Raw genomic sequence first — 144,179 nt, 5'->3', positions numbered from 1 at the left:
TCATAATGTACTGGCTGATCAGTATTTATGGCGTAAATGATGTTTGTGTGGTTGATTATGTAGACCGTGTAGTCTTATTCGCCTTACACGATTTGGAGAACCATTCAAAGGCGCATTATATGTTAATGTGAACCACTTTATTTCTTACTTTTAGACACATCATTTCATGAAAGATTTTACAGGAATTTACATTTTCAAAACTTTTAAAATTTTAGGCGTACACTAGCATCGTAATTCATTCAGTTAGGTCACTGTAAGATCATAATCGGCGGAGGAGGTGTGTTACAATTTCAAGCTTGTTGTTGCCACCACCTACCTCTTAGGTTTTGTACGGTTTCTGGTCACGTGATAAAAGCGTGCTGCGGCAAGTACAGGCGTCGGGGCTCGACAGATCTCTGCGACATACATGTAACAAGTAAAACTAAACAAAACAGTTTGTAGCTTATATTGCACAGAAACGTTATTGAGCCGCGCACGGCTCGCGTTTATCCCATCTTCTATTACTGACTGCTGCCTCGTTTTCCTATTCCATTTACTGGCGTCACTAACTTCCTGCCTTACTTTCCCGTGAGCGGCAGCAGCAGCGCGTATCGATAAGTGCACTGTCGTACCATCTCTAGAGCGACCGATGGTATTTCCGGGTCGCCGTGTGTCTGGCTGCCAGTTCGAAACGGACCAGCAGTTGTAGTGGGACGAATTTAAGCGTCACCCATCCACCAAAGTCAGCCCAGTTTGCAGGTGACTATAAGTTTAATTTAGTTTTGTTTATGTGTTTTCTTATTATTTGTAATAGATGTGAATTATCTAAAAGTTTTGTATTTTTTTATGTGTTTCATGTACGGAGAGGGCGGCGCAACGAACGGGGACAGCATCTTCGTTGCCGCGACCAGAGAGGAAATTGCTGGCCGCTATACGTCGCGGGTCGACAGCCAAGGAGCAACAGAAGATCCTGGAACCGAGTTGTTGCGTCGTGCTTCTAAAAATTAAAAATGAAGTTTTATACTCTTTTTGTACAACAATGACGTCATATAGAGCTTAATCTTATTGAAATGTCAGTCACTAACTCTCAACGCTCAAGTTCACATCTGTATGTGTAGGAAGCTAATAAAATAGTGTATGCTACTAAAGTTGAAACACGTGTCTTGAAGATTTATTTATGAAGAATTATGTCAACGGATTAATAACATATTTGACAAGATTCGTGATTCTTACGGCGTTCGCCGAAACTTTGAATCTAAAAAGTTTCTTTAATGTGTAATTCTGATATCGATTAGATCAAGATAACGTGTGTCAATATAATTTCTGAGGAGAAACAAACGAAATTTAAATTCGAAAAAGTTAAAAAAAAACCAATTGGCCCAAGTGATGTAATTCTTTGCACACGACTCAACTGATGTTTTACAGTTTCGTTCAAGAACCATTCTATGACAATTTAAAAGAATATGAATCATTTTTGAAGTGAGTTGTAACTGACGTAGGCGACGAAGTCTGCACATGGTCATACATATATCAAACGAAAAACTAATACGTCGTTACACTACACCGTGGCGACCTTAGAAACGGGACTGGTGTGCAACTAAGGCACACAGGTACGAAACAAAGCATCCAGAGTCCTTCGGAAGTCAACGCGAGTTTTCGTGGAGCCTTCACCAGCCAGCGGCGACTTCGCGGGTGTGGGCATCTGACGGAGCGCAGCCAAGCAGTACGGTCACGCAGTTGTTCCACGAGAAGGCGCGTCTGTTGGGCAGCAGCTGAACGCTGCAAAACCCGACAACCTTTTTTCTCACTAAACTAATAGGCCCAGTACGTCAGCTGCGGGGTGTTCCTCCGGCTGGTATTAGAGGTGTTGCTGAGGGCTTCGCCTGTCTACGGCGGTGCCGGACGTGGTGGCAGCCGGTGACGTTCCGGTGTTCGACTCAGCGTCCTGGCCGGTTGCGGAAGCGGGGTCGCAGCATCTCAGCGGCTGCATCGACAGCTGTTTCTTCTGCAGCCCCATAGCAGCACACTGATCATCGAGAACTACAAATTACAATATTAGTGTCCGGTGAGTTTGTTTCAAGTTGGAAGTGGAGTGTTGTACATAGGGAGTGTGCTTTTACAGGATTGTTGATTACAAGTCTGCGTGTGTAAATAGTTAATTTCATACAATAATGTCGGGAAGTGAAATGTCAGACGAAGAACAATCTATGTCCGATAGGAGCATGAGATCCCTTTTTAGGGCGATCGCTAAATTAAAACAATCTAACGGGGATTTCCTAGCTGAATTAAAACAGTCTAACGAGGAATCTACTGCTAGATTGAAAGAGGAACTAAAACAGGAGTTAAAACAGTCTAACGAGGAATCTACTGCTAGACTTAAAGGGGAGCTAACAAAATCTACAGACAGGTTACAGGAATATCTTAATGAAACCAGTCGAGAATTAAGCGATAAAATAGAGTCTTCTAAAGTTGAAATGCAGGAAAAATTAGTTGGACTTAGTAATAAGATTGCTGATAATTGTAAAAGGTTAGAAGAACATATCCAGGAATCGCGCGAGGAAAAAGCTCGCATGCGAAACGATATCACTGACTTAACCGAGAGACTAGATAGTGTCAATATCTTAGTTGTAAATGAAACACAGAAAAATAACGATATGTTACGAGATGAATTTTCTATGCAAACAGAAACTGTTCGCAGAGAATTATTGAAATCTATTAAAGAGGTCTCTACCAAACCTGTAGAGATTTCTTCAATAGATAATGTAGAATTAGAGACATTAACTCATCAAGTAGAAAAGCACCATACCGAAATCGAAAACATGAAATTTTTAATTACTGAAATATGCAGTAACCTTCAGACTGCCAAAGATAATAACATTGATGAAGGTACAGAGCGTTCACATCGTGAGCACAGTGAAGAATCGATATTAGCTAATCGCGTATCCAATACAGAAATGCGGATACAGGAAATTACTAAACGGTTATCGGAATTAGATAATAACGAGAACATTTCAGGTAGCAGAGGTAATAACATAATCAGAGACAACAGTCGCATCGAATTTGCTAGCTCGGACGACAACAATATGAATAAAGCAATCACGGCAAGCCAATCCGATGCAACTCCGTCTCTGCAATCTAAACAAAATCCGACTATTTCTCTCGCAGAATGTCTGGATGACATAACGACAAATTCAAATGTAGCAAGTCGATTTCCTGTATTCAAACCAGGAGGCGAACTTCACCCTATAATCTTTATAAAAGCTTTTGAAACATCATTATCTCCTAAATGGAGTAATGAAAAACGCATTCAATTTGTAATAGGACATTTAGAAGCAGAAGCTGCGGAATGGGCAGTACTGCATAGAACTGAATTCAGGGATTGGGATGATTTTGTTAAGCAGTTTAAACAAAATTATTGGTCAAGAGGAAAACAACAACACTTAACTTTAGAGTTGTTAGACCCTCCTCCATATTCTAAACGGTGGGGAGGTTATAGGAATTATTTTAAATGGCATTTAAACCGTGCTAAATTAATTGAAGAACCAATTATTGAAAGTCATTTAATACGAGTCCTAATTAGTAGGTTACCGTATTACGTAAAGGAAAGAATGATAGAAAGAGAATGGTCACAGCCGTGCGAATTGTTAGGATATTTAGAGCAGTTAGATATACTTAATAGAGAAAGGGAAGACGAGAAGTTTAGATTTGGTAGAAATGACAATCCTCGAAATAATAATAATAATTCAGAACCACGAAAAGCTAATAACAACAATCATAGCCGGTTCTGTTATATAAAACGTCAATCTAAAGATAAAGAGAGCCAACAAAATCGTGGTAATAACTCTAAAGTGCGGAAATTACACAATAACGATCATGAGATAAATCATCCTCAAGTAATTAATGAAGGTCAAGTGGTAGGTGACGTCATCATAGAACGTTCGGAAAACTAGTAAAGTCCTTTAGTACGGGTCAACTAAAGGGAACTATTGGTCAAGATTATACAAGACCCAATTGCAATTTATCATTAAGCTGCCAAAAGGACGGTGACTGGCAACAAGATTTACTTCAGGAAGACAATCAGATAAAGGAGAATGTAACTTACAAACCCGTTATTAAAGGTTATATTAAAGATACCGGAGTAAATATTATAATTGATTCGGGTAGCGAAGTAAGTATTTTATCCAAAGAATTATTTCAGCTTAAAAGAAAATATTGGAATTTCCCGACTTTACCTGTAACTGGGGTGAAAATTATAGGAGTTACTGGTAAAAGAAGTCAAAAAATTACCGAGGAAGTTTATGTAACTTTTGAAATTGCTAAACAATTAATTGCTCACTCTGTACTCGTCGTAGCCAACTTAAATGTGGCCATAATTTTAGGTATAGATTGGCTGTGTAAATATAAAGCTATATTAGATTTTAAAGACTCTTCCTTAACCATCCATAAGGAGGCATGTACTTTTAAAGTGAGGTTCTCTAATAGTCAAGTACCTGAAAATTGCTACGAATCCTTACAGATTAAGTACGCACCGACCATGAATCTATTAACAGATTTTAGTGATCTTGAGTATGCAGTACACCAATGTCAGGCTAGTAATAGTATCGAAACCGAAGTGAAAGAAAAATGTTATTCTACGAATTGTCTATCCGAACAAGAAAAGGAAGAGTTGGAATCTTTGATGTTAGAATTTAGAGCCGTCTTCTCAGATGAACCGGGGAGAATTAAAGATTACGTTTGTAAACTTAAGATTAAAGATAAAAAACCATTCTTTAAGAAACCTTATCCCATTCCAGTACAATTCAAAGAACCGGCTAGTAGAGAAATAAGTAAGATGCTAGAACAAAACATTATCGAACGATCATGTAGCGCTTTTAACAGTCCGTTGTGGGTAGTTAAGAAAGCCACTGGTGGGGTACGACTAGTTCTGGATGCCCGGGAATTAAATAAAATTACAGAGATGGAAAGAGACAGACCTATTCCTATGGAGGACGTACTTCTTAAGATTGCTGGTTCTCGTTATATGAGTACAATGGATTTAACCGCCGGCTACCATCAAGTAACATTACACCCGAATTCACGGCAATATACGGCTTTTCTTTTTGAAGGCAGATCATATCAGTTCCAAGTTTTACCTTTTGGACTTAATATATCAGTGTCAACTTTCATTAGGGCATTAGATTCTGCTTTGGGTCAGCAATTGTTACAAAAGATTATTTTATATGTAGATGATATTTTGGTAGCTACTAAAACGTGGGAAGAACACGTAACGATATTACGGGAATTGTTTAACCGTTTAATTGACAGAGGAGTTACTTTAAAATTATCTAAGTCTTACTTCGGAAAGGAGGAAGTAAGATTTTTGGGGCATATAGTGGACCGTAAAGGTATTAGGCCAGACCCAGCACGTATTGAAGCTATTGCTCGATGCCCGAGTCCTAGAAATCGGAAACAATTGAAATCATTCTTAGGAATGGTAGGATTCCTGAGAAGATTTCTTCCAGGGCAGGATATTGTTAATCCTAAATTACTAGATTTATTGAAAGAGAAGTCAGTATGGCTCTGGGGACAAGAGGAAGAGGAAGTTTTTAATAAGATAAAAGGAGCGTTAACCAAAGCCAAAATGTTATACCACCCAGATTTCAATCAGGACTTTTGTGTGTGTACGGATGCCTCTGATTATGGTGTGTCTTGTGTAATATTCCAAGGTGATCTGACCAATGAAGAGGGATTATATCGGCCTATTGGATTCGCTAGTCGAACTTTAAATAAACATGAAAGAAATTATTTTGTATCCGAGAAGGAAGCTCTCGCAGTGGTATGGGGTTTTCAACGATTTAGAGGATTATTAATGGGAAGAAAAACAATTGTATATACTGATCATCAGGCTTTAATCTTTTTGAACAATTGCCGGTTACTTCACCGTAGGCTATTACGTTGGGTATTATGCTTGCAAGAATTTCAGTACGAAATTAGGTATATAAAAGGATCTCAGAATGTAGTTTCAGATGCTTTGTCGAGGCTTCCCGTAGGAATGGAGAATATTAATATTGCAGAAGAACCAGGAACAAATTACCATGTTTATTTCCTTTTAACTAAGGAGAACGAACGTAAGGTTAAACGGATAGTAACTGCTGTTAGATGCAATCAAAGAAATGACGATCAATATAGGGACCTTATACAAAACCTTAATAATGGGGACGAAACAGTTAACACCCGGGGTGTGTGGTTATATTTTAACGACTTGTTGTATTGGAAAGCACAGAGGGAACACCAGAGATGGAAAATCTGCATTCCGAAAACTGTTGTGGACGAGTTAATTACTTATATTCATGAAGGTTACGGGCATTTTGGAATTCATAAATGTATTAAACATCTAATGAAGTATTATTATTTCAAAAATATGTCCCGTATTGTGAGAAGTATTATTAGGGCTTGTGAAACCTGTCAAAAGGTTAAAGTTAATAACAAATCCAAGCGTTATAAATTATATGCTGTAATTCCTCGAGGTTTGTGGGATCTACTGTCATTAGATTTTTTCGGCCCTCTGCCTCGGAGTTCAGGAGGATTAACATATGTGTTTGTTGTAATGGAATGTTGGTCCAAACATGTGAAGCTATATACTTTGAAACGAGCGAATACAGCAAGCGTTATACGCTGCCTCACCCGAAATTACTTTGTTAACTGGGGCATTCCTAAACGACTTATGTCTGACAACGGTAGTGCCTTTATTAGTCAAAGATTTCAAGATATGATAAGACAATATGGAATCAAACATATCTTAATTTCGAAATATCACCCTCAAAGTAATTTAGTAGAAAGAGTCATGAAAGAATTAGGACGATTATGTAGAACTTATTGTGCACATAAACATACTCGGTGGGCCAAACTAATGCCTGAATTCGAAAAGATATTAAATGAATTGCCTCACCTAACGACGGGATTATCACCTATAGAAATTTTAGGCAAACGAATTATAGGTGAGCCTTTACTAGCTGCTTTACCTTGGCCACCAGTAAATGAGATCCAACAATGCATTCCAGACGAAAAAGTTTGCGAACAGATTGTAAAAAATGCCGAACGGAGAATTAAAAGCTATAATCAACAGGCTATAGAACCCTCATTTCAGGTAGGAGATCTTGTGTTAGTACGATCTCATCCTAAAAGTTCTAAGATCGGTAAGGAATGTAGAAAATTCTTCTTTATCTTTGAAGGTCCGTATGTTGTACATAAGATTGTACATCCCAAAGCATTACTTCTTATGGAACCTTCATCAGGTGTAATTAAAGGATTGTATAGTGTTGATCAGATGAAACCCTTCATTCCTAAATAAGTTAATATTTAGTAGATGTTACACACGGAAGAGCGTTCATAGTTTATTCATGTGAAGTTTTTCGTGATAGTTACGTATTATTTTAAAGAATGGAACAGAAAGCTTAAACAAGTGTTCTACAATAATCTACTGGTACTTCAAAAAGAGAAAGATAACCAAAAGGGGGATTTATATGGAGGAAATTTTGCTCTTAGATCTAAAGGAATTTTGCGTATTTTAAATTTACTCGGATAGTAGGAACCAAAGGGGATGGTTAATAGTTTTAGGGACCATGGGCGTCCAGAGCTATATGGCTCATGAGAACATAGCAGAGTGCCTTTAATAGAGGTTTGTAATAGTGTTAATATAGAACACACCAAACGGGGCTCTCTCGCTTGTTTCTCCTAAATAAATGGCCATTACCCAACAAGGTGTCCGAAGGTAAAGAAAGCCGTGCCGAGATTCTAAAGAAAGTTTTGCTTGATTTCTTCTTGACCTCAGGCATAAATAAGGCATTAGGGATGAGAATGACGTAAAGTAAATAGTACTATTAGTTATTGTGAGAAACTTATTAGTAATATACATTCTTGGAAAGAATAACTCTAGTAAATAAATGAAACTGAAACTAATCTATCACAATTTGAACGCTCTGTCCTAATGTACAACGTTAAAGAACGTACTAAATTAGAATTTATTAGCAACTATTAACTGAAGAGGAGCAATCTCCCTATATTCGGTTACGAATTACCATAATAGCACAATTAAGAGTAAATGACAAATAGTCACAACAATATCGTATTAAAAGGATCAAATCTATCTAATAGCAAGGACTCTAGGTTACGTAAAATGTGAGGAAAATGTATTAACAGTTAAATATTGTATATTGAAAAGTTTTAATTTCGGTTAAAACCTGACAAACTGAGCTTGTGGGTGGGGTATGTAGTGGGACGAATTTAAGCGTCACCCATCCACCAAAGTCAGCCCAGTTTGCAGGTGACTATAAGTTTAATTTAGTTTTGTTTATGTGTTTTCTTATTATTTGTAATAGATGTGAATTATCTAAAAGTTTTGTATTTTTTTATGTGTTTCATGTACGGAGAGGGCGGCGCAACGATCGGGGACAGCATCTTCGTTGCCGCGACCAGAGAGGAAATTGCTGGCCGCTATACGTCGCGGGTCGACAGCCAAGGAGCAACAGAAGATCCTGGAACCGAGTTGTTGCGTCGTGCTTCTAAAAATTAAAAATGAAGTTTTATACTCTTTTTGTACAACAATGACGTCATATAGAGCTTAATCTTATTGAAATGTCAGTCACTAACTCTCAACGCTCAAGTTCACATCTGTATGTGTAGGAAGCTAATAAAATAGTGTATGCTACTAAAGTTGAAACACGTGTCTTGAAGATTTATTTATGAAGAATTATGTCAACGGATTAATAACATATTTGACAAGATTCGTGATTCTTACGGCGTTCGCCGAAACTTTGAATCTAAAAAGTTTCTTTAATGTGTGATTCTGATATCGATTAGATCAAGATAACGTGTGTCAATATAATTTCTGAGGAGAAACAAACGAAATTTAAATTCGAAAAAGTTAAAAAAAAACCAATTGGCCCAAGTGATGTAACTCTTTGCACACGACTCAACTGATGTTTTACAGTTTCGTTCAAGAACCATTCTATGACAATTTAAAAGAATATGAATCATTTTTGAAGTGGGTTGTAACTGACATAGGTGACGAAGTCTGCACATGGTCATACATATATCAAACGAAAAACTAATACGTCGTTACACTACACAGTGCAGTCGGGACGCAGCAGCAGTGAAGTCGGGGAGGGAGCGCCGGTGTGGCGCCGACAGCCAGTGCTCGCCGACAGCTGGCGACACTCATGAACTGTCCGAAGGAAGGAGATTGGAGCGGGACGACCGTTGGTTGGTTGTTCGGTTGGTCGTCTCATCGGCCGACGTATATCAGGTCCTTTCACCGTTTCCGGGCCCGGGAGTTCGTCGGTTGGCGTGGAGTAGCAAGGAAATCTCCGTGGCGCGTAGTTTGGCCGAGGCCGCTGGCGGCGTTCACGCGCGGTCGCAGCTACGAGGTCACTGGCTCACCGATCCTGGACACGAAAGTTGAGTTTTGACTTAATCTACCAGCAAGCCACGACTGTTCACATTGTGTCGTTTGGACTTCGTTGTCGGCTGTTGGGACATTCCCGCGAGCAACAACGTATGTTTTCAAGTTGGCAAATTTTAGCCACCCTCCGGTGTAGTTTAACTGTACTTGGTTATTTTGAATTGAAGTGCACCAGCGGAATCTTCTGCCTTGTGACCGCCGGCCGGGGTGGCCCAGCGGTTCTAGGCGCTACAGTCTACCGCTACGGTCGCAGGTTGCAATCCTGCCTCGGGCATGGATGTGTGTGATGTCCTTAGGTTAGTTAGGTTTAAGTAGTTCTAAGTTATAGGGGACTGATGATCTCAGAAGTTAGGTCCCATAGTGCTCAGAACCATTTTTTTGCCTTTTGACCGTTAACAATCCGGTTACCTGCCCTGGCCGTTGACGTAAATTCAGGCAGTGTATTTTCCTCATCGTGTTGTCGCTGTCCAGCACGGTGTGTAGTTTGAAAGCTCAATGTATAATTGGTTGTGGGCGCCAATACCTTCTACGTTGTTCCATTGAACTCCCTGTTTTGTGCTGGTCGGGTGGAGCGGGAGTTATTTCGTCGGTGGGTGCGTTGACTGTCTGTCGGTTGGATTGTCGTCGGATTGAGAATGGTTGGGCTGACTGGATGTCTCACCTAAGCGAGCGTTAGTGTTCGAATTCCAGGCCGACCCTCGGAAACTTCTGCCTTTTCTTGTTTGTTCTTGTTGTTTGTATTTGTATGGCTTCTGGCCGATTTTTAAATTAACGTTGTTTTGCCCTTAAGGTGTAATATTGTTTGGGCTTTCAGCTTAATTTAAAGAACTGTTTTAAAGTAAGGCCTTTGGCCTTTTAAAAATTTGTTTAGCTTTGAGTCTTAAGTGATGGGCCTTCAGCCGATTTTTAAAAAATTAAAGTTGTTTTGCTCTTAAGGTATGAGATAGTTTGGGCCTTCAGCCTAATTAAAGAGCTGATTTAAGATAAGGCCTTCTGCCTTTTAAATTTCTGATTTTGATTTAAGTTTTAGTTTATTGGCTTTCAGCCGATTTTAAATTAAGTGGTCTTGCCCTTGAGGCATGAGATTGTATGGCGTATTCCGCACAACTGCAGCCGAAAGGAAGTGGCTTTCGAATGGGAACCACAAACCCTTGATGACAAGACGACAAGTCAACCGAATCCTCCATGGAAAAACGCATCTGGTGCATCACACAAGCATTAACGACAGTACGTGTGTCATATGATAGGAACCTCTTACCGACGCACCTACTTTGTACACCTAGTCAGTGAATGAGACATGCCTCCTTACCCGACTTAGGTATTCGTATGAATGATGATGAAAACGTACTAGTTTACCACATAAGCTGCAAGAAATGAACGCAACAGTTCCACTATCACACAATTTCTCTGTGCTCTGTCGAAACGTATGTTTTTAACTGTTTTGAAGTTACATTCAGTTTTCGTAATTTTGAATTCCTTTGTTGAAATATAGTTCACATCCGTTTATTTGTTGTTTTCATTTCTGTGAGACGTCTTTGTGGTATTTAACCTGCTCTCACTATTCATCACATGTACTTGCGACGGTAACGTATTGAAAGGTCTCTGTTGGATTCCTTTCATGTTAATTTCTTAAATCTGTTGTCATTTACGGCATACATTCCTCTTCTAAATTTACTGTGGTGTTTCTGACTATCTGGGAGGAGACTGAGCAGTGAAACGTGTTACTTTTACACATAAACAAGAACGATCTGTCACACTACTACATTTTAAAACACAGTTTATATGTAATTCATGTCACACAGTCTCATACGGATCCTACATCCGCTTTCTTTTATATACTGTACATGATAAGATACTGTCATCCCCCTTCCCTTCTGTGTGAGAGGATGAATGAGCAAATGTATTTCTAGTTGCATGCTGAATGGTAGCAGACAAGCCTGTCTGCTAGAGAACAGTAGGACCAACGTCGGAACAGGTAGCTACGCTTTCTAAAAGCAGAGAGGTTTCTATTCTTAGTATGGTCCTGTCCTTCCCTTGTCATGTTGGTACAGGAAGCTGCCTCTCTGATCACTTCCGTTTGTATTTGTGAGGCACTCCTCAGGTAGGAGCCCAGGGCAGTCTGTCCGCGGCGAGCGTCTGAAGTGGTAAGATCTCCGGCTAAGCGCGTGTCTGCTAAGTCCGCAGGACAATGGATTTCTTAAGTTCAGCCTAATTGTAAATTTAATCACCTTTAATTCAGGTTTAGCTCTAAAATATCTAATATTATCTTAAATTGCAACGCAGTGTAATTCGCGTGTGAAGTTCAGAATATGTTCCAGTAGTTGCTTTGTCACTACTTTGTGAGTAAAGTGGAACCACGTGTTGATCAGTAACTCTAACTAAGATCATCAGTCTTAAATGCGAATGCTCGTGTGATTATAACGTCTCGTCTTGACAATATTTTTCAATATAGCAACTTTTCTTTATGTTCAACCCACGTGGGGTGTACTTTGTGAGACCAGTACCACGTCCTTATACAACTGTTTGACCCATCAGGTTAATAGTAAGACGATATTAACCAATTCGAGGTTTTTCTTTAGTAAATTGCGTTTCGATGTAATTTATTTTAATTATCAAAATTATTGTGGAGTTACACTCTTTGTGTAAACCAAGTTGACCACGTGAAGCATGTGGTGAAAGCAACAAAGTAGCCCTCAGCTATTCTTTTCGGGAAGATTTCACAGAGAGTTAGTATGAATTTAGTATATCAGTGTGTGGTAATTTGATGATGGACAGTATTGCACTACGAACGTAACTTCTTTGGGTGAAAATTGAATCAGTTGGTTGTGGTAAATTTCCTCTTGCATATGTTTCAACGTTCTTTGTGTGTTATTTTATGAATGCAGTGTTGTATGCAGTCTCCCAATCTTGGCTCCATATTTGATGTGTTCTGTAAGATTACAAACTCACATTTTCACAATCCTAAATAAGGCACCAGTTTAGTTATGAATCAATTTTAATATGCTGAAATTTCAATGATCAATGTTAAAATAAAATTCCAAATATAAAATGATATATATATATATATAAAACCGGTTGTCGTATGACTATTAAAAGATTATAATTAAAGTTACTCTGGTTGGGAATTTGGTAAGCTAGCCTGGATACACAGGTGAAACAGTTGCGCAGTAATGCAAGGTTAACTTCCCCAGACAGCTCACAGCTTTTAACCCGCGTTTATTGTCTATCAGCACCGTAATCAGAACAAATCAATGCAACAATGTTACAGTATTCTTGCCACATAACTTACACTAAAGCAACAAAGAACCTGGTATAGGCATGTGTATTCAAATACAGAGATAGGTTAACAGGTAGAATACCTCGGTGTGGTCGGCAACGCCTATATAAGACAACAAGCGTCTGGCGCAGGTGTTTCAACGGAACATAATTGATATGGGCTTTCGGAGCCGAAGGCCCACTCGTGTACTACACAAAGCTTTACGCCTCACCTGGGCCCGTCAGCACCGACATTGGACTGTTGATGACTGGAAATATGTTGCCTGGTCAGATAAGTCTCGTTTCAAATTGTGTCAAACGCACGGCCGTGTACGGGTGTGGTGACAATCTCATGAATCATGGATCCTGCGTGTCACCAGGAGACTGTTCAAGTTAGTGGAGGCTCTTTAACGGTGTGGAGGGTGTGCAGCTGGAATGGTATCGGACCCCTGAGATATGACACGTACGTAAGCATCGTGTCTGATCACCTACATCCATTCATGTCCGCTGTGCATTCCGACAGACTTGGGCAATTCCAGGAAGACAATGCGTCGCCGGCCGAAGTGGCCGTGCGGTTAAAGGCGCTGCAGTCTGGAACCGCAAGACCGCTACGGTCGCAGGTTCGAATCCTGCCTCGGGCATGGATGTTTGTGATGTCCTTAGGTTAGTTAGGTTTAACTAGTTCTAAGTTCTAGGGGCCTAATGACAGCAGTTGAGTCCCATAGTGCTCAGAGCCATTTGAACCATTTGACAATGCGTCACCTCACACGTCCAGAATTGCTACAGAAAGGCTCCAGGAACACTATTCTGAGATTAAACACTTCCGCTGGCCACCAGACTCCCCACAAATAAACATTATTGAACATATCTGGGATTCCACGCAACGTGCTACACAGAAGAGACCTCCATCCCCTTTAACTACACTCCTGGAAATTGAAATAAGAACACCGCGAATTCATTGTCCCAGGAAGGGGAAACTTTATTGACACATTCCTGGGGTCAGATACATCACATGATCACACTGACAGAACCACAGGCACATAGACACAGGCAACAGAGCATGCACAATGTCGGCACTAGTACAGTGTATATCCACCTTTCGCAGCAATGCAGGCTGCTATTCTCCCATGGAGACGATCGTAGAGATGCTGGATGTAGTCCTGTGGAACGGCTTGCCATGCCATTTCCACCTGGGGCCTCAGTTGGACCAGCGTTCGTGCTGGACGTGCAGACCGCGTGAGACGACGCTTCATCCAGTCCCAAACATGCTCAATGGGGGACAGATCCGGAGATCTTGCTGGCCAGGGTAGTTGACTTACACCTTCTAGAGCACGTTGGGTGGCACGGGATACATGCGGACGTGCATTGTCCTGTTGGAACAGCAAGTTCCCTTGCCGGTCTAGGAATGGTAGAACGATGGGTTCGATGACGGTTTGGATGTACCGTGCACTATTCAGTGTCCCCTCGCCGATCACCAGTGGTGTACGGCCAGTGTAGGAGATCGCTCCCCACACCATGATGCCGGGTGTTGGCCCTGTGTGCCTCGGTCGTATGCAGTCCTGATTGTGGCGCTCACCTGCACGGCGCCAAACACGCATACGACCATCATTGGCACCAAGGCAGAAGCGACTCTCATCGCTGAAGACGACACGTCTCCATTCGTCCCTCCATTCACGCCTGTCGCGACACCACTGGAGGCGGGCTGCACGATGTTGGGGCGTGAGCGGAAGACGGCCTAACGGTGTGCGGGACCGTAGCGCAGCTTCATGGAGACGGTTGCGAATGGTCCTCGCCGATACCCCAGGAGCAACAGTGTCCCTAATTTGCTGGGAAGTGGCGGTGCGGTCCCCTACGGCACTGCGTAGGATCCTACGGTCTTGGCGTGCATCCGTGCGTCGCTGCGGTCCGGTCCCAGGTCGACGGGCACGTGCACCTTCCGCCGACCACTGGCGACAACATCGATGTACTGTGGAGACCTCACGCCCCACGTGTTGAGCAATTCGGCGGTACGTCCACCCGTCCTCCCGCATGCCCACTATACGCCCTCGCTCAAAGTCCGTCAACTGCACATACGGTTCACGTCCACGCTGTCGCGGCATGCTACCAGTGTTAAAGACTGCGATGGAGCTCCGTATGCCACGGCAAATTGGCTGACACTAACGGCGGCGGTGCACAAATGCTGCGCAGCTAGCGCCATTCGACGGCCAACACCGCGGTTCCTGGTGTGTCCGCTGTGCCGTGCGTGTGATCATTGCTTGTACAGCCCTCTCGCAGTGTCCGGAGCAAGTATGGTGGGTCTGACACACCGGTGTCAATGTGTTCTTTTTTCCATTTCCAGGAGTCTATTATGGACTGCCCTGCAGAACTCACGGTGTCAGTTCACTCCAGCACTACTTCAGACATTAATGGAGTCTATGCCACGTCTTGTTGCGGCTTCTGCTTGCTCGCGGGTGCCCTACATGGTACTAGGCAGGTGTACCAGTTTCTTTGGCTCCTTAGTGTAGGTTGCTACAAGCTACGAGGGTTTACCGTGAAATGCGTTTACAGTAATTAAAAACTGTCAATGCCTATCAAAGTTCGTAGAGCATAATATCTGTGTATAAAAGGAAATGTCCTGACCGACTGATTGAGTGACTCATCGTAGCCCAGCCCAAATCGTTGACAGAAACTTGAGACTCGGAGACCGTGTTGATCTTATACTGCAGGCGTCGTTTAAGAAGGCGTTTTTTAAATTCCACCTCTATGGGGGTGAAATACGGATGAAATGTCTTTGAAAATATGTCGCTATTAGGGCAACTTCCCCCCCCCCCCCATGCCCCATGAACCATGGACCTTGCTGTTGGTGGGGAGGCTTGCGTGCCTCAACGATACAGATAGCCGTACCGTAGGTGCAACCACAACGGAGGGGTATCTGTTGAGAGGCCAGACAAACGTGTGGTTCCTGAAGAGGGGCAGCAGCCTTTTCAGTAGTTGCAGGGGTAACAGTCTGGAAGACTGACTGACCTGGCCTTGTAACACTAACCAAAACGGCCTTACTGTGCTGGTGTCGTTATCAGGAGAAAGAAAACTGGCGTTCTACGGATCGGAGTGTGGAATGTCAGATCCCTTAATCGGGCAGGTAGGTTAGAAAATTTAAAAAGGGAAATGGATAGGTTAAAGTTAGATATACTGGGAATTAGTGAAGTTCGATGGCAGGAGGAACAAGACTTTTGATTAGGTGAGTACAGGGTTATAAATACAAAATCAAATAGGGGTAATGCAGGAGTAGGTTTACTAATGATTAAAAAAATGGGAGTGCGGGTAAGCTACTACAAACAGCATAGTGAACGCATTATTGTGGCCAAGATAGGCACGAAGCCCACGCCTACTACAGTAGTACAAGTTTATATGCCAACTAGCTCTGCAGATGATCAAGAAATTGATGAAATGTATGATGAGATACAAGAAATTATTCAGGTAGTGAAGGGAGACGAAACTTTAATAGTCATGGGTGACTGGAATTCGACAGTAGGAAAAGGAAGAGAAGGAAACATAGTAGGTGAATATGAATTGGGGCTAAAAAATGCAAGAGGAAGCCGCCTGGTAGAATTTTGCACAGAGCATAACTTAATCATAGCTAACACTTGGTTCAAGAATCATGAAAGAAGGTTGTATACATGGCAGAACCCTGGAGATACTAAAAGGTTTCAGATAAGACAGAGATTTAGGAACCAGATTTTAAACTGTAAGACATTTCCAGGGGCAGATGTGGACTCTGACCACAATCTATTGGTTATGAACTGTAGATTAAAACTGAGGAAACTGCAAAATGTGGCAATTTAAGGAGATGGGACCAGGATAAACTGAAAGAACCAGATGTCGTCAGAGTTTCAGGGAGAGCATAAGGGAACAATTGACTGGAATGGGGGTAAGAAATACAGTAGAAGAAGAATGGGTAGCTTTGAGGAATGAAACAGTGAAGGCAGCAGAGGATCAAGTAGGTAAAAAGACGAGGGCTAGTAGAAATCCTTGGGTAACAGAAGAGATACTGAATTTAATGGATGAAAGGAGAAAATACAAAAATGCAGTCAGTGATGCAGGCAAAAAGGAATACAAACGTCTGAAAAATGAGGTCGACAGGAAGTGCAAAATGGCTAAGCAGTGATGGCTAGAGGACAAATGTAAGGATGTAGAGGCTTATCTCACGAAGGGTAGGATAGATACTGCCTACAGGAAAATTAAAGAGACCTTTGGAGAAAAGAGAACCACTTGCATGAATATCAAGAGCTCAAATGGAAACCCAGTTCTAAGCAAAGAGAGGAAAGCAGAAAGGTGGAAGGAGTATATGGAAGAGGAGGAAGAAGAAGATGAAATGGGAGATATGATACTGTGTGAAGAGTTTGACAGGGCACTGAAAGACCTAAGTCGCAACAAGGCCCCAGGAGTAGACAACATTCCATTGGAACTACTGACAGCCTTGGGAGAGCCAGTCCTGACAAAACTCTACCATCTGGAGAGCAAGATGTACGAGACAGGCGAAATTCGCTCAGACTTCAAAAAGAATATAATAATTCCAATCCCAAAGAAAACAGGTGGTGACAGATGTGAAAATTACCGAACTACCAGTTTAATAAGTCACAGCTGCAAAAGACTAACGCGAATTCTTTACAGACGAATGGAAAAACTGGTAGAAGCTGACCTCGGGGAAGATCAGTTTGGATTCCGTAGAAATGTTGGAACACGTGAGGTTATACTGACCTTACGACTTATTTTAGAAGAAAGATTGAGGAAAGGCAAACCTACGTTTCTAGCATTTGTAGACTTAGAGAAAGCTTTTGACAATGTTGACTGGAATACTCTCTTTCAAATTCTAAAGGTGGCAGGGGTAAAATACAGGGAGCGAAAGGCTATTTACAATTTGTACAGAAACCAGATGGCAGTTATAAGAGTCGAGGGGCATGAAAGGGAAGCAGCGGTTGGGAAGGGAGTGTGACAGGGTTGTAGCCTTTCCCAGCTGTTATTCAATCTGTATATTGAGCAAGCAGTAAAGGAAACAAAAGAAAAGTTTGGAGTAGGTATTAAAATCCAGGGAGAAGAAATAAAAACTTTGAGGTTTGCAGATGACATTGTAATTCTGTCAGAGACAGCAAAGGACTTGGAAGAGCAGTTGAACGGAATGGACAGTGTCTTGAAAGGAGGATATAAGATGAATATCAACAAAAGCAAAACAAGAATAATGGAATGTAGTCGAATTAAGTCTGGTGATGCTGAGAGTATTAGATTAGGAAATGAGACGCTTAAAGTAGTAAAGGAGTTTTGCTGTTTGGGGAGCAAAATAACTGATGATGGTCGAAGTAGAGAGGATATAAAATGTAGACTGGCAATGGCAAGGAAAGCGTTTCTGAAGAAGAGATATTTGTTAACATCGAGTATAGATTTAAGTGTCAGGAAGTCATTTCTGAAAGTATTTGTATGGAGTGTAGCCATGTATGGAAGTGAAACATGGACAATAAATAGTTTGGACAAGAAGAGAATAGAAGCTTTCGAAATGTGGTGCCACTGAAGAATGTTGAAGATTAGGTGGGTAGATCACGTAACTAATGAGGAGGTATTGGATAGGATTGGGGAGAAGAGACGTTTGTGGCACAACTTGACTAGAAGAAGGGATCGGTTGGTAGGACATGTCCTGAGGCATCAAGGGATCACAAATTTAGCATTGGAGTGCAACATGGAGGGTAAAAATCGTAGAGGGAGACCAAGAGATGAATACACTAAGCAGATTCAGAAGGATGTAGGTTGCAGTAGGTACTGGGAGATGAAGAAGCTTGCACAGTATAGAGTAGCATGGAGAGCTGCATCAAACCAGTCTCAGGACTGAAGACCACAACAACAACACCGTACTGGTGGATCACAAGAGGAACTACCCATCGCACCTCCCTCAGATTTAGTGGTAGAGGGCCCTGTGGATATCCCGTCAAAAACTGAACATACATCAAGCATGAAAACGGTAAGAAGGTGAACTGAACTGTGAAAAAAGTAGCGAAATAGTAACAAGAATGGTTCCTGTTTACCAAGTCCAACATTGAGCGGAACAGACGAGAGACGGCGCCGTGGTGGACACGGTGTTGGACTACAAAGCGGGCGAGCCCCTTCCTTTGGAATTTTTTTTCGCTCTTCGCTGTATTCAAATTCGCGTCTATGTCGTGGTGTAACGTCCGTTTGCAACAGCGAAGTGTAAGGAAGGAACCTATAATGAAAGTTAATACTGCACAACTGCTCTATTAGGAGCCGAAAGGAAGTGGCTTTCGAATGGGAACCGCAAACGCTTGATGACAAGGCGACAAGTCATCCGAATCCTCCACCGGAAAACGCATCTGGTGCATCACACACGGATTAGCGACAGTACGTGTGTCATATGGTAGGAACATCTTACCGGCGCACCTACTTTGTACACCTGGTCAGTGAGTGAGACATGCCTCCGTGCCCGATTTAGGTATTCATATGAATGTGATCATTCCCAAGGAAATGATGAAAACATACTGTTTGCCACATTAAGCGGCAACAAATGAACACTACAGTTTCACGATCACACAATTTCTCTGTGCTCTGTCGAAGCATATGTTTTTAACGGTTTTGAAGTTGCATTCAGTTTTGGTAATTTTGATTTCCTTTGTTGAAACATAGTTCACGTCCGTTTATTTCTTGTTTCCATTTCTGTGACACGTCTTTATGGTGTTTCACCTGCTCTCACTATTCATTACATGTACTTGTGACGGTAATGTATTCTTGTCACATGACTTACACTGAAGCGACAAAGAACCTGGTATAGGCATGCGTATTCAAATACAGAAATAGGTTAACAGGTAGAATACGTTGCTGCTGTCGGCAACGCCTGCATAAGACAACAAGTGTCTGGCGTAGCTGTTAGTTCGGTTACTACTCCTACAATGGCAGGTTATCACGGCCCGCATCTCGTGGTCGTGCGGTAGCGTTCTCGCTTCCCACGCCAGGGTTCCCGGGTTCGATTCCCGGCGGGGTCAGGGATTTTCTCTGCCTCGTGATGGCTGGGTGTTGTGTGCTGTCCTTAGGTTAGTTAGGTTTAAGTAGTTCTAAGTTCTAGTGGACTGATGACCATAGATGTTAAGTCCCATAGTGCTCAGAGCCATTTGAACCAGGTTATCACGATTTAAGTGAGTTTGAACGTGGTATTATAGTCGGCGCACGAGCGATGGGACACAGGATATCCGAGGTAGCGCTGAAATCGGGATTCTCCCGTACGACCATTTCGCAAGTGTACCGTGAATATCAGGAATACGATAAAACATCAAATCTCCGACATCGCTACGGCCGGAGAAAGATCCTGCAAGAACATTCAACGGAACTCCAATTGCTTTCGGAGGCGAAGGCCCACTCGTGTAAAACACAAAGCTTTACGCCTCACCTGGGGCCGTCAACACCGACATTGGACTGTTGACGACTGGAAATATGTTGCCTGGTCGGACAAGTCTCGTTTCAAATTGTATCGAGCGGACGGGCGTGTACAGGTGTGGAGACAACCTCATGAATCATGGACCCTGCATGTCACCAGGAGACTATTCAAATTGGTGGAGGCTCTGTAATGCTGTGGGGCGTGTGCAGCTAGAATGATATCGGACCCCTGATGAGTCTAGATATGACACGTGCGTAAGCATCGTGTCTGACCACCTGCATCCATTCATGTCCACTGTGCATTCCGACAGACTTGAGCAATTCCAGGAGGACAATGCGTCACCTCACACGTCCAGAATTGATACAGCAAGGCTCCAGGAACACTCTTCTGAGATTAAACACTTCCGCTGACCACCAGACTCCCCAGAAATCAACATTATTGAACATATCTGGGATTCCTTGCAACGTGCTGTACAGAAGAGACCTCCACCCCCTTTAACTCTTGCGGATTTATGGACAGCCCTGAAGGATTCACGGTGTCAGTTCGCTCCAGCACTACTTCAGACATTAGTGGAGTCCATGCCACGTCGTGTTGCGGCTTCTGCTTGCTCTTGGGTGCCCTACATGATACTAGGCAGGTGTACCAGTTTCTTTGGCTCTTCACTGTAGGCTGCTACAAGCTACCAGGGTTCCCCGTGAAATGCGTTTACAATAATTAAAAATTACAAGTTCTGTCAATGCCTATCAAACTCCCTAGTGAATTGACATAATATCTGTATATAAAAGGAAATGTTCTGACCGACTGATTGAGTGACTCATCGTAGCCCAGCCCAAATCGTTGACAGAAACTTGAGATTCGGAGATGGTGTTGATCTTATACTGTAGGCGCCGTTTAAGAAGGCATTTTTCAAAATTCCACCTTTATGGGGGTGAAACACGGATGAAATGTTTTATTGAAAATATGTCGCTATTAAGGCTACTTTGAAGCTAAACCTACAAAGACTGGTATTTGGTTTCTCGTTCATAATAAAGAAACACCCGTTTCAGCATTTTTGGAAATTCAACTTCTGTGGGAGTGATATAGTGCATGAATATATATATATATATATATATATATATATATATATATATATATATATATATCGCAGTACAGCCTGTTAAGGGACATAATGTTAACTAGTACTTGATCCTCTTCTGCACTATTTTTACGTATATAACTAGGGTTTCTATCTGAGTAATGTCAATAGACTGGCCTATCATTAATGAATACCAGTTGGCTGACAATAGTTTCGATAAAATATCATCAGTAATTACGTAACACGTTGCATCTTCCACAACATGAACAATTTTCTATCAGTGTGTATGTTATGTTATGTTAACCAGGGACCTAGAAACGACGGAGAGGCTCCGTCCCCGCCGCAGCCGCAGTGGTCCGCAACCCCACGGCGACTACCGCAGTCCGCTTCATCCCTCCGCCGCCCCACACCGAACCCAGGGTTATTGTGTGCGGTTCGGCCTCCGGTGGACCCCCCCCCCCCCCCCCCACCCAGGGAACGTCTCACACCAGACGAGTGTAACCCCTGTGTTTGCGTGGTAGAGTAATGATGGTGTACGCGTACGTGGCGAACTTGTTTACGCAGCAATCGCCGACATAGTGTAGCTGAGGCGGAATAAGGGGAACCAGCCCGCATTTCTCGAGGCATGTGGAAAACCGCCTAAAAATCAGCTACAGAGTGGCCAGCTCACGGGACCTCGACACAAATCCGCCGGGCGGATTCGTGCCGGGATTCGTTAGACCGCATGGCCAACTGAGCAGGCTTCAGTGGGTATAGTATAACCAATGTAGAGTATGGCAACTGGAAAGACTATAGAACGAGAACAAACATTTCAATGACCGGACGAGCAGTTCATAAAGTTGTCAAAAAAAAAAAAAATGGCACGAGGGGGTTTAGCACCCGGCTCGCCCACTTCGCAATCCAATACCGTGCCCACTTACGGTTCAAATGGCTCTGAGCACTATGGGACTTAACTGCTGAGGTCATCAGTCCCCTAGAAGTTAGAACTACTTAAACGTAACTAACCTAAGGATATCACACACATGAATGCCCGAGGCAGGATTCGAACCTGCGGCGGTAGCGGTCACGCGGTTCCAGACTGAAGCGCCTAGAACCGCACGGCCACACCGGCCGGCGTGACCACTTAACCATGACACTCTACTTAATGCTGTACTTCTTCAACTTGGACCGTTCACTGTTTTGCTTTTTCTTCATAGTTCAGTATACGGGGGGGGGGGGGGGGGGGGGGGGGTGGATGCGATTTGGATATTAGAAACTTTATTTACTGCACCTACTGTACTGGCGGCTCCAAACAGTGAACAAAATACCACAACGGTACGTTATGGACAGTCAGCAAAAATAGACTCCAGGTAATTCGGTGTCCATGTTGGTTTATCCAGGTAGTTATTTAACTTGCAGCCATAATATCGAAGCTGCCAGTTATGAAAGAACCAGAGACAACAAGAAGAGCATAACTGCAGAAGTATTTCTTTTTGGAAGTGCTCCGGAAAGCAAGGCCAGCGGTTGGCGGGGGCAAGTGATATTTGTGCGACGCGCTGCTGCAGGGACCCGTCGGGGCTGCGTGTAATACGCGGGCCATTACGGAGCGAGGACGCTCTGCTCGAATGAGATTAAAGGTCAGCCTTCAGGAAGCGGTCGAAATTTACGAGTGCGGCCTCGAGACGGAGGAGCTGGTGACGGCGTGTGGGCGCCCGTCTGCAGTCGCGCTGCACCGCGTACCGCGGGCAGGCGGGGTGTCGTTTCACGCCATTAGCACCGCCGCCGCGCTGGCGCGTCGCCAGGCATCCAGACACTACGCCAAAGTGCGTCGGCAGGCTCGCTTCTCAGGCGTCGCGCGCTTCACCTGGACTCTCGACATAGATACTTCTAGATCTATGTTTTCTCTCCTACTCTGCCCAGGTAGTCATAATAATTTCGTGTGGCTCAAAGGCCGGGTGCTAGTACACTACTGGCCATTAAAATTGCTACACGAAGAAGAAATGCAGATGATAAACGGGTATTCATTGGACGAATATATTGTACTGGAACTGACATGTGATTACATTTTCACGCAATTTGGGTGTATACAGGGTGTTACAGAAAGGTACGGCCAAACTTTCAGGAAACATTCCTCACACACAAAGAAAGAATATATGTTATGTGGACATGTGTCCGGAAACGCTTACTCTCCATGTTAGAGCTCATTTTATTACTTCTCTTCAAATCACATTAATCATGGAATGGAAACACACAGCAACAGAACGTACCAGCGTGACTTCAAACACTTTGTTACAGAAAATGTTCAAAATGTCCTCCGTTAGCGAGGATACATGCATCCACCCTCCGTCGCATGGAATCCCTGATGCGCTGATGCGGCCCTGGAGAATGGCGTATTGTATCACAGCCGTCCACAATACGAGCACGAACAGTCTCTACATTTGGTACCGGGGTTGCGTAGACAAGAGCTTTCAAATGCCCCCGTAAATGAAAGTCAAGAGGGTTGAGGTCTTCCCCAGTCGCGAGTCATAGGCTGGAATGTTCCGTGCTCCCTAAGACGCCGATCAATTGCTTCGAATGTCTTCCTGTCGGGACACCTTCGTTCTGAAAATCTGTCTCGATACAAACGTACCGCGCCACGGCTATTGCCCCGTGCTAATCCATACATCAAATGGGCATCTGCCATCTCCGCATTTGTAAACATTGCTCTGCCTGCAAAACCACGTGCGGTTAAAGGCGCTTTAGTCTGGAACCGCGTGACCGCTACGGTCGCAGGTTCGAATCCTGCCTCGGGCATGGATGTGTGTGATGTCCTTAGGTTAGTTAGGTTTAATTAGTTCCAAGTTCTAGGCGACTGATGACCTCAGAAGTTAAGTCACATAGTGCTCAGAGCCATTTGCAAAACCACGTTCGTGATGAACACTAACATGTTGATGCTACGTACTGATGTGCTTGATGCTAGTACTGTAGAGCAATGAGTCACATGTCAACACAGGCACCGAAGTCAACATTACCTTCCTTCAATCGGGCCAACTGGCGGTGAACCGAGGAAGTACAGTACATACTGACGAAAATAAAATGAGCTCTAACAAGGAAATTAAGCGTTTCCGGACACATGTCCACATAACATCTTTTCTTTATTTGTGTGTGAGGAATGTTTCCTGAAAGTTTGGCCGTATCTTTTTGTAACACCCTGTAGATCCTGAGAAATCAGTACCCAGAACAACCACCTCTGGCCGTAATAACGGCCTTGGTACGCCTGGGCATTGAGTCCAACAGAGCTTGGATGGCGTGTACAGGTACAGCTGCCCATGCAGCTTCAACACGATACCACAGTTCATCAAGAGTAGTGCCTGGCGTATTGTGACGAGCCAGTTGCTCGCCCACCATTGACCAGACGTTTTCAATTGGTGAGAGATCTGGAGAATGTGCTGGCCAGAGCAGCAGTCGAACATTTTCTGTATCCAGAAAGGCCCGTATAGGACCTGCAACATGCGGTCCTGCATTATCCTGCTGAAATGTAGGGTTTCGCAGGGATCGAATGGAGGGTAGAGCCACGGGTCGTAACACATTCCACTGTTCAAAGTGCCGTCAGTGCGAACAAGAGGTGACCGTGACGTATAACCTGTGGCACTCCATACCATCACGCCGGGCGATACGCCAGTATGGAGATGACGAATACACGCTTCCAATGCGCGTTCACCGCAATGTCCCCAAACACGGATGCGTCCTTCATGATGCTGTAAACAGAACCTGGATTCATCCGAAAAAATGACGTTTTGCCATTCGTGCACCCAGGTTCGTCGTTGAGTACACCATCGCAGTCGTTCCTGTCTGTGATGCAGCGTAAAGGGTAATCGCAGCCATTGTCTCCGAGCTGTAGTCCATGCTGCTGCAAACGTCGTCGACCTGTTCGTGCAGATGGTTGTTGTCTTGCAAACGTCGCAATCTGTTGACTCAGGGATCGAGAGGTGGCTGCACGATCCGTTACAGCCATGCGGATAAGATGCCTGCCATCTCGACTGCTAGTGATACGAGACCGTTGGAATTCAGTACGGCGTTCCGTATTACCCTCCTGAACCCACCGATTCCATATTCTGCTAACATTCATTGGATCTCGACCAACGCGAGGAACAATGTCGCGATACGATAAACCGTATTCGCGATAGGCTACAATCCGACCTTTATCAAAGTCGGAAACGTGATGGTACGCCTTTCTCCTCCTTACACGAGGCATCACAACAACGTTTCACCAGGCAACGCCGGTCAACTGCTGTTTGTGTATGAGAAATCGGTTGGAAACTTTCCTCATGTCAGTACGTTGTAGGAGTCGCCACCGGCGCCAACCTTGTGAATGCTCTGAAAAACTAATCATTTGTATATCACAGCATCTTCTTCCTGTCGGTTAAATTTAGCGTGGGTAGCACGTCATTTTCGTGATGTAGCAATTTTAGTGGCCAATAGTGTATTTCAATTGGACGCCACTTCAGCAACTTGCGTCTCCCTAATCCAGTGGTTCCCAACCTGGGGGTAATTAATCCCTGTGGGGTAAAGTGTAATTTTCTGAGTGATGAAAACAATAGGACTGAATTTTGTTTCGGTCATGACACTAAATTACTTGTAAAATCGATATTATCATTACTACGTTGGACTGTAATACTGGTTACGTAAGTTGTCAGTAACTACATTTTTTTGAAATACTAGCATTAATGTGTGACACAATGTGGGTTATATTATAGCTTATGAAACGAAAAGATGAACAACATCTTCCCCACATAGCCTATCCACAGCAAACGTACTTTGTGCCTTGCATTTATGAGAGTAAAATTGAGACATCTAATGAAAATACCTTGTCCGAGTTGTAGCTAGTTCCTACAGTAGAACATACATTGCTTCTTTATTCCCTTGGTAAAAATAAACGAACCAACAGACAGCACAACACAACAATAACGCAGTGGCTACTAAACTGTTGCAGGACCTACACTGGTTAATAATAATAATAGTGGCAGTGGTGAGGGACGGAGCATGGATAAAGGTAAGTTAGGCGGTAATATCAACAACAGTGGGGAGGGGCGGGGGGAGGGATGGGGGAGCTTACTAGCTAATATCTGGTGGCATTCAGGGATAATGGTCTCAGAAAGGTTGCGAACCATTCATCGAATTCTAGGTACCAATATTCCTATCCTTTACTGTTAACTAACTTCGTGAAAAGGATTTGTTAACTATAAATGAGAAGCCTGGCCCAAGTGCATCTCAATGTTAACAATGTAAGACTGAAAAAGACAAAAAATGATGCACGACGAAGGAGCTATTCAAATGGCACGGAAATCCTTAGATGTGATGAACATGTATAGACAAAAAAATGATTACCATTTCAGAAAAATTAGGGGATTTGTTGAAGAGAAAGAACACAATTTCAGCAAGTCAATAAGGAGTTAGTACATCTGTGGTCAATATGAAAGCACTTATTCGGCTTGGATGTCCTCCTGCAGGATACCGTGTGTAGGGTGGCAGCCTACTCATGTCATATAGAGAATTCATATGCTTTCCATTGTATGCCAGCCTAGTCCACTCTAAGTAGCTATGACGTCACGAATGTTGCACAATACCTTAAAAGTAAAGTAAATGATCTGAAAAGTTAATAGCATGTCAGGAGTGATGCTAAAATAATAATGTATTAAGTTTCAGTTTAGCAAATTTAACAGTTTTCGAAATTTGAATATTTTATGTAAAAATCATCGGCGCAACAGGAAGGAGCTAGAAACTTCAAAATTTATATTTAGATTCCTTTTTCATTGTAATTTAATGAAAACAGCATGCTGGGTCTCACAAAGTAACATTTTGGTTGAAATTCATGATTTTCTGTTTTTGTGTCCTAAAAGTACGGAAGCAAGATAGATTTAGTAAGTGATTAGATAAATCTAGGATGTTTAGATTTAGGTAGAATAGAGATACGCTATAATAACAAAGATGTGAGAAGTTTCCAAAAGGTAGCTATAAAACTATAGCTGCAGCGTCTCTCCTAAGGACAATAATTCTCTCGCCAAAAGTATTTAACGTACCCACATCGTAATTTTATTACAAATACTTACCTATGTGCTGATTGCACAATTAAATTGAGTGCTTCATTGGGCTTTAGCGAATGAAGCAGTTAATTATTTAGTAACTTGAAGTGGTGTTCTGCTAGCCCCAGCGGCTAGTCAGGAAGGCATATGTTGTCGGCTGCGCCTTCGGCAGTCCGCACCGCGGCTATATAAATAAGAGCGCTGTGAGCTAGAGTCAGGCCCCAGTTCTATTCTAGATTCTTATCAGCACGCACTCCATGTCGGAAGCCGCGTCGCATCTGTGCAGCTGCAAGGAACAGCCTTGGATGCCGTATTACGTAACCCAGTATGCACGTAACAATGAGTTCACGTTGTGGTAAAGTATTAATTGCGGAACAACTTCAATGATTTATTCTCAGTTTGCGTATGTCGTATTTTCACCTATCGCCGCAGGACAGACCTTATACCATTACTAGCGTGGCATTTGATGAGTATTAACATCAAATTTTGGCGAGCATTCACTTTGAACATTTACATTGATAACGATTATTGAACAGTTTCGTTATTTTGTTATCATAGGATCCGCGCAATAGACCCTGTACAGCTTTGATAGATCAAAAATGGTTCAAATGGCTCTGAGGACTATGGGACTTAACTGCTGAGGTCATCAGTGCCCTAGAACTTAGAACTACTTAAACCTAACTAACCTAAGGACATCACACACATCCATGCCCGAGGCAGGATTCGAACCTGCGACCGTAGCGGTCGCGCTGTTCCAGACTGTAGCGCCTAGAACCGCTCGGACACTCCGGCCGCCTTTGATAGTACAATAGCGAATAGTAGCAATGCTTGGGTAAACATTTGTCTGGAACTTTGCGCTTTATCGTTTCCAGAATATAGTGAAAATTGTTATAGTAAATTGCATTTTCTATGAACCCCAGACATCATCCTAAATCCTCAGCGTAATGAACTTCAATGATCAATAACTTTATTTCTCCATCAGAGTCGGCACAGTGAACTTTAATTACAGGCACCACGTTTCTGCCAATCGCTTTCTGGTTGCCAACACTGTAGTTAGAGAGCCGGTGTTGAGAACAGCAACAATTGAAAAATTTTCCACCGCCGCCCCACATGTGCCAAATTCCGCCCAATTGACGCGTTAGACTGTGAAAATCCCAACCTGTTTGCAGGACCCTGACCGCAATGCTCAAGACGTTCTGAATTGGGGAGCGTTCCGGCGGCCTTGCTAGCCAAAGTAATGATTGGCACTCAACTGAGCGGACATCCGGCGATCTTGCTGGCCAAGGTAAGGTTTGGAAAGTACGAAGACAAGAAGTAGAAACTCTCACCGTGCGCAGACGGGCATTATCTTGCTGAAATATAAGCCCAGGATGGTTTGCCACGAAAGACAACAAAACAGGCAGTCGAATATCTCGACGTACCGCTGTGCTATAAGGGTGCTGCGGATCACAACTACATAGGACCTGCTATGAAAAAAGTGGCATTCCGGACATCACTCCTAAGGCCGATGACAGTCAGACTGGCACCCAACCGCAGTTTGGGACGTCTCCAGGCACTCCTTTACTGGTCGTCGGGGCTCATTTCGAAGCCCGACTCACCGCTGGAGATAATTCTAGCTCATTCAATGCGATTCCAGGTTTAATACGCGTCTGGAGATGCCCTGGACAACTGTGGGATTCCAAACTGACTGTCGCCCGCCGTACGGCCCGACAACTGGGAGTGCTGGTATGACGTGCCATTGCACTTCGCAGTATTTCATTTCGTTGTCAGCCGCAGCACCTTTCGGTGCGTCGACGATATTGGACGCCCCAGTTTGTTGCCCTTCTTGGAGGCATTTCATTCTGATCTTACATTTCACCAATATAATGCCCGTCCGCACAAGGCGAGAGTTTCTACTACTTGTCTTCGTACTTTCCAAACCTTACCTTGGCCAGCAAGATCGCCGGATCTCAACTCAGTTGAGAACTTTTCGAACATTGTGAGCAGGGCTCTCCAGCAGGCTCACGATTCTGACGATCTAACGAGCCAATTCGATAGAATTTGGCAAAGGAAGTTAAACCATAAACAAGCACCTCAACACGAACGAAAGAAACAGAGTGACAGCTGGCCACACTACATAATCCACCAAACCAGAACGCAGTGGACAGGGGAAGTGAGGTGTTAAGTTGAAACGTGTTCATAAAATGCCAATAATAGGACATCCTGGGCACGCAGACCATATAAGCACAACTCCAGGACAGTACATACGTACTAATACCATCACAAAACGTAACTGAAAACAAAAAACAGTTTAATCTCAGTAAACTCGCGCTAAAAAGGTGTTTCTCGCCTAACAACTAGAAAATAATAGAAACTATAATGTAATAACACATCTGTAAATATTGTACAACGCAATTATTGTACAGAAAAAAAGCGTATATTACAGCCCACTGAAGATAGTTCACAAAAAAAAGAAGCGAAACGAGTATGGCACATTACAAACGGCCACTCATTTATATAAATGCTCCGACTTTATAGCCATGGTGCAGCAAACGTGAGATATTAGCAATAGGAAAAACACAGTCTAGGGTGTAATGAAACCAGTAGCTTTTTTAATGCGTTTCACCTTTTTGAATAATCTTCTGAAGATGCCGCAAAAATGCGGGCTATGGTGCAATGACAGGAGAAGGTTTGTAGACGCCTTTCGCATTTTGGAGGCGTCTTCAGAAGATGCCTCAAAAAGGCGAAACACGTCAATAAAACTTCTACTGTCATTGTAACCGAATCTGTTTTTTCCTATTGAAAAGGCTATTCACTTAGCTGTGTTAGACGAACCATGTCTCCAAGAATAAATTTAGATGTTAGGAAATCTTTTCTGAAGGTGTATACAGTGAAGCCTTTTACGGTAGTAAACCGTGGATGACAAGCGGTTCAGAGAAGAAGAAAATAGTAGGTTTTGAAATATGGTGAGGAAGAAAGAAATGATGGCTCTACTTGGTTAAAAGAATCAGTTCATCGGAAATAACTTGAAGTATCAAAGAAACGTCAATTTGGTAACGATGGAAGTCTGGGGGACAAAAATTGCAGATTGACAGAAAAGCTTGACTACAGTAAGATGGTTCGAGTAAATGTAAATTGCAGCAGACAGACTAATTTCGATAGCAGCTCAAAACAACTGCCGTGTTTTAGGACTATAAGACGCTGCAGACTACAAGACAAACCTTAATTTTAAGCAATTTTTTAAAAATAACATTTTCATCACTTTTATTACTGGATTGCAATACCAGACTAAAAGAGAAATTCGTAGTTTATAAAACCGAACTGATCCTTAAAATCGCTGAAAATCGTCATCTGAACTTTCTTCTTCTTCGTCCTCTTCGTCGTCGTCGTTCCTCTCTTTATATATAAGTTGGTCTTCACTGCCATCGCCAGCGTTACTTGCGCTGCATTTCTTGAAAGATTTAACAGTAATATCTTCCCTCGCTCTAAACCACGACTGTTTTATCCACTGACACACTTCTTTGATTGTAGGTCGCTTTAAAGCTCACTTCGGCGTGAATTCATCTTGTGTTTCATCCATCATCCATTTGTTCCCTTCCTCTCTTATACACACTTTTAAAATGGTCTGTTTATGAAGACATCAAGAAGCTTCAACTGTGAAGTAAGTCTTCCTAGAATAACAGCAAGCACAGTATTTCCCTGTCTCGATTTTTATTTCACAGAATTTTTCGGATGACTACTAAGTTGATCTAGCACAAGAACAGAACTTTTCGCCAAAAAGCACCTTTCCTTCTCTCCCACACTCAGTCAATCCGCAATTTCATCCTACCCTCGTCCATCCAACCCCTGCCATGTGCGCGAATAACAACACCCGGTGTTTTTTTTTTTTTTTAAGAAGGTTTTGGCATTGTCTTGAGCTTGAAAATGATCATTGGAGTAAGTATTATACCTTCATCACAATGTGAAAGGAGAACGGTGTAGCGCATTTTTTTCATATCCCCTTGTTTTCGTAGTTACTGTTTCAGCACCTTTCGTGAAAGCAGTTCTGCTATCGGCAAACAAACGTCAGAGGAGTTTCGTCCATATTCGCTATTTGGCATAATTCCACACTAGATGTTTTCGATGTTGGATAATAAAGCGATGGAAACAATTTTTCTCTTCATACTCCTGTAGCATTTTCTGAGGTATTTTGGTTTTGGTTCGCATGTTAATTCCCTGACGGTTTATAAACCAGTAGCACCAACCAACTCCACCCTTAAAATCTGTTAAGTTTCTACCATAGCGCTAGCTTACAACGGTATACTTGAATCACTTTTGTATTAATTCTAGTGTCATTTTGGTGGTATTTTTGAATCAATTTCAATACATCATCTAGTTTTGATTATTCTGCATTCAGTCCACTATGTGATTTAGTCTTCCTCATTTTTTTTCAGTTCTTCTTTGCTGGAGCGACAATTGCGAACGGTTCTTTTCTCTTGGTGGCGGGCTGACATTTCGCTCAGCTTCTCTGTTTCCATGTTCTTCTGCTTATGCTGTTACTTTCAGTTTATAGCCCGCACCATATGAATACCTTTTATTTATTGTCCATTACGAAACTAGGTACTAACAAAAATATTATACTGTTACCGATAACACAAATCTCTTTCAACTTAATTTCACTGGCACCGTAGACTGCTAAGGCGCATCATAAGCTAGACAGTGTTCTGAGTTTGTGATTGCTGAGCGGGAGGAAGACTGTGTGAGCAATCTTGGCAATTCCCACAAGCTATGTTCGTAGCATCGGTGCACTGCTGCTGTCAGTCGAATCCCATGTTGCCAGACAGGTTTCCCGTGGCATCGAATATATGACCATTTTTCAGAATTGCGGGAATTTTAAATCAAACACTGGACATTATTATATTAATTTTGAATATAAGATGCATTTGAATTTTGGAGGCAATTTGTCGAAGAAAAAAGAGTCTTATAACCGGTAAAATACGATACTACATAATAACATTTTACAACTCACAATAATGGGCAAGGAAAGGAGATCGAAAATTTTGGCGTTGTATCAGTCTTTATGCCCGAACCTATTTATGCGAAGTGGGGATTTCATTATACAGCGTGTGGTTGTGCGCGGGTGCTTGTGCCCATATGCCAAAAGAAAAAGTTTCACACAAGTCTATAACGTTTTTCTGATAAGCTGTACTTAATCATTTGAGTTATCAGACCGCAGAGCTCGAGTAAGAGAATGCGTCTGAAGAAAACAGATCTCTCCCTCATTAAAATTCGACCTTAAGCGCTGGAGCACCACCACTTCCTTAATTCGTGCATAAATTTATAAGGCCTTCGAAGCGGGTTATTGAACCGTGCAAGGGCGACCGCAGGCGAAAACAAGTTCTGCAGAATCACGGAATAAGGTTACCTAGCGGACCCGATGCCCTCATTCGTCACCTTTAAAACAAACAATGGCCGCGACTGCGACGGAAATTTTTCCGGCGTGTTGCCACTGTTCCTACATCTTTCGCTCATGACCTCTACTCTATTCCGGTGGCTTCTTTGAAAAACAAATAAGAAAATACTTTAAAAATTGCCGTGTTAGTAAATTCAGACATACGTGTTTTGTTTTATTACGAAGCAAACTGGTTGCTGGCCACAAATCTTAAACGTGATATTTTTGTATTTACTGACTTTTCCGTCGGTGCTTGACAGAACATGATAATAATACAAAGGAAACCACTTCCCAATGTTCTACAAAACTATATTTATTTTGTCTCTAACCGGCTTTCGGCTTCTCAGGCTATCTTCAGATGACAACAAATGTCACAAACACAGATAAATATGATGTGCCACTTACACGGATATTATTTGTACAGAAAATACAAGATTGACAAGAAAAATATTATAATAATTACAGTAACTAAAAAGCGGGTAAACAAAGTTTTATGCGGAGATAAATATAAAAATTATGAGAAATAAAGTAAATTTACACTTTTAATCTGGTGTTAGTAAAGACAACTTCATTTAATAAGGGAGAAAGTGGAAACTTCGTCTGATCGTTTAATACTTCACTGGCATTCTGTGTCATGTGTTTGTTGAATTCCATTATTCTGGTAGGGTCATTTTCTGCTGTTTTTGACACAATGTAAAAGATCACATTCTACATCGTATAGATGGTTCTCTTCTAAAAGATGATCAGCAAAGGTTGAATCTTTCTTGATTAATCGCCAGCTTGGCTCATGTTCACGTAGCATAATTGCCATAGCTCCGCCTGACTGATCAATATACAATTTTTTACAGTGTTTGCAAGTGATTTTGTATATACCACTCTGTGACAAGGGTTGCAGTGTTTCTTTACTACTGAATAAAAAATTTCATATGTTATTGGTATTACAAAATGCAGGTCTGTAGTTGCAAGACTTCAACTTTTTTACAAGATTGTTTGAAATGTTGTCAAGATACGGAATTTTACACCATGTTTTGAAACTATCGAGTGATTGGCGTTGGTAAGTGTACAGAAGTGATGTAATTTCATTCATTTTCTTTTTTCGTAGATTATTATTATAAACATATCAACAGATCTTTTGTTACACACACCAGATCCAAACTGTAAATTATTTTTATTTCTCACCATTAGCTATATGTATCTCCACATAAAAACTTTGTTTACCCCCCTTTTTTTGTCAATGTAATATTTTTCTTGTGCATCCTATGTAAACACTTTGTCACTTCTGTGTTTTCTGTATAAATAATATCTGTGTAAGTCGCACATCATATTTATCTGTGTTTGCAACGTTCAGTTGTCACCTAAATATGGCCTGATAAGCCGAAAGATGGTTCCTGTCAAAATAAACACAAATTTTCAGAACCTTAGGAAGCGTTTTCCTGATTTTTTGTTTTTTGTTTGATTAACGCATTTAACGCGTGACGAAATTACATGACAACACACTGAAACGAGGAAAGGTCATTGGACAGAGAAACTTCGAACTTCATCTGCTTTCAATGATAGAAGGTTGTTTTATATGCAAAGATTTGATCTAAATATATTTATTTGTGTTAAAGTCCAAATGATATGTGCCGTAAATCAGGAAGAAATATCAGAATGACCATTTATAACATTATACACAATTTATAAGCTCATATTTGAATATTTTGTCAATTTGTACAAAATTTTATAATTACCTTTGACAAAGATGAAAGAATTCAATGTGGTTGACACTTTTAAAGTTTGGTAGAGCCCGGAAATCCATGAGTAAGACCATTTTGTCTTACAAACACCGCATTTACAGCTGTACGTCACCAAAAGTGATGGACATATTAAACACAACAGCCATGTAAAAGGTGGAGAATAAAAACCAGCTATTGGTCCATTAAAATGTAAATGTGGTGTGACTAGGGTCTCTCGTAGGGTAGACCGTTCGCTGGGTGCAATTCTTTGATTTGACGCCATTTCGCGTCGATGGGGATCAAATGACGATGATTAGAACAACACAACACCCAGTCCGTGAGCGAAGAAAATCTCCGACCCAACCGGGAATCGAACCCCGGGCCCTTAGGTTGACATTCTGTCGCGCTGACCACTTTTTTTCTTTTCCTTTTTTTTTAACTCATTTTGTTCGCTTTCGTTCGTTGCATTGGCTCGGGGCGGACGCCGTAAGACATCCGTTTCAGTTCGTTGTTGATCGGCGCACTCAGTTTTTTTTTTTTTTTTTATTACAGAGGGCAGCTAACCCTCTGATCGAACACACTGAGCTACCGTGCCGGCTTCCACTCGGCTACCAGGCCCGGACATTGATTCATTGGTCTTTATCAAAGGGCAGCGTATCAGTATTTCTATGGTTGTTCAGAATTATTACGTGACCTGGGTATTTAGAACAACAGTGTAATAACATTTCTAGCACAGTTTGGGCAACGTAAATCAATATTTTTTTAAAAAAAATAATAGAATACATAGTCTGATGATTTTACAAAAGTACCGTTCAGTGCTGATCCTAATATGTTAAACACGAATGTAGTATATCCGAGGGCTATTCAGAAAGTTAGGAACGATCGATCGCGAAATGGAAACCACAGTGAAAATCACAAATGTTTTATTTGCAACAGTTAGCGACAGTTTCTGGCTACTTCTCTACATAGTCACCGCCCCTACTTGCACATCTGTCGTAACGTTGTACCAACTTCCCGGTACCCTCGCTGGCCGCGCGGAATTAGTCGAGCGGTCTCAGGCGCTGCAGTCATAGACTGTGCGGCTGATACCGGCGGAGATTCGAGTCCTCCCTCTGGCATGGATGTGTGTGTTTGTCCTTAGGATAATTTAGGTTAAGTACTGTGTAAGCTTAGGGACTGATGATCTTAGCAGTCAAGTCCCATAGGATTTCACACATATTTTTTGTACCCTCGTTATAAAAATCAGACTCCTGTGCTCTCTGACAATTTTCTACGCTGGACTGCAGCTCGCTGCCTGTGTCAAAACATTGTCTTCATAGCCAGCGGTTCTTTCGAGAGAGACGAAAATCACAGGGAGCCAAGTCCGGGCCGTATGGTGGGCGATCAAATGGTTCCCATCGAAAATGTTGCAGGAGTGTCCTCATTGCCCCTGCAGTGTGCGGCCGAGAATTGTCTTGACAGTTATTGTGTGGGGTTGCATGAAATCTGTCGGCAGGCACCCACACTTGGCATGAGACACTTTTTCTAGGCATCTTTACGTACTCGCTGTGTTCTCATTACTGAGAAGAGGGGCATGACGCTGTCTACGGTCATACTAAAGACGTAGCCCACCATGTCCGTGCAAAGCATCGGATTTTCACTGGTGGCTTCCATTTCACGACTGATCGTTCCTTACTCTCGGAATAGCCCTCGTATTTTTATTCTAAGTCTCTCCATTTATATATAATTCACTATGTAACAAAGAATAATTATAAATTTATGACGAGACATCCACACAGTATTGTACAGAACAATCTGTCAAGATGTTCGTCTGGAGTGTGCTCCTATACGGTTACAAAAGCTCAACAATGTTGAGGAAAGACAAGTGTGGTTTTTGAGAAGTCTAATAAAGATAAGCTGGGTAGGAAAAAAAAACAATGACGATCTTTTGAAAGAAGTAAATGGATAAAGAAACACCATAGTAGCTATCGAAATTATTTGATTTCTGTGTGAGAATACATTCTAAAAAGAAACAAAGACTCACTGTTGGTCACAGTAATGTAACGAAACACATTCGAATGAAAACAACATAATAACATGGATAAGCAAGTTCGTTAAAACTGATTCTGTTGACTTGTTAGGTGATCACAAGTCAGTAACTAAAAAGCAGTATATTTATACTGTCCACGCACTTTACTCTACGTGCATTTCATTTTTAGATAAAACATTTCGATTCTCCGCTCTGAATGGTCGACGATTAGCAAATTTCATTTCCATGTTGTAAGATTACCATATGAATACCTTTTAGCAGTTAAACAAGTGTGGGTGAATGAATGCGAGACGCACATCATTTTTCATTAGAAAATTCAGTACTGCAAATGTTACGAAAACGAGGTAAACGCTGCAACCCAGGTGAAACTGAAGGTGCACTAAGTACTAGAATTTCGTATCAAAACTCCCGGGAGCAGTTGCAAAAAGTAGTTATGTAATGTTTTGCCCATAAACAATTCTCGACTAGTGTCGAAGTTTTATACAAAATTCTGAGGGTAGTGACAGCATACATATTTCTGCTAACGATTTTCGTAACAAATACTTGACAATGTAGGTCAAGTTGGCGGTTAGCACACAAAATTTCACCAGGTACCTCGAGCTGCGGCCGCCAGATGCGCGTGAAAGGTTTTTTTCCGCGAAACCTGCGACACTCCAGGAAAGCGACATTGACTGGTAATTAACAAACACCTGCGTGGCTAACGTACGTGATACTCACTTGTTTCACTGTGTAACACTATTTTTTATGTAGCATTAATTCTGAAAAGAAATCATAAATCCTGAACAAACTGTATTAGAAACCTGCAGTGTTACACACGAAACAGACTCCCGTATGGACGACCTGGTAATAAGCATCCATGTCGTAGGGAAAGAACTGAATGATTTGGAAGTAAATAAATCAGCAGGTCCGGATGGAATGCCAGTTCGATTTTACAAAGAGTACTCTACGTCATTGGCTCCTTACCTAGCTTGCATTTATGTTGAATCTCTCGCTCAGCACAAAGACCCAAGCGTCTGGAAAAAGACGCAGGTGACTCCAGTGTGTAAGAAGGCTAAGAGAGCGGATCCGCAAAATTACAATGAAATTCAGTTTAAGAGAAGCCTAAAGGATTTATTGGTGGCCAACTCCTTCTACTCCATTGATGAATTTCTCAGTAAAACCAATATATAACTTCTGCAGAGTTTCAGTGCAGTAATGTGTTCATTATATATATATATATATATATATATATATATATCTGTGTGTGTGTGTGTGTGTGTGTGTGTGTGTGTGTGTGTGTGTGTAAGTACAATCTAACTTCTGCATCATTTTAGTGCAGTAATGTGTTCATTCTAAATAAGTATTATAGTTGTTGTATTACATGTTTATTACCTTATAACTAAATAAAAAACTTTTTATTTTAAATTCAGTGCATTAGTATTTGTAAAATGGCTTTCACATAGTGTTCATTAAAAAATGACGATCATTCCACTTGGGACCTGTGGAATGGTACATTAGCTTATTTATTTTAGTTGTAAATATTTGTCATGTATTGTTGTTTTTATGACATGTTCTACGTCCTGGAGGACCTCCTCACTACGGATCAATTGGAATGAAAGTAAATCTAATCTCCACATCAATATGCCTAATTACTGTTTGCTGCAGAATCCTTGAACATATTCTCAATGTGAATACAATAAACTTCCTTGAGACTGAGAGGCCTATGTCCACGAATCAGCATGGTTTCAGAAAGCATCACTAACGTTAAATTCAGCTTTCCCTTTCCTCACAGGATATACTGAGAACTATGGATGAAGGGCAACAGGCGGATTCCGTATTTCTAGATTTCCGGAAAGTATTTGACACGGTGCCCAAGTGCAGGCTGTTAAAGAAGTTACGTCATACGGAATAAGTTCACAGATATGTGCGTGGCTCGAAGACTTCTTAAATAATAGAACCCAGTATGTTGTCCTCGACAGCGAGTGTCCATCAGAGACAAGGGTAGGGTCAGGAGTGCCCCAGTGAAGCGTGATAGGAACGCTGTTGTTCCCTATATACGTAAATGATTTGGCTGACATGGTGGACAGCAATCTGTGGTTGTTTGCTGATGATGCTGTGGTGTACGGTAAAGTGTCGAAGTTGAGTGAAATAGAAGACGACTTACACAAAATTTCCAGCTGGTGTGATGAATCGCAGCTAGCCCTAAATGAGTTAAATGTAAGTTAATGCGGGTGAGTAGGAAGATCAAACCTGTGAAGTTCGCGTACAGTATTGCTAGTGTCCTGCTTGACACAGTTACTTTAATATCTGGGCGTAATGGTGCAAAGCGATGTGGGACGGAACGAGCATGAGAGAACTGTGATGGGGAAGGTGAAGGGTGGACATCGGTTTATTGGGAGAATCGTAGGAGAGAGTGGTTCACTTGTAAAGGAGACTGTATATAGGAAGCTGGTGTTGTCTGTTCTTGTGTCCTGCTCCAGTGTTTAGGATCCGTACCAGGTCGGATCGAAGCAATTCAGAGGAGGCCTGCTAGATTTGTTACCGGTAGGTTCGATAACCATAAGTGTTACGGAGGTGCTACGGGAACTTAAATGGGCATCCATGGTCCGCCACGCACCGTACAGTGGCTTGCCGAATATCTACGTTGATGTAGATTTACATGTAGAACACATGTAATGTATAACGTTTTCTGTCCAATATTGCTGTCGGCTTGGCCAGTTTCTGCATGCAGGGAGAAGGATCTTGTTTGGCCTGACATTGATGAGCTCATCTTTCCCTACATCTCCCAAATGGATGGCGATAGGAGAGGACTAGGATGATATTGAGGGCGAGTAAATTCACCACAGCCGGCAGTGTTCTCCGACACTCGTTGCAGAAAAAAAGTTCTAAGAGTCTTTCCAGGAAGCAGCTCCTCACGGAAGGAGCAAGAAGCAGCCAATCAAAATGCCTACATTCCGCTCCGATTCGCATTGGCTGGAAGACCTGAATCTAAAATAATTTCGTGGGACACGGCGAAATCGAGGAAAAAGTTGACAGACCTCGCGGGGTTGAAGTGGCAAGTTGTGGGGGCTCTGGGACAGTTTTGGTTTTAAAGTGGTTATCATTTGGAAACTGTCAGTGATCAATGAGGTCACTTTTCCAGTTGATAAGTTCTACTTACATTACCTACACTGTAAAGACAGCTACTATGATGTTATGGCGCAGTGATATTGTACTCCTTATTTATGGATGAGTTCTGGAATTTTCGAAGCTGAGCGCGCTTTTTTCCGGAGGGGCACTATCTTCCATTTTATATTCATATATGTTAGTTCGCAGAGAGTTGTTGCTTGGGCTACGTACGGAACGGTCACATGGAGCTGTGTTGTGCATAAATGGTATAAAGAATATGCTAAAGAGTATAATTAAGAACTGAAAGTGTTATGTCTTATTCTGGTGTAAAACTGATTTATGACGGGGTCTATTCGCGGAAAGGTGTTCGGGGTTATTTATGAAATTTGTTCACGAAACAGCATTGTGGTTGTTGATTAGTAACTTCGTTACCGGAATGTATTGCTATCATAAGGCACGAAAAGGCTTCCGTGATCAGTGATTACCTGTTAAATGAATATCCAAAGGCAACGTAGCGCTGGTTACTTCGGCATGATTGTGAAATAAGTTCAACTGTTAAGTTTAAGTATTGTTAGGGAAGTTTGATACGAGCTAAAGGAATAAATAAAGCGAAGTAATAGAGTTAATCTGTACTGTTATTCTTTCAAAGTGACATTTTCAATTTCATAAGTAAGAAACTAACATTTGCGAAGTATAAAAGACAAGAGGTGTTACTAGACACACGATCAAGCTATTTAGAAACGACCCGTGCTCTGAGAGTAAAGCTCGAATGCGACAGCAGCAAAAAACACGTTAGCGAACTACAGTGACAAGGGAGTTTGTTTCTCAACACTCGTCGCCGTAACAGGCACAGTTATTTTACATTTTATCAGCGTAACAAAGAGACACATATCACTCTCTTTACAACGCAAGGGTCGAATTCTGTTTAGGCTCTTTCCTGTTTTTCTCTGGAAGTGTTGCCGAAAGTGGACATTAAGTTATTCGGTAAAAACAAGTCTTAGAGCAGCACGCGGAGCCATTAGGTAGCTAGAGGTGCTTTCGATAAAAGCAAAGGACTTGGCTAGCGTTGATTTACACAAAAGAATTTCGTTTGCTTCCACGCAAATTTATGTGTAGTGATTTTGTGTGACTTTTTTCCGCATTTAATTTCAATTTCCTGTTTTCTTGTTGTGGTTATTACCGGCGGGAATTGCTATTAACCATTTGGACGAGGGGTATGAATTGTTAGCATGGGACATATTCCATTCAGTGGTGGATTCTCGGAATAATTTTGATAGTATGAAGGTGGATTCTGCTCTTTCGGATATGTCCGAAGTCCGAAAGAACAGATACCATTTGTGATCTTGCAGCTATCTAAGAATGAGATTACAATGAAATCCAGACCTTTAGCTGCTGACAGGTTGATAAATATCAACAAGGACAGTTGAAAATGTGTCCCCCGACCGGGACTCGAACCCGGGAACTACTGCTAACATGGCAGACGCTCTATCCGTCTGAGCCACCGAGGACACAGAGGACAGTGCGACTGCAGGGACTTATCTCTCGCACGCTCCCCGTGAGACCCACATTCCCAACTTACTGTCCACACACTACATTTTCAGTGCCTCTGCCCACTACAGGGTGTTACAAAAAGGTACGGCCAAACTTTCAGGAAACATTCCTCACACACAAAGAAAGAAAATATGTTACGTGGACATGTGTCCGGAAACGCTTACTTTCCATGTTAGAGCTCATTTTACTACTTCTCTTCAAATAACATTAATCATATAATGGAGACACACAGCAACAGAACGTACCAGCGTGACTTCAAACACTTTGTTACAGGAAACGTTCAAATTGTCCTCCGTTAGCGAGGATACATGCATCCACCCTCCGTCGCATGGAATCCCTGATGCGCTGGTGCAGCCCTGGAGAATGGCGTATTGTATCACAGCCGTCCACAATAAGAGCACGAAGAGTCTCTACATTTGGTATCGGGGTTGCTTAGACAAGAGCTTTCAAATGCCCCCATAAACTAAAGTGAAGAGGGTTGAGGTCAGGAGAGCGTGGAGGCCATGGAACTGGTCCGCCTCTACCAATCCATCGGTCACCGAATCTGTTGTTGAGAAGCGTACGAACACTTCGACTGAAATGTGCAGGAACTCCATCGTGCATGAATCACATGTTGTGTCGTACTTGTACAGACACATGTTCTAGCAGCACAGGTAAAGTATCCCGTATGAAATCATGATAACGTGCTCCATTGAGCGTAGGTCGAAGAACATGGGGCCCAATCAAGACATCACCAACAATGCCTGCCCAAACGTTCACAGAAAATCTGTATTGATGACGTGATTGCACAATTGCGTGCGGATTCTCGTCAGCCCACACATGTTGATTGTGAAAATGTACAATCTGATCACGTTGGAATGAAGCCTCATCCGGAAAGAGAACATGTGCACTGAAATGAGGATTGACACATTGTTGGATGAACCATTCGCAGAAGAGTACCCGTGGAGGCCAATCAGCTGTTGACAGTGCCTGCACACGCTGTACATGGTATGGAAACTACTGGTTCTCCCGTAGCACTCTCCATACAGTGACGTGGTCAACGTTACCTTGTACACAACAACTTCTCTGACGCTGACATTAGGGTTATCGTCAACTGCAAGAAGAATTGCCTCGTCCATTGCAGGTGTCCTCGTCGTTCTAGGTCTTCCCCAGTCGCGAGTCATAGGCTGGAATGTTCCGTCCTCCCTAAGACCCCGATCAATTGCTTCGAACGTCTTCCGGTCGGGACACCTTCGTTCTGGAAATTTGTCTCGATACAAACGTACCGCGCCACGGCTATTGCCCCGTGCTAATCCATACATCAAATGGGCATCTGCCAACTCCGCATTTGTAAACATTGCACTGACTGCAAAACCACGTTCGTGATGAACACTAACCTGTTGATGCTACGTACTGATGTGCTTGATGCTAGTACTGTAGAGCAATGAGTCGCATGTCAACACAAGCACTGAAGTCAACTTACCTTCCTTCAGTTGGGCCAACTGGCGGTGAATCGAGGAAGTACAGTACATACTGACGAAACTAAAATGAGCTCTAACATGGAAATTAAGCGTTTCCGGACACATGTCCACATAACATATTTTCTTTTTTTATGTGTGAGGAATGTTTCCTGAAAGTTCGGCCGTACTTTTTGTGACACCCTGTATACCCATTACTCGCGGCAGATTCCCGCAAGAGTTTGGGCAATGTGAGTGCATCCGCACTGAAGAAGATCAATGGCCGGTAAGCCTAATCTATATGAAGATGGTATCTGTTCTTTCGGACGTTTCCCGTTAAATAAGGTGATCACTACGTCTCATAATTTTACTCGCACGTTGCACACAGTCAGAACCGCTGGGGGACAAAAATACGCCACGAGTAATGCATGCTTGAGCATAAATACTGATCATGAACAAGCCTGCAGGTTGCGCTGTTCTTTGACCAAGAACAGCACATGTGTTATGCCCTCAACACGGTGCAAGCGTCAGTCGTGATCAGAACACTGTTCATAGTTGTGAGCTTTGTGAATTTGTGCTTACATGGAGAAACTGCCAAAAAGGAGCTGGTGACATGTAAAAGTTTTACTGTTCTTAATGACATACGTGAGCCCATGGCAAAAATGAAATGGAATCTAGCACCACTTGTGATTGATAAACTATTATATCGATCATTGGACCAAGTTGATTGCGACGCCAAGCAAATAACTCTTTCACCCTAAATTCATTCCATTTTTTCTTATAAATGAGGTGAATTTACAACAGCAGCACAACACTGTTGACTGCTTGATGGTGCCACAGATGCCATACATTTGTTCTTAAATTTTAGGATTCCTTATAAGAAAGCCATATTTCGAATGTCTAAAATAGGTGAACTCATCTCTCCATACTTTGCTGTCTTGACTCGAGGATCTATAACAACTAAGAGCCGTAATAGGTGTCATGGGAGACCTAGTCATATGGCTAATTCCAAAATTATATCATGTACACTCCTGGAAATTGAAATAAGAACACCGTGAATTCATTGTCCCAGGAAGGGGAAACTTTATTGACACATTCCTGGGGTCAGATACATCACATGATCACACTGACAGAACCACAGGCACATAGACACAGGCAACAGAGCATGCACAATGTCGGCACTAGTACAGTGTATATCCACCTTTCGCAGCAATGCAGGCTGCTATTCTCCCATGGAGACGATCGTAGAGATGCTGGATGTAGTCCTGTGGAACGGCTTGCCATGCCATTTCCATCTGGCGCCTCAGTTGGACCAGCGTTCGTGCTGGACGTGCAGACCGCGTGAGACGACGCTTCATCCAGTCCCAAACATGCTCAATGGGGGACAGATCCGGAGATCTTGCTGGCCAGGGTAGTTGACTTACACCTTCTAGAGCACGTTGGGTGGCACGGGATACACGCGGACGTGCATTGTCCTGTTGGTACAGCAAGTTCCCTTGCCGGTCTAGGAATGGTAGAACGATGGGTTCGATGACGGTTTGGATGTACCGTGCACTATTCAGTGTCCCCTCGACGATCACCAGTGGTGTACGGCCAGTGTAGGAGATCGCTCCCCACACCATGATACCGGGTGTTGGCCCTGTGTGCCTCGGTCGTATGCAGTCCTGATTGTGGCGCTCACCTGCACGGCGCCAAACACGCATACGACCATCATTGGCACCACGGCAGAAGCGACTCTCATCGCTGAAGACGACACGTCTCCATTCGTCCCTCCATTCACGCCTGTCGCGACACCACTGGAGGCGGGCTGCACGATGTTGGGGTGTGAGCGGAAGACGGCCTAACGGTGTGCGGGACCGTAGCCCAGCTTCATGGAGACGGTTGCGAATGGTCCTCGCCGATATCCCAGGAGCAACAGTGTCCCTTATTTGCTGGGAAGTGGCAGTGCGGTCCCCTACGGCACTGCGTAGGATCCTACGGTCTTGGCGTGCATCCGTGCGTCGCTGCGGTCCGGTCCCAGGTCGACGGGTACGTGCACCTTCCGCCGACCACTGGCGACAACATCGATGTACTGTGGAGACCTCACGCCCCACGTGTTGAGCAATTCGGCGGTACGTCCACCCGGCCTCCCGCATGCCCACTATACGCCCTCGCTCAAAGTCCGTCAACTGCACATACGGTTCACGTCCACGCTGTCGCGGCATGCTACCAGTGTTAAAGACTGCGATGGAGCTCCGTATGCCACGGCAAACTGGCTGACACTGACGGCGGCGGTGCACAAATGCTGCGCAGCTAGCGCCATTCGACGGCCAACACCGCGGTTCCTGGTGTGTCCGCTGTGCCGTGCGTGTGATCATTGCTTGTACAGCCCTCTCGCAGTGTCCGGAGCAAGTATGGTGGGTCTGACACACCGGAGTCAATGTGTTCTTTTTTCCATTTCCAGGAGTGTATTAACAAAGAAAGCGGTCGTGCAATATCACGTATTAACAAAGAAAGGTGTCACGCAATATTAAAATTCAGTTAGATGATTTTGAAAGGTAACGTTATTTTCCAGATGCTGGAGGATCCCTAGGACACATGTAACTGTAACCTAAACGCATCAGCTGAATTGAAATGTGTGGCTAGGGCCTCCCGTCGGGTAGACCGTTCGCCTGGTGCAAGTCTTTTGAGTTGACGCCACTTCGGCGACTTGCGTGTCCATGAGGATGAGACGATGATGCTATGAGATGCTATGATTAGGACAACACAGCACCCAGTGGACAACACAACACCTAGCCCCTCAGCGGAGAAATTCTCCGACCCAGCCGGGAATCGAACTCGGGCCTCTTGGCATGACCACTCAGCCACAGGAGCGGACATCAGCTGAATTAATGTTACTAAAATATAAACCGTAGTATTAAATTATCTATAATTTCGAAAACATTACAGAGCGCAAAATATGAGACCTGTTTTAGAATCAGCACGAAAATTCCTTCAAGATGAGACAATGTATACATGAATTCGCAGTAGTTTTATATTTCGTAAAAATTACCTTTATTTCATTTTGCCGAGATGACCAACACTGTTGGGGTTGCTACAACTTTAATTTACACTTAAAAAATTAATACCCATATAAAAAACTCTTTGAAGCCAATACTAACATAAATTAAAACTGCGCTAACCTTCAGGTAGCTTAATTTTATTTTAAGTTTATGTTTATATTTTATTTTTGTAACTTCAAATCCCTTTAACTGATAAGGGAGAGGGATGGCTATGATTAGATTTTCGAGAGATGCCGAAAAGGCAGTTCACAGAAAACTGATATTGTAGTTTTAGTGGATCTATGATTTCCGTCGAAATGTATGTTGGCAACAGTATGAAAAAATGTCCGTTGACATTTGTGCCATTCTCTTGTGAGTTTTTTACATAATAATATAGTTTGCTATGAAGAAATGGTTTGAATAATCAATATTTTCATTACGCATAGCTAAATAAGTCCTTTAGCACAAGAGAACCCTGTCACGAGAAACCTGGAATTTTAGTAGAGCTACTGAAATACTTCTGACGAAACTGATGAAATGCCACAAGTCGGATCGGTGGCACGACTGGATAGGTTCTCAGAATTTATTTTTATCAACTAGAAGCATAGGAACCATCACACAGCTGGGATAGTATACAGAGAAGTTGCAGCATTAGAAAATTGCAGCGAAATGCAGGAAGATCTGCAGCGGATAGGCACTTGGTGCAGGGAGTGGCAACTGACCCTTAACATAGACAAATGTAATGTATTGTGAATACATAGAAAGAAGGATCCTTTATTGTATGATTATATGATAGCGGAACAAACACAGGTAGCAGTTACTTCTGTAAAATATCTGGGAGTATGCGTACGGAACGATTTGAAGTGGAATGATCATATAAAATTAATTGTTGGTAAGGCGGGTGCCAGGTTGAGATTCATTGGGACAGTCCTTAGAAAATGTAGTCCATCAACAAAGGAGGTGGCTTACAAAACACTCGTTCGACCTATACTTGAGTATTGCTCATCGGTGTGGGATCCGTACCAGGTCGGGTTGACGGAGGAGATGGAGAAGATCCGAAGAAGAGCGGCGCGTTTCGTCACAGGGTTATTTGGTAAGCGTGATAGCGTTACAGAGATGTTTAGCAAACTCAAGTGGCAGACTCTGCAAGAGAGGCGCTCTGCATCGCGGTGTAGCTTGCTGTCCAGGTTTCGAGAGGGTGCGTTTCTGGATGAGGTATCGAATATATTGCTTCCCTCTACTTATACCTCCAGAGGAGATGACGAATGAAAAATTAGAGGGATTCGAGCGTGCACGGAGGCTTTCCGCCTACGTTCTTCCCGCTAACCATACGTGACTGGAACAGGAAAGGGAGGTAATGACAGTGCCACGTAAAGTGCCCTCCACCACACACCGTTTGGTGGCTTGCGGAGTATAAATGTAGATGTAGAATTATAATAGTGTGAAGGTGGTAGTCTAAAGGGGGAATGCATCTACGTTTGCGTGTACATGGTTACTCTCCAGTTCACTCTTAAGTGTTTGGGGAGAGCACTTGTAGACAATTTATTATGTTTACAGCTGGAGCTTAGTACGAATGTCCACTCAAAAATTCGGACATTTTTCATGCTTTGTGATGAATAATGTGTCCTACTAAGGACCAATGGGAGATTGGGATCTGACTTCTAGTTACATAACCAACGTATTTGTGTGAACTGATGTCGATATTATGCAAGGGTAGTCAGTTGCTTGAGTTAGACATGGCAACGTCAGCGAACAATAGTCTCTTCCTTTTCTGTGCTGGGTACTCAAATGGTAACTCACTGGCATTATATCAGGATGATAGGCTCCATAGTGGCGTTTGGTTGGATTTTATTAATACATTCTCTTTCGTGCATTTGGTGTAGCAATCAGTACCATTGACACTTACCATAACCGTACGCAGCTTGTATTGTTAACTGTAAGAGTGTCGACGAGGGAGTAGAAATGGAAACACACATGAAAATTAGTGTATTTGTATCGCAGGGCATATAATGAGAGAGTGTATCAGGGATATGTATAAGCGTATAAGGCAATATCACTCCCTAAACCGTAATGTGCAGTTTAAATTAATCGTTCTGAATTACGTGCGTCCATCACTCTTATGCATTTCCTAAAAGAAAAAAAAAGGGATGTAGTTATCGTGAAAGAAGCTTCAGTCGTATCGTTCAGGTTTTTATTTTTATGGACCGTGTAGTAACCCTTTTTCTGTTTTCGCTTTTTCGTCTAATAGGTTTGATTTTATTTTTTACACATTGACTGTCATTGAAGGGTTTTACTTTTATTTAATATTGTGCCAGCTAAGTATCAGTCTGATTACTTTTAAAACACAATGTTAAACGTGGGTCACTACACGTATAGTCTTTCCAACTATGAGATAAAAAAATCTTTAGTAACTTTACTACCAGTGTTTACAGACGACGATACTTTAAACTTCCGTTCAATTGTTTTAGTTACGAATCGCTAGTTTGTTCTTGGCATAGATCACGTAACCTTAACGTTTAATAATCTAAGTTAAATTAATGTTCAAGACTTGTATTATGTTTCAAATTAACAACATCAGTTTATTGACAAGAATTATTACTAAGTAGGTTCACTCATACGATCTCATTCAAAGAAGTTATTTAATTAGACGTCTAAGTAGGATTCCGGCTAGCATCAGATATGTTAGATAATATCTTGTCACTTTCGGTAAATAAGTTATTTCTGTGTAATATCCTCAAACTGTCATTAACTACGATCACTAGTTGAGTGGAGTTAAAGTTTCCCACTATCACAATTCAAAGTCCGAATCTGGTTAAAATTCTCAATTCAGTAAAGCGTTTAAATATTCACACGAATTGACATTAAAGCCTAAGAGATTACTATTCACCTTCCCGTTTTTCTAATCCGATAAATGTCCAAATTAAAGTCTTGAATTGACAATTCTCAAAAACAATCTCGTCGTGATCTATTCTTGATCGCAGTTTAATAAAGTCCCAATTGTTGTTCTCAAAAGCTGTACGTTCTAAATAACTTCTGAACTAGAACAGACTAGAGTATCGTAATTACAAAGTAGGGCTATTTATACTTAAATAAACACTATCTTTGGTGTCCCAGACCTAAGTTCTATGACTATAATATTGATTTTCTTACATATTGGAATAATTAATAGATTAATATTTTCTACTGTTTTTCCCCCTTCCCATGTTCCTGAAATTTATAATTAAATTTTCCTTTTCTTTTCTTTTGCTTTCTATACTAGATATTTCCCTCTATTTGTTTTTTATTTATTTTTCATAATTACTACTTGTGGCGGGACTTGGGTCATTTTGTGAATTGATATTTTAAGGACATGGGAGCTAATTTGGGAGCTATTTTTGTTTTTTCACACCGAGAGGCGCTGTAGGTCTTACAACCTCAAAAATAAATATTCTGAGCACTAATTAACTAATGATGCCGCAAAAGTATTCATTTTCAGAGAGCAGTGTGTAACACCACAGCTTAGACACTACATACCTTTTGTTGATTCATTTTGCTTTCTGTTTTTTAAAACATTACATTGTTGAGCTTCTGTAAATGTTGTTTGATTGATTCGATAACACAAAATTGTATAATCCTTTCTTTGTTGAAACTTTGATGTCATAGTGTATCTGTCATTTAAATTCTTTGTCTCATTTGGAGGGAAGAAAACTTACTGTATATAGTTGTAATTCCTGTGTGAATATTTTTTTTGTAGAAATGTCAATATATGTTAATGTTCTGTTTTATTTAATATGTTTGATTGCTGTTATGTAAACTGCTGACCTTCACTTAGGGCTGTGAGTTATTTTGTATGTAAAAGGTGGTGTGGTTCCCCTCGGGAATGGAACTGCGTAGCGCGCGCAAAATGTGGTGGGCATGGATAGAAAGGTGGAACCAAGAGTCAGTCGGGGACGAGCTACCAAATTGTCAACTGCCCATGTAAAAGTTGTGTATTGTGCTCGTTCCGAGAGAGGCTTTTCCTGACGCTTTCCAATGCCTCGGGTGGATGGATAAAGAGCTGGAACTATTCTGGAATTGGTATCTATCATCGCCACCAAGAAATGACAGAGTCCAGCAATTTTACCTGCAAATTCATCTACCAACGTGCACTCGCCACGACATTGCCCAATCACTGTAATGGAACAGAAGAACGATAGTAATGTACAGTGAAGGATCAGCTAATTGGATGTTTTAGTGTGCTCAAATATAAGGCAATTTACAACTGAATTTATGTGTCTACCTTGATTTTTTTTTCTTATCACAACACCTCTCAGGTTCCTCCCCGTATGAACTACGATTACCGAGTGTCCTTGTTGTGGAAAAAATGAAAGCCTCAAAACCAAACAGTTAATTAAATAAGGTTGTTTGATCTTTGGTAAGAAGGGAGTATTCAGATTTACTATGGATTTAGTAAAATTGTGGGAGGTAGTAAATGTAGCTTTGTGAAAGCCTCCCAGCAATTGAAACAGTCCAATTTAAAGTTTTGTGGACTTTCAAAGTTACTTATTTAATCATTGACTTGAAAGTAAAAGACTGTAGTAATAAAGACAATTTGCTGTTACTTTTAAAAATTTAAAGTTCTTAAAACTGAGGCTTATAAAGTTTTGCTTAGTTAATGATCATAGTGCTACCTGTTGTAAATGCCAAAAGGTGAGTCCGTTTTCTTACAAATTTGTCAGTATTGTGTCTCCTGCAGTAAAAGTCGTGAACTGCATTTGTGGAAAGTTATATACTCAGGTTTGCTAAGTGCTTGTCCCTTGTGTATTGGAAGTACATTTTAATAATGGTGTAACGTGATCCACAGTATGTCTATTGAGCTTATGCTAGGTAAAAAGTAATAGGAAGACCACTATCTATGATAACAGTAGCTTCTTGTATTCAAAGGTCAGTGAGAAATAGTTTTCTAGTGACATATTTTATTTCCATGTCAGATAGTAAATTAATTGGTAAAAGAAATACTAACCTATGTCCATTTTGTGATTCTACAGTGAATATTGATACTAATATTATTGAGACCATTCAGTCTGACCAAGCCTTGAAGGCAAAAGTGTATGTCATTTTCTGTTACCGTTATGCAAATATTCATGTTCTCCTATAACTGTTAGCAATTTCTTTAACGTCAACATCTGCTAGTGACAGAGTTCATTGCACTCTCATGTGATAAAGTATGTCCATTAAAGTTACTCATATCTATTTTCTTGAACAAGAATTTTACTCATTCTTATGCCTAATTAGGCTGGCGACCGTTTTTATTATCATTTGGACCCGTGGATGGAAAAAATATTATTTGTTACTGTTTAAATATTTACGTAATTCTGACTTTCACTTTCGATATGCCACCTCCATGTGTTAAATCGCGGTCAACATAAAAAAAATCCTTTCAGAGGGTAACACTGTTCTGCTTATTTCTACTATAATTGCTTGAATAAAAATAATTTCACTATACGAACTGCCTCCAGCTTTGAGGTTATAGTATAACAGTAGCGGACAGTAGTGTTATAAGTGGTTTTTTGCATTTCGATAGCAGTTTACATTTCATCCCTATTTGCAGGCTGCATTACTTAATTTACTTGTTGAAATGGTAATGACTGCATATAACATTCTAATTTGAGAAAACAGTTTAACGTCCCGTCGATGACGATGTCATTAGGGACTGCAGTTGCTTTAATAACGATTATTTACCTTGCTGGTGGACCCGAAATGGAAATTTGATCATCAGACTATGAAAATTCGTTTTCACGCAGATATAGCAAAGTGATGGAAGTAGTCAGCAATTATTATAAGCAACAAAAATAGTTTAATCTACGTTGATTAAGATTACAATACATATGGTCTAAAATACACAGGAAACAAATCGCTTTATGCAGAGAAATTATGCATTACACTTCTGCAAGCGACATGATTTAAATTTCTTAGTTTGAGCTACTAGGTTTTTCATTTCTGTTTTTGAACACTTACTTAATAAGTTAACTGAAATTTCATGTTTTGGACTTCAATAGGTGCAATTCTTTTGATTTTACCGTTTTTCCTGGTGTATGACATAATGAACACCCTAGATTTTGCCTCTTGATTCACCAAGAAGAAATGACATGTATACTGTTTCATTTAAACAAAGTAAATTACATACATAAAATTTAGTGGTGGAGACATTCTTATTTATCTGTGTTGGCTTTTGGAATATACTGATTCGTGAACAAAGTACCTCGTTAGATAATGTTTCATAAAATACATAAGATTACATTAGCTTTTTCATAATCTGTTTAGAATAAATTCTTTACTGATTCTATCAGAGTAAATTATTTGCTAAACAGTGAGCTAATTGTGAAGGTGTTTGAGTTTGTGTTGTGAAGAAATATTTACTGTTTCTATTGAAAGGGATTAAATTTAACGTCTTTGACAATATAAGAAAAATAATTTTGGTCACCCTAAGTTCCTCCTTGACGATGTAACTTGAGCCACTGTTCTTAAGAATCAATATTGTTCTCTGTCATATGTTTTACTTTCATTGTTCTAGTGATACAAACACCATTGATAAAATTAATGTAATTAATAAAATTAATTTGGTTGCTTACGTTAACACCTGTTGTGTCTGAAGATTATCTTTACTGTTAAATATATTGTTGTCAAAAATGATCGAAAATTGCATCTTTCATGTTTTGACGTAAATAACACAGTCAATAGAACGTTCCATGTGATCACATTATATGAAGTTACTTAATTCAAAGATGTTTATAATGTTTCATGACATTGCACAGTTTTAAATAAAAGAAGCATTTCTTTTGCCGTACCTCATCCAAAATCTGTCAAGAAAGTGTGACGAGTTGTTAGTGTGAACCAGAATGGTATGTGAGGTTTCAAACAAGGGGTTCAGGTAGATCAAGGAACAAACTGCTCTTCACATTTTTTTTTAATTTCTGAGAACAGAACATTTTTCCTCTTCATTTGGCCTTAGTCTACTAACGTCCTTTAGCCAGCTAAAAACAAAGTAACTGACATAGAGCACAAATCATAAATTTGTGGCATAATATGAGAGCAAACAGGTACAAGTTTAACGAAGGGCTTTAGAAGCCTGCTGTTGATTGACATGTATGTCAGATATTTTAAAGCAGATTTTGGAAATCTGAAGGGAAATATAGAAGAACAGTATAACAAGACTAACAATTAACAATAGCGTAAATAAAGGTGCAGGTACACATATAGCAAAAAGTATTAAACTGCTGCGTAAAATTGTACATTGCAGTTTAACAGAGTTAATTTTTCACACACCACAGATTTCAGAATTAAACGAAAAAACAGGAACAATGAAAATACAAATGTTCATTGCCTAAATTGTAACAACTATACATTTAAAATACACATTAACAGGAAACATCGATTAACATAGTTAACAGTGCTGTGTTACTACTACAAAGATATCTTTCCAACCTGTGAGACCTAAAAAAAAATTCTCTTTAGTTTATATGGGATTCCTCAAAGAAAGCAGAATGGTAGCATTCGATGGAAAGTACTTTAGACTACGTGATTTTTTCAAAAATGATTGTCTGTGCCCCTCCCATTTTGAACGTGCAAAGAGACTGTGTTTGATATTGCCTTTTGTTATGTTAGTGCAATCAGAGAACGGAATTGGTTCCGGTGCGGTGAAGGTGCATCGGGAAACTGCAGTGGCCAAATCTCACACGTCAGACTGTGGATATTAGCCATCTAGGATGACAAACATTGGGAAACCAGGGCCCACGTGAAATAACAGGCTGAATACAGACCTAACATCTTCCTATGAAGAACTGAAACATGTTCCGGTCTTCCTACCATTGTTGAAAGGCATTCTGTATGACTAGGCGGACAATTCAGAAGGCAAAAGCGTGAGGTCGATGAAATTTTCGGATTTTGAGCGTTCTCGAGCACGAATATCGTGTTCTTCGTTTTAAGTGATTCCACAGTGACATGACGTATTTAACACAACGGGTTTTCAATAAGTGGTATCACGATGGACTTTGCAATAGCTTTGAGAGATGCGCATGCGTCTGAGTATGGTATGCGTCTTGTCGTACATGAAACAATAGCTTAGTAACAACTCATATTATCATTAATGCGTAGTTACTGGTGTCGAAAAGCGAATTCACCGTCAATTTGCTTCGTTTAATGGATTTGCTAAAATGACGAGAAAATGTCAAGATCACGGAATCGGCTGAGAACGAGATGCTTTTATCGTCTAGGGAAATTTGGAATTAACGAAAGGAGGCATCGATGGTTCTTTTTTAAGTAGAAAACAAGAATCAGACAACAGTCCTCCTCTGTTTATAAAGCTGGAAGTAATTCTTGGTCTACTTTTTGATACGTACTGATTACTCGCCACTAACCGTTACACATAATTCAGATTACCGTTTGTGGTAGCGAAAATATCGATAGGTAGTTGACAGTAAACGGATTGTTGCTTAGTTGAGAAAAAAAAAAAAAAGACAGTGCATAAAGCTACTGCCGAGAAGCGAAATCGAAGCACGTCTATATTATCATAAGATGCGTGAGTAATAAGACAAATGGAACATATTAAGTTTATAATACCGTAGGAGATTAAAAGTGTTCCTAAAGGTGTCGCATTCAAGATCTTACCCTAGATATAAGAGCTTCTGTATTCGGTATCAGAATACTCCATAATGTAGTCGACATTGCAATTCTTTTTCGTCGTGTGATATCATTTCAAAACCAATGAACTTTCCTAGCCCACGAATGGCCTCTCTGAATAATTTACAGTGGCAGTGCTTGAACATCGTGTAGGGTGTTGTTCGAATGTTCTGAGCTTGTACACTGACATCACAGGACATTCACTCCCTTGCGTTATTGGTATGTGACCATACGGACTAAATGAGAACAAACTACAGTATTAACTCAATGAATACCGGACAGTAAAACTGTTTTAACTCAACAACTTTTTCTTATTTTACAGAAAGAAGCCCAGTTTTCTGCTCTCTTCTAATAGGCTTCAAACAGGTGGAGAATATGTGACCGCTAATCTTCAGGTTTCTTGAATCACAACCACATCATTCTGTAGAAAAATCTTCCACACTTTTTAGAACCTTTTGCTGTGTTGTTACTTTCGTGTGTATACTACTGTGAATCTCTCTTGTGTTCCATAAAATCAGTTTGATGTGGGTCAGGAATCGATCCTTAACTAAGTCACCCTACCTCAGATGCTCTTACGGTAGCTGAGAACATAAATCAAGTTGAAACAGGTTTTGACTGTCAGTTTCTTTTGGAAATGAGAAACGTTGAGTCAGAAAAGTGTGGTATAGCACTTATTCCTTTAACAGCCCAGATAGCTCATAATCACTCTCATATCTTGCTGAAAGATTATCTTCTTCCCTCGCTGTAGCGCTCGACTAAATTTTTCCGAATGAATTCGAGTTCATAATACCTTTCTCTAGCAAATTGTGGAGTAACTGTCATTTAGTCTCCACCCCTGTTCATCCTTCTAGAGCTTCAGGAGAATACACAACTGCCATGCATCCTTTGCTTCATTCCCAGTGCCTCACATACAGAGCTACCTCTGTTACGGTACCTGTGATGGGACAGAATTTTCACGAGAATAAACACGCAGGTTATTTAGGGGCACGTGCTTAAAGAACGCTAAAATGCATGTAAACGATTAAAGCCAGGTGAAACAGGAGGTTCTTTGATTCGACTGAATAGAGAAAACCTAAGAAATAAATACCGTTTTTTCTGTGAAAGACGTATATACATGCTCAAAACTGTGTCCCATATAGACAAGGAGTCAAGTTAAGTTCTTATACGTTAACTAATATCTAACTTGATACGACGGCAGTACTTTAACTAATCAGTTGATGGGTTGAGTCCAAAAGAAGGCCACTTGGCACAGGAAATAATGCATTTTGCAAGGCAGTGACACTTTAGTCTCTGGTAATCCATCAAGTGGAACTGCAACCGGACACGTAGTACTTCAGTAATGATGACAGATCCAGTGGCTGTATTTGGATCCAACGTTGTCTATTCTTTTAAACCATACTAGCAGTTTCGACACCGCATTTTCAGGCCCCGGACGTAACTTGCCATCCACAACCGCTTTCATGTCTAATGAACAGTATCGTATGCAGCTGGCCAAAATTAACTGGATTCCGTATCTTTCGTGGTAATAACAAGCCCAACATGGTCCTTCATGTTCTTACTTTCGATTGGCAAGTTTGTGTTTTGGATTTCACCTGTTAATACGGTCGCAGGTTCGAATCCTGCCACGGGCATGGATGTGTGTGATGTCCTTAGTTAGGTTTAAGTAGTTCTAAGTTCTAGGGGACTGATGACCTCAGATGTTAAGTTCCTTTGTGATCAGAGCCATTTGAACCACCTGTTAAAAAACTTGGGTTTGTTATTGCCGCGGAAGGTACGAAATCCACCTAATTTAGGTCCGCTGCATACAGTTCTGTTCATTGCAAATGAAAATGGTTGTCGAAGACAGGTTACGTTCGGGGCCTGAAGATGACACCATGTGCTGTCGAAACTCGTAGCGTATTTCAAAAAGAATAAAGGACTCTAGATCCAAATGCGGCAGCTGGTTTTGTCATCATCATTTAAGTAAATGACACTTGAAGTGTCTCCACAAGCGGTGGTAAAGCTGGGACAAACACTTGTTGTTGGTCTTCGGACCAAGGAAAATACAAATTTGGACTAACTCTAGGTTTGTCTAAGGTCCAGGAATTTTGTGACCCAATAAGGCACAATGTTTCCTAAATTCTAAGAGAGCCATCGGATAAACGAAACTCCACAATCAAGCCCTGAAGACTACACGATTTCGACAAGCTGCCGTATAATGGCACGTGGATGGTGGCGGTGGGGTGGGGTGGGGTGGGGGGATGCGATCGGCACATCGCTGTCCCGGCCGTTGCAGATTTTACAGACGAGAGATATCGACGAACTGTGTACTAATTTATTTTGACAACTATTTTTCTTTTAGACTAAAAAAGAGAGCAAGATACTCAAAAAGAGGCCAAAAGTCTGCTAACAAGTAATTTAATAGGTGGACCTCAAAACACAATCTGGCCAATCAAAAGTAAGAATATGAACGGAAAATATTTTTCAGAATAACAGGATACACCAGAGACTTAGATGCACTCCTACAGTGTGAAATTTTGCTGCTGTGTCAATTTCCGCTTGAAGCTTGATCAAGACAATGATCATTACAGTAGGCAATAACGGTCAGTCAATGCTGTTAGATGTCTGGTTTAGTTTGGAGCAGCTGTGATCTTCGCTTATGGTCGTTAATGCTACTTCTCTCGCAGTACAGAAGCCATATGACGCTGTTGATAGATGCTAATTGGCCACAGCCTTGTAACAATATGTACTAAAAAAACCTCAGTATAAGTCTGCCCTCCACTATTCCTCTTGTCTCAAAGTAAACAACACCCAGAAAAGTATCTCTGAGATTATGAATCGAACGGACTCATAATTATCCTTAAATTATAGTAAGGTATTAAGTAGGTTTGTGACAACTACAATTAATTTAATCGTAGCCTAAACTGAAAGTTTGCCGCTCGGGATTAGCCGAGCGGTCTTAGGCGCTGCAGTCATAGACTGTGCGGCTGTTCCCGGCGGAGGTTCGAGTCCTCCCTCGGGCATAGATGTGTGTGTTTGTCCTTAGGATAATTTAGGTTAAGTAGTGTGTAAGCGTAGGGACTGATGACCTTAGCAGTTAAGTCCCATAAGATTTCACACACATTTGAACATTTTGATAGTTTATATGGAAATAATACCAGTTATGATCCCTACAATTAACATACAAAATTAAACTGATGGGTTCCAAATTGCGTGGTCAATTACATTATATCTTCTGTATGGTGAGACTACACATTCTCATCGACATCACAGTTCTTCCAGTGAGTGTGTCCACGTGGCACAGTCTTCGGTGAATCGTGCTTTCCAGAGCCACTATCAGCCGCAGCTGAGCAATTCATCACCCTCTAGACAAGGCAACGCATTAAAGGCACAAGGGCAGTCAGGAAATGGCGTTGTTTTGCATCTTGTACATCAAAATCTTTTGCTTACACTGACAGTCCAGTAATCAACGAACTGATCAATCTCTCGTCTACGAAATAGATTTAACTAGGATGACAGTGGTCTAAGAGTTCCGTATTTGACTAGAAATCATAAGGTGACGAGTCCCGGATGAACCCCAGTCACATAGTAAACTCTGAATAAGAATCATTAGCACTGGCGGGCGAAGACCTCAGATATAATGCGTTACCCACCTTCTGCTAACGGCCTTGTCAAAGACGGCGGAAGAGCGGTCAGTGTTTCCAGGCAACATCTTGTGCTTAGGGTTGGAAACTGCCCCTAAAAGGCGGAAGACACAGCAGCGGTCAGTGGCCTGTGGATGTTGAAGGTAATGGAAACCACTGTATTAAAGACACGTAAGTGCAGCCGCTGGGCATATGACCTCTAATGAAAAAAGAGTCTGGATGATTTATCCATTGGGAATAGATTACGGATTGGTTGCGCATTATACTCTCCGGTGGGAGAATGTCAACGGAAAAAGAGGACGAGGAAAAGTCTGAATAATCAACACTGGGTGTGAAATGGAAGAACTTGGTAGCTAGAAAATTTAAAAAGGGAAATTCCAGGGATTACTCTGTATAGAAGGAAGGCAATGAGTTCTGGTCAGACAAATGTAAGAAAATATCAATATTAAGAGGAAATGGTACAAGCCGATTAGGATCGGTTATAAATAGGAAGGTAGGGCAAAGAGCGAGTTACTTTTAACTGTTCAGTGACAGGGTTGCTCTTATCAGAAACCACAGCAAATCAATGCCAACAATAATCCTTCGGAAATGCGTGCTGACGTCGCAAGCAGGAAATATCAAATTTTGGAAATTCGTGGAAAGGTCTTATGGGACCAAACTGCTTAAGTCGTCGTACCTAACTTAAACTAACTTACGTTAAGGGCAACACACACATCCATGCCCGAGGGAGGACTCGAACCTCCGACAGGAGGAGCCGCGGGGAGCGTGACAAGGCGCCTAAGACAGCGCGGCTACTCCTCGCGGCAAGCCGAAAAAGGAATAGGGAAATTATGTGTGAAAATTTTGAACGGATAACTCAGTATGTAAAGGGACATGACTATCTAAAAATTATGGGTGACTGTAACGTGGTAGTAAGGGAAGGAATAGAAGGAAGAGCTATGTAATGTTCTAGGCTTGGTATTGGGAATGAATGAGGAGGAATACTCAATTACGCAATAAATTTCAGCAGCGAATACACTGTTTAAAAAAATTACAAGAGGAGGACGTACACGTTGAAAAAAGCCCAGAGACACGGGAAGTTCCAGCTATATGATGGTCTGAGTTTTCGAAATCAAAAATTGGATTACAAGGTGTACCCAGGAGCAGATATAGACTGAGAACAGAGTTTAGTAGTGATGTAGAGTAGGTTGAATTTAGATACTAAGCAGGAAGAATCAGTGTGGATACGGATATAATGAGGAATAATGAGATGTGTTTGAAATTCTCTAACGGTATAAGTACAGCGATAATGAATACTTTAACAGGGAGTTCAGTTAAAAAGGAATGAACACATGTAAAAAATAGGAATCCGACAAGTTGGACAGAACAGTATCGGTACAAGGTAGGTACCAGAGAAGAAACCTTGCGCAACGGGAGAATTACTTGAACTAGTTGACGAAGAAATGTAGTACAAAAATTTTCAGGAAGGGACACTAATAGAGCATTATAAGTCACTTAATCACATATGACTGAAATAAGCACAAAGTGCAAGGAACGCAAGAGGGAATGGCTGCAAGTTAAATGTGAAGAAATCGTAAAGGAAATGGCTGTCGGAGGCGCTGTTTAAACAACAACCTTCGGTGGAATTGCAAACAAGGTAGTCAAAATTAAGGGTGCACCGAATAGTCCATTGTTCAACGCAGAGGAAAGAGCAGTTGGGTGGAGGGGTACATCGGAATCTCTACCAGAGTGAGGCAAATAAAAAGTAAAAAAATTGACTTCTGCACTTTTGCAGGGCGTAAATAATAATAGACATTACTTATAATACAAAGTAAGCATTTAGAAGTGGTGCAGTTAATTAACTGCACACGAATTACTGTAACAGTTTCACATCACAAAGCAGCAGCCGTAGTACACATTCTTGATGAGTGAGAGGTTTACGAAATCCGTAAAAAAATTAATCACAGAAAACCTTAACGTATGATTTTCTTTAAGGACTCACTGTAAACAAAATTAGTCGGCCAGTTGCTAAGTTGCCACTGTTTTAACAACAACAAAATAAACTCTAGAAACATTTTTCTACTCTGACGCCAATATCTCCAAACGTTTTTTGTTGTATTCAACAGGTGTACACGACATTATCTTTGACATGAGGAAACCAAAGAAACAGAAACTCGTAAAATAGCTTATTGTCCGTCTGGAGCGAACAATTATTCACTTCGTTGTGTCGTCCAATTGTTGTTGTTGTTGTGGTCTTCAGTCCTGAGACTGGTTTGATGCAGCTCTCCATGCTACTCTATCCTGTGCAAGCTTCTTCATCTCCCAGTAACTACTGCAACCTACATCCTTCTGAATCTGCTTAGTGTATTCATCTCTTGGTCTCCCTCTACGATTTTTACCCTCCACGCTGCCCTCCAATACTAAATTGGTGATCCCTTGATGCCTGACACATAAATCTATACTCGATGTTAACAAATTTCTCTTCTTCAGAAACGCTTTCCTTGCCATTGGCAGTCTACATTTTATATCCTCTCTACTTCGACCATCATCAGTTATTTTGCTCCCCAAATATCAAAACTCCTTTACTACTTTAAGTGTCTCATTTCCTAACCTAATTCCCTCACCATCACCCGACTTAATTCGACTACATTCCATTGCTTTTGTTGATGTTCATCTTGTACCCTCCTTTCAAGACACTGTCCATTCCGTTCAACTGTTCTTCCAAGTCCTTTGCTGTCTCTGACAGAATTACAATGTCATCGGCAAACCTCAAAGTTTTTATTTCTTCTCCATGTATTTTAATACCTACTCCGAATTTATCTTTTGTTTCCTTCACTGCTTGCTCAATATACAGATTGAATAACATCGGGGAGAGGCTGCAACCCTATCTCACTCCCTTCCCAACCACTGCTTCCCTTTCGTGTCCCTCGACCCTTATAACTGCCATCTGGTTTCTGTACAAATTGTAAATAGCCTTTCGCTCCCTGTATTTTACCCCTGCCACCTTCAGAATTTGAAAGAGAGTATTCCAGTCAACATTGTCAAAAGCTTTCTCTAAGTCTACAGATGCTAGAAACGTCGGTTTGCTTTTCCTTAATCTAGCTTCTAAGATAAGTCGTAGGGTCAGTATTGTCGTCCAATTACACCAAGTAAAAGCGTTCGAAAATATTTCATTCATTAATTATTTAACTGGAATTTACTAATACCAGCAGGAGAAGCCCCTAAAGCACAAACGACTTGGTTAAGACTTCGGAGTAGTAGCAACCGATGACAAATCTGACCCAAGATGAGATGTGTTAATTACTGAAGATAAATGGAAAGAAAGACGTGTCAAACAAAAGGCGCCGTCCTGAAAGCGTTTCTCGTACGCGCTTATAGAACCTCCATAACGCTTCACGTAACCAAGCGCCGCGACGGGTTTCGGGCGCCTCGCAGTTTCTCCAGCTGCGCCGCCGGCTGGAGGCCGATTCCAGGCCAAGGCGCGTGGCTGTCGCCGCCGCCGCCGCCGCCGCCTGTGATGTCACCGGCCGCCGCGATGTCGCTCCAGCACGAACCCCGTGTGTTCCAGCAGACACGGAGGGAGACAAATAGGCGGACACTCGTCCCACGTGGTACGGCCCTCCACCAAGACCACCACCCAGGTCACTTGTTTGACCACGAAAACCTAGCCAAGCGCGTGCCTTTGGTCCATTCGGGATGATGTAACGCCCCTAGACCATTTCATCAGCTCGGTGACCTGAGACCGTACTGCGTAACCAGATATTCTTGTTTGCAACATGGAAAATAAACCGTAGCAACACTACACTCAGCGAAGACTTTATAGCCCACCAAGAGGAGAATTAAGCGTCCTCAATTATTTGTTGGATGTATTCCAATCTCTGTAGCCCCTACAATTTTTATCCTCTCTACAGCTTCCTCTAGTACCATGGAATTTCTTTCCCGAGGTCTTAACACATCTCCTATCATTCTGCCCCTTCTTCTTCTCTGTGTTTTTCATATGTTCCTTCCTTTGCTGATTCTGCTGGGAACCTGCTTAGTCCATCAAATTTCGTGCATCTTTCTGTAGCAGCACAGCTCAGATGTTTCGATTCTCTTCTTTTCCGGTTCTCCGACAGTCCATAATTCACTACCATAAAATTCTGTGCTCCAAACATGCACACTCGGAGATTTCTTCCTCATGTTAAGGCCGATTTTTGATACCACTTGTCTTTCTTTTGCCAGGAATGTCCTCTTTGCCTGTGCACGTTATGTCTTATTTCCGTTCGAAAGTAGCAGTATTCTTTTACATCGACTACTTTGTGCTCACCAGTTTTGATGTCAAGTTTATCGCTAATCTGATTTCTGACACTCCTCATTGTTGCATCTTTCTTCGGTTTATTCTGAATCTATATTCTGCTGGGGAGAGTGTTGTACATCGAGGAAAGTGTTTTTCGGTCGGTATGTCAGCACAGTGATTTTAGACTAACATGAAGGAATGCCCACTAGAGAACGCCTAAAGCAGTTTCCGCCATTTTTTTCTGTCGTTATACATGAGATTGTGTTTTGTGCAGCATTTGCAAATATTTCGCGTTCTATACATATAACCGCGGTGTAATAAATGTAAACTATTTCGAATATACAAGTAATTCTCCATTTATAAAATTTTATGGTGAGTCAAATGCTGCATATAACTTTAGAACTGTTTATTGAAGATGTGGACAATTAAGCCAAACTTCGTCGGTCGCGCACCATCTTGTACCATGAAACAAAACGTATTTTACCGTGGTAAATGTAATAAATTCAAAAGAATTGAGTTTCTTTAAGGTCTTAAGTATTTAACCCGTCTTGGAAATGTTAATCTGCTTTAGTTTCTAATAGCTTCTGTTTCAAGATGTTCACGGAGGAAAAAAGTTGCAAAACCAAGGAGGAGTTGTTTGACATAAACGACAGCTGGTAGGCGTATTTCTACGTGTGAAAGAGACGTCTGTTCACATTTCGCGTCAGTCGCGTAAAGTGTGGCCGAGCGGTTCTAGGCGCTTCAGTCTAGAACCGCGAGACCGCTACGGTCGCAGGTTCGAATGCTGTCTCGGGCATGGATGTGTGTAATGTCCTTAGGTTACTTAGATTTAAGTAGTTCTAAGTTCTCGGGGACTGATGACCCCAGATGTTAAGTCCCATAGTACTCAGAGCCATTTGAACCATTTTCAGTCGCGTAAGAGTGCCCTAGTATTGCCACTATGAGGATGCAAATCAGGATTGCCTTAGATGCAGCCTGTAACGGTCTTCATCGTTAGTTTCCTTTGAGGTTGGACGTGGTGAGTTGATGTTAGGCAAGAATGCCTTTAAGGTAACGAAGACGCCGTCACAGCACCCCACTGAGTTTGCACGACATCGTGTAAGAATGCTACGAAAAGCTAGATCTTCCTTCTGCGATACTGCAGAAAGAAAATGTTTCAAATGGCTCTGAGCACTATGGGACTTAACATCTTAGGTCATCAGTCCCCTAGAACTTAGAACTACTTAAACCTAACTAACCTAAGGACAGCACACAACACCCAGTCATCACGAGGCAGAGAAAATGCCTGACCCCGCCGGGAATCGAACCCGGGGCGTGGGAAGCGAGAACGCTACCGCACGACCACGAGCTGCGGACACTGCAGGAAGACTAGGCAGCAATATGACCACTGTAGGTGACTGCTGACGATGGTGATCGCAAGAAGACCGGGCTCCGGATGGCCACGTGGCACTAGCCAGAGGGAAGACACTCATGTTTTGCGTATGGCAGTGGGGCGTCGTACAGCATCTGCAGCAGTAATTTGAGCAGCAGTTGTCATCACAGTGACACATCGAACGGCTACAAACCGATTACTTCAAGGACAGCTCCGAGCCATAAGTCCCTTGTGGTGCATTCCACTGACACCCGTTGTAACACCTCGGTCCAGTTTACAGTGATAAAAGCTATAGAAAGAATAATTTAAAATTAAGAATAGAATTTTTAGAGGGGGGAAAATAGTGTAGAATCAGAGTTCGGTAATTGCAGATCAAAACTATAGTATATCAGTAAGAAGTTTAACGTCTAAGTACAGCAAAGCCACGGGAGCTCCGCCATGGAGAAGGCAGTGACGTTAACCTCTTGTGATGAAAATCCTATAAAAAGGCCTGATCGTCATTATTGCGGCCTTTTTTCCTTGATTGTTTCGTTAAAGGGCAGGGAACCCGTGTCAGTCAATGAGACAATAATTAGATTGGACTTTATCGTGTTAAGATTCACGATAAACTGTTAGAATATTACGGAGATTAAAAGTGATGTAGTGTACCATCTCTGACTCTTGGTAGCAACGGAGTATTAAGGGGATTTTAGGACTTTTGTGCTAGACTGGAACTTCACGGACATATAGACGACAGAAACTCAAATTATCTGCAGATACGAGTGAATTCAGAGGTACTGGTATTCAGATATTCACGTGTGGACTTTTGAAAGTGTCGTGTGCCGTTAGTTGCGAATCTGGACGTAGAGCGCGTGCATATCGGCATTTGCGGACTATTTAGATTCCTCCAGGCTAGGAACCTTTTAAATAGATCATCATCCATCACCATCTTAATCCTTGAATATAGAGTGAAAGTGAAATACAAGACTGTTGTACTTATTTCATTTACCTAGTACTAATCAGTGAGGGTTTTGCGGAACCAAAGCTATTCAGCAGTAACTCAGCACCATCTAGCGGAAAGCGTAGGCATTAACATTAACTGAAGTGAACGTTTACCTGTTTTATGGACTGCTTAATATGAACTTGTGTGACTCTTTGACGTCCCCACTCCCTCCGAAAGGTGGCGCAGGCTGTCATAATCATAAAAGGGGAGAGTTTCTGCCGGGCAAATTACCAAATAAAAGCGATATTTACAAGACTAGCAGTAATAGCAAAACACAAGGCCCTCACCTCATGGGAGAGTCGTCGCTGTCACGTCGGGAAGTAAAGTCGGAAAACCTACCGACGATTCGTATCTACGAGCAGATGTTGACGTGGAGTACCTAAAATGGGAACCACAAGAGTGTTGGGGATAACACGGATTCCTACACCTTTTTCCCCTCCGCCGGTGTGCCCCAAGGCTCCGTCCTCTCCCCCCTCCTGTATCTTTTGTACACGGCGGACATGCCGCCGCCGTCACCCCCCGTCCACCTTCTCCAGTTTGCCGATGACACCGCCTTCCTTGCCCTTGTCCCCACCCTGCAACGCTCCCAACGCCTTCTCCAATCCCATCTTGACCGATTCACCGCGTGGTGTAACCAGTGGTTGCTCAAGGTCAATCCTTCGAAAACCCAGGCGATCATTGTAGGCAAAACCACCCCTTCCTTCCGCCTCCTTGATTTCTATCTCACCGTCTATGGCCGTTCCATCGCCCTCACTCCCACCCTTAAGTACCTTGGCGTCACCCTCGACCGTCGCCTCTCCTGGACTCCCCATCTCCGTACAATCCAAGCCAAGGCACGTTCCCGACTCCGTCTCCTCAAGCTCCTTTCTGGCCGTACGTGGGGTCTGGACTCTTCCACATTCCTCCACACCTATAAATCCCTCATCTGCCCTATCCTTTGTTATGCCCATACAGCCTGGATCTCCGCCCCCCCTACCTTTTATAAATCCCTCCAAATCCTTGAACGCCATGCTCTCCGCCTCGCCTATCGCATCCGTCTCCCCTCCCCCACGCGGATCCTGTATGATCTCATCCCCTTCCCCCACCTCCTCCTTTTCCTTGAAAGGATACGGATCCTGTACACCTCCCGTAAACTTGATCCTCCTCACCCGCTCGTATCCCCGATCCTCTCCCATCCCCGCCCACTGCTGCGCCTGTATTCCCACGTCCCGCCCGGTCTCCATCTCTCCACCCTCCTTACTCTCTCCCAAGGTGGCTTCCGCCAGCTCCCCCTCCCTGATGATGTCCTCCTCCCCTCCATCTACCCCTCCTATCAACTTTGACCCTGCCCCACCACCCACTTCCGGTGTCCTTTCCTTTAGGCACCCTCCCTCCCTCCCTTCTCTTCCCTTCCCTCCCCTTCTCTTTCCTTTTCCCCCGTCCCCTCCCTCCACCACTCTTCCTCCCGGGCTTCCCCTCCCCCTTCCTCCCTCCCCCCCTTTCTCCCCTGCCCGTGGCATCTCTGCTCTCCCCTCTCCCTCTCCCACTCCCCTTCCTCCTCCTCCTCTCTTGGCAGGTCCCCGGACTCGCACACGCATAGCGAACATTCGCGCGCCGGAGATCATCGCCGTCAGTGTCTAGTGTGTGTGCTTCGTTTTGTGTTTCGTGCAGTTACAACTCAACTGTTCACATGTGCCGTCGCAGTTCTCCGTGTTTCGTGCGCCGTGTCAACAAGTGTTAGTGTTTCTATCGTCCAACGTGAACGGCTTCTTGTTTTTTGTTTTTTTGTAACTACTTTCTTTGCCCGCCATTTTTTGTATTTTCTGTGTCACCTATCTCATATTATAGTACCCCATAAGGCTGAAGAGCGGCGTATTATGCTGCTGCCAGCCCGCCTTGTATGAGGTGCTGAAAATTACAATAAAGGAAAAAAAAAAGTGTTGGGGATGCTTCACCGTCCACCGCCATTTGAGGATGCAAATCAGGTTTGCTTTAAATACAGGCTGTATCGGTCGTGAACGTTAGTTTTCTTTGAGGTTGGACGTGGTGAGTTGATGTTGGTCAAGAATGCCTTCGACAAAGAAGTCGTTATCAACACTTCAGTGAATTTGAACGAGGTCGTGTAATAGGGCTACGAGAAACTAGACTTTCCTTCTGCGATGGTGCAGAAAGACTTGGAGATAATGTAGCCACTGTACGTGATTGCTGGCAGTGCTTGTCGGAGGAATGGACCGTCGCAGGGAGACCGTGCCCCGGACGACCGCGTGGCACTACCGAGAGGGAAGACCACCATGTTCAGCGTATGGCTTTGATGCATTGCACTGCATCTGCAGCAGCAATTTGAACAGCAGTTGCCATCACAGTGACACAACGAAGTGTTACAAATCGAGTGCTTCAAGGACACCTCCGTGCCAGACGCTCTGTAGGGTGCATTCCATGACCACAAACCGACACCATTTGTGACTTCAGTGGCGTCAAGAGATAGCTCGTTCGAGGTCAGGGCGCAGGTCTGTTGTGTTTTCTGATGAAAACTGACTCTGCTTCTGTGCCAGTGATGGCTGTGTGTTGGTTAGGAGAAGACCAGGTGAATGTCTGCAACCACCTTGTCAGTGTGCATGACATACTGAACCTACAACTGGAGTTATAGTCTGCGATGCGATTTCGTATGACAGCAGGAACACTCTCGTGGCCATCCCATTCACCCTGACTGCAAATCTCTACGTGAATCTGATGATTCGATCTTTTATGCTGCCTTTCATGAACAGCATTCCAGGGAGTATTTTCCAGCAGGATAACGATAGCCCAGATACTGCTGTTGTAACCCAACATGATCTAGACAGTGTCAACATGGGGTCTTGTCCCGCTCGATCACCAGACCTATCTCCAATCGAGCAAAAATGGGACATCATCAGAGGACAACTCTAGCTTCATCCACAAAGAGCATTAACCGCCCCTCTATTGATCGACCAAGTGCAACAGGCACGGTGATCCATCCCACAAAGTTACATCCGGCACCTGTACAACACACTGAATGCACCTTTGTATGCTTGCATTCAATGTTCTGGCGGTTACAGCGATTATTATTTGCAATGGCTTATCTAGTGCTTATCTTGCAGAATTAATCACTTAATGAGTTACCTAGGCGAATGTATTCCAGAAATTTCATAATAACGTAGCAAATAAACTACTGAACAGTTGTTGCCAAGTTTTTATCGGTTGTAACGCTCTTAAATTTCAGTCGAAATGTTTTCCGCCACTCAGTGTTTTTACATTTGGAAAAACCTCAGTCTCTGTAATTTCAGAAAAAGTGAATACCGTCATTTAAAAACGAAATAAGAAAATATATGAAGTTTCTGCGACAGGGCGTGGCCAGAGAAGAAGGTGCAACAGTCTCCCTTACTCTGTTCATTCCATTCGACAACTCCTCTAGTCCTTCTTCACTTTCACTGAGCATAGCAATGTCATCTTTGAATCTTATACAGTTTTTCGCTCGTAACTATAATCCCGCTCTTGAAAAGTTCTTTTATTTGCGTCATTGCTTCTTCGATGTATGGATTGAACAGTAGGGGCGAAAGACTGCATCCCTGTGTTACACCCTTTTTCATCCTCGCGCTTCGTTCTGGTCTTTCATTTTTTAGTGTACCTTCTTGGTTTTTGTACGAATTGTGTATTACCTGACTTCCCGCACAGCTTCCTTAAAATATTGCACCATTCCACATTCTCCAATGCTTTTTCTAGATCGACAAATCCTACGAAAGTGTCTAGATTTTTTTCTTAAGTCTAGTTACCACTATCGATAGCAAAGTTAGATCTGCCTCCCTCGTGCGTTTGCCTTTGATTATCACTGAACAGAGTCTCGTTTTTTTCCCGCTTCTGCATATTATTCTTGTCAGCAACTTCGATACACGATATGTTAGGGAGGTAGTGCGGTAGTTCTCGCACTTGTCTGACTATAGGAATGGAGTAAGTGTGCTATAATCGACCCTCGAATTTAAGTCACCACCTGAAGAACTCGTGTCCTAACCTTCACTGGACGTACTGGTCACTCAGTTAAAAAATAAATAAATAAATAAATGTTCAATGGCTTTGAGCACTATGGGATTTAACTTCTGAGGTCATCAGTCCCCTAGAACTACTTAAACCTAACTAACCTAAGGACATCACACACATCCATGGCTGAGGCAGGATTCGAACCTGTGACCGTAGCGGTCGCGCGGCTCCAAATTGTAGCGCCTAGAACCGCTCGGCCACTCCCGATGGCGGTCAGTCAGTACCAGATGACGTTATGAGAATTCAAGATGAGGCTCAGCTTTGTTGCGAGTATTGACTAGGTCACCAAGTCGCCAGCGGCCATCTACACCTGGTAATCGGTACAGAGCCAGACGAAAGGTACAAAACCTAGCAGAAGAAAATGAACGTCAAAATACACAATCTAGTGGCTAGGGAAAAATTCAATAAAATTTCAGATAAAATCCCACAAAGAAGAATCAATAGTGAAGAAGAACTTTAATGACCCAGTAAAGAACTGATAAACACTGCAAAAAGCTGTAACTCAAAGCATGCCAGAAAGAGTAAAATTACAGCTCCACCACCTCTTAATAGGATACAAACTAGAAATCATCGAAATGCAGATAGAAACGAATTCTGGATGAAAATCTAAGGAGAGTGGAGCAGGAAAGCAAGACGATGGAGGTGTGTTTGTGGGGGTGGTCGGTGGGGGGGGGGGCGACAACCCCAGCTCCTCGAGCCCAGAGATCCATATTATGAAATTTAAGGTCACAGGACCAGTCTAACGGTCGACAGCGCAATAAAAGCCAAGCTGCAATTAAAACGTAGCTCTCCTGACGTATCTTGAAACGGGTACGAGCACAGTTAGAGGGTCCTTTATTCGATAACGAATTTTATAATGAAATACCACCAACAGTACAAATAGCAATAGAATAAAATACACTTGAGGAAACTGAAATCACAATCTCTATTTTTTTTTAAATTTTCTGAAGTGTATGCAGTACGTAAGTAGTGTGTCTGTACAAATGTTGTGAAACTGATTATGAAATTCAATTTATGTTGCATGCAGATTTGTAAATTCTATTCAAATATGTATGCACTGGAACGCATCAGGGTTTAAAACTGTAAAGTGAAACTGTTAGGGGCAGGTGGTATTCCAAAGTTACTTGAACAAAAAGACTGCGTCAGACCTGCTTTGACTTGTAACCGAATCAATACAGTTGAATCACAACAATGAATTATTCTTTAAGTAGCATCACAGAAGGAATAAACCAAAGGGACTGCATGCTCGCTCTGTTTCTACACATAAGCTGTACCAATAACGATTCAAACCTGCACTTCTAAAAATAATCGTAGAACTACACAGAAACGGATATCGAAGTTGCAGTACATGATGCTGATAGATCATACCAAAAGCAGGAGCAGAACAAGGCGCACTGCATGTTCCCGATTGTCTACAGCCTCATCACTACAGATATTCTAACACTAGACACATACGACGGAGGACTGGCACTATATGTGGACGTTATGTTCTACAACAAAAGACACAAAACGGACAATGATAACATAAATAAACTGCAAAAATGGATGGATTGGCGGCTCGTCAAACATCTTTCTTCAAAACTACAACTGATCCTATTACAGGACAGGATTGTGGTAGAAGCTGAGAGACAACAAGTGAGTACTCTAGAAATAGGACTATGGAGTGCACCGTGCAGCCTGTAGGTTAAGCTAAATATGTAGCAGTAACGCTTGAGGACACACTCTCCTGGGCGAAATGCACCGATAAATACTAGGCAAAGCTACCATGAAAACTATTCTGAGACAAATAGTGAGAACAAAACTAAGACACTTAAATCCTGCAACTGCCGTATTCACTGTAACAGATACGTGTGCCACTTCCGGAGTGTGGGTCCAGCTGGGCAATCATACACAACACAATTGTCAAAAACATCAGCCGCAAACCGAATACATGTGTACACAGCTTGCAGAGTAACCCCTCCACACGCAACACACTGGTACACGAATTAACTGACCTTAACCATGAAGGGTCTCAGCTCACAGACACCCATTATCACACGAAATTCTTTGAGACTCATTCTATGGAAATGGCCCATGAACATAAACTGACAATAGCTGACATTCAGGAATATTAGTGGTTATTCCTAGATTCCTTTCTTCCAACGGAATTTCAATATGCGCTGCTAGAAAAAGTACATTCTCCCACAAATAATGACTCTTAGGATATATACGTAACGTTATCCGTATTTTGATAGTGACCGGCTCAGCAGCGAGAAAAGAGTCACGCAATTCCGTTGCTCTTGTAAGAAACATCGTTTCTGTAGTATTAGTTATCTTCACATACTGACCACCTTCGCATGTTGAGGAGGCTATTCGGTTCCTTGTGAAAATATTTCCAGTAATTTTCTGTTTTTCCTCTTTACTGGCGCGACACCGCGATTAAAAATGCGATTACTAAATTGAATTGAAGCTCGACCTTATCCATAAAATAGGCCCTCAAGAAATAATAACATGTGTACCAGGTCAAAAATTATGAAAGTAACTGTATCCAAATAGATGAGTGTGTGACAGTAAGTAATGGGTTAAAACGAAATAAATAATACATTGCTTCTAATACACAATTAAATGCATTTGTATTTGTTGTTCAATAAGAGGAAATAATGTTTTCCTTCTGTTTTTTGTAATTATTCAGTGACTTAATACTTATTCAATAAAGGAACAATATTTCGTAAAACTGACTTAAAAATTTACTAAACTATTTTGATCTCAAGATCGGGTCCCAAAGTGGCGCACTTCCATATAATTTATGTTGTTACGTTTCGCACTGAATTTTCACTAACTTACTAATTACGATAGACAGCCTCTTCCATGATGCCTAACATTGTCATCTCATTGTTTACCCCGCTCTCATCTTTTCCGGAAAATAACCGTTCATCTTACGAATCAGCAACGCGGAAAACCGCAGAAGAGAATGGCGGTTGTGTAACTCTCTCGGATGGTCGGCGGTTTTGTTACATAGTGCGCTTTAAATGTTGTTCCTCGTCTTCTGTCTCCTTTCTGGTCGGCGGTACACAATGGAGTTCAACAACCCCTGGTACTTTCTCCCAGTCTACAGTAGTTCTGGTTCGTACGGATGTGACTGTGGAAAGACGATATTCTCGCCATTTCCGTTCAGTTTCATTAGCTATCGACGAAACCGTCACGACGATTTAGAACATAATATCAGGCCGTACACATAACATGTTGAAAGTGAACTCATGTAGCAACATTTAACCGAAATCGGTAACATCTTCTACAAAGTATACTTCTACAAAGTATACTTGTACAAAGCATATCTGGTACCAGAGAAACATATTCTGATCAGTATGTAGTAAAGCTTGCGGATAAGCCATTCTGAGTTGAAAATGTTGAACCTAGCGATACCAGTCGTCTACTTTGAACCATCAAAACAACTTCCATAAACACTGGTAGACACTCAACACGCATAATAAGACTTATGATTATTCCTATGACACATTTCTTATCATCGCCAACTCACAAGGAACTGTCGCCTTTCAACCTAATATACACCTCTGGTGGTACAACGGATAGTACTAACTTGTTTACAATACGAATTAAATCCGACGTCCAATAGGCTCAGTCCACCAGCCGAAGTCCCTATCACAACAAAGTCGAAGGCACAGCCTCGCCAACCCACTGTGAACAGGCACAGCGTTGGCTACCCGTCCACCCATTTGGCAGTGACGTTTGGGTGGGTGATTAGCGAGCAAATATATTAAGCCTCCCCGATGAGGTGTCTTCTGGAAGTCACAATGTTAATATCAACAGAAACTTTTAGGGCGAATATAGGTAACACTGTTAATTTCGTCTGGGTTGCAAAGTTGAGACGGGGATTGCCTATTCAGTACCCGTCACCTTGTCTTCAGTTCTCCCAAAGATTATGCTACTAAATGATCGAAAAAATAGGCTCTGATTCGAAATCCTTACCTTTCTATATAATTTTGCGCTCTGTGTTCTTGATTTTATCTACTCTGCTGCGACGTTTTACTTTTTTGAGAGACTTAATTTTGATTATTTGTGTTTTCCTACAATTTTTGCTGCTTTGGCCCATGTGCTGACGGTGGAATAGCCGTCATGATAACGAATTTAATTTGAGTTTCTTTTCTTGCTTTACCTTGGAGAGTTTGTGCAATAGTGTCGGCTATTCTCTGATACGCTGTAGTCCAATTAATTACAGTATTGTCCTTCTCACTGTTTATGTTGCACGAGGGAGTCTCTGTGGAGACTTAGTGAGAGTAGTTACGGCAGCCTAGCGAAGATCATGACACTAACTTGGCAGAGGGATATGTCGACAGCGCTGAAATAAGGTATTCGTGAGATGCGGGCATTAAATTACAGTAACAGCATATACATAAGAATATGGAAACGAGCAGCTGAGCGGCATTTCGGACCTCCACCAACAGAAAGACCTAATCGCGATTGGCGGGCATTAAAATTGCTACACCACAAAGATGAAGTGCTACAGACGCGAAATTTAACCCACAGGAAGAAGATGCTGTGATACGCAAATGATCAGCATTCAGAGCATTCACACAAGGTTGGCACCGGTGGCGACACCTACAACGTGCTGACATGAGGAAAGTTTCCAACCGATTTCTCATACACAAACAGCAGTTGACCGCCGTTGGCTGGTGAAACGTTGTTGTTATGCCTCGTGTAAGGAGGAGAAATGCGTACCATCACGTTTCCGACTTTGATAAAGGTCGGATTGTAGCCTATTGCGATTGCAGTTTATCGTATCACGACATTGCTGCTCGCGTTGGTCGACATCCAATGACTGTTAGCAGAATATGGAATCGGTGGGTTCAGGAGGGTAATACGGAACGCCGTGCTGGATCCCAACGTCCTCGTATCACTAGCAGTCGAGATTACAGGCATCTTATCCACATGGCTGTAACGGATCGTGCAGCCACGTCTCGATCCCTGAGTCAACAGATGGGGACGTTTGCAAGACAAGAACCGTCTGCACGAACAGTTCGACGACGTTTGCAGCAGCGTGGGCTATCAGCTCGGAGACCATGGCTGCGGTTACCCTTGACGCCGCATCACAGACAAGAGCGCCTGCGATGGTGTACTGAACGACGAACCTGGGTGCACGAATGGCTAAGTGTCATTTGGGTTCGATTCCCGGCGGGGTAAGGGATTTTCTCTGCCTCGTGATGGCTGGGTGTTGTGTGCTGTCCTTAGGTTAGTTAGGTTTAAGTAGTTCTAAGTTCTAGGGGACTTATGACCACAGCAGTTGAGTCCCATAGTGCTCAGAGCCATTTTTTGAAGTGTCATTTTTTCGGATGAATCCAGGTTCTGTTTACAGCATCCGTGTTTGGCGATATCGCGGTGAACGCACGTTGGAAGCGTGTATTCGTCATCGCCATACTGGCGTATCACCCGGCGTGATGGTATGGGGTGCCATTGGTTACACGTCTCCGTCACCTCTTCTTCGCATTGACGGCAATTTGAACAGTGGACGTTACATTTCTGATGTGTTACGACCCGTGGCTCTACCCTTAATTCGATCCCTGCGAAACCCTACATTTCAGCAGGATAATGCAAGACCGCATGTTGCAGGTCCTGTACGGGCCTTTCTGGGTACAGAAAATGTCCGACTGCTGCCCTGGCCAGCACATTCTCCAGATCTCTCACCAATTCAAAACGTCTGGTCAATGGTGGCCGAGCAACTGGCTCGTCACATTACGCCAGTCACTACTCTTGATGAACTGTGGTATCGTGTTGAAACTGAATGGGCAGCTCTACCTATACACGCCATCCGAGCTCTGTTTGACTCAATGTCCAGACGTATTAAGGCCGTTATTACGGCCAAAGGTGGTTGTTCTGGGTACTGATTTCTCAGGATCTATGCACCCAAATTGCGTGAAAATGTAATCACATGTCAGTTCCAGTATAAGATAGTTGTCCAATGAATACCCGTTTATCATCTGCATTTCTTCTTGGTGTAGCAATTTTAATTGCCAGTAGTGTATTACTCAGCTTTTGTGGTCTACGTAGAAGAGAATGTGGCATGATCTCAGTCCACCTCCCTCATCGTTACCTCAACTTGTCACTATTTTGCGGGAACAGCGGTATAAGATTCCCTTGAAAACCATACAGGAACTGTATTTGTCCTTTCCAAGATGACTGGAGGCTGTTTTGAATGCCAACAGGTTTCCTATGCCGTATTAGGCATGGTAATGTCTTGTGCTTTAGTGTTCCCATACTTCAGTTTTCGTTCTGTATGTAGCTAAGGTACACTTGTAAGGTGGGCATGTGATTTTGATTTTTGTAAGTTATCGAACGATCGAACGGCACGTCAGAGGGAGAGAGAGAGAGAGAGAGAAAGAGAGAGAGAGAGAGAGAGAGAGAGAGAGAGCAAATTAGCCAGCCGCTGTGGTCGAGCGGTTCTAGGCGCATCAGTCCGGATCCACGTGGCTGCTACGGTCGCAGGTTCGAATCCCACCTCGGGCATGGATGTGTGTGATGTCCTCAGGTTAGCTAGGTTTAAGTAGTTCTAAGTCTAGGGGACTGATGACCTCAGATGTTAAGTCCCAAGTGCTTAGATCCATTTGACCCATTTTTTAGAGCAAGTTACGGTATCGTTAAGCAATCTTTGGTCTTGTTGTGGTACAGTCTGATCCATTCTTAGTTGAAGTGTGGTAGGGGATTGACATATTCAGTAGTGTTGTGTTAACTTGTGGTTGTATCTGTTAGTTGAAGAGAGCTGACGAGGGAAAGACCACCCCACTTTCCTGAGTCATGCATTAACGTATCGACTAATTAAGCTGTTTGGATCTTATAGAAATTCTGTGTTAACATTGTTCCCTTTTTAAATCATTGTTCACTTTGTTAAACATAGTACAGTAGAGACCAATGTTATATGTGAAGATCCTTCGAAAATTCCTTTGTCTTCCTGAATACACACTTCATTCTAAAATCGTTGTCTTGCAATACCATTTCATAGTAATAGTCACTCTCCCCTCTCTTATCATTACATATCACAGCTTTCCACAATTTGGTATAACTGTTTTACTTCAGCTGCGAATTTAATATAAAGACAAGTTGTATTCAGACCAGTTACAGTTAGGTTCTATTTAGTCAATGGTTACCATGCGAGTTTAAGTTGGATAGCAGTTTGTGAGTACAAAGGTTTGGTAATACGTAAATTTCTTATCGAATGGGAGGTAAATTTAGCCTAAGATTCGTACAGAAACACATAGTCGGGAACTTTCGCCCTCAATAAAGAAGTTGTTATAATGAGAATTTGTTGCAGATGCGATATGTGTAGAAATGGAAAACCGAACGTCACCTGTTTCAAATTACGCTCGTTGACGGAAGAAGCCAGAAAGTATGAGAGCTAGTTTCGTCTTAGAAGTAAACCTGCCCCAGGGACACGCTTCGATTTTGATCAGCTTTAAATATAATAAGACACACATTTTTTTATACACTCCGACTAGGCCGTTAATAGGATGAAACACCCCGCTGTAAAGCACTGAGTTGAATGTTTGTGAATACAGTTGAAACTTCAAACAAAAGTTCTATGGTTTTTAATGTACGTTACAATGGTGCATCGAAATTTGTCCAAAACGTAATTTCTCTTGAACTCCCCTCTCTCCCTTCATTTTGTTATTCATTTCGATATTTCACTATTATCAAAACATATAGCAGCGTTAACACCAAATTCATTCGTATATGTTAAAGTGGTATTCCAAAGACACATTTGTCAGTAATAAACTACAAATATCAATAAATCACTATACGTGCGGGGGTGTTTCATCCCCTAACTACCGTATGGGTAAGAATAAAAAAAACATCTCTTATTTTGAAACTTCCTGACAGATTAAAACTGTGTGCCCGACCGAGACTCGAACTCGGGACCATTGCCTTTCGCGGGCAAGTGCTCTACCAACTGAGCTACCGAAGCACGACTCACGCCCGGTACCCACAGCTTTACTTCTGCCAGTATCTCGTCTCCTACCTTCCAAACTTCGGTAGCTCAGTTGGTAGAGCACTTGCCCGCGAAAGGCAATGGTCCCGAGTTCGAGTCTCGGTCGGGCACACAGTTTTAATCTGCCAGGAAGTTTCATATCAGCGCACACTCCGCTGCAGAGTGAAAATCTCATTCTGGATCTCTTATTTTGCTCTACACTACGACTTATTCAAAGCCGAACAAAATACAAGTCTCTCCCTTGCGTAGGTTTACTTGTAAGACTCGCTGGTTGCCGGCTTTTACGACATGCGTACTGAACGACGAGTGCGCCTGAAGGTAGGCATCCCTTCGGCCGTGGCGCCTGCCGCAGCTCGCGTGCCGTTAGCTCACACGTGCCGCCAGCAGCTGGCCGTGGCAACAAATTAACCGAGAGCTTTCGTCCGCAGCTGCTGCCTGCATCTGCCTGTCTCGTAGTTTTGGGAGAAGAGGCGAGTCAGCGAACAAAGTGCTTCTTACGCAGCCAACACGTGTTCAGCCTGCACGTATTACTGCTGTGTCTTCAAGTATTAGTTCTGTTTACTGCACCTTGCATGTTAGGTTTTCGTAAGCAGCTAACCCCCTCAGCGATAATTCGACCTTCTGTTCCTACGGAAATTACGCATGCTTTGCAGCTGTTCCGGCGTGCTTCCTTGGCTTCGCAAAACTACAGTTTCGCATAATTTAACTTTACCAGCATAAGGGATGTAAGAGGCTTTTCTTGCACTTTTTAATACTGAGCTGTGACAACAGTCTTTACAATGTATGTGAAAAACCATTAATGGTTGGTGTAATAGGTTGCTACAGACTACAAGTATTTACCCTGACATGCGTTTACAACAATTAAAAATTACAAATTATATTGATATTTATCAGACTTCGTACAGAAATAACATAATTACTACATATAAAAAGATATGTCCTAACTGACTGTCTGACTCATTACTGCCCAGTCCAAATCTTTGACGGAAACTTGAAATTCAGAGACGGTGTTGATCTTATACAGTAGGCATTGCTTAAGAAGGTATTCGTATTTTTCAAAATTCCACCTCTAAGGGGGTGAAATAGAGATGAACTACTTTTTGAAAATATGTCACTATTAAGGCAACTTTGAAGTTAGAACTACGAAAATTGGTTTTTCGTTTCTCGGTCATAAATATAGAAATATGTATTTCAGTACTTTCGGAAATTTAACTTCTGTGGGGGTGGTATAGTAGGTGAACGTCTTAAATAAATCATCATTAAAGAAGTGCTAAAGGATTTTTAAAACAACTTCTATGAAAGCTGATATTTGAATTGGAGTCAGCAATAAAAAATAATAGTTTAAGTGTTACTGGAAAATCAAACACTAAGAGGATAAAATAGGGAATGAAATATTTTATGGAAGTATTTCATTATGAAAGTCTTTATGAAGCTAATTCTTTGAAAATTTGAATTTAACATCTCGGTTGGAAATAAAAATTTACGTCTTACTGTTTTTGGAAATCCTGGCCCTAAGGTCGTAAAGGACAGGATGAAAGTGTTTATGAAAATATTTCATTACGTAAACGTTTTTGAAACTAATTTCTGAAAATTTCTATTTGGCTTCTCGGTTAGAAATAAACAATTCGTGTTTCACTGTTTTCTGGAAGTTCAACCCCTAAGGTAGTGAAATAGGTGATGAGAATTTTTATGAAAATATTTCGTTACAGTAAAACATATTTAAAGCTAAATCTATGAAAACTCGTATTTGACCTAAAGAAATAAGTGTCAGGGGATGAAGCTTTTATGGACAAGAACTCAAAAAACAGGATTAACAGAAATTCAACTACCAGCATCGCTTTTTCGTCGGATGTAGCTTCGGAAAAGACCATGCTTCTATGGCTTTAGAGGGAAAAGTTCATAAGTTGTTGCAGTTTGTGAACAACATATAAATTTGATAAAAAAAAGGAAAAAACATTGTGCAGAACATACACGCGAGAAAAGCAGCGGGCCCTAAGCTACGGTAGTATTTGATGAATAGTGTGCTTCCGGGTGTTCTGGCGAGTCGATGTTTCCATTTTTCTACACAATATTTCAACGAACGACTCAACCACCTTCTTCAGCTGCTGCGAGTTTTGCTTTTATGTGTACTCTCTGCCTGAAATCCAAGCAGACTGTGTACTGACATCTTTATCTCGATAACTTCTTAATTATGCAGTTCCAGAAAATTTTCGTTTGCACCACGAATCTGGCCTCATCGTATTGCACTTCACGATGACATTTAAATAGTGTGCCGCGTCAGCTGATTTGCTTGGTAGTCGGTTATGTCGCTGATGTCCCTCGAATCTTTCCTCGACTGTTCTGATAGAATACCCCGCGTAACACACGGCACGTCCGCAATGAGTGCGATATACACTCGACTTTCTGTAAATTTACAAAGAATGATTTTTCGTTTTAGTTGAAGGGAGCTATGTTTCCGGTAGGAGTCTACCAATCTTTCTGGATGTAGAGCCAGCTGAAGTAATAACCGATAACTGGCTTCTGTTCCTTGGCCTCAGTCCTAAGCTATTTGTCGAGCGTGCTTGATTTTTACTTCTGAAGAAACACTCATGATCGCAAAATATCGTTGTTTAAAATGACCGGGTTCGGCACATACAGTAGGCCATCTTCAGATTCATTGCAGTGTGAAGATTATAAGAGTTCAAGGTAATTAGGGAAGTAGGCCTTGCACAAAATGTACAGAGGTTAAACCAAAAAGGCGTGACGTTTTACCCATTTGCTGGAGACGGCGACATGCTGAGCAGCTGCGTGTTATCATGATGATAAATGCTGCTGGTGGCTGTACTGCCACACTCTAAATAATGCTTTATAGAGCGCCAATTTGTTGCATTACTTCAGCTGCAGGCAGTGGGATCTCACTTTACGTAGAAGTATTTACGACGTGCAAATGCAGTATAAAACTCACCATACAGTCATACGTATACATCACACAAGGACTGCTGTTTAAACAAAATAGTCCAGGTCATTAACAACATTGCTTAACTTTAAGTAAACTTCAAATACAAGTTCATCAATACAAAAGGTCGTGCGAACGTTGAACGGCAGCTGGTGGTGCTTGTTCTCTGAAGATGGCTGTATGTATCAAAATCGGTCAATCTGAATAAATTATGTCTTGCGATCGTGAATGTTTCTTCATAAGTAATTATCACAAGTAAAATCGCTGATACTCCCAGCCATGTTGGTTAAAATCACGAGGACATATTTTGACTGGAACGCCCATTCGATTTGATGATCTAAGTACCGACTGCTTCGGGACGCTATTCATAGGTGTTGTAACTCCCCGGCGAAGCTCTCCTTGTCTGAAAGTGTCTCTCTGGACCAGAGTCTTTAGCGCCTAACCACTTTGTGACGAATGGTGATGGCTCCAGGGGACAAGACTGAGGTCAGTATGCGTAGCTTCTCTACGTACAATGTGACCCAGGTATGCGTCCTTCCCTAAGTAATACGGCAAGAAAAGTAGTTGGCCCTCTTTTTCAAGTCCCATTGTTCAAAAATGGCTCTGAGCACTATGCGACTTAACTTCTGAGGTCATCAGTCGCCTAGAACTTAGAACTAATTAAACCTAACTAACCTAAGGACATCACACACATCCATGCCCGAGGCAAGATTCGAACCTGCGACCGGAGCGGTCGCTCGGCTCCAGACTGTAGCGCCTAGAACAGCACGGTCACTCCGGCCGGCGACAGTTCCATCGTAAATTCATTATTGTGATGGATGGAGTTTACATGTTTCAGAAACTCTTTAAGCTTTTCCGCTGCATGTTGCCGTCCACGTACCGACGAAAACACGTTGGTTTCAATTTGTTGGATTCTAGTAGTTTTGCTTCAAAATGGTCCATGTGTAGATTCGCCACCACGGGTGATAACGGACTATCCATCACCACGGATTGTTCGCAATATGTTCCGTCGAACAGGACTAAGCAGATTAGTAGAACGTGCTTATAAAATTTTGTGAAAGAATTGTCGATCCATTTCGCGATTACTTTCAAGGAATCAGAAGGTGAAACTCTCGTAAATAGGGAGACTACATCGAAACTGATCATAATATCGTTATCCTGAAGCTGCAGTTGATTGAGACGATGTAGAAAGTCAAGGGAGTTGCGGACCTGGTGTTCACACTTCCCCAAATATTCGCCGGACGCGTTTCGGGTACTTATACTGGTACGCAGGTGCTTCAATATTACCAGGTATTGGTTTTAGAGGATTTCTTCCCTTGTGTACCCTAGAAAGGCCATATAGTCGCGGTGGCTCCGCAGTTCAAGTTTTAAGGTCCTTCATTATGTTCGTTTCAAGCCTGACTCATAGGAAAGAGCCATCATCTTCCAACCGATTTTATACGCGGGATCGACATCCACCTGTCTGTTCGAAATGTGGGCCAAATATTGAAAACCTTCTTATTGTAGCCGACTACCTGATAAGTTTTTCTCTGATAACTTGTATAATACTAAGAACTAGTTTCTAGATAATATTGTAGCGAACACCGAAATGTGAAACGTGCAAGTAACATGAACAGTACACCATGCTGTCGAAGTGAACCGTTTAGCAGGTCCGAGATGCCACTACTAAAGGTAATTTATGAGGCACAGCCCTTAAAACCTTAAAAACATATATAAATTTAAATTCAGTTGAAACTGGCATGAGTGAAAGGTGCGAAGCCACGAAAAACTTTAAATGAAAAAAATTCTTAAATCTTTATCCCAGTTTTTAATTTAGAGAACTTAACAAATAATAGCAAAGACCGTTAAACTTTAATCATTTATGCAAGTTGAACCAGTATGAGCAAGCTGTCATGAAACCTTGAAATCAGTAAGCGTAACTGGAAAGACGTTAATTTGAATTCTTGCACAATGTTGATTTTGAGAATTATAGAAAAGTACGTATATATCTAGAGTTTTTATTTGCGTAATGTCAACAGACTAGCCATTCATAAGTGATGACCAGCTTGTCGACTTTGGTTCGATAAAACATCGTCAGTAATTATTTACGCGTTGCATCCTCCACATCATGAATAATATTATAACTTGCATGATTCACATAGCCACTGAAAGTTAATTTGGTCAAAGAAAGACATCCTGAGTCCCTACACAGTTCTTTTAGTATGGGAAACTTCTTGTATCAATATTTTCTTTCTTTAGTTCAAATGGTTCAAATGGCTCTGAGCACTATGGGACTTAACTTCTGACGTCATCAGCCCCATAGAACTTAGAACTACTTAAACCAAACTAACCTAAGGACATCACACACATCCATGTCCGAGGCAGGATTCGAACCTGCGACCGTAGCATTCGCGCGGTTCCAGACTGTAGCGCCTAGAACCGCTCGGCCACAACGGCCGGCTCTTTATTTAGTGTGTAGATAACTTTCATTGCAGATACTAGACTTTCCTCGGCGTTTTTACTGGATACAGCCGAGGCTCTTAAAAAATTTTGTGTCTCTGATGACTCTCGAACTGAATTCCTATGGTCCGCCGAGATTTCATGCCCCATTAATATATCGGCTTTGACAACACAATATCCTCAACGTCAAAGAAACTTTAGTATTCATGGATTTACTTGAATCTTATTTAGAAGTTAGAACTAGAAGTAAGTTTGGGATTCTAATCATTTACTAACGCGGGAATAATTTAGAACTGCTTTAACAAACTAATTAGGTCAACATTTATAATTTGAAGCAGGATTTTTTTTTTTCTTTTGAGGGGAACCTAACTTGAATTGGAGGGGAACCTAGCATGAGTTGGACATAAAGACTATTTTATAATCAGCATTTGCGTTGTTGTCTATTCTTTCTAAACTGGTAATTTCTCATGTTTGGTATGAATGTTAATTATTACTAAGCTTGCCTGCTGATTTAGCCAAACAGTTCTTCTTTTTTGTGTTCTCGCAGAAGCTACATAAAATTAATGGTATTTCTTGCACCACTTGTACAGGATACACCTCACGGCCGATATTCAAGTAACAATGAACTAACTAAAAAGAATAGATAATAGTAGCGTTAAAAATGTAGTTACCTGTTTATAAGAGATGCTGGAAGTGGTGACTATGGACATCCAGGCATCGCTGACTTCGTCTGATGACGACACCACAACACGCTGTAATTCTGCAGACGTGTTGTTAATTTCTCTGGTAATGTTCCGTTCGATATCGTCTACTGTGTGAAGATTGCCAGCATACATATTGATTTTTAGTGTGACCATAAATAAAAATCACCCGATGTTAAGTTCGGGGACTTTGGGGCCAGAAGCCTCTAGTTACAAGTCTGTTTTTCGGAAGAACGTTGGTGATGTGGGTCATACTTCGGTTGTACGTGTGAGCGGTTGCTCCATCTTGTTAGAATCCAGCACACAGATTCATGCTGAATATGTGGGGTGTCCTGCGACCAGTATTTGCAATTATGGGAATTTAAATAACCTGAGAAATACAACCAAGCCTCTTCTGACATAAAGTAAAGCGAGAGGTCGAAGTTACCATTAGCAGTTGATAATAACACCCAGTTACAATAATGAGCTCTTTTTCTCCTCATCCTCAAATTTCATCTCCTGCACGATATTCACACGATAGTTGTTTAATTTCATATCTTGTAGTACACGATGACACGATGTATGAGATACACCAACCTGAAGCGGTAGTGTCCTTGAGGGGACTTCTCGTAATGTCCATGCGAGTTCTATCTGTAGTTTCAGGGATCCCCACTTTCGGTCGTCTATTCTTCTGCATATTCTGAGCGGATCCTACAGCCCTACATTTTTTTGTACATATCTTTAATAGTACTGGTTGTGGAGAGTTTTTTGCCGGCCGAAGTGGCCGTGCGGTTAAAGGCGCTGCAGTCTGGAACCGCAAGACCGCTACGGTCGCAGGTTCGAATCCTGCCTCGGGCATGGATGTTTGTGATGTCCTTAGGTTAGTTAGGTTTAACTAGTTCTAAGTTCTAGGGGACTAATGACCTCAGCAGTTGAGTCCCATAGTGCTCAGAGCCATTTTTTTTTGTGGAGAGTTTTCTACCAGGCCGCTTAGCTTGAAACATTTCTTTACATGCCCTGATGGAACATGTCTTTTATATAACACTCCACAATATGAATTGGGTGTTCTAACGCAGACTGGGCTATTTCCGTCAAAACTCAACAATACGAACTTCTCACAACAACTGACGCACGAACTCACAGATGCACTCAACTTTCCGGTAAAGTACAGTGCAGTCAACTTTCGAGATTTCACAAGCAATTCGATTAAAGGTGATTAATCTGTACGCGAGGCGTACTGGTTTTACGTGGGACGCCCTCTATAACACTTTCCACTTTTCCACTAAACGTTTATTTCGTATCCCGATTACAGTATCAGGCTTCCTTTCTTTTATATGTCCGTTTTAATTACACTGGGTCTACGTTCCCATTTCTTTCTCAAAATGCGCTAACATATGCAGAGTGCATTTGACAAGAATAAGTGAACCACGCAGATTCGATCAGCAGTGAGAACCATTAACTGGAAGGGAAAGTGGCGTTTTGTTTGTCTGAGTGACATATTGCTAAGGCCTGTTGAAACCTGAAAGGCTGTGTTTTTAGCCTCTCCTGTTTTGTTCTGAGGCAGATTCTTGTCGCATTCTGGGAGGGTGAAACGCGGAATTACGTTTGTTTCTGTCGCAGACTGTTAAGGCTTGTTTATAGCTTAATCAGGACCCCCTACTCCTTCGTCAGTTTTCGCAAGGCTTGAAAGAACAAAATTCTGCACGCGGCCGCTCTCTCCTCTTGGAGAGGGAGTGAGATAAAAATAAATCGTTTGTTTCTGTGGCAAAATGTTGCAGAATTTTTGGGAATGCTATTTTAAAGCTCGTCGCATTCTTCGACCTCGAGTAGCAAAAAACGACTGTGACTAAACCCTGATTTTGAGTCATATGTTACGCTTTGCAGATGCCGATATAACCGTGTCTCGAGAGCGGACACTTGTTGGGGGGGGTCGATGGCCGCTCGTTTGTCAGTGTGTCAATGCCCCGTCGTCCTGTTTACTTGCGGAGCGGCCCATTCGTCAAAGGGGAAGCCGTTGCGTAAGGGTGCGTTACGCGCTGCGTGCCTCGCGTGTTTTGCTGCTGCACTGGCGGCTACGCACGAGCGCGAGTTGCCTGTCGTGGGAGATCCATCACGTCCGCACCTGCGGCGCTCCAGATCCGGTTTCGCAGAAATGCCGTCTGTGGCAGGTGTGCGGCGGTCACCCGGCTTGGTGTGCCGTGATGTAACGTTATTGAACTCTTAATAATGGAAGCTATAGAGAGGGTGAAGAAGACCAAAGCATAGATAACAGTGCGGCAGGAATCGAGCCAATAGATACAGAGAAACTTTATACAGTACTGAAATCCTTTAAAAATACGAAAGCCTCCGGATTAGGAGCTGCCCATGTGTGGTGGGATGATTCTTAAATTTGGTACACTACTGGCCATTAAAATTGCTACACCAAGAAGAAATGCAGATGATAAACGGGTATTCATTGGACAAATATATTATACTAGAACTGACATGTGATTACATTTTCACGCAATTTGGATGCATAGAACCTGAAAAATCAGTACCCAGAACAACCACCTCTGGCCGTAATAATGGCCTTGATATGTCTGGGCATTGGGTCAAACAGAGCTGGATGGCGTGTACAGGTACAGCTGCCCATGCAGCTTCAACACGATACCACAGTTCATCAAGAGTAGTGACTGGCACATTGTGACGAGCCAGTGGCTCGGCCATCATTGACCAGACCTTTCCAATTGGTGAGAAATCTGGAGAATGTGCTGGCCAGGACATCAGTCGAACATTTTCTGTATCCAGAAAGGCCCGTACAGGACCTGCAACATGCGGTCGTGCATTATCCTGCTGAAATGTAGGGTTTCGCAGGGATCGAATTAAGGGTAGAGCCACGGGTCGTAATATATCTGAAATGTAACGCCCACTGTTCAAAGTGCTGTCAATGCGAACAAGAGGTGACCGAGACGTGTAACCAATGGCACCCCATACCATCACGCCGGGTGATACTTCAGTATGGCGATGACGAATACACGCTTCCAACGTGCGTTCACCGCGATATCGCCAAACACGGATGCTGTAAACAGAACCTGGATTCATCCGAAATAATGACCCTTGCCATTCGTGCACCCAGGTTCGTCGTTGAGTACACCATCGCAGGCGCTCTTGTCTGTGATGCGGCGTCAAGGGTAACCGCAGCCATGGTCTCCGAGCTGATAGTCCACGCTGCTGCAAACGTCGTCGAACTGTTCGTGCAGACGGTTCTTGTCTTGCAAACGTCCCCATCTGTTGACTCAGGGATCGAGACGTGGCTGCACGATCCGTTACAGCCATGCGGATAAGATGCCTGTCATCTCGACTGCTAGTGATACGAGGACGTTGAGATCCAGCACGGCGTTCCGTATTACCCTCCTGAACCCACCGATTCCATATGCTGCTAACAGTCATTGGATGTCGACTAACGCGAGCAGCAATGTCGCGATACGATAAACTGCAATCGCAATAGGCTACAATCCGGCCTTTATCAAAGTCGGAAACGCGATGGTACGCATTTCTCCTCCTTACACGAGGCATCACAACAACGTTTCACCAGGCAACGCCGGTCAACTGCTGTTTGTGTATGACAAATCGGTTGGAAACTTTCCTCACGTCAGCACGTAGCAGGTGTCGCCACCGGCACCAACCTTGTGTGAATGCTCTGAAAAGCTAATCATTTGCTTATCACAACATCTTCCTGTGGGTTAAATTTCGCGTCTGTAGCACTTCATCTTTGTGGTGTAGCAATTTTAATGGCCAGTAGTGTATATTTAATTAAGCTTTGTGAAGAATGGAAAACAGCTAATCTCTCTATTCGAGAAAGATGATTGACGTTCTTTGAGCCGTGCTGCAGCTCACGTTGGTGCTGTTTGTAGGTTTCCGCCATCTGTTGGAGGACAGACGGTATCGTTTACTTGGCATGGTTGTGGTTGTTTATCTTCTTCTCGTGTTGACTGGCACCACTCGTCTCGCAAGCGCTGCCTGTCAGCTAGTGGCAGCAGCGGCGGTTATCGATATGTAGTAACTGTTGCCCCATCTTTGGGGCGACGTCGTTGTTTTGCTGGGGTGGTGTGACTCGCGAGTTCGGTTGAGGACTCGGAAGGCCAGGACCGATGGCGGCACACATGGACTGCCGGATCGAAGGGCTGTGGGCACGAGGGTACACGGCCTCGTCGTAAACCGGATCCAGCAAGCCTTAAGATGAGTGCATTTCAATCCCAGTAGAGAAACCTGCACCATAGTGATATGCCGCGATTCTCCAGTGAATTAGTTTCGCGTTGCTGCTCGTAGTGTCACTGTGGCGAAGAGCAACGAGTGGAGTGCTTTCTACTCTGGTGGTAGTGGTTCCTTTCTCGTTACGGGTGCTCTTAACACAGTTTACTAGGGACGTAGGGCAGACCGCCGGTTCCAGCTTTGGGGTATTGTCGTTGCATTTGGTTTATCGGACGTCAGGTAGCTTCAGCAAGAATATCATTAGTCATTCGTTAGGCTGCCACTAGTCTGAGTTACCATCTTGGGAAGTGAATGCAACTCTTGGCTGTCTATCTCATCGCTCGCGAAAGTGTTTGTTGCCGGACCTTCTCAGAGGTCATTTCCTGGAACACCGTCTGTGGCCCCTTGTGTTACAAAGTTTACCATCATCTCATTTCACCCGTTTCGTGATCAGTTGCTTGTTTTTTTATTGACCTTTGCTATTGTATTTGCTCTTTTACAGCAGGTTTCTAAATTTTTTATTGCCATTCCTGGCGTGATAGGCCTTCAGCCGTGATTGTGGTCATTTGCTTTAAAATTTTAATTTGCTATTTCTGTTTTAGCAGTAAGCCTTAAAACCTTATTTGCTGCCATTCCTGGCGTCTGATGAGTTCTATTGTGTTTGTGGTGACTTACATTTAATATTTCAATACCTGTAAGTTGTAAATTGCAGCGAATTCTTAAACAATTCTTAGTTTATTGCCATTCTTGGCGTGTAAGGCTTTCAGCTGTGATTGTGGTTCACTTGCCTTAAAATTCTAAATTGCTATTTGTATTTACGCAGTAAACCTTTAAAATCTTATTTACTGCCATTCCTGGCGTCTGATGCCTTCTGCTGTGTTTGTGGCGGCTTGGCTTTAATATTTCAATACCTGTAATTTGTAAGTTGCAGCGAGTTTTAAACAATTCTTAATTTATTGCCATTCCTGGAGTGTAAAACCTTGTGCCCAGAGCACAGTGGCTTGTTTTTAAAACATTATCTGTTGTATCTGTATTTAATGTTGATTTGCTAAATTGTAGCTCACTGAAAACTCTACTATTTGCACAGTTGTTTACTTCTTCATTAATAACGTGTGGTATTTTTTATTTATTGTTGAGTCTGGAATTACTAGTTTAAAATAAACTGTGTGTAACTGTAAAAGGTAACCGATAGTAACTGATTACAGCCCCGTCCACAATCGTAACCGAATCCTGCTTTCGCTTGACTATCAGTTTTCATTCTTGTTACAAATACAGTGGTATATGTCTGCAAAAATTTGGGTGTAAAGGAATGCTAAGATTGTAAGAAACGGCCTAAAATTAAAAGATGCATTCTTTTACTGCAAGAACAATGCAGATTCAGAAAAGGGAATGTTGCATAGATAAATATATTCGGCTTAAAATAGATATAGGAGGAGAGGAGAGAATTTTACTTAAAAACCTACATCGCCATCGCTGATAACAAGAATGTTTTTGATAGATAGGGAGCTGTTATGGAGCTTAATGAAAACAGATGGATAGCCCAAACACTTGATTCAGGTTATCTCCAATAAGTATGCAAGACAATAATTGTTTCAGATCTGGCCTGAATGTTAACTGAACTAAATAATCATGGAGTAAGGAAACGCTGCAACCTGTCTCACCCCTGTATATACAGGGTGGCGTACGAAATGTGTTACCATTTTGTTTTTGGATATTAACTTTATTTTCAATACAATCTGAAAGGAACAAATACTACAATGAAGAGCCGTCCATGGAGATTTGTTCTTACTCAGCACATGCTCAATATGTCGACCATTGCCGGCCGCGGTGGTCGTGCGGTTCTAGGCACTTCAGTCCGGAACCGCGTGACTGCTACGGTCGCAGGTTCGAATCCTGCCTTGGGCGTGGATGTGTGTGATGTCTTTAGGTTAGTTAGGTTTAAGTAGTTCTATGTTCTAGGGGACTCATGACCACAGATGTTAAATCCCATAGTGCTAAGAGCCATTTGTCGAGCATTTCGTTTCCTAACTTCCTTCAAACGAACATTGAAGTTAGTGATTACCCTACGCACATGTCTTCCGTAATTTCACTGCAAACTTGAAGAATAAGTCTTCTGAGCTCCATTAAATTCCACAGCTTCTTGCTACTGCCTTGCCCTTCAACACGCAGTGGTTTGTGCAAGATGGAACAAGGCCACATACTGCAAACACTGTGTTGGAGTTTTTACACGAGCATTTCGACATGTGGATCATTTCACTCAGGTTTCCAGGTCGCTTCAATGACGGACAAAATTGGCCCCCCAGTAGTCCAGACTTCAATCCATGCGACTTTTTTCTTTGGAGGTACCTAAGGAAAAAATTTTCACGAAACGTCCACGTGATTTAATGGAGCTCAGAAGACTTATTCTTCAAGGTTGCAGTGAAATTACGGAAGACAAGTGCCGTGGGGTAATCCCTAACTTCAGTGTTCGTTTGAAGGAAGTTAGGAAACGAAATGGCGGACGTATTGAGCATATGCTGAGTTAGAACAAATCTCCATGGAAGGCTCTTCATTGTAGTATATGTTCCTTTCAGATTGTATTGACAATAAAGTTTGTATTCAAAAACAAAATGGTAACACATTTCGTGCGCCACCCTGTATGTACAAGGGCAGTTCAATAAGTAATGCAACAAATTTTTTTTCTGAACCAGGGGTTGTTTTATTCAGCATTGAAATACACCAGGTTATTCCCCAATCTTTTAGCTACACAACACTATTTTTCAACGTAATCTCCATTCAATGCTACGGCCTTACGCCACCTTGAAATGAGGGCCTGTATGCCTGCACGGTACCATTCCACTGGTCGATGTCGGAGCCAACGTCGTACTGCATCAATAACTTCTTCATCATCCGCGTAGTGTCTCCCACGGATCGCGTCCTTCATTGGGCCAAACATATGGAAATCCGACGGTGCGAGATCGGGGCTGTAGGGTGCATGAGGAAGAACAGTCCACCGAAATTTTGTGAGCTCCTCTCGGGTGCGAAGACTTGTGTGAGGTCTTGCGTTGTCATGAAGAAGGAGAAGTTCGTTCAGATTTTTGTGCCTACGAACACGCTGAAGTCGTTTCGTCAATTTCTGAAGAGTAGCACAATACACTTCAGAGTTGATCGTTTGACCATGGGGAAGGACATCGAACAGAATAACCCCTTCAGCGTCCCAGAAGACTGTAAGCATGACTTTACCGACTGAGGGTATGGCTTTAAACTTTTCCTTGGTAGGGGAGTGGGTGTGGCGCCACTCCATTGATTGCCGTTTTGTTTCAGGTTCGAAGTGATGAACCCATGTTTCATCGCCTGTAACAATCTTTGACAAGAAATTGTCACCCTAAGCCACATGACGAGCAAGCAATTCCGCACAGATGGTTCTCCTTTGCTCTTTATGGTGTTCGGTTAGACAACGAGGGACCCAGCGGGAACAAACCTTTGAATATCCCAACTGGTGAACAATTGTGACAGCACTACCAACAGAGATGTCAAGTTGAGCACTGAGTTGTTTGATGGTGATCCGTCGATCATCTCGAACGAGTGTGTTCGCACGCTCCGCCATTGCAGGAGTCACAGCTGTGCACGGCCGGCCCGCACGCGGGAGATCAGACAGTCTTGCTTGACCTTGCGGCGATGATGACACACGCCTTGCCCAACGACTCACCGTGCTTTTGTCCACTGCCAGGTCACCGTAGACATTCTGCAAGCGCCTATGAATATCTGAGATGCCCTGGTTTTCCGCCAAAAGAAACTCGATCACTGCCCGTTGTTTGCAACGCACATCCGTTACAGACGCCATTTTAACAGCTCCGTACAGCGCCGCCACCTGTCGGAAGTCAATGAAACTATACGAGACGAAGCGGGAATGTTTGAAAATATTCCACATGAAATTTCCGTTTTTTTTTCAACCAAAATTGGCCGAGAAAAAAAAAGTGCTGCCCTCGTATATAGGCGGAGGTGACAAAAGTCGTGGAACAGGGATATGGTGGTAGTATCGGGTATACAAGGTATAAAATAGAAGTGCATTGGCGCAGCCGTCATTTGTACACAGATGAGGCACGAGAAAAGGTCTCCGACCTGGGTCCATAGCTTCGTGGAATCTGCGCCGCATTCGAATCCTATTATCAGCTCTTACCAACTGAAATCGTGACTCATCTGACCAGGGCACGGTTTTCCAGCCGTCTAGGGTCCAAACGATATGGTCACGAGCCAGGGAGAGGCGCTGCAGACCATGTCGAGCTGTTAGCAAAGGCGCTCGCGTCGGTCGTCTACCGCCATAGCTCTGTAACACTAAATTTCGCTGCACTGTCCTAACGAGTACGCCCGACATTGATTTCTGCGGTTCCTCACAAAGGAACCTCCCCATCGCACCCCCCTCAGATTTAGTTATAAGTTGCCACAGTGGATAGACCTTGAAAAACTGAACACAGATCAATCGAGAAAACAGGAAGAAGTTGTGTGGAACTATGAAAAAATAAGCAAAATGTACAAACTGAGTAGTCCATGTGCAAGATAAGCAGTTTCAAGCATAGCCAGACCTTATAAGCGCCGTGGTCCCGTGGTTAGCGTGAGCAGCTGGGGAAGGAGAGGTCCTTGGTTCAAGTCTCCCTTCGAGCAAAAATTTTAATTTTTTATTTTCAGACGATTATCAAAGTTCAGGCACTCACACATAATCAACTTCGCTCTCCAAAATTCCAGGACATGTTCAGATTTGCTTGGACATATGCAGGATTTGACGGTCTACACTTGGAAAAATTTAAAAACGTTAAAAACATATGTTTTGACAGAGCACAGGGAAAACTGAGCGACTGTGAAACTGTTGCATTCATTTGTTGCAGTTTATGTGACAAACTCTTATGTTTTCATCACTTTTTTGGGAGTGATTATCACATGCACAAGGAAACCTAACTCGGGAAGGGTAGAAGAATCTTTTTACCCATTCGCCAAGTGTACAAGTTAGGTGGGTCGACAACATATTCCTGTCATGTGACGCACATACTGTCACCAGTGTCGTATAGAATATATCAGACGTGTTTTCCTGCGGAGGAATCGGTTGACCTATGACCATACGATCAAATGTTTTCGGTTCCCATTGGAGAGGCACGTCCTTTCGTCTACTAATCGCACGGTTTTGCGATGCGGTCGCAAAACACAGACACTAAACTTATTACAGTGAACAAAGACGTCAATGAACGAACGGACAGATAATAACTATGCAAAAATAAAGAAACTAAAATTTTCACTCGAGGGAAGACTTGAACCAAGGACCTCTCGTTCCGTAGCTGCTCACGCTAACGACGGGACCAGGGCGCTCCTGGTTTAAGATTATCTTTGATGTTGCCTATGATCGCGTGGACTACTCAGTATGTATATTTTGCTTATTTTTTTATAGTTCCACAAAACTTCTTCCTGTTTTCTCGATTGACCTGTGTTCAGTTTTTCAAGGCGTATCCACTGTGCCAACTTATAACTAAATCTGAGGGGGGTGCGATGGGGAGGTTCCCTTGTCAGAAGTGACTATTAATCAAATTGCGTGCATGTGGAGTATCGTCTCAGTTGTGTGACTGGATTCGTGATTTCCTCTCAGGGAGGTCACAGTTCATAGTGATAGACGGTAAACCATCGAGTACAACAGAACTGATATCTGGCGTTCCGCAAGGTAGTGTCATAGGCCCTCTGCTGTTCCTGATATACATAAATGATCTAGGTGATAATCTGAGCAGCCCCTTTAGATTGTTTGCAGATGACGCTGTAATTTACCGTCTAGTAAAATCATCAGACAATCAATTCCAATTACAGAATGATCTAGAGAGAATTTCTGTATGGTGCGAAAAGTGTCAATTGGCACTAAACAAAGAAAAGTGCGAGGTCATCCACATGGGTACTAAAAGAAATCTAATAAATTTTGGGTATACGATAAATCGCACAAATCTAAGGGCTGTCAAGTCAACTAAATACCTAGGAATTACAAAATTACGAGCAACTTAAATTGGAAAGACCACATAGATAACATTGTGGGGAAGGCGAAACAAAGACTGCGCTTTGTTGGCAGAACACTAAAGAGACAGCCTACATTACACTTGTCCGTACTCTGCTGGAATACTGCTGCGCGGTATGGGATCCTTACCAGGTAGGATTGACGGAGGACATCGAAAAAGTGCAAAGAATGGAGGCTCATTTTGTGTTATCGCGCAATAGGGGTGAGAGTGTCACTGATGTGATACGCGAGTTGGGGTGGCAGTCACTAAAACAAAGGCGGTTTTCTTTGCGGCGAGATCTATTTACGAAATTTCAATCACCAACTTCCTCTTCCGAATGCGAAAATGCCGCGCGGGATTAGCCGAGCGGTCTAGGCCTTTCAGTCATGGACTGTGCGGCTGGTCCCGGCTGAGGTTCGAGTCCTCCCTCGGGCATGGGTGTGTGTGTTTGTCCTTAGGATGGTTTAGGTTACGTAGTGTGTAAGCTTAGGGACTGATAACCTTAGCAGTTAAGTCCCATAAGATTTCACACACATTTGAACAATGCGAAAATATTTTGTTGACGCCGACCTACGTAGGGAGAAATGATCATCACAATCAAATAAGAGAAATCAGAGCTCGAGCGGAAAAAATTTAGGTGTTCCCTTTCCCCCCCCCCCCCCCCCATTCCAGAGTGGAATGGTAGAGAAGTAGTATGAAAACGGTTCGATGAACCGTCTGCCAGTGTGAATTAAAGAGTAACCATGTAGATGTAGATGTATTTCAAGCAATGTCGCATCTCTGTTGGCACTGACTACTCTACGCAAACGCCACTGCTCACGGTCTTTACGTGAAGGCCGTCAACCAACGCGTTGTCCGTGATGAGAGATAATGCCTGAAATTGGTATTTTAGACACACTCATCCACTGGGGACTTCGCAATACTGATTTCCGTAAGGAGTTCCAAAGTGGGACATCCCATGCATCTAACTCCAACTACACTCCGCGTTCAAAGACTGTTAACTCCCGTCGCATGGCCATAAGCACGCCGGAAACCTTTTCACATGAATCACCCGAGTGCAAATGACAGCTCTACCAATGCACTGCCCTTTTATATGGTTGAAATGGCTCTGAGCACTATGTGACTTAACGTCTGAGGTCATCAGTCCCCTAGAACTTAGAACTGCTTAAACCTAACTAACCAATGGACATCACAAACATCCATACCCGTGGCAGGATTCGAACCAGTGACCGTAGCGGTCAAGCGGTTCCAGACTGTAGCGCCTAGAACCGCTCGGCCACAGCGGCCGGCGCCCTTTTATACTTTGCGTACGGAATACTACCGCCATCTGTATATGCGCATATTGCTATCCCATGACTTTTGTCACCTCAGTGTATGCTTGCATAAGCAAATGATTATAATTTCAGTACACCTGCAGAAAGCAGGAGTAATTTCAGCTACGTTTTTCATATAAGGGAAGATTATGATGCTAGTTTATGACTCATAAATCGCATCTGAATGTTAGTTGTTTTTGAAAAGATAGTATTATCTTCGTGTAATGAAGTTGAAACGTCCATCTTCACAAGTCGGAATTCTGTAGCTATGGGATCGTGGTCTATCAAGACTGTGATTTGTCCATTCCACGTTAATGCTGCTCGAATTGGTCAGGATTACTAGACTGTAATGTAAATAAGGAATCGATTGGTTCGAGAGACCCACATTCAACACCGCGCAAAATCTCAACAGCCCGTGCGCCTAGTCCCCGGGAGGGACTGCGCAGGGTCAAACAGCAATGTAACGTACCATGAGATGGGAAACAGGTGTGTGTACAGCAAGAAAAGTATTCTCTCGGACAGCGTGACGTCATTTGGACCCCCACGGACGCTAAGCACCGCAATCATCGTTGCGGCTTCCCTTGATGTGGCAGCAGAGAGAGAGAGAGAGAGAGAGAGAGAGAGACGACACACTATTGGTACCGCATCCTCTTTTCAGACAATCCCTGGTTCTACGTATCGCATCACTATGAACGCAATAGTGTGTGCAGTCTCCGAGGAGAAGGAATATTGTCACGTTGGATTCGTCATGCTTTCACGTACGCAGCACTTGGCATGGTGTGTCGTGTGCCATTGGGCATACCAAACGGTTAAAGCGAACGAAAAACAAACGTACATAATTAGGTTGTTGCATAAAATCGTAACGTTTTTGTTTTGCTCGTTGATATTCCGGTTACTTGGGCTTATTACCTATTGTCATTTCTTATTTGTAGTTAACTCTTGCTGTTTGAGTTTACATATTGTCATTTTGACATTTGGCGATAGTGAGCGAATGCTATGGCCGCTATAAAATGGAGTGTTAAGGGCAGAAATCCTAACATTTTCGACACAGACTTCTGTCTACGATCAATAGAGGGGTGAGAGCAGAGGAGGCAGCCCGAAACATTTGCGCCGTGTGTGCAGATAGTATCACTGGACAGATGGCGCCAAGGAAATGTTTTCTCATTTTAAGGAGAATCGTTTTGACGTTAGTGACTCTCCCCGTTCTACATCTACACCTACTTTTATACTCCGCAAGCCACCCAACGGTGTGTGGCGGAGGGCACTTTACGTGCCACTGTCATTACCTTCCTCTCCTGTTCCAGTCGACTGCGGGAAAGCCTCAGTGCGCGCTCGAATCTCTCTAATTTTACATTCGTCATCTCCTCGGGAGGTATAAGTAGGGGGAAGCAACATATTCGATACCTCATCCAGAAATGCACCCTCTCGAAACCTGGACAGCAAGCTACACCGTGATGTAGTGCGCCTCTCTCGTAGAGTCTGAAACTTGCTAAACATCTCCGCAATGCTATCACGCTTACCAAATAACCCTGTGACGAAATGCGCCGATCTTCTTTGGATCTTCTCTATCTCCTCTGTCAACCCGACCTGGTACGGATCCCACACTGACGAGCAATACTCAAGTACAGGTCGAACGAGTGTTTTGTAAGCCACCTCCTTTGTTGATGAACTACATTTTCTAAGGACTCTCCCAATGAATCTCAACCTGGCACCCGCCCTATCCAACAATTAATTTTATATGATCATTCCACTTCAAATCGTTCCGCACGCATACTCCCAGATATTTTACAGAAGTAACTGCTACCAGTGTTTGTTACGCTATCATATAATCATACAATAAAGGATCCTTCTTTCTATGTATTCGCAATACATTACAATTGTCTATGTTAAGGGTCAGTTGCCACTCCCTGCGCCAAGTGCCTATCCACTGCAGATCTTCCTGCATTTCGCTGCAATTTTCTAATGCATCCGCGAAAAGCCGCATGTAACTTCCGACACTATGTACTAGGTCATTTATATATATTGTGAAAAGCAATGGTCCCATAACACTCCCCTGTGGCACGCCAGAGGTTACCTTAACGTCTGTAGACGTCTCTCCAATGAGAACTACATGCTGTGCTCTTTTTGCTAAAAACTCTTCAATCCAGCCACACAGCTGGTCTGATATTCCGTAGGCTCTTACTTTGTTTATCAGTCGACACTGCGGAACTGTATCTAACGCCTTCCGGAAGTCAAGTAAAATGGCATTTACGTGGGAGCCTGTATCTAATATTTTCTGTGTCTCATGAACAAATAAAGCGAGTTGGGTCTCACACGATCGCTGTTTCCGGAATCCATGTTGATTCCTACAGAGTAGATTCTGGGTTTCCAGAAATGACATGATACGCGAGCAAAAAACATGTTCTAAAATTCTACAACAGATCGATGTAAGAGATATAGGCCTATAGTTTTGCGCAACTGCTCGACGACCCTTCTTGAAAACTGGAACTACCTGTGCTCTTTTCCTATCATTTGGAACCTTCCGTTGCTCTAGAGACTTGCGGTACAGGGCTATTAGAAGGGGTGCGAGTTCTTTCGCGTACTCTGTGTAGGATCGAATTGGTATCCCGTCAGGTTCAGTGGACTTTCCTCTGTTGAGTGATTTCAGTTGCTTTTCTATTCCTTGGGCACTTATTTCGATGTCAGCCATTTTTTCGTTGAGAAAGCTTTCCGGAGTTTATGACGATCGTTTAAACGCATTAATACACAATGATCCACAATGATCAGTGTACTCGAGAACTGACAAATGTGATTAACTATGATCATGCCACACACTGCGACATTTTATTGCAATAGGGAAGGTTAAAAAATCGGGTTTATGGTTACCGCAAGGTATAAGCCAAAACCACAAAAATTATCGGGTGTTTATATGTGCGTCTCTGCTTGCTCGTCATCAATTGGTTCGTGAACGAAACCGACCTTTCGAATCCTTTACCGTTACTTGTGATGAGAAATGATGTCTTTATTTTAACATAAGGAAACGAGAGGAATGGTTGAGCCCAAACAAGGCAGCAACTCCTCGTAGAAGGACCTGCGCGCGTTCAAAAAAGATAACATTACTCATCAGGTGGAACATCGAAGGTGTGGGGTATTACGAATTGCTTCCCCGAGCTGTAGCTATAACTGCTATCATTTATTGTCAAAAACGCAGACGTCTTGCAGACACAACCCAAAAATAACAACCAGGAAGACTGCGTGAATTGATGCTACTCCACGATGACGGCCGCCTGCATTCTGCTGGACTGACCAAAAGCACTATACAGGAGTTGGGTTGGGAAGTCATTCCGCACCCAACTTATTCACCTGATCTTGCGCCCTCAAAGTTTCACCTTTTCCGCTCACTATCGAACAATCTTCAAAGAACTTTCTTTCCGGCTGAAAATGAGCTCCGAACATGGCTCGACGAATTCTTCACCTCAAAACGACGTGATTTGTACAATAGCGTTGGCTGACTTCTACAAATAGTGAAGGAGAATATGTTATTGATGACTAAAGTCTCTGTTGTTTTTATCAAACACACCGTGCAAACGTTATGAACTTAGGCACCAACCCAATAAATTAAGATTAACAGAGCGAGATAAAGCGGTCATGTCTTTCAGGTTTTCTCGGCAAAACTGGTTAATGTTATTCTTCCGAGTGTTCTGCCGAGCTGCGCGGGATTAGCCGAGCGGTCATAGGCGCTGCAGTCATGGACTGTGCGGCTAGTCCCGGCGGAGGTTCGCCCGCATCTCGTGGTCGTGCGGTAGCGTTCTCGCTTCCCACGCCCGGGTTCCCGGGTTCGATTCCCGGCGGGGTCAGGGATTTTCTCTGCCTCGTGATGGCTGGGTGTTGTGTGCTGTCCTTAGGCTAGTTAGGTTTAAGTAGTTCTAAGTTCTAGGGGACTGATGACCATAGATGTTAAGTCCCATAGTGCTCAGAGCCCAGCACCCCCAGCGGAGGTTCGAGTCCTCCCTCGGGCATGGCTGTGTGTGTTTGTCCTTAGGATAATTTAGGTTAAGTAGTGTGTAAGCTTAGGGTCTGATGACCTTAGCAGTCAAGTCCCATGACATTTCACACACATTTTTTGTTCTGCCGGGTTGTTGTTTCCGTTTTGTGCACAGTGTTTCGAGGAGCTACCCAGCCGTCTTCTACGAATGCTGCGATTTCTGCTGTTCGTGTTTTCGCTGAAAGCATTCCAACCAGATTGTGAACAGTTGTTGGTTCCGCGCCGCTATTTATAGCCAAATTCGATTCCAGACGCCCGCTACGCTCTTTTATTGCTCGTTTGTTTTTCAGCGCTCGCACTGATATTCCGGGAAACTCAAATTCTCTCAGCGGCTCTCAACTCTGATAGATGTGATGGCCGGCGACATGTTCATAAACTGAGTGCCGGACCCCATGTGTTATTTCAGTTGAAACCGCTGACCCTCTTTATTTTCTGACATCTTAATTTCGATAGAGTTCTTAATTAAGCTGTCCCAGAAACTTGGTGTTTGCACTACGACAGCGGTCATGTCGTTAGATGGACGACATATTTTTTTGATGTAGTTGCATGGAGCGGATGAGCTTTAAGACTTGCTGGAACATGTAAACTCCATCCATCGTAAAAAAGTGTACGGCAGAGAGGCAGTACACTTTTCAAAACATTCTAACACGTTTATATTTTTAATAAATTTGAATTTTTTATATTTCTCACAGGTTACAAATAAAATGTCATTTAATAAACATAAAGCACAAACAAAAATGCATTGCAGTGAGATGCGAAAAATCACATAACCCAAGAGGCGGTCGTTGATGACCAGGCATTTGTTGCAGGCGAAACGAACAGTTGTCCATACTTAATGACTTCTGAAAGAACTTCAAGAATCCCTTATTTTTCAACGTAAACCCGATATTTCTGGTAACCACGTAACAATTAATCGCACGGAGAAAAATCTAGAGTTCGAGGAGGCTCCTTCACATCCCCCCATAAATAAATTAGGCGACCTGGAAAATGAAGCTTTTGAAAAGCCGAGGTTGGTTTTAAGGTATGGGCAGCAGCCATACCCTGTTGAACCAAACATTATCGCGGTCAATCTGATATACTAATCCTGACGTTAAAAATGTTCATAACATCGTGAAGTAACGCTGTGAGTTGACAATTAGAGTGCGTCCATTTTCTCGGAGGAAGAAGGGTCCAGTGATGCCAAATCTGTCTAATCCACAGCACATAGTTTTTTTTCTCAATATGTAGCGCCTCTCGTAGAGTTCCCGTGGATTATTTTCTGACCAGTACTGCCAAGTAAACATGACCCTTATAACTCATTATCAGAATACTGTGCTTTTACAAAGTTTTAACCATTATTTCTGTAAACATATGCCACTGTAAATAGTCATTTTGATTCAGCGGTTGAACCACCACGATTTTAAAAGGATGAAAGTGGAGGTCAAAGTGCAGAATGAGGCAACTGACCTGCCTGAAATTCGCAAAGTGTGAGCATGTCGTACCGTTGAACGCCGAGGGCTGACCTCCACAACTTGAACTTTCTGCTGTTATAACTGTCCGAACGCCTGCCCGAGCTGTTCCAGGTCTCACCGTTCCTCTCGTTCTGAAGTCGTTGAACGACTTTATTACTGCTGGGAGAGGTGGGACAGCACCATGTCGACCAACACTCAACTCACTGCGAATTCTCTCCTGAGTCTGTACTACAGAATGACCGGTTGCAACAGAGGTGCCGGCCACGGTGGTCTCGCGGTTCTAGGCGCTCAGTCCGGAACCGCGCGACTGCTACGGTCGCAGGTTCGAATCCTGCCTCGGGCATGGATGTGTGTGATGTCCTTAGGTTAGTTAGGTTTAAGTAGTTCTAAGTTCTAGGGGACTGATGACCACAGATGTTAAGTCCCGTAGTGCTCAGAGCCATTTGCAACAGAGGTGCTGTAAATAAAGACGCGTTGCTCATTTGACCAAAGCTCTATGGCTAATAAAATGGCAGGTAATACCGTATGTACATCAACCATTCCTCATGCGCTAGTTCCCCCACCACTTAAGTTATGGCGGACTCTACAACGTTAACACCTCTCTGTCGGAACCTCAATAAAAGTCATGACGGAACTTGAAAAAGAGGCCAACTAATATTCCTTCGTGTTATTTAAGACGAAAACTTAAATCCGTGTGTCAGAGTGTGTGTAGAAAACGTACGCACGATGACCTCTGTCATCACCACCCGTCATAATGAACCTCGGTGCTAAGGCCCCTGATACACAGAGCTCAACGACCTTCAGACAAGCAGAGCCTAGCCGGAAAATTACAAGGCCTACGAATAGTGTTCCGAAGCAGTGGCTACTCAGATCATCAAACTGCCCGGGCGATGCAGTCAAAATCAAGAGAGCCCGAGGAGGAAGTTGAGACAGACCGAAGAAGAGAAACCAAAAATAGCTTGTCTACCTTATACTGACCCAATACCTGGAAAGATAAGTAGACTCCTACAGACACATGGCACTCATTGTATTTCTATCTCTTCGACTAAGATAAAAAAAATCTTTGCAATATTAATGCGTCCTAGAGGCGAGTGTGTATCGCATTCCATGCGAGTGTAGCATGTCGTACATGGGGCAGACGATTAGAACAGTCGAGAGTGATGCGAGAGGATCATCAGCGACACACCCGAGTGAAACAATCAAGGAAATCTCCTACCGCCGGGCACTGCCTGGCATACAGTCATGAAATTAAGTAGGTGAGAGGTGAGGGTAGTATCGTGGTGCAGTCGCCATATTTCTGGGTCAGCATAATTCAGGAATCTCTCGAAATAATGATGTCAGAAACGCTAATAAATAGGGACTGTGGTTTCAATTTAAATAAAGCTTAGGGGCCGGTACTCAATTTTCCAAAACCTCGTCAGCCTTCGCATTCACCACAGTTGGAAAACACTGAGAGATATTAAGTTTTACCGAATATTAGTGCGAGTTCTGAAAAACAAAAGAGCATCAGAAGGCGTAGAGAGAGTCGATAATTTAACTGCACTATAAATAGCGACGTGAAAATAACAATAATTGAGAGTAGGGTTTGAGCCTGGGCAGCGAGAATACATAACAGCAAAAAGTCACACCACTGAAGAAGACGGCTGGGTGTGTCAACGAAAAGCGCGCATAAAAAAAAGAACAAGTCGGCAGAACATCCGAAAGTTACTGTTAGTCGTGATTACAATTAGCCAGGTAGCTGCGGCTCCAAAATGGCAGCGAGACAGATTCGTTCGTACATACTTTCTTCCAATAAGCACTTGGTACTGGACAGCACTTCGGAAGTGTCAGCAGATAATGACGCAGCCATGAAATCGTCTTGAAGCTGAAATCACCCTTCATCAGTACTAGCTAAAACGAGTGTATGAGATAAAACGTTGCAGTTAAATATTCAACTGTGGTACCCAAGTGGGTAATCAGACCAATATCAAAAAGAAAGACAAACGCTTGTAAGATAAAAGAATTATAACAGAATTAAATGGAACGATACTAATTATTCAGTTTAAGCAACTACAAACTAGAGCTGTAGCTATACATTTTCCTTTCAGTAATTTGACTATCATAAATAAATAATGTTGTGGTATGAACCTAGAGAACAATGGCATAAATATTAAAATTTTGAAATAATAGAAGAATATAAACATGCAAATAATAATTCAGATGAAATTAGAAAAATAATAAAGTTCTGTCAGTATATCTGAAAAATAAGATGCAGCAGGCTAAAAGAAACATCATTTTATGTAATATGTTTTTAAAAGCAAAAAGCATAATTGGTTTAGAAAACGCACGTAAAGGTATATATACACTCCTGGAAATTGAAATAATAACACCGTGAATTCATTGTCCCAGGAAGGGGAAACTTTATTGACACATTCCTGGGGTCAGATACATCACATGATCTCACTGACAGAACCACAGGCACATAGACACAGGCAACAGAGTATGCACAATGTCGGCACTAGTACAGTGTATATCCACCTTTCGCAGCAATGCAGGCTGCTATTCTCCCATGGAGACGATCGTAGAGATGCTGGATGTAGTCCTGTGGAACGGCTTGCCGTGCCATTTCCACCTGGCGCCTCAGTTGGACCAGCGTTCGTGCTGGACGTGCAGACCGCGTGAGACGACGCTTCATCCAGTCCCAAACATGCTCAATGGGGGACAGATCCGGAGATCTTGCTGGCCAGGTTAGTTGACTTACACCTTCTAGAGCACGTTGGGTGGCACGGGATACATGCGGACGTGCATTGTCCTGTTGGAACAGCAAGTTCCCTTGTCGGTCTAGGAATGGTAGAACGATGGGTTCGATGACGGTTTGATGTACCGTGCACTATTCAGTGTCCCCTCGACGATCACCAGTGGTGTATGGCCAGTGTACGAGATCGCTCCCTACACCATGATGCCGGGTGTTGGCCCTGTGTGCCTCGGTCGTATGCAGTCCTGATTGTGGCGCTCACCGGCACGGCGCCAAACACGCATACGACCATCATTGGCACCAAGGCAGAAGCGACTCTCATCGCTGAAGACGACACGTCTCCATTCGTCCCTCCATTCACGCCTATCGCGACACCACTGGAGGCGGGCTGCACGATGTTGGGGCGTGAGCGGAAGACGGCCTAACGGTGTGCGGGACCGTAGCCCAGCTTCATGGAGACGGTTGCGAATGGTCCTCGCCGATACCCCAGGAGCAACAGTGTCCCTAATTTGCTGGGAAGTGGCGGTGCGGTCCCCTACGGCACTGCGTAGGATCCTACGGTCTTGGCGTGCATCCGTGCGTCGCTGCGGTCCGGTCCCAGGTCGACGGGCACGTGCACCTTCCGCCGACCACTGGCGACAACATCGATGTACTGTGGAGACCTCACGCCCCACGTGTTGAGCAATTCGGCGGTACGTCCACCCGGCCTCCCGCATGCCCACCATACGCCCTCGCTCAAAGTCCGTCAACTGCACATACGGTTCACGTCCACGCTGTCGCGGCATGCTACCAGTGTTAAAGACTGCGATGGAGCTCCGTATGCCACGGCAAACTGGCTGACACTGACGGCGGCGGTGCACAAATGCTGCGCAGCTAGCGCCATTCGACGGCCAACACCGCGGTTCCTGGTGTGTCCACTGTGCCGTGCGTGTGATCATTGCTTTACAGCCCTCTCGCAGTGTCCGGAGCATGTATGGTGGGTCTGACACACCGGTGTCAATGTGTTCTTTTTTCCATTTCCAGGAGTGTAGAAAATCAGTATGGACAGGCAATAAATCGAACTACATACAGAGAAAAAATACCGGCGGGACAGTTTCCAAGACAGAAAAAAAATCGTTTGAGGAATACAAAGAAGAAAACGAAATGCAGAAAAGAGGAAAGAATTAAATGAACAGCTGAAGACGTATTGGATGATGGTCGAAAAAAAATGGGGGACTTAAAAGTCGCCCTTAGCTAACCTATAACGGAAACAAGAAGAGGCGAATTGTTATTCATTCACTGGTACTGTTTAAAGTGTTCATTCCACTTGTTTCTAGAGAATTCGTGGTAGTCCCATATCTCGGTATCATACAAGGTCTGCTAAAAATATGCATCCGATTCCATGAATCGTTTGAATGAAATAAAACAGATTTTCAACATGATGAAGCATTACCACACTGCCAACTGCATGTAAGTGAATTTCTTAATACATATATCAAAAAAAAGTTTTGCTTCACCCCGGTTCCCAGAACCCCTGAAGACATTGACTGTGGATATTGTAGTACAGACACAGTCCCTTTGACTGTTCACCTCCCAAAGAGGTGAACCACCATGCATGAGCAGCACCTATTTGACGGACGGGGTCCGACAGTCGATCAGTTCCAGTCATTCCACCAGGAACGAGGTGTACGGCTCGTGTTGTTTGTAGTTCTACCATGTCTAGAGGGTCAGTACCATGGTTCAATAGCGTCCGCAGTATTACTTTGTGCCAGGAAGGGCTCTCAACAAGGGAAGTTTCCAGGCGGCTCGGAGTGAACCAAAGCGATGTTGTTCCCACGTGGAGGAGATCAGAGAGACAGGAACTGTCGATGACACGCCTCGCTCAGGCCGCCCAAGGGCTACTACTGCAGTGGATGACCGCTACCTGCGGATTATGACTCGGAGGAATCCTGACAGCAACGCCACCACGTTGAATAATGCTTCACAAGCAACCACAGGACATCGTGTTACGACTTAAACTGCTGCATGATGCACAACTTCACTCCCGACGTCCATGGCGAGGTCCATCTTTGCATCCATGACACCATGCAGCGCGGTACAGATGGGCCCAACAACATGCCGAATGGACCGCTCAGGATTGCCATCACGTTCCCTTCGCAGAGGAGTCTCGCTTATGCTTTGTGAGACAATCGTCGGACGTGTTTCGAGGCAACCCGGTCAGGCTGAACGCCTGAGACGCACTGTCCAGCAAGGTGGAGGTTCCCTGCTGTTTCGGGGTGGCATTATGTGGGGCCGACGTACGCCGCTGGTGGTCATGGAAGGCGCCGTAACGGCTGTACGATACGTGAATGCTATCCTCCGACCGTTAGTGCAACCATATCGGTAGCATATTGACGAAGCATTCGTCTTCATGGACGACGATCCCCCCCCCAATCGTGCACATCTTGTGAATAACTTCCTTCAGGAAAACGACATCGCTCGACTAGATTGGCCAGCATGTTCTCCAGACTTGAACCCTATCGGTCATGCCTGGGATAGATTGAAAGTGGCTGTTTATGGACGACGTGACCCACCAACCACTCTGAGGGATCTATCGCCGTTGAGGGGTGGGATAATCTGGACTAACAGTGCCTTGATGAACTTGAGAATAGTATGCCACGACGAATAAAGGCATGCATCAGCGCAAGAGGAAGTGCTACTGGCTATTAGAGGTACCGGTGTGTACAGCAATCTGGACCACCACCTCTGAAGGTCTCCCTGTATGGTGGTACAATATGCAATGTGTGGTTTTCATGAGCAATAAAAAAAGGCGGAAATGATGTTTATGTTGGTAGCTATTCATATTTTCTGTACAGGTTCCGTGAACTCTTGGAACCGAGGTGATGCAAAACTTTTTTTGATGTGTGTATTAAGAATGACCTACTTGTAAGAACTCGCATTGTACCATTGGCCTCCAGAGTGTATCTGATCTCACGAAATGTCATCGTCAGGTGAGGAAGACTTAGCGATCTCTGTTGTTATACATTTGAATGGTCTTGACTGCTGCGTTATGTATTAAGTAATAGATGATGGTGTAGAAAATGCATTTCACCTCATTCGACAGCATAAATATATCATGTATTAAGACGATTTACATCTGATAACGAACTCAAAGTGTCTCAAATGCATAGACTATTCATGAAAATTTGTGACTGAAGGCGTTTTTAAATTCATACTTCCAGTGTACTGAATACAGTCACGTTTGCCGCTGCAAAATATGAGAAAAAATTAAAAGAATCGTGGAATGGGGTTTCTTTGTGTGAGTTTCTGAAAGACTCCGTCTACGTGCCTACCTTCCAACTTTCAATGATTTGCGTAACCTGGCATTGTCAGGTGAGGGAGACGTAGCGATCTGTGTTGTTATACATTTTAATGGCCTTGATTACAGTATTATATATTAAGTAATAGATGAAAACTGGTACTCTGACCGGTCTTTAGACATCGACACGTGGTACTTAGTGACGATTTTGTGCTGGTTAACACTGTAGTTAGGCGACAGATTACGGTGTAAGCATGACCTGAGGATGGTTGTTAGTCAGCCGAAACGGTTATGACCTTGCTGCTTTTAATCTTATCGTTATTGCATAATGTTTTCATCAAGAGCGTTGAATTTTATAACAGCTCTGCTTGAAATACTTCGCTGCATAGCAGCATCAGTGGTTGCAACGACTCGAGGCGTGCTCGCAAAGTCTGACTGCATTCTGGTCGTTCGTCGTACGTCCGGTCGAGGGCACGCTGAACGTGTGTCAAATGTGAATGACCAAGTGGACCCTAAACGTAATTGTAAGAAGTACCTCAGAACTGTTTGTTGTAATTTGACATCAGTATGTGACGCTGCGAACTATGTTGTCATAAATTTTAATGGTCGTGATTGCTGTACTAACAAGGGAACCTCCCCATCGCACCCCCCTCAGATTCAGTTATAAGTTGGCACAGTGGATAGGCCTTGATAGACTGAACACAGATCAATTGAGAAAACAGGAAGAAGTTGTGTGGAACTGTGAAAAAATAAGCAAAATATACAAACTGAGTAGTCCACGTGTCGCATAGGCAACATCATGGAGAAACGAAGCTGAGGAGCGTAGTGGTCCCGTGGTAGCGTGAGCAGCTGCTGAAATAGAGGTCCTTGGTTCAAAGCTTCCCTCGAGTGAAAATTTTAGTTTCTTTATTTTTGCATAGTTATTATCTGTCCGTTCGTTCATTGACGTCTCTGTTCACTGTAATAAGTTTAGTGTCTGTGTTTTGCGACCGCATCGCAAAACCGTGCGATTAGTAGACGAAAGGACGTGCCTCTCCAATTGGAACCGAAAACATTTGATCGCAAGGTCATAGGTCAACCGATTCCTCCACAGGAAAACACATCTGATATATTCTATACGACACTGGTGACGGCATGTGCGTCACATGACAGGAATATGTTGTCGACCCACCTAACTTGTACACTTGGCGAAGGGGTAAAAAGATTCTTCTACCTTGCCCGATTTAGGTTTTCTTGTGGATGTGATAATCACTCCCAAAAAAGTGATGAAAACATACGAGTTTGTCACATAAACTGAAAATAAAAAATTAAACTTTTCACTCGATGGAAGATTTGAACCAAGGACCTTTCGTTCCGCAGCTGCTCACGTTACCACGAAACCACGGCGTTCCTGCGTTCCTAGTGTCCTTGACGTTGCTTATATTCCCATGAACTACTCGGTTTGTATATTTTGCTTATTTTTTCATAGTTCCACACAACTTCTTCCTGTTTTCTCAATTGAGCTGTTTTCAGTTTTTCAAGGCCTATCCACTGTGCCAACTTATAACTAAATCTGAGGGGGGTGCGATGGGGAGGTTCCCTTGTAAGCAATAGATGGTCGTGTAGAAAATGCATGTCACCTCATTCAAGAGCATAAATAAATCATGTATTAAGACGATTATGCGTTGACTGTGTACTGCAACATCTCCACAGCAGCTTCTTTTGATACTTAATACTTTTTGACTATACATAGTAGTTCTGTAATGGCTCTGAGTTCGCCTCATTTAAAGAAGAATAGGGTAGGGAAGGAAAAATACTTTTCGTGATAACGTTTATCAGAAGTTGTCGCCGGCCATGTGCTTAAAGTGTGTCATTCACGTGCAGGCCTACTTCCGTAAATAGTGTACTCGTATTTTATAGCTGTTACGGCAATAACTTGTGGCCGGTCGCTGTGGCCGAGCGGTTCTAGGCGCTACAGTCTGGAACTGCGCGACCGCTACTGTCGCAGGTTCGAATCCAGCCTCGGACATGGATGTGTGTGATGTCCTTAGGTTAGTTAGGTTTAGTTAATTCTAAGTTCTAGGCGACTGATGACCTCAGAAGTTAACTACAACTGTGTTTGTTTACAACCAGAGATTACATTAAAAAATAAGTTACATAACACAATAGAAACTGACTCTAGCATGGCCAAAATGAGACTGTTCACAACCTTATCGACATTCAGTATATTCATATTCATTTGTTTTCATTGCACAGTATAATGGAGTCATTCAGTCCATGGTTTTTTTTCCCGAAGAATTGGAGAACCGGATGCGTTATAATTTAGAACACGATCCAGTGAGATCGGAAATATGATTCTGCATTTTCTATAATTTTGCTGTCATAACCAAAATAATAACATGGTATATGTATATAAAGGAATGACGACACTTACATAAGCTTAATTATTTAATAAGAAACGTAATCACTTTTGAACTTTCGGTGTGCTTCAGTCAAGGTCTATTTGAATTCATGAATATTTAAAACCAGTACTATAATCATATTTATTGTTTTTCATATTCATTCCAAAAGACAATATTAATAGAAAAATGCTTCTTGATTGAAAAATTAATTAACCCTATCTCTTTGGCTAAAAACACGATTATATCGATTGGAGATACTTACCTTTGTACTAAAATTTCCATATCTCTGTAGCTGTCAACACCTGTGAGTTAGTTGTGTAGTAGTATGTTGGAACTCTGAGCACTATGGCATGAACAGCTGGACTGTGATGTCGTTAGGTTTTTGCTGTAAGTTGAAGTTTCTGTTACAGTGGAGCAATTTTGTGGTAATACTCACGAAATGAAAAAATGAAATCAATGATGAAGAAACAGGTAAAAGCAATGTTCGGATTTAAAAGTTAAGCCCAATCATACCTGCTAGACATAACGGTTATTGTTTTCACCGAGCAATAATCTCGTGCGAGCCAGAAATTCATCAAGGAACAGCAAGAAGCAGGCAGTGAGCGTCTTTCTTTCTCGCCTAATTACTAGCTGCGCATACTTAGTAATGGAAGCTAAAAAGTGCACTTACTATGAACTTTTTTTGTCTGGTTGTTCCTACATCTACATCTAAATCTACATCTGCATGGATACTCTGCATATCACATTTAAGTTCCTGGCAGAGGGTTCATCGAACCACCTTCACAATAATTCTCTTTAATTCCAATCTCGTACAGCGGGCGGAAAAAACGAATACGTATATCTTTCCGTGCGAGCTCTGATTTCCTCATTTTATTATGATGATCGTTTCTCCATATGTAGGTCGGCGTAAACGAAATGTTTTCGCATTTGGAGGAGAAAGTTAATGATTGAAATTTCGTGAGAAGATCCCGCTGGAAAACAACGCCTTTGTTTTAATGATGTCAACTCCAAATTCCAAATCTTTTCAGTAATACTCTCTCCCCTATTTCGCGATAATACAAAACGTGCTGCCCTTCTCTGAACTTTTTCGATGTACTCGGTCAATCCTATATGGTAAGTATCCCTCACCGCGCAGCAGTATCCTAAAAAGGTCGGACAAGCGTAGTGTAGACAGTCTCTTTACCATTTTCTAAGTGTCCTGTCAACAACACGCAGTCTTTGGTTAGCCTTCCCCACAACATTTTCTAGGCGATCCTTCCATTTTAAGTTGTTCGTGATCGTAATTCCTCGGTATTTAATTGAATTTACGGCCTTTAGATTTGAATGACTTATCGTGTAAACAAAATTTAACGGATTCCTTATAGTACTCATGTGGATGACCTCACGTTTTTCTTTATTTAGTGTCAATTGTCAATTTTTACACCATACAGAAGCCTTTTCAAAATCTTTTTCTAATTTGTTTTGTTCTTCTGATGACTTTATGGCCGATAAACGACAGCGTCATCTGCAAACAACGTAACGCGGCTGCTCCAATTGTCTCCTAAATCGTTTATATAGATAAGGAACAGCAAAGGGCCTATTACACTACCTTGGGGAACGCCAAAAATCACTTCCGTTTTACTCGATGACTTTCCGTCAGTTACTAAGAACTGTGACCTGTCTGACAGAAAATGACGAATCCAGTCACATACCTGAGACGATATTTCATAAGCACGCAATTTCACTACAAGCCGCTTGTGTGGTACAGTGTCAAAAGACTTCTTGAAATCTAGAAATACGGAATCAATTTGAAATCCCTTGTCAGTAGCACTCAACACTTCGTGTGAGTAAGGAACTAGTTGTGTTTCACAAGAACAATGTTTTCTAAATCCGTGTTGTCTGTGCGTCAATAGATCGTTCTCTTTGAAATAATTCATAATGTTCGAACACCATATATGTTCCAAGATCTTGCTGCATATCGACGTTAATGATGTGTGACTGTAGTTTAGTGGGTTAATCCTACTACCGGTCTTGAATATTGGTGTGACCTGCGCAACTTTCCAGTCTTTGGGTACGGATCTTTCGTCGAGCGAACGATTGTATATGATTGTTAAGTCTGGAGCTATTGTATCAGTGTACTCTGAAAGGAACCTAACTGGTGTACAGCGTGGGCCAGAAGACTTACTTTTGTTAGATATTGGAAAGGAGGGCCGCTTCAGTTGTCACAATTGCTGCAGGATATTTGGTATAACCTCAGCTTTCTTTTTGACCGGATGAACACTGAATCTGGTGACGAGATGTTACACTGTCGCACGAGGAACGGACTTAGCGCCCGTCAAATCTTCACGACGTACATATAGCAAGGTAAGAAAACGAACTGTTCGTATTTTTCATTAAATAACTACTTGACAATATCATTAACAACATACTGCACTAGATATCTTGTAGCTGTCAAAGTACTCCGTTATACGGCCCAAATACTGCATCACTACAATGTGACTGCACGAAAAAGAATATACCCTAGTGGAATTCGGATGGTTTCTCCAACATTAAAATTTTTTTTGGGTCTGTTTTTAATTGAGATGTCGCACCACGTTGCTATCTTCATTCATATGTGTTCCTTCCAATTTAAATGCGAAATCAGATGAGACCTTTGGGAAAAAAAAGGACTTAACTCTCATCCACCAAGCAGAAAATCGTTTTTATACACTATTTCTCTCGTATTGATCACAATTCGTCCGTAATTATTTCCATATTGCCATTTATTAAATCACCGATCTTCTAACTGGTTTCATGCTGCCTGCCACGTATTTCCCTCTTATTCCAACCTCTTCAGGTCAGAGTGCACTTGCACCAAACGTCCTGAATTATTTGTTGGATATATTCCAATTTCTCTTTCCTTACAGGTTTTACCCTCTACAGCTCCATCTGGAAATATAGATTTTCTGATAGATTAACACATGTCCTGCTATTGTGTCCCTTCTTCTAGGCAGTGTTTTCACTGCGTTCCTTTCTTTGCCAGTCATACGGAGATTCTACTAATTCCTTACCTTGTCATTCCACGTAATGTTGAACGTATGGCACCACATCTCAAATGCTGCGAATATCTTATGTTCTGGTTTTTTCACTGCCCATCAATCATCTATATACAATGCTGTCCTGAAAACGTCCTTTCTCAGATATTTTTTCCTCAAATTCCGGCGTATATTAGACACTAGTAGGCTCGTGTTGAATGTCCTTTCTCCTTGTGACAGCCTGTTCTTTATGTCATCCTTTCTTCCTTTATATAGCAGAATTCTTTAACTTCGTCTCCTCAGGCGTCACTAACTTTGGCGTTAAGTTCGTCGTGTGCTCATTGGACTTCATTCCATTCAAGTAGTGGTACCAGATACCCGCTGCCACGCACCGAGCTTGCGGAATATGTATGCAGATGTATATGTAGAACACATTCTATAATTCCTTTCACTGAGGATAGTAATGTCATCAACGAATCTTATACCTGATATGCTTCTTTTTATTCCAGTCACTGCTTCTTCAATATACATTGATCAGCTAGAACATTATGACCACCTTCCTAATAGCCCGTGTGTCCACCTTTGGCACAGGTAGCAGCGGCGTGACATGAAATCAATGAGGCCTTGGTAGGTCGCTGGAGGGAGATGGCACCACATATGCGCACACAAGCCACTTAATCCCAGAAATTCCGGAATGGGGGGGAGGGGAGGGGCAATGAGCTCTAACGCCACGTTCAATCACATCCCAGGTGTATTCGATCGGGTTCAGATCTGGTGAGATGGGGGGCCAGCACATTAATTGGAACTCCCCAATGTGTTCCTCGAACAACTCCACCACATTCCTGGCCTTGTGACATGGCGCATTATCTTGCTGAAATTCTTGCTTCTTGGCCGTCACGGTGCGATGCACGAGCTCCACTGGACACATGGATGCCCAAGTGAATGTTCCCAGAGCACAATCGAGCCGCCGCCAGCTTGTCGCCGTGCCGCAATACAGGTGCCAAGGAGCTGTTCCCCTGGAAGAAGACGAATTCGCCCTCTCCCATCGGCGTGATGAAGAATGTACCGGAATTCATCAGACCATGCAGCACTCCTCCACTGCACCAACGTCCGGTTCCGATGATCACGTGCCCATTTCAGTCGTAGTGTTCATACGGGCAGATGCAAGGATCATCAGCTGCGGAGGCCCGTCGTTAGGAGTGTTCGGTACACTGTGTGTTCAGACACACATGTATACTGCTCAGCATTAAAGTCTGACGTTAGTTACGCAACAGTTCGCCACCTGTCCGGCTTTACCAGTCTGCTCAGCCTATGACGTCCGACATAGGGTCGCCGCCCAACCCCAAAACCGAACAAGACAGCGATTCAGAATTGGATATGGGATGGTGGTTGTGGTGTCACCGCCAGACACCACACTTGCTAGGTGGTAGCTTTAAATCGGCCGCGGTCCATTAGTACATGTCGGACTCGCGTGTCGCCACTGTCAGTGATCGCAGACCGAGCGCCACCACACGGCAGGTCTCGAGAGACTTACTAGCACTCGCCCCAGTTGTACGGACGACTTAGCTAGCGATGCAACGGACGGAGCCTCATTTATTTGCAGAGAAGATAGTTAGAATAGCCTTCAGCTGAGTCAATGGCTACGACCTAGCAAGGCGCCATAGCAATTGATAGTTATCGTATGAAGCATGTCTCATCAAGAACGATGTATACAAATGATGGATTAAAATTAAGTATTCCAGAAGCTACGTACTTTTCTTTATAGCATTCATTACGTATCCTGTTTCAGACCTCACGCCATCCTGCGTGAGCTTATAGCGTGCATTTCGGTCTCCTCAAACCACACTGTGTCTGCACTTCTGTCGACACATCAGTGGTAAGGATCGAACCCGAACCAAAGTCTGGGCAGTTTCGTATACTGTCATCTACGCTATGAGATCAACTGAAACTAATTGTATCCAGCGGGACGCTTGAATTTGCACTCGCAATGGCCTGATTGTTTAACTTCAATGCTAATTAACTCAGAAACGGCACAACGATCGAATTTTTCCTTAACAATTATTTCTGAGCGTAATCGAACCTGCAACGCCCTTACAAGCTATTCACACTGTTGAAGGTTTCTTGAAACTACTGGATCCAGTCGCCTTTTGTTTTGTTCTTCAATTTTTATTATCCCATTATCGGTTTTGAGCCGCTTAGTGATTCTCCATCAGTGGTTTCACCTTGGTTTCGCCACGCGCTGAAGACACTCACCACAGCACTCTTCAAACCCCCGACAAGTGCTGCAGTTTCCGAAATGCTCGTGCAGAGCCTCCTGGGCAACAGGACCTGCCTTCGGTCAAACTAAGAGAGATCGGGCGCCTTCTCCATTCTATACCCAGACAGCACCCTCACGGATACGACGTGCACAGTATGGGTGTATGACTGGCAAGTCATTCCTCGCCAGGTGACGCTGTTATTTCCTGAACGGGAATATGTCGATAGTAGGTCGTTGGTCACAATGTTCTGGCTGATCAGTGTATACAGGGTGTTCAAAAAATCGACGGCGAAACTTCAGGAACGGATTCCTCATATGACAAGAAGGAAAAGCGCTCTAAACTGCATACCTTAAGCACTATTAGTAATTCTTCGTCTTGAATAGTGCGGAACACATCTGTTTTACTGCAAGCTCTTTGCTTTGCATGGACCAAAACGAGAAAAAGTGTCTAGTAACATGGACCCTGAAGTGACCTTAAGAGTCTATGAAAACTTGATCTTTACTTTTGTGACACACGTCTCTTCTACTGAACAAGTAGTCTCACCTCTTAATGTATGCATTTTAGAGTCTGTGTTTATCGGACATTTTTTCTTATTTTGGTCCACAACACTTCCGTCCAGAATCGAAAGCAAAGAGCTTGCAGTAGAAGAGATTTGAATTACACTGTCGAAGATGAGGAGGTGCTGATAGCTCTTAAGGCATACATTTAGACACCAAATTTATTAGACTTTTTGTTAGGTGAGGAAGCCTTTCCTGAAGTTTTGCTGTCGATTTTTGGAGCAACATTTTCAAATCGAGCATTTTGTTCTTTGTCTTTCATCTTATTACTCTTTCTTGTTTCTTATATAAATTGTCTTTCTTTACAGTTTATTCCTATTTTTCGTAGAATTTCAAAAAATCTTTTGCCATTTTACGTTCTTCAGCGCTTTTTATAAGTCGACAAATTCTATCAGCGCCCCATGATTTTCCTTAAGCTTTGCTTCCATCGTCAGGCTTAACTTTGTAACTGCCTCTCTGGTTATTTTACCTTTCCGACAGCAAAACTGATCGTCATCTAAGTGATCCTCTATATTCTTTTCTGTCCTTCTCTATATTATAACACCTATGTTTCATGAGGTGTAGAAAACATTCTCGTCAATTTCGTAACTGTACCTATAGTTTCATGAAATTAGAACACGATCAATTAGCCTACAACTAAATGGAACGGTTGATCTCGTGGCGACGTCGGTGAAGACGGCATATCTGACACATTAATATGCGTCTCCTGAAACAGCTGATTATTGAGTGGAACTGGATCGCTTTCCCCTGTTGCACAGCGCTACCGCGACGCGCCTCCGTGTAACCGGAGCCAATAATAGGCGGTGACGCTGCGGAAACGGGCGGCCTGAGTGACAGGACAGGAGAAACCTTCTTATTATGAGCTGCCCGTCGTCTGCACAGAGGTGCCGTGTTGCTGCGTCGAGTGCCGAAAGAGAGCGGCCACGTGTTGCGTGGGGAAACGTTCTGTAGTGTCAGGGGGGCGCGTCAGCGCAACCACTGACGTCATAATGTGGGCCAGGTAGGTCAGCCTCCGGCATTTATCTTGTAACATAAAGCCGCATCGTCCCTGACCGCACGCAACTCTCAGGATATTAATAACACGTGATTAAGATGTATGGAAGTGCCTCTGTGTGAAATTCATGTAGGGGTAAACCACAAGTAATGAGTGCTGCCGACGAGAGAACTCAAGTTGATCCATATTTTTAGATTTCCTGTAGGCTTTTAACATCGTTCCTCCATAGCTTCTCCTAATGAAACTGCGTGCGTATGAAGTATCGTCTCAGTTGTGCGACGGGAGGCGTTAATCTCGCGTCAGAAAGCTAACAGCCCGTAGCAGTTTTCGAGACGTCGTCGAGTGAAACAGAAGTGACATCTGAGGTTCGCAAAAGTACTATTATAGGTCCTCCGCTCTTCTTAATCTATGCAGGGTTGTCAGAAACAGTCTGAAAAGCTTGTAAGAGTATGGGACGGTAGATTGTGCTGAAAAATAATTGTTAAGAAAAAAATTCGATACGTTGCGCCGTTTTCTAGTGAATTAAAATTGAAATTAGCCAGTATGGCCCTTGGGTGCCTAAATTCAAGCGTCTGGCAAGAGATCGTATTGCCAAACGTGGTTTTCGTTTGGTTTCCTAAAACCCAACAAGAGAGCAATTCAGAACTGGATGGTAGTATGGATCGAAGTCTAGGCAGTTTCTTGTACTGTCATCTACGCTATGAGATGAACTGACACTAATTGTATCAAGCGGGACGCTTGAATTTGCGCTCGCAATGGCCTGATTGGTTAACTTCAATGCTAATTAACTCAGAAACGGCACAACAATCGAATTTTCCTTAACAATTATTCCTCAGCGTAATCGAACGTGCAACGCCCTTACAAGCTATTCAGACTGTTGAAGGTTTCTTGAAACTACTGTATCCAGTCGCCTTTTGTTTTGTGCTTCAATTTTTATTATCCCATTATCGGTTTCGAACCGCCTAGCGATTCACCGTCAGATGGTACGTATTATTGTTTATCTACAGCAGTGTGGGACTAGTATGGCTGTGGCAAGTTGTATAAACGAAACTTTACCTATGCTGTTTGGTTTAATTACGTTTTGTAAAACATGTGCAACGTGTTACCTATGGCTAAGTGTGTGAAGTGCAGTAAAATTAACGTCACTGCAGAACATTCATTAAGTTTTCCAGAATAGTGTGTGCACCAGCAACCGACCATTGGTTACTAATACACTATGTGATTAAAAGTATCCGGACACTCCCAAAAACCTACGTTTCTCATAATAGGCACATTGTGATGCCACCGACTGCCAGGTGCTCCATATTAGCGACCTCAGTAGTCATTAGACATCATGAGAGAGAAGAATGAGGCGCTCTGCGGAACTCACGGACTTCGTACGTGGTCAGGTGATTGGGTGTCGCTTATGCCATGCGTCTGTACGCGAGATTTCCACACTCCTAAACATCCCTAGGTCCACTGTTTCCGATGCGATAGTCAGGTGGTAAAGTGAAGGGACATGTACAGCACAAAAGCGTACAGGCCGACCTCGTCTGTTGACTGACAGAGACCGCCGACAGTTGAAGAGGATCGTAATGTGTAATAGGCAGTCATCTATCCAGACCATCACATAGCAATTTTAAAACTGCATCAGGATCCACTGCAAGTATTATGACAGTTAGGCAGGAGGTGAGAAAACTTGGATTTCATGGCCGAGCGGCTGCTCATAAGACACACATGACCCCGGTAAATGCCAAACGACGCCTCGCTTGTTGTAAGGAGCGTAAACATTGGACGATTGAACAGTGGAAAAGCATTGTGTGAAGAGACGAGTCGCGGTACACAATGTAGCGATGCGATGGCAGGGTGTGGGTATGGCGAATGCCCGGTGAACGTCATTTGCGATCGTAACAGTAAAATTCGGAGGCGGAGGTCTTATGGGGTGGTTGAGTTTTTCATGGAGGGGGCATGCACACCCTGTTGTTTTGAGTGGCATTATCACAGCACAGGCCTACACTGATATTTTAAGCACCTTCTTGCTTCTCACTGTTGAAGAGCAATTCGGGGACGGCGATTACATCTTTCAACACGATCGAGCACTTGTTGATAATGCACGGCCTGTGGCGAAGTCGTTACACGGCAATAACATCCCTGTAGTGGCTGGCCATCACAGAGTCGTGACCTGAGTCCTAAAGAACTCCTTTGGGATGTTTTGGAACGCCGACTTCGTGCCAGGCCTCACTGACCGACATCGATACCTCTGCTGAATGCAGCATTCCGTGAAGAATGGGCTGCCATTCTCCAAGAAACCTTCCAGCACCTGGTTGAGCGTATGCCTGCTAGAGTGGAAGCTGTCATCAGAGTTAAGGGTGGGCCAACACCATATTGAATTCCAGCGTTACTGATGGAGGGCGCCACGAACTTGTAAGTCATTTTCAGCCAAGTGTTCGGATACATTTGATCACATAGTGCAACTGTTAAGCAACGCAGTAAAATCGGTCTCATAATCTGAACAATTCTCCCCACACGCAGTACTTACGTGTTTCGTTTATACATGTTGCCAGAGCTGCACGACTCCCACACTGCCGCAGACGGTCAATAGATATGTCCCATCCGATGATGAATCACTAGGTGATTCGAAACCGGTAATGGGTAATAAAAATTGCAGAACAAAACAACAAGTGATTGGTTGCAGTAATTTCATGTTCAGCGATCCTCATCCATACTGGATAAAAGTTTTATTCAGACTGTCTCTGACCATCCTGTGTAAACGATTTGGTGGGGCGATCTGAGCAGCCCCCGTAGGTTGTTTGCAAATGATGCTGTGCTTTACTGTCTAGTAACGTTACCAGAAGATCAATAAGAATTACAAAATCGTTTTCACAATGTATCTGCATGGTACAAAAAGTGCTAGTTGACTTTGAACAACAAAAAGTGCGAGGTCCTCATACGAGACTCAAATAAAATAAAATAAAATAAAAATAAAAAAATAGAAAAAATAAAATAAAAAAATTTAATTTTAATTCGTTGAATTTCGGCTATAAGGTAAGTCATAGAAATTTAAGTGCATTAGATTCAGATAAACACTTAAAATTACAGTTTCGGACAACTGAAACTGATACGGTTGTGGGGAAGGCGAACTAAAAACTGAGCATTATTTTAAAGGTATAGAATTTTTTGGCGAGTAAAATGCTGTATATTTTTAGAACTATTTGCTTAAAATATGGGACGTTAAGGCACACTTCGTCGGTCGTGCATCATCTTGTAATGTGAAAGAGAATGAGGTCTTTTACCATTGAGCATGTGATACATGCAAATGTCTTGATAATTTTACCTGCTTTGTAAGTGGAAATTGGGTTTGGTTTCCAAAATCACTTATATTTCGTTTTTGATAGTACTGATACTTAATTTGATTTCACTGATCGAGTATCGGTGCGTAATAAATTAATTATGCAACAGCTACACGATTAAATACAATAATGGCAAGGTTTTCTCGACTGCAACGCTTTTAAAGTTTCCTAGATACACAACCATGTTGTACCTTGGGACATGTTTTAACAATTTGAAAACTTTAATTTTCTGGAGTGATGTTAGTTACTTCAGAGAAAGACTGCGTATGTAAGAATTGAATGCCTTCATTTAAAAATGAAACAATAAAATATATTAAAGTTCTATTACATGGCTGGCTAGAGGCGAAAGTCCTGCTGTACAATGTATCAGAATTCCCTGGATTAGAAAACTGAATGGTGTATTGCCAGACGCCAATTTTAATGCCCCTATGACCAAGTAAAGTGCCTGTACGCTAACCCCCCCCCCCCCCCCCCTGTACAGCTTCAGGACTTCCTCATGTACTTCCTCGCTAACATCAACCATTTGAAACAAATCGCGCCTAAAAAGTCCATAGATGTTGACTGTCCTTCCATGGATACAATATTTGCGGTAACTCCCCTATAATGTGTGAATTTATAAAACAAAAAAAGGAGGAAAGAAAGGTGCAATAAAGGAACTCACAAGTTTGTAACGAAACTTTATCGCTTAACATCTTGTTGACACCGAAAAATGAAGAAACCTTTTATCTTCTTCAGTAACACCACAGACCACACCAGGCAACTTTTCCACAAGCCAACATATATCAGTGCTGGTACAAGTGCCAAACTGCAGAGGGGTACTTTTACAGGCACTCTAGAAGCAAGGTGAAACTAACCATAAAAAGAGTGAAAAAAATGTTGCCCATAGATCTGAGACAGGTTTCTTCCGCAGTATTGCAAAAAATGTACTAAGAATCTACACCACACGATATAATACAAAGCTCAAAAGAAGTTTTTGTTTCCAAAAAGAAACCGGATTTAACCGTTAAAAAATTATAAATAAATTCAATATGGGTGACTGTGCAGTCACTTGAGCTGCGACAGGGTTGGAGAAGCGAAAAAGACTTTGCTGGAAGAAATTCTGAGCACTGCGATCATGGTCCTGTGAAGCAGAGTAGGAACCGAAGAAGAACAGAAGAAAACAATTTCTGTGGGTCCAATGTAAGAAACAAGCTGCTTTTTGTTATTGGTCTGGACGTGGAAATCTCTTATAGCTATTTTCTCGAAAAAAAAAAAAGAAATTATTTTCCGGTTTTTCTTCCTTAAAAATTTTCCTTATCTGGCAGTTTACGTGATACAGCACTGAAAGTTCTCATTCATGTTATTAATAAAAATTGTTCTAGATTTTATTGTAAGTCGGAAGGAAATATTTTGAAATAAAATTTTGAGTCAGGATTTCCGGATTTCATATTTTTAATAGTGCAAAATTGGTTCAAATGGCTCTGAGCACTATGGGACTTAACATATGTGGTCATCAGTCCCCTAGAACTTAGAACTACTTAAACCGAACTAGCCTAAGGACATCACACACATCCATGCCCGAGGCAGGATTCGAACCTGCGACCGTAGCGGTCACGCGGTTCCAGACTGAAGGGCCTAGAACCGCACGGCCACACCGGCCGGCTTTAATAGTGCAGCATGGCTTTAAAAAAGTACTAGACACCTTCTTGTCTTGGATACATGAAAAACCAAAGGGAAATTCGAGAACTAAAAAGTACACGCGTCGTGAGCAGTTTGGCATAGGATGAACTCCTTGAAATAAACTTTGTAGCGCAAGGAACTTCTCGTAGTGAGACGGTACTAACTGGCCAATAACTCTGGAAGTATAATACTCACAAGAAAGAAATATGAAACAGCATTTACTCATGTCACCATAAACAAGTAGTGCATGATTGATGAGACTGGAAGTTTTAATTTCTTTCGATTTCTCTGTAGGCAAAAAACTGCTACATGGATATAATTTTTATTTACGGCTAGAGTCATTACGCGCAATTCAGTAGCTTTCATTCCAGACACAAGATGTTCTGTAGACAAATGATAATCAATCCAGTAGGCTGTTTCATCTTGTTTATAGGTAAGATGCCAAAGAACTACTCTACCATTTTGTTCTTAGAATACTATGTAGATCTCACGATCTACACTGATTACCTAAAACACTACGACCCACAGTTTAATAACGTATTGCTGCATCTTTGGAACGAAATACGCAAGCGATTCTGCGTCGGACGGATTCGACAATTACTTGGCAGGTTTCCAGTGGTGTGTGGCGGCAAATGTCTAGACACGTCACGTAATACCCGTAGACTGTGGAGTCGGTGGTTTGTTGGCGCAAAACAGACGTCCTATAACGACCCAGATGTGTTCCACTCAGTTGGGATCTGGCGAAATTGGTGTCAAAGACATGACCGTGAAAATGATTCAAGGCCTGTGACAGGGACAGTTACCCTCCTGGAAGGTACTTACTTTGCTGGAAGATGCTGTCGCTGTCGGAGAACGCTCAATCGTGAAAGATTGGAGGTGTTCTGTGGTAATGGTCAGGTAGTCCACAGTTTTCATGGTGCCTTCGATGACTATCACAAGTCCCATTGAAATCCAGATGCACAGCTCCCTTAGCACAATACTGCCCCCACCAGAATGTATCCGTGGAGCGGTAAGCATAGATCAGCGGTTCGCCTAGATGACGACGTACCCGGGCACGGCCATCGCTCGGTAAGAGCCGTGACTCACTCCACTGATCCACGGTCCAATCTCGATAATGCCATGCCCATTGTAATCGTAATTAACGATGCTGTTGAGTCAACATTGAAACACTAAGTGGTGTACGCTGCGGAGTCCCACGTTCAACGACATGCGATGAACGATGTGATCCAAAAGGCTTGCTCTTGCACTGGCACTGTACTCTACTGTCGCGTCTCCTACCGATCACCGCCTGTCCTGCGTTACAGAGCAGGAATGCTCTGACCCTCAAATGAACATTCTTGGGCGCCCAACATCTTATCGCTCTCTCGTGATTTCACCATCCTTCAACTGCTTTCCATTGCTGTCACGGTACAGCAAGCGAACAGTCGAACATCCTCGCTGGTGGCGTGATATTCGGTTCCATGCGCCGCGATGCCATAACAAGTCTTCCCTTTGTCAAAGTTGTTTACGTCAAAGGATTTACTCACCTGCGTCCAGTATCGTCGCTAGAATGACATCCCACTCATCTCTACTCGTTAGCTAAGCTGTTCATCTCAAATACTTTCGGAACCGTTTAACACATTGCAGTCTGTTTTCACCCGTATGAATTGTGAGAAAATTTTCACAAAACAACGTATAGTCTCTTTTCACTATCATTATAATAGTCATCATCATCATCATCGTCATCATCATCATCATTATCACCATCGTCCAAGTATTAGGCCTCTAGACATATTCTCGTCGAGAAGTTCTCCTCTCATCTGTTCACTGGTCAGCATGGTGACTTGAGACCGTTGGGATAGTGGCGTAGCCCGTATTTTGGGATCCTGCACAGTTTTTTCTCCTATTGTTTTGGTACTTTTCAATATACCAGTGTGTGTGATGGGTTTTATTTAAAGCTCATTCAGCATATCTTCACTCCCTTTTGTGATCCCATTTGGTGTAACCAGAGCTCTTCGTCTCAAGAATTTAATTTTACAGCCTGTTAGACTTTTCGCATGTTTCACCTTTAATGGCCAGGCTTCACTCCCCTAACGCAACACAGGTCTTACTAAGATCTTACTCGTCTACAGGCATATTCTGCTGTACTTCTGGACTAGTGAATCACATTATTAACGACTCCCATTGTTCTTGTAAATATGATGGTTTTTTTTTCAGCTAGGTCTGTAGGCAATTTACAGATCATACACGAGAAAAACAACGTGGACATTAACAACGAAAAATGAAAGCACAGTAAAATATGAGATACGTTTGAAAAATGAAATTCTAGAAAGTATACTTTCATAGCGATATTACGGAGATTTAGCGTTTACAAATGGAACTGTAGTAATTACTTCTGCAAGTACTGTAGTTCGAAAACAGGCGAGTTGAACGGCGTCTCACTCTTCCAAACTCGGTTAGTAATTTCGGAGTAGTTAAGACCTTTTGAATTTAGGGTTTATGTGTTTTTAACATGACACCGGTTGCTGTCTTATGCGAAAGTTCGTGACTGGATACACAAATAACGAAATGAGTCACGTCGGATAAAAAGACAATAGCGTATTGCACCGCTGCTGTACTGGTATAAAAGGGGCAGAAATAAAACGTGATTCTCATTCTGTCTATCTCATTCATGTATGTCGAGTGTTGGTTACACTGAAGAAAAATTAAATTTTTTTACAAAGCGTGAGAAACGAGATGCGCTACTTCTTCACGGATAATGTCGAAGAAACGTGAAGAAACAACTGAGCTGTACACATAGAGAACTCCGACAGACGGCGTCCAACCAGAATGACAATTTAGCGAATGTGCAAAAAACTGGAATGGCATCTCAACTGGTAAAAGATATGCACAATTCCTTACCTAAGTGGTACGTGCTTAAAATGTGTAGACGCATATGGCACCAGCATAATGGTCTCCCGGCTCACTACTCGCTTGTGTGTAGAAAACAGCCCACCCAGTTCTTCCCTGGTCGCTGGAGTGGACTCGAAGGTGTTACTACATGGCCTGCACTTGCGCCTGATTTAAGGCCACTGGAGTTTTTCTCTGGGGGGTAAACTCAAAGAAGCCTAAGCACAAGTGCCGATGATCCAAGAGGATTAAGAACTTCACGCTGTTGCATAGTCTACTGCTTCCCCCTCCGTTTTCCCAGCCCTCCATCCCCCCCCCCCCCCGACCACTGTCCCCCCCCCTCCTTTACATCTTCCAACCCCCACCGCCAACCACATTTGCCGGTAAATGTGGGTATGCTATGCCTTCCCCCAGAATGGCCAGCACAATTTTTAGTGCTCTGTGAAAGACAACTTTGCAGTTTAAAGTCTGTTTTTACCTGAGAAACGCCAAAACATCGTTTTATCTTCACATAACTCTGGAAGGATTCTTAAGGATAATGTTTCTACGCTTGTAAAGGGTAGGGAGTGATGAAGGATTTTTTAATGCCATGTTGTTTGTTTTCAGTTAATACTAATGTTGTGGTTCACAATTAATGATTTTTACGTACCATCATGGTACATAACTTTATCATATGCGCAACATGTGGCGCTGCTGTGTTTGACTGTTCAGTGATTTTAAATATTATACTGTCTTTCATAGAGATTTTGAAAGTATTAATTTTATTGTTGACTTGCACGGTAATTGAATTAATTTTTGTAATTTTTGATGATTGTAGAAGATTGTAATGAATATAAAAGATACTTCCTATATCCTGATAGGTCGCCCCATTCCTAGGGGTTTCCTAATGGCAGGAGTAGACTACCTTTTATCTGTATGCTCTGTAACTGTTCATTTGCCCTTTGCTGTCCGTGTACGTTTGTAATCTTTTGCGCGGTTCTAATATTTTGGGGAATACCTTTCTGACTATCTGGTACATATATCTTAGAAGCGATACGTTCTTTATTTTTCACGTCCGGTTAATAATTCGGTAACAACTGTATTATACACGAACGTAATTTTGGTTTCCTGTCCTGTATGATAGTCTTCAAGTAAACAGAAGAGAAACTTGCAAATATGACTGTTTTTCCGTTGTATAGATTAACCCAAGCTGCTGCCCTGCAATTACTCCAGCATGCTGGAAGTTCATTAATAGTATTCTTACCACGCGCCATTCGCAAAACCTGTGCCCCTGTCTTTAACCCTTTCTAATCTGAGCACTTCTTTGTTAGTCTTCTTATTTTTCCCGGTTTCTTCTTGTACATATTTTTCATTACCCGTCTTTCTCTATAGCTTACAATTATTTTTCTAAGAATTTCTAACATCTTGCACCAAGACTTAGCCTGTCTATTACGATTTCCGGTAGTTGCACAAGGAAAGTTTTGGTGTAACTTCACGTTGTGTAATTTGGAATCGCGGCAACTGACATTGACACGACATGCCGTAAACTCGAAAGCGGGAAGGAAATCCTTGTCGTACCTAAAGTACGCAACACTGGCAATGAAACAAGTTTCCACGATAGGTAGCTTTCACTTTCTGTCTCGCAAGCTAAAGACACACACAGAAAACGTCCGTCGTTTTGTGTTACAAACAAACGTTTGCACAGCCAACACACAGACAGTGATTACACAATGATGACATATAGATATCGGTGGCTACGGCACATGCCCCTCTAAGGAATTTCCACCATACATCGGCCTACGTTACGATGGATTGGGGAAAAAAGTCGAAAGCTTTGCTTTAAGTGTGATCTACAAGTAAATGGAATACTCCTCGCCATTTCTGCGGAGAACCTCCTGACTTCTTATTGGTCTAACTAATGTTCAACATCGTTCTACGTAGCAGCCCATCTCAAGGCTTCGCTTCCCTTCTTTTTCGTTTCCCCACAGTCCATTTCTTCCTTGAATTAACGCTAATCTTTGATTCTAGTAGACTTCTTCTGACCAGAAATTCCCTCTTTCCCTGTACTAGACTGTGTTTCACATCCTCCTTGCTTCGTATGTGTCTTGGGATACTTTGCCGTCAAGGCAGCAGAATTTTTTCGTTTGGTTCGTGGTCCCCATTGTTGATATTAATTTTATAGTTAATCCTCGTTACTTTAGTTTTCCTCTGTTTTATTATCCATCAGTTGCGCGCGTTCATTAGACTGTGCATTTCATTTAACACGTCCTGCAATTCTTCGTGACTTTCACTGAGGGTAACAATGTCGTCAGCGAATCTTACCACTGAAGGAAGACCTTTCACTTTGAATTTTAATCCCACTGTTGAACCGTTCATTTCCGCCATTGATCCTTCGATGTATAGATTGAGCAGTATGGTCGAAAGACTGCGTTCCTGTCTCGTACAGTTTCCAATCCGTGCATTTTGTTCTTGGTCTTCCATTCATATTTTTCCTCTCTTGATTCTTGACATATTGTATACTATCAGTAATTGTCTATAGCTTACATCTATTTTCCTGCAAATTTCGAACATCTCCCAACATTTTACACAACCGAATATATTTTTGTATCACAAATCCTCTGAACGTATCTTGATTTTTCTCTCTCGCTTCTACACTCCTGGAAATGGAAAAAAGAACACATTGACACCGGTGTGTCAGACCCACCATACTTGCTCCGGACACTGCGAGAGGGCTGTACAAGCAATGATCACACGCACGGCACAGCGGACACACCAGGAACCGCGGTGTTGGCCGTCGAATGGCGCTAGCTGCGCAGCATTTGTGCACCGCCGCCGTCAGTGTCAGCCAGTTTGCCGTGGCATACGGAGCTCCATCGCAGTCTTTAACACTGGTAGCATGCGGAAGACAGCCTGGACGTGAACCGTATGTGCAGTTGACGGACTTTGAGCGAGGGCGTATAGTGGGCATGCGGGAGGCCGGGTGGACGTACCGCCGAATTGCTCAACACGTGGTGCGTGAGGTCTCCACAGTACATCGATGTTGTCGCCAGTGGTCGGCGGAAGGTGCACGTGCCCATCGACCTGGGACCGGACCGCAGCGACGCACGGATGCACGCCAAGACCGTAGGGTCCTACGCAGTGCCGTAGGGGACCGCACCGCCACTTCCCAGCAAATTAGGGACACTGTTGCTCCTGGGGTATCGGCGAGGACCATACGCAACCGTCTCCATGAAGCTGGGCTACGGTCCCGCACACCGTTAGGCCGTCTTCCGCTCACGCCCCAACATCGTGCAGCCCGCCTCCAGTGGTGTCGCGACAGGCGTGAATGGAGGGACGAATGGAGACGTGTCGTCTTCAGCGATGAGAGTCGCTTCTGCCTTGGTGCCAATAATGGTCGTATGCGTGTTTGGCGCCGTGCAGGTGAGCGCCACAATCAGGACTGCATACGACCGAGGCACACAGGGCCAACACCCGGCATCATGGTGTGGGGAGCGATCTCCTACACTGGCCGTACACCACTGGTGATCGTCGAGGGGACACTGAATAGTGCACGGTACATCCAAACCGTCATCGAACCCATCGTTCTACCATTCCTAGACCGGCAAGGGAACTAGCTGTTCCAACAGGACAATGCACGTCCGCATGTATCCCGTGCCACCCAAAGTGCTCTAGAAGGTGTAAGTCAACTACCCTGGCCAGCAAGATCTCCGGATCTGTCCTCCATTGAGCACGCGGTCTGCACGTCCAGCACGAACGCTGGTCCAACTGAGGCGCCAGGTGGAAATGGCATGGCAAGCCGTTCCACAGGACTACATCCAGCATCTCTACGATCGTCTCCATGGGAGAATAGCAGCCTGCATTGCTGCGAAAGGTGGATATACACTGTACTAGTGCCGACATTGTGCATGCTCTGTTGCCTGTGTCTATGTGCCTGTGGTTCTGTCAGTGTGATCATGTGATGTATCTGACCCCAGGAATGTGTCAATAAAGTTTCCCCTTCCTGGGACAATGAATTCACGGTGTTCTTATTTCAATTTCCAGGAGTGTATTATCAACCGCTACGCCAGTGCTACTTCTGTTGTGCCAGTATCTTTCCTGAAGTCCAACAGATTCTCATCTTTCTTTTTCGTTCTTCTGTATATTATTCTCGTCAACAAATTGGATACGTGAGCTCCACGTGGAGTGGCCGCGCGGTTTCAGGCGCCATGTCACAGATTGCGCGGCCCCTCCTGGCAGAGGTTCGAGTCCTCTCTCGGGCATGGGTGTGTGTGTTGTTCTTAGCATAAGTTAAAGTTAGTTTAAGTAGAGTGTACGTCAAGGAGCCGATGACCTCAGCAGTTTGGTCCCTTCACACACACTTGGATACGTGAGCTGTTAAGTAGACTGTGAGATAGTTCGTGCTCATACCTTCCACGGCTGCATTCGAGATTGCGTTAATGATTTTTTCCCGAAAGTCTGATGGTATGTCTGCAGATTCATAAGACTCATATATTATACAAACCAACTTGAATAGTCATTTTTTGCCACTTCCTCCACTTATTTTAGGATTTACAAATAGATGTTATTCATCCCTTCTGCCCTGTTTAATCGCAAGCCTGCCAAAGCTCTGTTAAACTCACTAATGGATCCTCTTTATCTTCCACATCGACTCCCACTACTTCCTCTATAATATCATCAGAAAAGACTAATGCGCATGTCGAGCGCTTCGTGCAGATCCTTAACTTCTGTATGTAGAAAAATGATGGTATGTCGATCACGTGTAACTTTTGGAGGAAGATGGTTTCCAACAACTGCTGCCCAAATGTTCACGGAAAACTTGTACTATTGAGATCTATTAATAATTGCATGGGGGTCTTTGTAGTCCCTGTGTGGGCACGTAAAATGAGTTTCATCTATGAACTGTGTGTGTGTGTGTGTGTGTGTGTGTGTGTGTGTAAGGCTTCACCATTACCATTTTGTTGAACATATACTACGTGAGTTAACGTTTTTCATTTCGGATTGGGCGAGTTATTGGAGACATCAAATTTTTCTTTCATTCCTTCTTTCGCCTTGCGTGTTTCTAGGCATTCTATTCATTACGTCTTTTACGTTTTTAGTTTTACTTTAAAAGCGTATAATTCAATACTGTTGATGTCCTGTGTTTGTTAATTTCGTGAACTACCCAGAGCCAGTACAAGCACCGTCTGACTGCTGTGATAAAGCCCATGGGTGATATCACACGCTTGTGACGCTGAGCCAGAGACTGCGATACATAACATGCAGCTTCGCTATTTCATTTGGGAGGAGAAGTTTCTGCAGTTTGTATGTATAGTAGACGCTTTGTGGATCACGTGAAACTTCTACAGTTCTTCCTGGGGTTTTTCCATGAGACCTTCATTTTATCGCTCATGGCTTTCTTCCTTTCATCCGTCCACTTTGTCTATTTTTTTTTTTTCTGTAGATGTTGGGGTCTGCAGTGGCCTGAATGGTTGAGTTGAGCATCAGTAAGGTGTCTTCGTACTTATTCGGCCCATGTCATACCTTTAAGGTTTCCAGTGGCTGTGAGTATTTGGCGTGTGAGTCTATACCAAGGGAGTCTGTGTATGTGTCCATAGCATTTAAGACGTCTTTTACTAATGTCAGCGGCAATATTTGAAATTTCCTCTGTGTTTTGTTGGTTTGCAGTCTATATCCAGCTTCAGTTTTTAGTGTTCCAAGGATTTTCCTAATGATCCTTCGTTCTTCTTTTTGTAGATTTTGTAGTAGCTTCTTGTTATGGAGTGACAAGGTTTCTGCTGCGTATAGCGTCTCAGGTTTAATGACAGTGCTGTAGTGCCTGATTTTTGCGTGCATGGACTTGCACTTTTTGTTGTAGAGTTGGTGTGTCCGACCGTAGGCTCTCTTTAGTTTCTGTGCTCCAGTTTCTAGAGATTTTTTTTTCGGTGGTATTTATAATGTGGAACTCTGTTTATCCGTCCATATTTTGTGGTCAGATTCTGTATGTTTAAGAGTGTACACATAAATTCCGTTTCCTCAAAAGAAATTTGCAAGTAAACCTTCTCGGTGCATTCCTTGAGTATTTCTATCTGATGTACTTATTTTTATTCATTGTCTGGCAAAATAGCGAGGTCATCGGCAAAGGCTAGGCAGCTGACTTCAGTTTTCCTTCCAATCTTCATTGGTTTCCATAGGCCATGTTTTCTAAGCTGACTCTCCCATTCCCTTATGACCTTGTCTCAAAAAATTCCGAGATTTCCGCTCAATGAGGTTACGTGTTTTCTGGTCAAGTCCGAGTTCTGTTAGTGTGTTGACAAGGAATTTACGGTCGACTGAGTCATACGCCCTCTTGAAGTCGACGAATGTATATATGGTGGGCTTTTGTCTAATACCTCTGTATTTCAACGTTGTTTTTAGATTAAAAATTTGCTCAGGGCAGGAACGTCCGGGTCAGAAACCCGCTTCATACTCCCCAATCTTGTGTTCAATTTGTTTCTCTGCAAGAGGCATGCAGAGAGATCTTGTAGGTGACTGGTAGTAGTGAAATGCCCCGGTAATTGTTGACATCCGTTCTGTCGCCTGTTTTGTGCAGGGGGTGGATAAGTGCACTCTTCCAATCGTCAGGTAACTCTTCTGTTCGCCAAATTTCTTTGATAATTTCCGTGAGCTCCTCAAATGATTTAGGACCTAAAGTTTTCAGTAGTTCTGCTAGTATGTTGTCTTCACCAGCCGCTTTGTTGTTTTTGGGATGGTGCATGTGCTTGAGGATTTCTTCTTTGGAGGGTTGTATTGAGTTTTGGTTGATGTGTGCGGGTCCAGTAAATGGGAATCTTTCTGTGGGTTCTGTACAATATCTCTTGAATTTGCTACGAAGCCCTGAAAAATACGCTATCTCTGCCGTTGGGGGTAATAACTATTCCTTCACATCTCATTAACAATATGTAAGTGAATCATATTGTGAAAAGGTAAGTGTCGCTTAAGTAATTTGGATAAGTATTAAGATTTGTTGCAAAACTTGCCGTTCTGTGTGATGTGCCTTGAAGATTATAAACTATATTATCCAAGTTGGTGGAGAATTAGATTCTGATGTTGAGATAAAATTTTAATTCCGTGTGTAACGGAGATTTTAGCCTTATGTAATTTCTATACGTTAATTTTATTGTGTCCTCTGTTTTATCAGTTTTCTTCATTTTCATTGTAAGTCAGTACATTTTATTTACCTATTTTGTTACAAATGCAAAATATTAATAAATGTATCACTATGCATGAAACTTTATTTGTACTCTCTTTAATTCTACTTTTGTGTGTTGTTAATGTAATTAATGTATGTAATCAAATACCACGCCCGTTAAGTCAAAATTAATATCTGCGGCTTGTAAGAGAGTTAGGAGACGGACAGACGGTTGATAATGAGTTTATGGTGTATAGAGGCTGACGGGAACCTTCGTGGATGAACAGTTCACGTAATGAGGAAGAAGAAATATTTTGCAGCAATGAATTACACTGTAACTTACCGAGAAGAATGATGTAGGAAATATTTCAGTGGGAAGGAGATGAAAGGATGCTACTTTGAGAATTCGACAGTGTAACGAAATGTGGTGTCGGAGACTGTTTAAAGACATCATAGAAGAACACGTGGGTCTACATCATAAAATTAGAACGTGGATTATTCAAAGGCTGTAAAGGTGTACCAATAAAGAAAAAAAGCCGGTTGGAAAATGTAAGAAGGAGCGGAATTAAGTTTCTGATGAAGAAACGCAAGAGGGAACAGATGAACAGATCAAGAATTGTTTAATGGCTGACAGGTGTTCCGTCAAGTGGGAAGAATTCTGAGTAATTATTTGGACTCTAATTGAAAACCTGTGGGCAGGAGATTTGAAGGAAGAGTACAATGGCCAGTACACTCAGCAGTAAAATTTTATTTGTCCGCAACGTGGAGTGTGTACGTGTCGGACGGATAGTCTGTGACAAATGAATGCACTGCATTTGTGAATAAGTGACTGTTGTGTGGACTTTCATATTAGGCAGAGAGATTAAAAGTGGCTTTATTATTTGTGAGGACATAGTACATGTTTTGCTGGAAATGGGGGTTTGAAATATATACGAATATGCGCGCTGTCCTACACATACCTCTTACGGCGGGGGCTCACTGTTAAACTCATGTGCGGTGCCTTGGACACATTCGCATCACATTCAAGTCTGAGCCATATCCAGAAATTTATCGTGGGGTGATTAAAAAAATTCTTGTCGACGAGCTGTTTTCTGGAGCTGCATTTCTGCTGAGGATAATTTTCAACGGATTTATATGTTTGCGCTGAAAAGGTCACCATTTTCGTAGCCGTCTCACAATCAGATCAGCGACAGCAATGCAGTCCATCGAGTTTCACACAGCATCCTGCCGCCGGCAAGTGTCTCCAGAGAGCTATGAGAATCTCGGAAATATATCTTTGACAGCAACCGAAAAAATAACAAAAGCGTATTTACTGTGGCTCCAAAGGGGTCGCGATTAGCGCGAAGTAAGTATTAGACAAATGAATTAATTCAACTTCAAAACGTGTGCAATAGGAACTGAAATAATAAAAATAAATTAAACTTGCAACGCATAAATTTGAAAATATACTCATTTAACGACAGCTGGTCCGACGTTATTAAACGAACACCGTCCTTTTTCTCGCAGTCTGTTACCTTAAAACTTCTGTTTATGTACATCCTCTTAAACAATCTCATTGTTAGAAATTGTGTGAATGGAACTTGGAAATTTATTCCTGTTACTTACGTTACAAGTTGAAAGCTAGGGAACTGTCATTTTGGTCTGTCACTTAACTAACTTTTAAACGTTGTTCAACATTCGAACGATAAACAAATTCTCTGGCTAGTAGAAATTATTAGTTGATGTTGATGCAATACATCTATACGCTGACAAGTAAATATCAGATATATGAATCTCATACGACATTATAGTACCGTTATTCTATATTAACGTTTCGTTGCCTGTGATGATTCTGTGAATGTGTCTTAACATCTGTTTTGTGTGTGTGGAAAGTATGAGACAGTGCAGTATGAGAGAAGTTTTTTTTAACAGTGCATGTTGTCGATTAGGATGGCTAGAGCAAAGTAGTAGCGATGTTTTATTGGCTTTCAATGAGTTCTTCTGAGACATCGCCCAGTTAACTGTAGTTGAAATAAAGTCTAGTGGCAGTTGGGAACAGCACAAATTAACTTCAATATCGGAAATAGTAAAGAGAATACTGAAACAGATTCAGTTAATATAGTATCAAGATAGTGCAGAGAACGAATACTCTATTCAATTTATTTGAAAGAACAGTAGAGACGATCGTTGGAATTGTCATGGTTTTACGTGGTAGGAAATGAACTGTTTGGAAAGGCCATTATTTCCTTTTCTTTTCATTTGAGAGTGAAGAGAACCTGTGACGAGGTCAAAGAGTACTGAGAATGTTACAAACCAGTTGTCAAATGTGTGGTATGTTTACTGCAACATGTTTCGGGGTTACGTTATCAATTTATCAGGAGCTATAAAAGACAGGAACACGACAATACACGGCTATAAGCTACTACACATATTGACAACGATGTAAATACGTACATGGTCCTGTAGTATAACATACCTTTGCCATTAGGCATCGGCGGAATAAGAAAGCCAGCAGCCTCTTTCTTGAACATCTCGTGTTGGCGCATAATATTCCCATAAGGCTCAATTATAAACGGAAGGCATATGAGTTAAGCTGCCAAAGATAGTACTATTCCGTAACGCTTTTGTCAGTCACCATCGATGCTATTGTACACGGTAAAATCTTTGAACAATACCTCAAGTCGTAGCAACTTATTAGAACCAATACTGCACTTACGTCGCAATGAGTGCATTGTTACAAAATGACCAACAGGACACATTAAAACCAATGCCTCTAAGCGGAACAAGTCGATGGCTGCCTCCCGAGGAGGGTATCGCCAAAGTGAGTCCAGAAATGCACCTTGGACACTTCTGTCTTCTTATTTAACGCGCTATTTCTGCCATAAAGCGCATAAAATCACAACATTCTCTAAATTTGACAGCAACCGCCCTTTTCCCTCACTGTAAGTTACCCTCAAGCTGTCTGTGACGCTACCCAACGAATGCTGTTCAATCTTGAGGTCGTTAATCACCATCGATGAACCAGTCTCTTTGTTACTATGCACTGTAAACTTTTTTTAAAGTTTCTTCCCACTTGCCCCATATATTTCATTTCACAACCCTGTCAGTTTATTTTATAAAGCCCCACTTTCCTCATCCAGTCTTCCAGTGTGCCATCTGGTGATGGTATAACGGAATCCTGAAACGCATTGTGCTGAGCATATCAAAGATTTGGCAGGTGGTGCGTAACATTCCCTGTACCGATTCATGAGACCGTTACGCGATCGATTTGCAACAGAGATGATCATAGAGATTTCCAGACGATCCGGCAGACTGACGATCCATATGTGTCAGTGTAAAGATTGTAGTTGTATGTCACTTAATGTCGTTTAGGTCTTCTCTATCTTTCATTCCAAGTAGTATTGCTACCCTTATATTTTGTACGCAAATTGTACATCGAATGGTATTAGGTTTGATGTTAACTTTGAGACCGAGTTGGCTTGTTTAGGTAGTTTATATTTTTGGACTTAATATTAAATATGAAAGTTGAAGTACTAATTCTTACGCAAATCGTTGAACTGTACTGCACTATGAGCACCTTAGTCACAGTGTACATTAGGGTTAAAGAGATGCTTTTTCTGATTGTTGCAGCGTATTATTGATACCAGACTGAAAGTGATAACTTTGATTTTTTATTAATGTGGTTTAAAGATTGAACTATTTAGGCGCGTTGTTGTCTGCGGAGCACTTGTACGCTATTCTGTGCCACTGAATGTTGTTTTTCGCGTTCTGGTACTCTGAATGACTGTCCATCGTTTATTAAAACAAATTTATGCTGAAAACAGAGAGGAAGAGTCAGTCGCCTCGAATATTCCGGTATTCAGAGTTTTCGTCTTGGAGTTACCACAGCTACTAAGCTCGTAGAACGCATAGGTGTCGTATACCTGATATCATGCGATCACGTATCCCTAACCGACAACGTAAGTCATGATAGCGACGTGGTGTGTATGTATCAGTCGGTCGTTTGGAATCAGCGGCTTCAAAATGGTTCAAATGGCTCTAAACACTATGGGACTTAACATCTGAGGTCATCAGCCCCCTAGACTTAGAATTACTTAAACCTATCTAACCTAAGGACATCACACACATCCATACCCAAGGCAGGATTCGAACCCGCGACCGTAGCAGCCGCTTGGTTCCGGACCGAAGCACCTAGAGCCACTCGGCCACAGCGGCCGGCCAATCAGATGTGTAAGACGGGTTGATGAAGGGGTCCACGTAGTCTGAAATCAGTGTACGATACTCCTTGGCCGTCACGGTGACTTCCACGGAACCTGTGGATGCGCACGTAAATGTTCCTCAGAGCATGATGGAGGGAGCCGCCGCCAGCATGTCTCCGTCCCGGAGTGCAGGAGTCTTCCCCTGGAAGACGACGGATTCGCGCCCTCCCATCCTTATGATGAAGCAGGTAGAAGGATACATCAGACCATACAACGCTGTGCCACTGCACCAACCTCCAGTGCCGATGGTCACGTGCCCATTTCAGTCGTAGTTGGAAGATGTCGTGGTGTTAACATTGACACGTGCAGGGATCGTCGGCTGCGGGGGCCCATAATAGGGAGTGTTCGGAGTACAGTGTGTTCAGACACATTTGTTCTCTGCCCATCCTGGTGTTAGTTCCCCCCACAGATAGCCGCCTATACTGTTTTATCAATCTGCCCAGCCTACGACGTCCGACATCTGTAATGGAGGGTGGCTGCCCAACCCCATGACGTATGGTTTCGCTACGTGTTGAAGACACTTACCACAACACTCCTCCAACACCCGACAAGTCGTGCAGTTTCCGAAGTGCTCGTGCCGAGCCTCCACGCCGTCACAAACCGCTCTTGGTGGATTTCAAATATCGCACGCCTTCCCCATTCTACACACGGACAGCACGCTCACTGATACTATTAGCACCGTGCGTATTTCTAACAGTCATTCCTCGCCAGGTGACGCTGCTATCGCCTGGACGGGTTTATATCCACAGTAGGTCGGAGGTCATAATGTTCTGGCTGATCAGTGTCTATATTATAGACGGCGCTCCAGTGCGTAAATAAAAACAGGCGCTTCTTCGAATACGATTTTGAGTCAAAATTACAAAGCGGACAGTGAGGAATTTTCGGATATTTAAGATTTTAAACAAAAATTTGTAGGGTTGCCTTATAGAATCACTTTGTTGTCCGTCTGTCTTTCTGTTAAAAACCCTTTTTCGTATTAAAGAGTAGACGCATTAAGTTGAAATTTACATCACGTACTAAGGCCTACAGAGTCCCTTGGCCTTGCGAAGAACTGAAGGTTCTGAATCAATGCAGTCAAAAGGAACGGCCATTGATGTCATACATTCTGATATTCGCAAACTCATTCATTAGAACTTACAGAGTACTTTTCGTTGACCTAAAATCACGGAATTTTGGAAGAAACAAAGTTTCACTGTACAATTAAAGGAAAAAAAAATCAAAAAATTGTTATTTTGTAATTGTAAACCCATCAACCTCTTAGGATTGGCATCACGTTCGCTTCACCAATGAGTGTCATATATGCTTTCAACTAGACAATGGTCGGCGACGTGTTTAGAGGCAACCCGGTCAGGTTGAACGCCTTGGACACACTGTCCAGCAACGTGGAGGTTCCCTGCTGTTTTGGGGTGGAATTATGTGGAGCCGACCTACACCGCCGTTGGTCATGAAGGGTACCGTAACGGGTGTGCGATGCCATCCTCCGACCGATAGTGCAACCAAATCGGCAGCATACTGGTTAGGCATTTTTCATGGATGACAATTCGCGCCCCCATGGTGCACATCTTGTGAATGACTTCCTTCAGGATAACGAAATCGCTCGACTAGGGTGGCCAGCATGTTCTCCTGTCATGTACCCTATCGAACATGCTTGGGATAGATTGAAAAGGGCTGTTTATGGACGAAGTGACCCACCAACCACTCTGAGTGATCTACGCCGAATCGCCGTTGAGGAGTGGGACAATCTGGACCAATGGTGCCTTGATGAACTTGTGGATAATATGCCACGATGAATACAGGCATGCATCAATGCAAGAGGATGTGCTACTGGGTTTTAGAGGTACCGGTGTGTACAGCAACCTGGACCACCACCTGTGAAGGTCTCGCTGTATGCTGGTACAACATGCAATGTGTGATTTTCAAGGGCAGTAAAAAGGGTGGAAATGATGTTTACGTTGATGACTATTCCAATTTTTTGTTTCAGGTTCCGAAACCGAGGTTATGCAAAACTTTTTTTGCTGTATGTATTACACGAAAAATATTTCTTTTGTCATTTGTTACCCGACTTCAAAATTGAAACAGTCAGTAGTTCTGCATTCAGGATAACTAGGTTGCAATTGTAAAAGCTAAACATCAGACAAGGAAACACTGTGTGCCGGACCGAGACTAGAAATTGGGGTCTCTGTCTTTCGCGGGCAAGTGCTCTGCTCTAGAAAGACTTTATTGCTCATATGACACTTTTCGCAATTTAACCATTATCAGATATCGAGGAGCGATTACTGCACGTACATATGGCGTTTAAAGTGCGGTAATCGCTCCTGGATATCTGACGTTGGATCAGTACCGAAACCCGTCGTATGAACAATAAAAATCATTCCTTGCCAGATGCGTGACTTGTATCATTGCGACCCAGTCAGCCTCAAAAGATAATTATTGATTTTATAAAAATGGTCGCCTTCCTCCTGCATGACTAGGTGTCATATTTATGTTATTCAAGTTAAAGCGTTCTCCAAAATCTTGAAATCCCTGGGACCGAGATCTTGTCAGTATCTGTGTCGATTGTAGGCCTAAATGGTTGTTGAGATTCTCGAGTTTTGGGATGGCTGAGGTATCTATGCACATAATTAAGTTTGTACGGAACTCTCAGTGTGTAACCTCCCCCTCACTTATCGACCTTAATGACAGTGAAAAAATTAAAACGCGTGTACGTAATGGAAATTTGGGATAAGCAATCGTCACCGAAGTTAATCTGTCGGTAAAGAGGGAGGAAAGGGTTACATCTAAATGAAAGGAAGAATGCAAGTGAAACTGGTGGAAATTAATTTTGAAAAGGGGTAAAGCTAGTAAAGAAAGAAAATGTGCAGTCGTCACGTTAACAATTAATTGGCGCTAATTAGGTATTTGAGATTTGGGGTAAATTACGGTCGCCAGTCCTAAGGACAATTACTATAGTAACTGAAAAAGAAAGGTTATTACACATATAATTAGCACTAGAAGCGTGGCAACTGAAGGTTGACACGTGTAGTGTGAAAACTGAAAGTTTGTCAGAAGTAATAAATTTCGCTACACTCTGACTTAATTTAGCAAAAGAATTAATAAAACCGGAAAATCGAAAGTTAATTTAGTGACTAAAGTTAACAGTGAGCTTTCTTTCTGAAGCACATCGAAATTCGGTAAGATACGGTTAGTCTTGGACTACCTCAACAATCATTTCAAAAGCTACTTGAATCTACCCAATTTAGAAATAAGAGATTTAACAATAGTAAAATTTAGTACGTACCAAGCTGAGCTGCAGTCACAGGTAAGCTAAAATACGGTAACAAAACTCGCACTCTTAATTTGTGCTTGTGTAATCTAAATATTGTAGCCAGCTATGAATACCTTAACTGAACTTTGAAATTAAAGCAGTGAAATCGAATGATGCTGGCGTTTGAATTTCAACGACACTCGGGTTCATTCCGGAAAAGGAAGGGACCCTGCTTGGTAATGCAATTGGGACAATGAGCAACAAAGGTTCATGCTACGTTGCTGTAATTTTGTGATTTGAACAGTTTGAAAAGCTGAGGTCTGCCATACAGTTCTAAAACTTTACGTGCTTCCAGTCTTCCTTGTTGGTTGATTGAAGGTTTGAAACCGTCGATCGAGGAGGTGGCGACAGTCACTCATTGTCGGCCGTCGCTGTTGCAGGAGCTGGATGTTGGCGCGCCTTCTTCTCGACACGGTCACCAGGCGAAACGGGCTCTTGATGTGCGCCAGCTAATGCTTCCCGTCCGCGACACCGTGTCAGAAACTATCATAGCAAGTCGAGCGCAATTACATGCTGCCCAACCCCGAAAGCGCGGCAACTCGCGGGAGCGTCACACAACACACCTGCTCCACTGCACCACCCCAGCCAGACTCTCCCTCTGCCCGCGCTCCACGCGACAGAGTTAACCCTACCAAAGATCCTAAACACTTTGGTTCTCCACACGACCTATCGATGTATTCGTTAGATAGCATAGTTTTCCCTAGGCAAGCCGGCCGAAGTGGCCGTGCGGTTCTAGGCGCTGCAGTCTGGAACCGCAAGACCGCTACGGTCGCAGGTTCGAATCCTGCCTCGGGCATGGCTGTTTGTGATGTCCTTAGGTTAGTTAAGTTTAACTAGTTCTAAGTTCTAGGGGACTAATGACCTCAGCAGTTGAGTCCCATAGTGCTCAGAGCCATTTGAACCATTTCCCTAGGCAAGACCCAGCGTAAAAATACAAATAATATTTACAAAACAATCAATTATACATCGACATAAATGCATAAATATATATATATATATATATATATATATATATATAGTAAAACAATTACAATATATTATAAAGACACAGAAATGTCATATCTTGAGGTAACAAACAAGGAAAAAAATTACAGTACAATAGATGGAAATAGGAGGATATGCATTTCCGGCGTTACAAGTCCAAGAGTCCTACTCGTATCTGGCCAATTTATTATTTATATAGATAATGTTTGATTGTTGATTACGTTTACCTATGACTTGTTTTTTTTGGGATCATGAACATTTTATTTTATCTGATATTATTTTTATGTTGTTCTTTCATGTACTGGTGCGTTCTATGACCTGGGAGATTTGCTCCTCAATTTGGTGCTATGGATCTAGACGTGTAAGATAAAAAAAGTAAAAAAAATATTTGGTAGTGTCCTGAACAGGGTTCAGATTCTGAACTAACGTCAAAACTGACCAATCATCGATATTGATGCAATCGGACCTGAGAGCTTGTCTCACACGTGATGTGCGATTTGTTACGTAAAGTTGAGCCCAAATTTTCCATGGACTTCATAAATAACCTGTACAATGTCTAGTTAATTATTGCACTGTCATTTACTTCGTAAATTAGCTCTGTGGTAGCACTTGTTGTGTGGTATTTTGTTCGCACAAAAGGTAACGGCATCACATTCCGCCGCTACCAGTGTTGTGAGCAGCTGACCGGTTCTCTGCAGGTACGTCGTCTCTTCTGTTGAAGGGAAAGGGGTCGGCAGCGCACGGCGCCTCTGGATATGGAGAGGCGTGCAGCGGCCGGCGCTGCCTTCGGCAAAGACGTGCGAAGTGCGGCCGCGCTGGCGCGTGGCGCAACCGGCCCACAGGCAGCTCCAAACAAGGAGGCCCCGAGAGAACTCCGCCGCTTTTTGCGGACGCACTGCACAGTGGCCGGCGCTCTTACGTCACACTGCCAAACCAGAGTTTGCGCGGCCGTATTGTCCGCCTCCTCCCTAATAACGGTGCTGTGGTCTAGCAGTTTTCCACTTTGCAACGCAAGCATAAGTGTCCGCAAGCGAAATGGGGGGGGGGGGGGGGGGGGGCGGGCAAGATCGGGCAGCTGCCCCCTCCTAAAATCTGGTTACAGGTTTCTTACGCATTACATCTCTTACGCATTGTTAGATATGATTATCTGTCATTGTACCACACTGTACAACCAACGCTGCAAAAGGCGAGTGGTTACTGGTAAGTTCTCAGCTTTACAAAGATAAAATGCTTTTATGAATTTGAAAAAATCTATTTACTCAACATATTCCCCCATCAGCTAATCACATTTATGGCTTATTTAATCCATATCATCGATTATGCTACAAACCACTCATTCGTAGTCTTTCTTACTTCGTCACCGTTCAGAAATCGTCTTCCCTTGAGATGTTTCTTGAGGTTTGCGAACGTTGTTATTTCACATTTTCAAATCGAAGGACAACGCTATGTTTAGTTAAAATGTGTGGCTAGAAATCCTAGGTCAAAATCGCTAAAACTCTTCGATTGATTATTAGTTTCAGCTCATTGACGAGCCGTCTTCAGATCAATAAAAGATATTATTTAAGTCAGTGTGTATCAACCATCAGGCACTATACATCGCCAAAATCTGTTGAGCTGAATCTCTCTTGTTCTCACGTACACACTAAAGCACGACACATACGTGGTGTGTCCATAAAGTTCGGTGAATGCAGTCAGACTAAAAACAAAATAAAAAATACAAACAAATGTCCTTTACTGCCCTTCAAAATTGTCGCCACCCACTACAACACACTTTTGACAACGTTCGTACAGCTTCTGGAAACTATCAGCAAAGGCCGCCTGTGGAATCGATCGCAGAACAGCTGTCACACGATATTTGATGGCACTCACGTCCACACAACGTTCACCTTTCATAGCTGGCTTCAAGCGGGGAAATAGCCAGATCAGGGGAGTACGAAGAGTGTTCAAAAACGGTTACCACCTTCTACGCCAGTTATTGGCTTACACGGTGCACAGACATTGGCATGGAGCAGCATCCATTTCCCAGTCCTGTGTAACTCTGGCCGAACCCGCCGGATACGCTGTAGGAGTCGGTTCATAACGGACTAGTAAAATGCAGAATTAATGGTTTGACCTGCAGGAACGAATTCCTTGTGGATGATGCCGTATTGTCGAAGAAGGCGATCGACAGTATTTTCACTTTGGAGTTTTGCAGAAGGCTTTTTTTTTATCGTGGGGAAGACTATGAATACCATGTCATGGATTACCGTTTTGATTCCGGGTCGAGCTGGTAGCACCAGGTGTCATCTCCCGTGACGATGGTGTTCAGAAACAATGGATTCTGGTCACACATGGAAATGAAATCACCAGAAGTTTCCATCCGTTTTGCTTTCTGCTCGCCTGTGAGCTTATGAGGCACAAATCGGGAGCAGATCTCCCGCTTATCCAAATCATCGCGGTATGTGGTGTGCACCGTGTTCTTGCCAACGCCCAGTTCCTCCGCACTCAACCTGAGACTCCGTCACCGATCTCGTGACAGCATTTGTCGCTCTTTCTCGATCCTTTCTGCGGTTCTGATTGTCGAAGGCCGACCTGAAAATGGCTCATCCTCAGTTATTTCCTTCCCTTCACGGAAACGTTTAAACCATTCGTAAACACATTTTCTGCTCACAGCTTCCCTCCTGTACACTTGCACCAACATTCCATGAGTCTCTGGTGCAGTCTTCACCAACTTGTAGCAGAGCTTGATGTTAACATACTGCTCCATTGCGCTGTGACACTTCCTCTCTCACTGAGTACGTTCCACTGGTCTGAGTCTGTTTACACAGCCAGTCACACGCAGTGCATGCCGTCTATCGATTCTCCTCAAGCCTCTGAAGACCCATGCACATGCACGCGCGCTTGCACCAAGTTGCAGTTCAGGTATGACACCATTCACCGAACTTTTTAGACAAGCTGTGGTGTCACCGCCAGCCACCACACTTGCTAGGTGGTAGCCTTTTAAATCGGCCGCGGTCCGCTAGTATCCGACGGACCCGCGTGTCGCCACTGTCAATAATTGCAGACCGAGCGACGCCACACGGCAGGTCTAGAGAGACTTACTAGCACTCACCCCAGTTGTACAGCCGACGTTGCTAGCCATGGTTCACTGAGAATTACGCTCTCATTTGCCGTGACGATAGTTAGCATAGCTTTCAGCTAAGTCAATTGCTACGACCTAGCAAGGCGCCGTCACCAAGTTATATTGAGATGGTAATACTGTATCAACAAGACCAATGGTCACCAATTGTGGATTAAAGTTAAGTATCCCAGCAGCTACGTACTTTTCTTTATAGCATTCATTACGTATCCTGTTTCAGACCACACGCCAGCCTGCGTGAGTTTAAGCGCGTGCCTTTCGGCTTCCTCTCATTGTGACTTGGCTGTCTTGCCAAGTCACAACACAAACCATGTATATGGCTAACTTAAATTATCTAACCGTGACGACCTACTTTAGTGTGTACACGATAACAACAGCGATTCACCTCAACAGATTATGACGACGTGCCTAGACACTGTTACACACAGGACTGAGTAATAATTTTTATTGATGAGAATTTTTATTGATCTGAAGACGCTCGTCAATGAGCTGGAACTACTAATCAGTAAAGGAATTTTAGCAATCTAAGACTTTTATCCATGCATATGTACAGATAATAGTACACCAGTGCAGTCAAGTCAAAGGACTAGGGTGGATATTTGAGGATTTCAAAGTGAAGGTTGCCAGTTTCTGCTGCGTGATGGGCGCCTAGTGAGAAGATTGCTTTTCTCAGCTTTCCTCGACGTTTGAAGACTAATTGTTGCTTCAGCTTCAGTTTGTCGAGAAGTTTAACATTGTTCTTTACCGCAACGGTTTTACATTCTCATGAGCAGTCAATCAGTAGCGATCCATCTTGATCCCAAAAGACGGAAGAAAGCCATTTGACTGCTGGTCTTTGCGTCTGCAGCTTCTTTGGACGTGCAGAATCACTGTGTCTCCATTCACTGGTCTGTTCTTTGGCTTCTGGATCGTAAGTGTAAATCCATGTTTGATCCAATATGACGAGACGATCCAAAAATCCCACAGGATCCCAGCGAAACTGGACCAAATTGGACTGTGAAACAGCCACTCGTTTACACTTTTAGCATGCATGAGACATTTGGGAACCCATTTGTCTGAGAGCCTTCTCATGTCCAAAATTTCATGAATAATATGACCCACACGTTCACGGCATATGCCCAGTGTCTCTGCTATCTTTTTAGCAGTTATCCCCCGATCATCCGGAAATGTGATTTGAGTTGGTCTTCCACGACACTCTTCATCTTCAGTGCTGAATATATTTTATATATTTTATTTATATATATATGATATATATATTATATATTATATTTATTTATATATCTATATTTATTATATATATATTATATTTTATTTTTATTTTTATGTATTTTAAATAAGGCAACCCAACTGTTGATAATGGAGTTGAAAGGGAGGTTACCACCCAATGTACGAGACATACCATCATAAATTATAAATTTGTTTGGCTGTGTTCTCCCCTAGATTACTAAATCCTGGTATAATTACGATTGCAGTAGCGTATAAGACAGGACATTTTGTACTAAAGTTGGTTTGTAACATATCACTGTAATTAACTAATGCTAACCTATAAATTATGACTTCTTTTGAATAAAATTGGAATAGTACAATTTACGATGGTTTAGTAGCAATGTAACATATTCCCCCGTTTAGTGTTCTACGTTCAATCACAGCACCACTCTCTTTCCCAGTAAATTCTATGTTCGCTTCAAACCTGCACAGAAAAAAAAAAAGCTAGTGTTATTCCTACACAGTTACTAACACATACACTGATGAGGCGAAAAATTATGAGCACCTGCCTGATAGCATGTTTGTCCATCTTTGGAACGAAATACATCACTGATTCTGCGTATCAGGGAACCGGCAGTTTGTTGGTAGGTTTGTGAAGGTATCTGACAGTAGATGTCTACGCAGAGGTCATGTAATTCGCGTAAATAACAGGCCGCGGCGATGGCGCCCGATAGGGTCCGTGATAGGTTCCATAGGATTTACATCAGGTGAATCTGATCGCATCATCGTGAGTTCACTATAATGTTCTTCATGCCACTGTAGCACGGTTCTTGCTCCGAGAATTATTGTCCGCCGGCCGCGGTGGCCAAGCGGTTCTAGGCGCTTCAGTCCGGAACCGCGCGACAGCTACAGTCGCAGGTTCGAATCCTGCCTCGGGCATGGATGTGTGTGAGGTCCTTAGGTTAGTTAGGTTTAAGCAGTTCTAAGTTCTAGAGGACTGATGACCTCAGATGTTAAGTCCGATAATGCTCAGAGCTATTTGAAAATTTTTGAACCAAGCGCAGTAGAATGTCTCCCATAGCATAATACTGCTCCTACCAGTCTACTTCCCGCTGCACGCTTCGAGCCGCCGTTCACCTCGTTTGTGGAGATGACCATCACCCTAAAGTAACAAAAGTGTGATTCAACTGAAGAACCGACACTTTTCCGTTGATGGATGTTCGAATCCTGGTGGTCCCGTCCCCACTGCACTGTAATTGACTATGTCGTTGGCTCAACATGTGAACACGTCGGGATGGTCTGCTGCGGAGCTCCACGTTCAACAATGTACGATGAACGGTGTGCTCCGAAACACTTGTGCGTGCACCAGCATTGTGCTCTTTTGACAGGGATGCTCACGTCACCATCTATCCTGCTTTATAGAGCAGAAAAGCCTCCGAACACGTTATGTGAAGAGTCATGGACGTCCAACCATTTAGCGCCTCATGGTAGTCTCACTGTCCGTCTACATCTTCCCGTAGATGCTCACGACAGTAGCACGTTATCATTCGTCAGCTTCGGCGGTTTCGAGACCCTCGTCCACAGGCTCTACATAATAATAATCTGCCCTTTGTCAAAGTCGCTTACCTCAGTGAATTTCCCCATCCTCGCTAGGATGATACCCCGTTCGTGTCTGCTCGTCTCACATGCTTTTGTCATCGTGTCATGTGCCTGCAACGCCACCAGGCGGTATACAAAGTCGCAGTGGGCAGTGGGCATAAT

Source organism: Schistocerca americana, chromosome 1 (assembly GCF_021461395.2).
Source record: "Schistocerca americana isolate TAMUIC-IGC-003095 chromosome 1, iqSchAmer2.1, whole genome shotgun sequence".
Taxonomy (NCBI): Eukaryota; Metazoa; Arthropoda; class Insecta; order Orthoptera; family Acrididae; genus Schistocerca; species Schistocerca americana.
The sequence above is the reverse complement of the archived record's forward strand: the minus strand, read 5'-3'. Positions refer to the sequence as shown.